General features: G+C 39.9%; 4 protein-coding genes and 1 pseudogene across 25 annotated transcripts; 4 read left to right on the top strand and 1 right to left on the bottom strand.

Annotated features, from left to right (window-relative positions):
- Positions 1-4,795: 4,795 nt before the first annotated feature.
- LOC103715830 (putative phospholipid-transporting ATPase 8) lies at positions 4,796-37,335 on the top strand (annotated as a pseudogene). Its single transcript, XR_016396228.1, has 11 exons — positions 4,796-5,492; positions 6,867-8,221; positions 8,299-8,409; positions 8,505-8,781; positions 9,230-9,318; positions 9,411-9,516; positions 9,613-9,822; positions 9,945-10,070; positions 11,316-11,414; positions 15,432-15,623; positions 36,675-37,335. The product of XR_016396228.1 is annotated as a putative phospholipid-transporting ATPase 8 (transcript).
- Positions 37,336-45,728: 8,393 nt separating this feature from the next.
- LOC103715832 (uncharacterized) lies at positions 45,729-47,098 on the top strand. The gene has a single exon (XM_008803590.6). It carries the CDS (start codon positions 45,939-45,941, stop codon positions 46,812-46,814), a length of 876 nt encoding a protein of 291 aa, XP_008801812.3. The 5' UTR covers positions 45,729-45,938; the 3' UTR covers positions 46,815-47,098.
- An 8,136-nt stretch (positions 47,099-55,234) lies between these two features.
- On the top strand, positions 55,235-85,840 carry LOC103715833 (phosphoglucan phosphatase LSF1, chloroplastic). Of its 12 annotated transcripts, none has more exons than XM_088704533.2 (11): positions 55,280-55,818; positions 56,326-56,432; positions 61,954-62,422; positions 63,761-63,832; positions 68,046-68,084; positions 74,827-74,948; positions 76,269-76,484; positions 77,257-77,368; positions 77,623-77,735; positions 80,466-80,613; positions 85,428-85,755. In XM_088704533.2, the coding sequence occupies exons 2-11, from the start codon at positions 56,353-56,355 to the stop codon at positions 85,545-85,547; spliced, it is 1,491 nt and encodes a 496-aa protein (XP_088560659.2). In that variant the 5' UTR covers positions 55,280-55,818; positions 56,326-56,352; the 3' UTR covers positions 85,548-85,755. The 12 variants fall into 12 exon arrangements, 8 of the variants coding, with proteins under 8 accessions (XP_088560642.2, XP_088560659.2, XP_088560665.2 ...); XR_015968871.2 differs by lacking the exon at positions 68,046-68,084 and adding an exon at positions 74,484-74,658 and having other exon boundaries at positions 55,289-55,762; positions 63,750-63,832; positions 80,447-80,613; XR_015968878.2 differs by lacking the exon at positions 68,046-68,084 and adding an exon at positions 74,484-74,658 and having other exon boundaries at positions 55,289-55,762; positions 63,750-63,832; positions 76,269-76,619.
- A 737-nt stretch (positions 85,841-86,577) lies between these two features.
- On the bottom strand, positions 86,578-103,696 carry LOC103715835 (AMSH-like ubiquitin thioesterase 2). 8 transcript variants are annotated; one of them, XM_088704576.2, is made up of 17 exons: positions 102,501-103,508; positions 102,111-102,325; positions 101,958-102,027; positions 98,942-99,307; positions 97,932-97,992; positions 97,436-97,840; positions 97,279-97,344; positions 96,695-96,770; positions 96,393-96,548; positions 93,190-93,224; positions 92,777-93,077; positions 92,327-92,416; positions 92,100-92,162; positions 91,901-91,975; positions 88,700-88,762; positions 87,763-87,815; positions 86,578-87,123 (listed from the first exon to the last, which is right to left on the bottom strand). In XM_088704576.2, the coding sequence occupies exons 8-17, from the start codon at positions 96,764-96,766 to the stop codon at positions 86,937-86,939; spliced, it is 1,095 nt and encodes a 364-aa protein (XP_088560702.2). In that variant the 5' UTR covers positions 96,767-96,770; positions 97,279-97,344; positions 97,436-97,840; positions 97,932-97,992; positions 98,942-99,307; positions 101,958-102,027; positions 102,111-102,325; positions 102,501-103,508; the 3' UTR covers positions 86,578-86,936. The 8 variants fall into 8 exon arrangements, with proteins under 8 accessions (XP_088560702.2, XP_089781037.1, XP_089781035.1 ...); XM_089924911.1 differs by lacking the exons at positions 101,958-102,027; positions 102,111-102,325; positions 102,501-103,508 and having other exon boundaries at positions 92,777-93,083; positions 98,942-99,047; XM_089924909.1 differs by lacking the exons at positions 97,279-97,344; positions 97,436-97,840; positions 97,932-97,992 and having other exon boundaries at positions 92,777-93,083; positions 102,111-103,696.
- Positions 103,697-112,104: 8,408 nt separating this feature from the next.
- Positions 112,105-119,028, top strand: LOC103715836 (carbonic anhydrase, chloroplastic). Of its 3 annotated transcripts, none has more exons than XM_026807990.4 (8): positions 112,105-112,344; positions 115,170-115,231; positions 115,715-115,763; positions 116,497-116,613; positions 116,705-116,758; positions 116,893-116,978; positions 117,398-117,503; positions 118,643-119,028. In XM_026807990.4, the coding sequence occupies exons 1-8, from the start codon at positions 112,153-112,155 to the stop codon at positions 118,775-118,777; spliced, it is 801 nt and encodes a 266-aa protein (XP_026663791.1). In that variant the 5' UTR covers positions 112,105-112,152; the 3' UTR covers positions 118,778-119,028. The 3 variants fall into 3 exon arrangements, with proteins under 3 accessions (XP_026663791.1, XP_088560715.1, XP_038981548.1); XM_088704589.2 differs by lacking the exon at positions 112,105-112,344 and adding an exon at positions 114,511-114,857; XM_039125620.3 differs by lacking the exon at positions 112,105-112,344 and adding an exon at positions 114,822-115,024.
- Positions 119,029-144,179: the final 25,151 nt, after the last annotated feature.

Below are 144,179 nucleotides of genomic sequence, written 5' to 3'. Positions count from 1 at the left end.
AATAAGTGGGACTGGAGCTTCATGGGAGCTGCCCTTCCAACCATCCATGCGTTAATGAGGTTCCACTTCCTAATGACAATACTGGGTTATTTGGTAACAAGCTGATCAAAGTACATGATGATCAGGAGGAGCATGATCTCCTCAAACATCGATTTTATTCAAGCATTGGTTCACTTGTAAGTTGCTTGAACATTGTTAACAATTCACCGGTTTGCAAGATTTCACAGTTCGGGCGAAGCTCATGTGGAAATCTTTCACAAATACTCAGGACCTATGATATTCTTGGAGGCTATGCCAAGCCAAATGGGAGTTTGCCACCTAACCTTTCTTTCAAAAAGATGAACAGCCGAATTGGAAACCAGTATATTTTCTGCACCTGTATGGTACATCAATTGAAGATACATCTAAGTTGCTGGCTTGTTGCTTTGTTCCGCATGAAACATCCAAAGATGATAGGCTATACCATGTTACTCTGAATCTCTTTGCAGAAGATTTTGCTATCAATAGGTGGAGTAGAGCTACAATTTTCTCTATTTCAGATATTTTGCAACTCGGTTGCAACTTTATCTTACGTGCATTCATCTTATGAGCACAAAGAACTATAATTCAGGAAACAAATTTGTTGGATTGAAATCAAACTTTTAATTTATCCAGTTTGTTCCAACTGAAGCATGTGTTCTGTTGTGGTGTTACCTTTACAAAGAATAAGGAGGAGATAAACAACGTATGAAACAGCTTCTTCCAGATGTAGGGGATCTGAAAATGGTTAACCAACAAGCCTTTGAGAAATATACTGTCTTTTACCCATGTACTCTCATGTCTTTCCATCGTAAGTTCTAAGCATAAGAGTTACTGACTATTGGAAAAATATATTGGCTATTTATTTTGTTATAACATTTCAATATATGTCAACTCAGGTTTAATTCCATTTCAAATGGGATGCTGTATTCCTGCAGTATCTTTCAAGGTCATTACCTTCATCAACTGTGCAATTATTCAGGATGCTATATTGATCAAATGGGATGAATTCTTTTTACATAAAACTTCCGTTTTAAGTTTATTTGAAATAATACAAAAAAGCCAGCAACACCTGAAAAAGCTCCTTTTCCATGAAAATAAGTTTTTTTATCTTTCATGAAAATAAAAACTAATGCGAGATATGAAAAATCTTTTTTTTTTCTTCTGAGAATCAAGATGAAATTCTTTTTTTCTAAAAATATCATTAATTCTAGTGGCTTACATTTTTTTTATTCTTTTAATCAATTTATTTGAGGCATAAAAGTTATTTTGCTCAACTTCTCAAAAAAATAAATGCACAACTAAAAATAAAAGTCACTTCAAAAAATGCACTATGCCAATTTTCTATAATCAACTAAATATATCAAAACTATTTTTTAATAAATAGCATATCAAGCTAACAGTTTTTTTTATAGAAAATATATTTTAGTGAGGCAAAATTTATGGTCACGGGAGGTCCACAAAAGTGCCAAGGGGTGTACATTTGGCGCGAAATAAGGATCTAGGCGCTTCAAGGGCTGCGCTGCTGGATGAACAACCTCAGAGCGCAGTGCTTTGAGATTTGTGCGAGATGCGATCCCATCTTTCGCGAAAGTTGCAGCTTTTTCGTACTCGTGCGGGGAAACGTACCGACTCTTGGGTTTCTCGTTGTTTTTCTCCACTCTGGGCCGGTTCAAAAGCGCTGCAGCTGATTGGGGATCGGATCACCGCCTCGCTGGGGCTATCTCCCCCGCACGTAATCACGTGTCTAGTATTAGGCCAACAACAACTTAAAGCATGGACAGTTGGTTGTTGGTTACGGCGACGTGGAGGCGTTACTGTAGATCGAACCTGTTTCCTGTTGTAACTGGAACAGGTAATCCCGGAACTGCCCTGGCCGGCTCCCAAAGCCGCCGTAGAGAAGAAGATCTCTCTTCTGGCTCAAATCAAGGCCTAGGTAGACGGGTGAATCCGGGTCCGTGGAATCGCTGAACCTGGGATCAGGAAGTCCGCAGTACTTGATTACTAAGGTGGTGTCCGAATCTGACGGTGGACCAACGTCCTTGGTCCGAGACAGCCGTCAAGTGTGAGCTTACAGCAGCGTTTTGAATTAATGACGTGTTATGCCTTTATAACACGGGACAATCCAGATTGTTATTAATCATTATAATAATTATAACCCAAATGATATTTTAATTTTTTTATATTAATATTATTATTGAAATAACTATTATAATAGTACTATAATAAGAAATAATGAGTGATGGTTGTCTTGTCATTCATTTTTTTATTGAATAAAAATTATCTTTTTACACTGTAGAATTTTTTTAAAAAAATATTTAATCAAATTAAATTTTGTAAAATAATATTTTATGCAGATAGATATCAAAATATATCAGTGAAAACAGAGCATCTCATACGGTGTTCTTCACCTTTTGAGCCCTCACCTTCGAGTTTCTTCAGGACTAATTTTGACGGATGGAGTTCGACCTTCTGATGATGGAGCATTTTCTCCGGTATATCCTACGTGACATCTATTTCCTCTCGAAATCTCTTAACTTCATTGAATCTACTCATATCTACGCAAGAAGCACATTGGGTTAGTCATTTAGCTGGCACCCAAGTGGGATGAGTCAAATACTTTAACCTTTTTTTTTGGTATGCTAGATACATCATACCATTCTAATATGAGTATATCCGAAAAAATTAGAAAAAAAGAGATGACGAAGAAAGGATGGTGCGGACTCAGCTCTCACAAAGCTAAGTACCGAAGTGTTTTGCAACATACGAGGTGACCTAATCTTGTATTGTTTGCCTCACGATAAGTGTGAGTGACTTGAGAGGCCACACAGTTTCTTAAAAGATATTTAATATTCTAGAGCAGTGGATGCTTTAATTCTTTAATCTTTTCTATTGAATTAATGAAATGGTTTGGATTGCCATTGTTGATGACTACAGCACAGCAGCGGTTGCCATCCCTCTCCCTCCTCTCCGTTTACTGCGCTCTTTCATTCCCTGCCTACCTCGTAACTCCCAAAGGGGAACAAATTGCGCTCATTCCATCCCTCTCCCCCCTCTCCGGCTCACGTTGCTGTTGCCAAGGATGGTGATCCAAAATGCCTGCTTCAATTATGCAGCAGTGATTTTTAAACAGGACTTCAGAGGTTGCCACCACAATCATGTATTAGCTTAGGTCTTGGGCCAAGGAAGTCAAATCGTGACCCGGAGAAGAAAATAGGAAACCATGATATATATATATATATATACATATATATATATATATATATATATATACATATATATATATATATATATACACACATATATATATATACACATATATATATATATATATATACATATATATATATATACACACATATATATATATATACACATATATATATATATATACATATATATATATATACACACATATATATATATACATATATATATATATATACACACATATATATATATACATATATATATATATATATATATATATATATATATATATATATATATATATATATATATACATATATATATATATATACACACATATATATATATACATATATATATATATATATATATATATATATATATATATATATATATATATATATATATATATATATATATATATAAATATTGCTTACAAATCAATCAGAAGTATCATATAACACAAGTTAAAACAAAAAATTCATACTATGTTTTATACGCTGTGAAGCTCTTTTTTTTTCCTTTTTCTTTTTGGCAATTTGTGTAACCTTCCACAAAATTGTGTAACATCATCCCTACAGACTTGTCTCTTAGCTGCTATTTTGTTTAATGATAAAAAGCCGTTTGGATATTCCTGCATGATTAGGTTAAAAATCTTATAAGAATCGGATATGTGGGTCTAGCTAGCATTTTTAAGAGCCTGTCCAAATTCGGCCCATGGGATCTAAATTGGATGGTGTTTCATTGATATATTGTCATACTTAAATAAATGATCCAATTCATAAATTCTACGAAATTTTTTTAGCCTAATTCTATAGCAATATTCAAACAGACCCTTAGGGGCCGGTCCTCGTGCATTGGAACATGCCGGCACATCAATTGATATTAGATCGGTTCTCCCAACTTTTTTTAGTAAACTTTCATACCAAAGGTTCTTGACTGCATTCATTCTTTCCACAAGAATCTCTCCTTTGTTCTCTTTTTTTCTTTTATGAAAAGTTTGCTTGTCTTCTTCACGCAATAACATCGACCATTAGTATTGCTGGGTACACCTCACAAAATTTACAAGATGGAGATATGGCCAAGACCTTTAATCAACATGCGAATAATGCTCCAGATTATTTCGGATAAAACACATCCCAACACATAAGGTATCCTAAGTTTGTCTGACCTTTCAAGGAATTATTCCTAATACTACTCCTGCTTATGTCGATATTGATAAAAAATGCCTATATTATCCAAACCAAACGAGAACATTTATATGATGACTTCACCCTTAATAGAGTACGTTAATAACTCAATTAGTAAAGCAGACATCGATATGGCACATCTTAACTAGTTAAAATGCAACAAATATTTAACTAGTGAACAGAGAAACATACTATATTCCCAGCAAATCTAGCATTTTGACACGTAGAAGATAGAATCTCCCTTCCACCATCACCAAAAGATGCTGGGTTTCATTCTTTTTTAGCATTAGTGCTTGCATATTTAGATTCCAATGAGCAGCTGGTTGCATTTCTTCCTCCCACCTTAACAAGCGGTGCCTTTGTCGGGCGGTAACCTCACCTGACACCAAATAAACATGGATCTTCTTCCTAAGGCGGCAAGAGGCCGTCGGTAACGGAGAAACGTCCGGCCGATTCGGATCTCGCGGTCTTAACGGTATTATAGCTTTAGTGCGCCTCCATCCGGTTTTGCGAGCCGCCAGGGATAAAACGGGTAATAAAAGCCCGAAGGCGTAAAAAGAAAGAACTACTTTGGACCTCTGCGAGCGTTCGCTTTCCCCAAAACCAATCGACAACCTTGATCTCTCGGCGTTACATGAGCGATTAGGGTTTCCCTCCCTCCTCTCCCAGGCAAACCCTAACTCCTCAATGCCGGGAGAGAGGCGGAGGGCGCTCCAACTCTGCGAGATGGGCTCGCTCCCCTGCGCCCGCCCTCCTCCGGCCGGCGACGGGGGCGGGGGAGCGGGCTACTCGAGGGTAGTGTACTGCAACGATCCGGGGTGCCCGGCGGCGGCGCAGCTCGAATACCCGGGGAATGCCATCGCCACCACCAGATATACGGTGGCCAACTTCATCCCCAAGTCCCTTTTCGAGCAGTTCCGGCGGGTGGCGAACGTGTTTTTCCTCATCGTCGGCGTCGTCTCCTTTAGCCCCCTCGCCCCCTACCGGGCCGTCAGCGTCCTTCTACCGCTTATCGTGGTCGTCGGGGCCACTATGATCAAGGAGGCCTTTGAGGATTGGCGGCGAAAGACGCAGGTATACGAGCGTTGTCAGTTATAACATCAAAGGAATAGACTCATTACTCTTTATGCAATCTTCTGATAAATTCTTGCTAATTTGGATAAATGTATGATGTTTTCTTTTGGTAGATGTGATTAACTTTCATTAGACTTGCTCGTTTTGTTATGGGAATTGATCACTGTCATAGGGCGAATGCTGGATTTGTATTCTTGGAAGCTAACTTTGTTAGATGGAGATGATATTTTTGTTGATTTCTGATTAATCAATTATGTAATATTTTTTATATATCATGACTGATACGCAAGATGATGTGCAATGCTGGCCGTTTAACTTTAATGTTAGAGCAAGATCCTACGAGTGATGGATATAAATCATCTGATGAGAACGTGAATGTTTCAGTTTTTTCTCCTTTTTTTTTTCTTTTTCTTGTGACCGATGACGTTATCTTTTTGGTTTTTTTATAGAGAATGATCCATAAATTTCATCGGATTTGCTTATTTGATTAAATGTGGATGATGGAAAATGATTTATTGAATTTTCAGTGCCAAATCCAAAGAATAGCATTGAATTTTGTATTTTGACTTTATCACTGAAGTCATTTATTATTTTGTTGTTGCAGAAATGTTTTTCTTTATGCAATTTTGCTAGGGATGCTGTGAAAAGTAGAGAAAATAGCGAACAAAATGTACTTACTGCCTTTGCCCAAGGATGGTGGTAATTGTGATTAACGTGAAAAATTCCATGTAAACCATGTCTCCTAGGCTTACTTTAAGAAAAAAGTTTTCTATGTCATTTGTAGTATTGAAGAACTTGTTTTACTGAACTCAATTACATATAAACATGTCTTGTCACTTGGAAAAAAAGATCTTGTTGATCTTGTCTTTTATTGGTTTATCTTCAGTGAGCTGGATATTCTTGATGTTGCCTTCTGCAGCAATGTTGCTAGAGGGATCTTTTGAATGCGAATCAAAATAAGAATTCATAGTTTTCAGCCAAGCATGATAGAATGCAATAGGAAATTTCTGGTACTTCCTAGTTTTTGAAATAGGAGACCTTGGGACACAATTGCAAAATCAATAATTACAAAATGTTGAAGGAGAAAATTTCTTTATATGAAATGCAAGTAAGAGTGCATAAATGTAACAATATCAATGCATCATAAAAGAACTATCATTTATTGAGTCCTGCTTTTGATGAAAATGGAAGAATCCGTTTGAGGTATGTATATGTGCTTGCTATTGTTTAATGCTGGCTTTTATGCTTTCTCCTGACTGTGTCGTAGCTATATAATATCGTGCACATGTTCTTTATTTGTTATGAACTGATATACTTGGATGTCTGAGCTAATGCCTTTGTTCATTCGTAGTTACAATTTAAGATTCTTTTCAGGATATAGAGGTCAATAATCGAAAGGTCCAAGTATATGACGGGACTCGTGCTTTTCACCAAAAAGAATGGAAGAAACTTAGAGTTGGAGACATTGTAAAAGTGGAGAAGGATGAGTTCTTCCCTGCTGATCTGCTCTTTCTTTGTTCAAGTTTTGATGATGGCATTTGTTATGTTGAGACCATGAACCTTGATGGAGAGACAAACTTAAAACGAAAACAATGTTTGGAGGTGACAGCAACTTTGTACAATGAATGTTCTTTTCAGAAATTTAAAGCATTAATCAGATGTGAAGACCCAAATGAGAAATTGTATTCTTTCATTGGGACTATGCATTATAAAGGTGCACAATATCCCCTTGCACCACAACAAATTCTTCTGAGAGATTCTAAACTCCGAAACACCCAGCATATATATGGTGTAGTGATTTTCACAGGACACGACACAAAGGTAATGCAGAATGCAATGGATCCTCCTTCCAAGAGGAGTAATATTGAGAGAAGAATGGACAAGATTGTATATGTTCTTTTTGCAGGGCTGGTTCTTATTGCTTCCACTGGATCCATCTTTTTTGGAGTCAAAACTAAGGGAGAAATTAGTGATAGAAATCATAGGTGGTACCTAAGACCAGATAAATCATCTATTTACTTTGATCCTAACAGAGCAGCACTAGCTGCTTTCTTTCACTTCCTGACTAGCCTTATGTTGTATGGTTGCTTGATCCCAATCTCATTATATATATCGATAGAGATAGTTAAGGTCTTACAAAGTATTTTCATTAATCAAGACCAGGAGATGTATTGTGAGGAAACTGATAAGCCTGCATGTGCTCGCACATCAAATTTGAATGAGGAACTTGGACAGGTGAATACTATACTATCAGATAAAACTGGTACACTGACATGCAACTCAATGGAGTTTGTAAAATGTTCCATAGCTGGTGTTGCTTATGGCAGTAGTTTGAGTGAAGTAGAGGAGGCTGTTGGAAGAGGAACACAGTATGAGTTGTCTGAACTTAAAGATCCACCTATCAGTTCTGAGGGGTATAACAGTGCTGCAGTCACTAGAAAACCAGTCAAAGGATTCAATTTCAAAGATGATCGATTGATGAATGGGCAGTGGATTAATGAACCTCAGTCAGATGTTATACAGAAGTTCTTCCACATTCTAGCAATCTGTCATACTGCCATTCCTTTGGTGAATAATTCTTCAGGTGATATTTCTTATGAAGCTGAGTCCCCAGATGAAACGGCTTTTGTTGCAGCTGCAAGGGAACTTGGTTTTGAATTTTATGAAAGAACCCAGACAAGCATCTCATTGCATGAGTTTGATCCTAACATTGGCAGAAAAGTTGATAGGTGCTTACCCCTCAACTTCTTTTTCCCTTATTTATTAGTCTTCAGCATTAGTGCTGACCTTATTTCTAAAATTTCAGGACTTATAGCCTTCTTAATATCTTAGAATTTAACAGCACTCGCAAGAGAATGTCTGTAATTGTGAAAACTGAAGAGGATCAGCTATTGCTTTTTTGCAAGGGAGCAGACAGGTTTGGAAATACAAGTTTGCCCTTGCTTTCAGTAAATTACATTGACTAGTCAAATTTTAACTCATATTGTAGTTGCTTTTTTCTGCATGGCTTAGTGTGATCTTTGAAAGGCTTGCCAAGGAAGGACAGAAATTTGAGGCTAAGACCAAATGCCACATTAGTAATTATTCTGAGGCTGGTTTGCGAACCTTGGCAGTTGCTTACCGTAAACTCGGTGAGGAAGAGTACAAAAAGTGGCATGAGGAATTTGTACTGGCCAGAAGTTCTGTCAATGCTGATCGTGATGCTATTGTAGATGAAACAGCTGAAAAAATTGAGAGAGATTTGATTCTTGTGGGTGCTACAGCTGTTGAGGACAGATTACAAAAAGGGGTAAATGTTGAACTGTACTTGCTGCTGTACATCCTTCAGCTATTTTTCAATATTTAACATTCAGAGTAAAAGGAAAGATTGATTTAACATTTTCTTTAATTTTTTTTTGTTTAGTTTAGCATTTCTTTGATTATTACAGTACTGTATCTTTTTGCATTTTGTCATATGGAACACAGCTAATACAACCCTTTACGTGCATGTTCTTCAGGCAATTATGTTCACCACATGTTATTCTAGTAAGTTTGAATGCACCTGTGGGAGTGAATGAATGACATGTGCAGTAGAATAGCATATTGTGAGTCTAATGTTACACAGTTGATGTACCTGGCTATGCTGATTTCAGTCAAAGAAGTTTGCTTGCAGGAATGTTCCTCTGTTGCGTGGACTGCATTTTTGACTTCTGTGAGGGTAAACAGAATTTTCTTGATTGTTATCTCCTCGCATGCAGGTTCCGGAGTGTATTGACAAGCTTGCTCAAGCTGGAATCAAGATATGGATTTTAACTGGTGATAAGTTGGAAACTGCAATTAACATAGGGTGCAATTCACTAATCTTTTGATGTAAAATTGATATAATGGTTTTTTTTCCCCTGGCTTCTATTATAGGATTTAACTCATGGGTTACCATAGGTATGCATGCCAGGTACTGAGGAAATGCATGAAGCAAATCGTGATCACTCTGGATACTCCAGATATTGATGCCTTAAAAAAAGGAGAGAATAATGCCACTGAAAAGGTATGCATGTTTGCGAATACATGCATGAGTGCATGCTTCATCTTCATGCGTGGTTGTTCTCACCAGAAGAAATTTAACATTCTGATATTTCATTAGGCTTTACATGAAAGTGTTGCCAAGCAAATACGCGACGCACAGTCTCAAGTTTCTGTCTTGAAAGGGAGTTCTGTTCTTTTTGCTCTCATTATTGATGGCAATTCTCTGGCTTTTGCTCTCTCGAGAAGTTTGGAGAACTTGTTTTTAGATCTGGCAGTTGATTGTGCATCTGTTATTTGTTGTCGGACTTCACCTAAACAAAAGGCCTTGGCAAGTGCTTCTCCATTCACTCTTAGGTTCTTAAAGATTGATGTATTCCTTTATAAGGAATAGACTATTTCTACACAATTACTTGCTCAAAATAATCTGACAGAAACCTGGAAAGATTTCAGGTCACTAGATTGGTGAAAAGGAGTACAAGGAAAACCACACTAGCAATCGGTGATGGGGCAAATGATGTTGGCATGCTTCAAGAGGCTGACATTGGCATTGGAATTAGTGGAGTTGAGGGTATGCAGGTCAGTATATCTCTACACCATGGATTTATGAGTGTTTTGCTTAGTAGTTCATTTTTTTTTTCACAATCCCTTGATATTTTCTTCTTGCTGGATAAAGCTGCTGGCTTTGACAGTAAAAAAGATTTTTTGTTAAAAAAAGGAATGCTGATTTTATACAGTCAATTATTCAGAGTATCATAAATAAACAGTGAGACCTAGCTAAGTGGTTGGCAAAAATATTTGCAACTTAAAGCTGTTGACTGAAACTGAACTTGAGAGAAATACCAATTGCAAAATGACAACCTTTGACCATCACAGGATCATTTTTGAAATCGTCCTAGGTCATTCTTCTTCTTGCTTTTCAAAGTGATGGTTATGTTTTGGTAAAAGTCATGATGGAACATGCCAGGGATTGTTGGCTACTTTGGCTAGGCTAGTGCTATTCTCAAAGGCTATGGAAGCAATAGCAGGAGTGGACATACTGACAATATAGAGGATGATGGTTTGGAGTGTGGATTGGATGATGATGTTAATGGGTTGAAAAGAAACTCACTAACTATGAAGGCACTCAGTGAAGTGGCATACATTGTAACAAGTAGTAGCAGTCTTTGTGTCTGTTCACAAGTTTTCTAATATCCAATAACTAGAACTGGTGCCATCATATTTGATTATTCTCACTAGTTTCCATTTTTGATTGACAAACAAGTCATAGTGAGTGCTATTTTATTAACATGATTAGTTTGATTTATGTTTTATGTGGAATAATTTAGAACTTCTGTAAATTTTGCTTGTCTTTCTTTGGGAGGCGTCATGGTTCCATGTTTGATACATCTCCTTCCATGGTTGCTTCACTTGTCCATTGAAGCTTTTTCCTATTTCTATTAGAAACTTTAGCCCGTCCTTGTGGTTATGTACTTCTCTAGGCTCTCACAAAAATTCAAGCTCCCTGGCCTCTTATGATCTTCATTCTATCATTCTGTGTTGCATTCCATCGTAGCTCATCATCCTATATGCTGGACCGGCGAAACATTTACAATATCTTTACTAAAGACTTTTCTTTATGGTCCTAAGGGTTTTTCTTATAATAATAAAAGATTTGAGTGTATTTTATATATATATATATATATATATATATATATATATATATATATATATATATATATATATATATATTACTAATCTTATATATTATTTGCTAAGAACCACCATGCAGATTTATTTGGGTTTGCTGCCATAAAATCATAATTGTAGTGATCTTGTTTGCAGGCTGTGATGTCTAGCGATTTCGCAATAGCTCAATTTCGTTTTTTGGAGCGTTTGTTGCTTGTGCATGGGCATTGGTGTTACAGGCGGATTGCAGCCATGGTAAAACATTCACTGGCATCCTGTTTTTCTTTTTCTAACTAGAAAAATATCACCCCTTAGTGGGACTATACATTTCTTTCCTCTCAAAATTTGGTCAAGGATCTCTAGTAAATTCATTCAAGGTAGTTTGAACTATAAAACAAAACCTAAAAAGCTTTTATTTTCTGAAGATGAAAATATCATTTTTGAAAATTAACTTGGGTGCACTTCTTATCATGTGTAATGGGAAGGTTGCATAATTTGTAACACTGCATTCCAGCTTAACCTACCAAAATATTAGAGAGGATTCTTCCTTTTTTTCGTTTATTCGCTAATATTCTGTACATCTTAACCGGAAGGTGCGAACAATAGGTCTAACCAAGGTCCGCCGTACCGGTACCGGTCGGCGTACCGGTGGCCGGCCGGACCGGTACGGTACCGGTCCGGTCCGGTACGGTACCGGTCCGGTCCGGTACGTACCGGCTGGTACCGGTCCCGTACCGGCCGGTACGCGGTGGTTTCAAAAACCACAGCGCGCGGCACTGTGGTTCTTAAAAAAAAAAAAAATCGTACCGGTGCGAACCGGCCGGTTCGCACCGGTACGAGGCCGGTACCGGCCGGTACGGGCCCGAACCGGCCGGTTCGGATAAAAAACCGGAAAATACCGGTTTTTTATCCGTTCCGGTACCGGTCCACGGCCGGACCGGTACGTACCGACCCGTACCGGCCGGTACGGGCCGGTACGGCATTCCATGGGTCTAACCATGAACTTTAGTGCAGAATCTATGTTCAGTTTATCCTTGCTTTCTTTCTCCAGTTTCTTATACAACTCCTATTTAATCAGAAAAAAGGGAGTATACTTTTGTTTCATAAGTCACCAAAAGAACAAACTATGAACAAGTTATGAACAACGGTCTTGTCATGTCTCCTTTTTGCAACAATGCTTTTTTAAAATAATCTATAAAGTATTCTTGAACTTTTTTTTCATACTCTTTTTTTTTGAATGAAAGTTGGAACTTGATTCAGTACTAATGAATGTTGATTGAGAAAAATATCTCCTCTGTAGTCATATATCAACTAATGTGTAAAACAATCTAAAAATCTCCCAAAGATTTGGGATTTACAAAATTAGGTAACACGAGTTCTGGTTGATGTGTTATGCATTGGCCATGAAGGCATATCTTTCGATTAGGCTTACATGTCTGACATGATACATCATGCCTACCCACTACTTCCCATTACTTGTACATAGATTATCATGTTCCACTTGCACCCCTTTCTTTCATGACAAATCATTAGAGCTGCAAACTCTCCAGGCTGCTCATGAGCAGCTTGGAATTGGCTTGGTTCAGCTCAGCTCGGTTAGAAAATGAGCCACACTCAAACAGTTTTTGGCATGAGCCAGCTGCAAAATCAATAGGGAAGCTTGGCTCACCTCAGTAAAAGCTCGGCTCAGAGCTCATACAAGCAGAAGCTTGAATAGCTGAAGTCCAGCTCAACTCAACCTTGAGCTGAGTTCGAGCAGCTCATATATGTGTCAAGCCGAGCTTGAGCAGCCTGCTGCTTGGCTCCGCTAGGCTTGTTTGCACCCCCTACAAACCAGTCGAAGTCTTCCTCTTATGTGAGATTACAAATATGTTATTATCTCTCCCCCATCGCAGACTCATACTATTGTGCATATGTATTGTAGATCATACACATCCATCTTAGTTAGCTTTTAAGTTTGTAGGTTACTGGAGCACTTACATTTTTGGAAACTAACAATGCCAACACTTGGCTTATAATCTTGGAGTCCAATTAAGAAATTTCACTAGCTCTAAAAACAGTCCAAATTTCAAAACAAGGATCAGAAACTTGATTTCAAGATTGATTTTGATTCTACAGACTCAGATGTTTCAGTAGTTTTTGCAATTTCAGTTCCAGCTTTGATTCTTTTGTTGGGAATTAATCTAAAAAATTAAATACATTCTAAAATGCAAAGGAAAAAAAAGATGGAAGTCTGAAAATGAAAAATGGAGGTATAAACTATATTTCCTCAACATTTAACAGTATCCTTATATTTATGTATGCTAATTTCTCCCCCTTGAAGAAAACATTTAAGATAAAATGCAAATAGATTAAACAAAATAAGGAAACAATCAAAATTTTAAGGGGGTAACATGTTTAAAGATGGTATAGATATTATTTTGGAGTATAATAAAACTACTGATAATTTTATACACTAAATATGCATATTCTCATTAAAATATAAGAGATCATTAATCATATATGTGCATTACGTGCATTTGTGCATGTATGTACTAAAAAGTAGCATGTGACGTTAAATAATTAGTTTTCTTTAGTTTTTTTACTATAATTTGTTTTCCTAAATTTTTGAATTTCATGATTTTTTAAGCAAAATGTTGCTATATTTTCCAGATTTTGATAAAAATAGAATAGAATTATTATTCATTTGACTATTTATATATTATTAGTCAAATTATTGTACTTGATATATAATTATTAGTAAAATTTTAGAATTAATGAAATATGACCTGGATCTTTCCTGCTTTACATAAATTTTATCAACATAGGGAATTTGTCTGGAAGGCTGTTTTCTTTTTGAATTTTTCTGGGAGTCCATCATCCAGATGCTTTTGTATTCTTTCAGAGCAAGCCCTTACTTTTTTGACAGAGAAAAAATGGAAATATCCAGAAATATGACTAACCAGGCATGTATAGATTGGGCCTCAATGGTCAATTTCAACTAGATCCAAGACTTTTTTTTGTTGGTAAAAAGGAAGGGAAGTCCCCAAAGTGGAGAGTACATGAGATGAAAGGGAGTGCAAGCAACATCCTCCTGAGCCTTAAGACTGACTTCAGGTTACCTTACATCTTCACACGCAGGCCATGTTAGCCAATGTGTCAGCCACCTATCTTCATGTAATACATGACTAATGTGGACATGCAATATACCACCCATTATATGGAAAATGTCTTCAAGAAAAGGATGGAAGCAATCACTTGTCTTTAGAATTCAGCTGATAAAGAGTCCTTGAATCATATTCAATCCATAATGAAGTGGCTTGGGGGTGCTGTGCAACACAATGAATCCCACTTCATGCTGCAACGCTCGGCGAGGGGCATTGAATGAGTTTTCAGTGGAAAGCATCCAGCTGCCAACATACTCATGGTTATATCCAACCACAAAACTGGCACTAGCTGAGTGGTGTTTACGTGCCATCAAAAAAGAGTTTCAGCTGTTGCAAGGGGTTTTACAGATCTGACAAAAATGAAAATCACCAAAGCTTCAAAACTATATATGGTGCCTGAAATTGTATCAGTATCAGCCTGAAGCCAATCCATTTTGACTGAAACTATTCTTTCAGTGCTCACAACTGTAAGCTAAACCAGATTTATCTGAGTTGTCTGGAAAGTTTCAAAAAAAATGTCAGAACCTTTCTTTTTTTGAATCAATGCCATGTATAGAACAATTTTTTTCCAACAAAAAGTATGACTGCATCAATTCAGTACATTATAGAACATTGACTCGTATGTAGTTAATACTTTGTTTTCCCTCTCTTGCTCCCTTCCCCTTTCCTCTTCCTATGTGAATGCTGCCAGGAAAAAAGGAAAATAAAAGAGTTTCCTTTTTTTCGGCTGCCCCCTTTTTTTTTTTGGAGGGGGGGGGGGGGGGGTGTGGAGAGGAGGGTGTTGGATGGGTTGGTATCAATCCATACTAATTGTTGTTGGTCCCTATCCTGCTTGGTACTGGTCTGGTTGGTACCAACTGATGCCAACTGGGACTACCCAAACTTAAGGGATTGGGGTCCTGGGTGCATCCCAAGTCCCAGTCAGTCGCCTGTCCAATCCAGGATGCCTGGTGTGGTGGATTGATGCCGACTGGAACTTAAACCCTTGATGATTACGTTCTTTGGAAATGGGAAAGCATAAAACCATTGTAGAAAATGAGTGATATTGGCTCATTTTGATGACTGTTATCTCGTTTGTTGCCGTGTTGTTTTTTGATTGACTTCCAATTTTGGTTTGCTTGGACAGATATGCTACTTTTTCTACAAGAACATCACATTCGGCTTTACCCTTTTCTGGTTTGAGGCTCATGCTTTTTTCTCCGGACAGCCTGCTTATAATGATTGGTACATATCCTTCTACAACGTTGCCTTCACATCTCTTCCTGTGATTGCCCTTGGGGTTTTTGATAAGGATGTTTCATCACGTATTTGCCTCAAGGTATGCAGTTGCGTCCCTTTACTTATTGCTTCTGAATGCATGTGTACTAGTAAAAATATACATATCCTAGAAAATGTTTCTGCTCCCACTCTCAGTGATAAGTTCTGGTTTACGAATTTAATGAAAATTTCACAATTGTATCTTGAAACTGAAGATGTCTTTAAAAGGGTATATGTTGCTCCAGCTGTAATACTTGTCAATGTGTAGACCAGAATGTGATACAAATACCAGGGATTATGCGAACGGTTTCTGAACTTTAGAAAATCAAAATTAAATCATAGATACATATATGCAACATATTACAATTCTGCAATTATGTATGTTGATCAGACTTATAACATATCCTCGAAGAACATAATTTGATAATAGATAAAATAGCATGAAAGTCTTCTTTAAGTTTGAGTAGTACTTATTATTGATATCCAGGAGTCTTGGGACAGGTTGGATTTTTATTAATTCGAAAATTGAGTTAACCCTAGGGTAAGAGAATATTTGAATACTAATTGTACAAGCAAATACGCATACAATGTGGGGCGAGAAAAGAAAAAAATTGAAGAAGTTAAAGAAGGATAGTCTTCTCACTCCTAAATATTATATAATATCATTAAAAAGCAAATAGGATGGTCAGAGGATACAATTAAAAGGTGGCTATTGAGGACAGCTGCAACGGGGACTCTAAAGGCATTGTTTGGGTTGGTTCAATTTCAGATTAAGTTGGCAAAATTTCAAAAAAAAAAAACATAAAGAAAAGAAAGAAGCATAAAAACAGACGTACTTTAGGAGGCCTCTTTAGGAAAATCTGAAGAAGAGAGGGACCTCTTTGTCTGTCCAAAATTGTATAATAACTCTGGGAGGCTACTTTGTGTTGTAAGTTGTTGAACTTTCATGTGAAAAACCTCTTATAAACCTAAGATCTATATAGTTTAGTCCTTGGGTATATAATAATAAGTCCTTAGCTTCATAGATATTTGGCATAAAGGGCCCAAACCAAGAGAGAGAACAAAAAATTATCTGATGACGTAGTGATAGCTAATGACTAAATACTTGTCCTTGTTTGGGAACGTTTAAGATCCTTTAATGTAAATATAGTAACCAGGCCTATGCCACAAGTCAGTTCCATGTATTAACAAATAGAGGTTGGTCTACCACAGTTAGTGCAAAGTTTCATGCCGGACACATAATTATCATTCTCGTGTGAATGATATGTATGGAATGTAATACATCATGCTTTTACAATTTGAGATTTGCTCAGCTTGGACATCGACATGTTTGTGCATGTAACCTTGCAAGTCTATCAATGGAACTTACCAATCTCATTAAGTAAGAGCTAATTTAGATTGGACTGAATGTGAAACAAACATATATAAGGAGGCGAAGCAACAAGCAAATTGGGCAATGAGTTAGGGGCGTTGCAGCTGGTATAAATTAATTGGGGTTCACAGTAAAATATTATTGTGCTCACAATTAGATTGGACTATTTACACTCGTGTCTATAAAAATTGGGAGCTGGCTTGTATGTGTTATACAGACACTAATCACAACATTTATCTCAGGGAAGTTTGATCTGGAATTTTTGAAGAGATAGGCCATGGTTCTGTGCTGAGCTTGCATGTTCAGATAGAAAACATGTCAAGATTTTTTTTTTTTTTTGTTTTTAAATGATTGATGTGTAGAGGTTTGACGTGATTCCAATTCTACTACTCTTAGAATGGTGCTGCAGGGGCCTATCATGGCATGGCTGTTTTGTTTGCAAACTAATTTAAATTGATAAGCCAAACGCATTTCTAGTTGGCTGTTGACTTTGTTAGTCACCATCTACTTACTGTAAGCCAATATAAATGACTTATCTTGATTCAGTATGAGTCAGTTTATGTTGCTTTCCATCCAAGTCTAAAATCTACATGCACAAGAATGGGCAGAGACAAACAACTCGTGTTTCACATGTTTTCTTTTTCCTTCCTCTCTTATCTCAAGATCCGAGCTGTGAGCCATATCTATCACAAACCCCACTGGCCCAAAAACTTCTCCAGCAGCTTCCAACATCCTCTGGAACTCCTTCCCCACTTCACGCTGCCTCATCCTAGCTGACAGAGGGAGGAAACAGCCATCTTGTTGGTATAAATATCCCAATGATGAGGGAATTCAGAGCAGACTGCTCCCACATTAACTTTTTGATCTGCCGCACATTCTCTCCACCTTTCCATTTTCAGAGGTGAGCCTTTTTCCCCACTACGAGCCTGCACACTTGTTTGTGAATTGAGCTGTGACTTCTCTTTTTTCTTTCGATGGTGCTCAATATTCATAGGGTTGTGCTGTTAATCTCTGGAGCTGTGATTCCATTGCCCTCGAGCATTGCTTACTATCCAGGAGCTGTGACTCCATATCTAGGAGCTGTGACTCTATTTTTCTAGAGCATTGCTCGATATCCAGGAGTTGTGACTCCATTTTTCACGAGCATTGCTCGATATCCAGGAGATGTGACTCTAATTCTTCTTGAGTGTTGCTTGATATCCATGAGCTGTGACTCCATTCTTCTCGAGTGTTGCTCAATGTCCATGAGATGTGACTCCACATTTAGGAGTTGTGACTACATATTCAGGAGCTACAACTCCATATCCAAGAGCTATGGCTCCATATCCAGGAGCTGGGATTCCGTTCCATTCTCTCGAGCATTGCTTGGTATTTATAGAGCTATGACTCCAAGTTCTCTCGAGCATTGCTCGAAGTTTCATGGAGCTGTACTCTTTTCTAGGTGAGACACCATTGATTGGCTACCATAAAAGTTCAACATTGGAAAATTGCTGAAATATCCTGATCTAGGAAAAAAAAATCTGATTTAGGAGGATCCTCAAACTCAATATTGATGGCGGACCACTGCAGGGAAAAGAGGGAAAGAGAAAGAAGAAGGGAAGGAGGAGGAAGAGGTTATAGAGACACAGGAAGAAGAGAAGAAGAAGAAAGAGGCTAGGGTTTTTTTATTCAATCATCAATTTTTCTAATTCATGAGAGGGGTGGCCTTTATATAGGTCTTACATCAGATTAAACAATTGACGACACACCAAAATTGGATCCTTAATCCATTGACTAAGTCAATGATTGATTACATACCAAAATCGATCCAATCACTTGACCCAATTACACGACTAAACAGCTAACCCAATTGACTTGGCTAAAACAAAAGCAAATGACCAAATTGAATTAACCAATAACAAAAGCAACTAACCAAATTAACTCGACCAATAATAAAAGCAACTAATTGACTCTATTATCTGAATGAGGGGCTCTGATGTCCTCATTGACTTCTCTCAGGTGGAAAAAAACTCCACCTCGTCGAGTGCAGATCTGGTCGGAAATATTTCTGCAGGCACGATGAAGGTGGTGCTGTTGCAGCTGATGGGCTCTGCAATTGGTGCCAACTCGGATTGGATCACAGCAATGCGGCTGTTCTTTGTAGAATTGGACCTGACTTCACCAATTCGTTGGTGCCTGATTGCTGTGGCTTGGTGGACCTAATGACTGGGCCTTTTGATTAAAAAAAGGAGGGGGGTGCTAGTGTGCTGGACCCGAGGGCCTTGGTGGGCCACGGGTTAGAAAGCAGTGGGAGGTGCTCTAGTGTGCTGGGCCCGAAGGCCTGGGTGGGCTGTGGGATAGAAAGAGGGAAAAGCAGGGAGTCTGATGGGAGGGAAAGTCGCTCGAGATGGCGGTTCACCGGGGTGCAGAAGAAAAGGGGTGCGACCGAGAAGGGAGATAGGGATGAGGGAGTGGAGGTGTGAACGGAGTTGGAGAGGGGAAAATGGTTTGTGGTGGCGGATAGGTGTGAATAGGAGGGTGGGGGAAACGACAAAGGGAAGAATAGGGGCGGCCGGCGGTGAGAAAGATGGGGGCGTTGTGCGAGGCGGTCGGCAGCGTCAGCTGGTGGGCGGCGACAGAGGGAGGTGGGCGGCGACGTCAGAGGAGAGGGAGGTGGCGCTCGGGTGGTGGAACTCGGGCGGCGCGGCGTTGCTACTAGGTGGCACGGCGGCGGTCACGGTCGTGGCGGGGGAAGCCACGGGGAAGATGAACAGGTGGGGAGTCTGGAGGAGTTGGCGCGATGCGGAGGCGGCGCTGCGAGGCGAGACGGCGGCGTCAGGTGGGATGCTCGGTGGCGGAGAGCCGGCGGCTAAAGGTGGTGCTTGGGCTCGGAAGAAGCAGCACTCGAAGGAGGCGGCGATCGGGAAGATCAAGGCAGCAGTGGTCTTCCGGCGGCGACTCGGCCGGTGAGGCTCCGACGGCGATGAGGCGGTCGAGACGGCGCAGCGACGACGGTGGCGGGGGGGGGGGGCGGTCGCAGAGAAGATGAACAGGTAGGTAGTGTTTTTTTTGTCACGTGCAAGTCACGTGCATTTTTTCCTCCTTTTTTTGTGAATCTTTAAAGGTTTGGGTTATCGGGCGCAACCCGCTCCGATACCAGTTACCGCCAGCACGTGCAGCTCACGTGCATTGTTTTTTTTTTTTAACAGACATGTGCGGTCACATATCTTTTTTTTTGGACCCGGACTATCAAGTTTTGGGCTAACGGGTCTGACACTTACCCGTTAATGCCGACTTTATTCAACCTCCCGACGGATTCGGGAGGGCATCCCGTACTTCGCGGTGGCGGACGTCACGGCCTAGGCTCCGTGGCCTGCGGCGACGGTGGCGGCTGGTCACGGGCATAGGCGGCGATCTCTTCTGAAGTCCAGTCACGGTGGTGCTGTCGGGGGGTTGCGGCGACTTCCGGTGGTGATGGCCAAGCGCGGAGCCGCGGGTGGCACGCAGCGGTCAGACGATGGAGGGCGGAGGGCAGTGACGTTCCTCTTTGCGGATCTGGATGAGATTAGCGACCGGGGATGCACGGGAACACATGGCAGGGGGCCGAATTGTCTCAGGGCTTTCTCCTTCCTTGGGGTCGGCGCGATGGCTTGAATTTCGGTTTGGAAGAAGAGGGGAATCGTTCTTCAACCGGAAGAAACTATCGAGAGGGTTTTCCCTTTTTTTCTCTGGTGAGATCCAAGAGAGAGGGACCTGGTGAAAACCGAGAGAGAGAGGAGAACAGAAACTGGATCGTGGCTTTGGCAGCAAGGGCAAAGCCGGGCTGCTCTAATACTAAGCTGATGGCGAGTCACTGCAGGAAGGAGAGGGAAAGAGGAAGAAGGGAAGGAGGAGGAAGAAGAGATTATAGAGACACAGGAAGAAGAGAAGAGGAGGAGAAAGAAGAAGCAGAAAAGAGGCTAGAATTTTTTATTCAATCATCAATTTCTCTAATTCATGAGGGGTGGCCTTTATATAGGCCTTACATCAGGTCAAACAATTGACGACATACCAAAATTGGATCCTCAATCAATTGACTAAGTCAACCGATTGATTACATACCAAATCGATCCAATCACTCGATCCAATCGCATGACTTAACAGTTAACCCAATTGATTTGACTAAAACAAAAGCACATGACCAAATCGACTCGACTAATAATAAAAGCAACTAACCAAAGTGACTCAACCAATAATAAAAGTAACTAATTGACTCCATCATTTGAATGAGGGGCTCTGATGTCTCCATTAGATATGGACCATTTTGGCCACTAGGAGTAGAGATGGAGAGGGTCTAAGAGCAAGATTCGCTACATTGGAAAGTTGAGTCGCATGCCAAACTTCTGGAGGCCATAACTTGGTCATATGATATCCGTTTGTGGTAATATTTTTTTTTAAAATTAGGTATCTTTTCGAGATCTACAACTAGGAGGTTGGATTGGGACAAAATTTCACCATTTAAACCCTGAAATAAGCTGGTCAAACTGAAAGTTTCTTTTTTAGATAAGATTTTGATCGGATGTAGCTCTCTATCCAAGAACAATTGTGTGAAGCGATTGAAGACAGAGTTGATATAGGAGTCGAGATCTACCTTTTCAATATTTTTAGTTTTTTCTAAAAAAAATCACTAGTAATATCTATTTTAGAAAAGAGAGTCTTATTAGGTTTAAGAAGAGAAATCCGATCTAAATTGTGTTAGGATAGACCTCACATTATAAATAGAGCCTATATATCTCATTTTTTTAATTATTAATGAAAAAAAGACTTAAAGCTCTACTTTCGAGATTTTTCTATCTTATTCTAGTTATTTTTGGAGAGATTCGAGTTAAGCGGGTTGAATAAAATCTTCTCTCCGATTGGATCAAATTGGTATTAGAGCTCCGGTCCTCTATATCTGTGGGGCCTTTTGTTCATGGTTCAGATGCATGAGCAATACAAGCAATTAGGAGAAAGACTGTGCTTCAAGTACATCGAAGGACAAAGGCCTGTATGGCTGCTAGTTCTTTCTTGATGGATGATGATGAGACAAAAAGACGTCTCATACAACTAAAGAAAAAGATTGCCCAGCTCATCGAGATCGTCTTCAGATTGGTGATATCTTCAGTACAAGCACTAGCAACTCTTGTTGCGAAGCTCTCCTACGGCTCAAGATAAAGATCCACCATCCAGCTGTTGGGTATCCCTCGCACACCGCAGAAAATTTCAGAAAAATTCTGCGCGCAGCGGAAGACATGCGCGAGATCCCGTTCATCACATGAACGTATTTTAAAACCGTCGTTCGTAGATAGATTAGGATTAAATACTTTTTATATGATTAGGAAGATTAGATCTTCACCTTGTGCGGGTAGATGGTCACCGCAAATATGATGATCGTGGATTTGTTGGAAGGTTCGCTTGAAGCCGCACACGCGTCCGGCCTCTACGGGTATCCACACAAGGCAGAGGACCGTTTGAAGCCTTTGAATCTTCCCGGGGTGCTAGCTCCCTTGCAGAGAAGACTTTGGATGGATGAATCTCTTTCTTCTTGCAGCAAACAACTCCTTGATTGCTCTCCCTTGAACAAGAAGGATTGGAGAAAGAAGAATAAAAAGGGAGCAACAAGTTGCAGCCTTTTTATTTTGGTGGAAGAAGAAAGGGAGAAAGGAGAGCCAACGCCTCCTTTTTTTTTTTTTTTTTTTTGTTGGCGGCTGAAACCCCAAGAAAGGAGGGTGCTGTTCACGGCTCAAAGGGAGAGGAGAGAATCCCACGTTTTTCCAAAGGAGGGGTGGTTCAAGGGGCCCGCATGCCCTCCTTTTGAAATCTCTAAGCGTGAGCTCCTAACTTTTAGGAGCTCATGTTTATCCTCTTTTTTTTTCTTTTTCTTTGCATTGCGGCTGAAAAAACCCAAAAGAGGGAGAGGGGTTCACGGCACCAAAAGGAAAAAAAAAAAAAAAACCTAAGGTGGCAGCCCCTATCCTTCTTTAATTTGGGTGTGGAGCTCCTAAAATTTAGGAGCTCCAACCTTATCCTATAAGGCAAGAGGAAGGGTGTAGCCCCTCCCTCTTTTTCTTCACGTAATCAGCCTAGGGAGGGGTACGCCCCTCCCTCTTCTCCCTATCACACACACGCCTCACTTAATCCAATTAAGTGGGGCATGGGGGCCATTTACAAGGTGGGTCTAATTCTCTTCCAAAGAGGATTGAGTGAACCCAATCTTTCTTTCCCTTTAAATCCTAATCTAATTAGGATTTCAATTAAACCATGACTCAATTGAACTCTTCAATCCTAATCCAATTAGGAGTCATCTTAATCTATTAGATTAAAATTAATTAGGACTTAAGAACTCCTAACCCAATTAGGACTTATTCAATTTCAGTCATAATCTAATTACGACTTTAGAAATCCTACTCCAAGTAGGACTTTAATTTAATTTGAAATCCTAATCCAATTAGGATTTTAAGAATCCTACTCCAAGTAGAACTCGTAATTAAGTCCAATTAATTAAATTCAATTAATTAAATTAAATTGCAATCCAATTGCAATTATTCCTTCTTTAACTCACTAACTCTTAGCGGGTTAACCAATTATCAATCAAATTAATTATTTGTGATTCCTAATCACAATTCAACCATCGGATCGGTCAATACCTCTAATGTGTGTGACCCCATAGGTTCTATTCTGTTTGGTAGTGAGATATATTGCGATCTCTATCACAATATTATTGAAAACTCCTTTCAATGAGTTGGAACAATTCCAACTCAACTCACCAGGGACCATCGATCATCAAGATAGTCCCTGTGAGTCTCACCATCCACCAGTAACACCTAGCAGCATGTAGTGGCAACCCAGCAGAATGGAATGATGAACCTCTAGGTGCAGTTATCATATGATACGGTCCTTCTATCGTGGATCCCTACAGAACGGAGGTCATGGATAACTCGTCAAATTCCGTCGTCTGTCATATGTTTAGATTTATTCGACTTAAACAATATGTATCATCATCTTATTAATTTCTTGGACGATTCATAGACACATAAACAATATGAATGAAAAGAATGCCCATTTATTAATCAATAATAATAAAGTCAAGTACAAAATTATGTCCCAGAATTAATAATGTGTCAGCCAAATTGGCTTCTAGGGCATACTTCTAACAATCTCTCACTTGCACTAAAGTCAAACAACCATAAACCTAAGCCCCATCTTCTCAAGATGCGCTTCAGTTTTCTGCCGACTTAGCTGCTTAGTGAATTGGTCCACCACATTTCCTGTGGAGTCTACTCTCTGATCCTCTACTTATTTTTTTCGAGGTAGTCGCTTATCAGGTTAAACCGCCACTCCATGTGCTTAGACTTCTGGTAAGACCTTTGGCTCCTTAGCTAGTGCTATGGTGCCTTTGTTATCGCAGTAGAGTGTTATGGCATCTGATGACATTACACCTAACTCTGCAATAAACTTCTTAAACCAAAAGGTTTCCACTGCACCCTTAGAGACGGTTTAACATTCAGCTTCTAAGGTAGAATCTACAATGATCGGTTGTTTGGAACTCTTCCAATTTACTAAACCACCATTGCACATATTCTGATATAGACTTTCTATCATCAATATGTGTGCATCCTTCTACCTTCAACTCTGATCTTCTCCTAAAGACCAAGAACATATCCTTAGTTCTTCTCAAGTACTTAAGACTGTTCTTCACAGCTATCCAGCACTTCTTGCTTGGATTTGACTGATATATGCTCGTGACACTCACAGCATATACTATATCAAGTCACGTACATAGCATGGTATACATGAGGCTCCCTATAGCCGAAGCATAAGGGATCTTGCTCATCCGCTGAATGTCTTCAGATGTGTTGAGGTACATCTTCTTGGAGAGATTTATCCCATGCCTAAGAGGTAATTATCCCCTTTTAGAGGTTTCCATGCCGAAGCTCTTCAGCACTCCCTCTATGTACATATTCTGTGACAGGACAAGCATCCTCTTAGATCTATCTCTATAGACCTTAATTTCCAAAATATAGAATACTTTCCCAAGGTCTATCATGGAGAATTTCTTAGACAACCAAACCTTGACCTAGGATATCATTCACGTACAATACGAGGAATGCAATAGCCCTCCCACTAACCTTCTTATAAAATACATGGTTCCTCCTCGTTCTTGATGAAATCAAACGATTTGATTACATAGTTGAAACGAGTATTCCAACTCCGAGATGCTTGTTTTAGTCTATAGAAGGACCTCTGCAGTTTGCAGACCTTGTGATCACCATCACAATATCTCATAATCATATTATGCTGCAATAGCAAGCAATATTCGAATGGACTTCAGCATGGCTATAGGTGAAAAAGTATTCTGATAATTAGTGCCTTCGCACTGACTATAACCTTTCGCCATTAGCCTTGCCTTATAGGTCTCTACCTAGCCATCCGAACTTAATTTTCTCTTGTAGATCCATTTACACCTAATAGGTACTATACCTTCTGGTGAATCTACTAAGGTTCAGACTTGGTTGGAATGCATGGAGTCCATCTCTGACTTCATTGCTTCCAACTATTGCTCGGAATCGATGTCTAACATCGTCTTGTTGTAGGTATTGGGATCTTTACCTTGATCTCTATCTCCCATGAGGAACACTTCCTCTACATCCTCTGTAAGCATACCTAAGTACCTTTCAGGCGGACGGGAGATCCTACTAAATTTACGAGGTGGAGGAGGTACTACGTATATTGGCTTAATATGAATATGTTCTATAGGCACAATGGCTCGTTGTCTTTAGAGACTTTCTCTTTGAGCTCAATTTTCCTCTCACTGTCTTTGTCAAGGATAAACTATTTTCCATGAAGATAGCATGTAGGCTCACAAACACTTTGTGATTCTTTGGGACGAAAAGTCGTATCCTAATGACTCTTTAGGATATCCTATAAAACGAGCATTAATTGTCCTATCCTCTAACTTGTCCACCTGTTGTCGCTTGAGTTCAGCTGGACATCCCAAAATCTTGAGATAACCAAGACTCGGCTTCTTACCATGCCATATCTCATATGGTGTGGTAGGAACGGACTTTAGCGGGAACTCTATTCAATAAGTAAATTGCTGAAAGTAGGGCATCTTTCTAAAGAAACAAGGGTAAATCAGTGAAGCTCATCATGGACCTAACCATATCCAATAGGGTTTGATTCCTCCTCTCTGACACTCCGTTGAGCTGAGGTGTACCAGGAGGGGTCCATTATGAAACTATACCATTCTCTTTGAGATAATCATGGAACTCTATATTAAGGTGTTCACCTTCTCGATCCGATCGAAGAACCTTAATGAGTTTTTCTGTTTGTTTTTCTACTTCATATCTAAACTTTTTGAACCTTTCAAAAGTTTCAGATTTGTGTCTCATACACATATCCATACCAAAGGAAATCATCGGTAAATGAAGTAAAAATTACAACCCCTAGCCTGCACATCGAATGGGCCACACATCTATGTGTACTAGGGTAAGTATTTCAGTGGACCTCCCCTGTGTCCTACAAAAGATAATTTGGCCATCTTTCCTTGAAGGCAGGATTCACAAATCGGATATGACTCGAAAGTTAATGAGCCCAAAAGCCCATGTTTATCCAATTTGTTTATTCTGTTTTCTCCTATATGGCCAAGTCTGATGTGCCACAAATACTTCTGGTTTATCTCATCTCTAGATCTTCTTGATCCTATGGCACTCACTACTTGCTCAGATACATTCACCAATACATCTATATGTAAGTGACAGAGATTGTCAGTCATAAAACCACATGAAACCCATTTATTTATCAAATAAATAGAACAGTAGTTTTACAAAACTCTTCCTATGCTAAACAAAATATAGAAATCAAATTTCTGCTAGCAGTAGGTAACAGTCCCTAAGTATCCTAAGCATATCTGACATACTTTCTGAAGGTCTGTCACCCTTATTGCTCTTTATGCTTTCCATGCATGTAGGACAGTTCATCTTCCAATGGCCATTTCATGATGCAATGGAAACGCTTTCCCTTGCATTCGGCCTTTTCTTGGAACTTCCTTGCTTGGCCTTTTCTCGGTCTTCTGCTTCTTCGCAGGCTTCTTCTTCTTCCAGGTAGACTCTCTTTTGGAAGTAGAAACCAACTCGACAGCAAGAACGATGCCCTTTGAACTCTTTAAGGTCCTAAGGTAGTTACCAATTTATTTAACAATTCTATTTTAGTGCATACAACCTTGTTCATATGGTAGTTTACTATAAACTATTCATATGAAGCTGGAAGGGATTGCGGGATCAAATCCGTTTGCAATTCCTTGTGCATAGTCATGCCAAGCTTCTCAAGCTTCTCTAAGTCCTTTATCATGGTCAAATCATGATCATGGACAGACTGCCCATCGCGCATCTTGGCTTTGAAGAGCCTCTTGGACACTTCAAACCGAGTGCGTGACTCTGATCACCATACAACTCTTGCAGGTGATTTAATATGTCCCTGGCGGTCTTCATGTTCTCATGCTGGCATTGTAATGCATTGGACATGGATGCCATTGTGCAGCACCTAACTTTATTGTCATTGTTCGTCCACTTAACATGCGTCTTACGCTGATCAGTGATCGGACGGATTGGTAACACGGGGATTCCATGGTCTAACACATCCGAATTTCTCACAATTCAAAACTATTTTGAAATTTGCTGAGCCAATCTTTATAATTGGGTTTGGTCAAACGGTTGTTCTATAGGATATGAGTTAAGAGTCTAGAAGCTGACTTTATAATCCTCAGAGAGTAAAGATTCTAGTTAGAATTTTGTACTTGAACTCTATTTGTTTTAGGGCCTTTTAAAACAAACACCTCCCACTATTTCCTCGAATCTCTTACACTCCTCTGGTAGAGAAACGGAAACCTGCGACTCTAGGTTTCAAGTGGGGTGCTACGGTCCCACCAATTTACATGCCACCTCACCTAACGGTTATTGGTGATACATAAAAGGATGAGTGTACAACTCTTGTACAATGCTTCTCAAGCAAATTGCAGCGCTATCCGGTCTCTAGGTCATGAAAGCCTCACCTAACAGTTATTGGCTCCATTTCTTAGTTAAGTCAGACCCGCCGTATAACCGCAGAAGTAAAGTCGTCATTGGGTCCTCACCTAACAGTTATTGGCGCCCAACCTCATCTTTATCCCTACAACATCTCATGCCTAATAGAGAGGTCCAGTCCCCCGATGCAACTTGCCCACTGTATCCAGCCGAGACAAATCAACGCCGGAAAGACCTTAGCAGCTCTACTACGATGGAAGACCGCTAGACTTAATATTTTCGAGGAGATTTAATTTAGATCTTTTTCATTTAATTATCTACATCTCATGCAAATAATTATCTACCCGCTATGCATAGACATAAACATAAATAATAAGGCATAATAACAAAATAACTGGTGATGATCATGGATCCAGGATGGGGTCATAGTACAAACACATGCACGTCAATTGCTTAGATCATCTTCAACTCGTGACTCGATCTTGAGCACCCTTGGTCCAATTACGATCAACTCCTTGATCCATCTCCAATCAACCCTTGATCTCGATCCGCGCAAATCGTGCTTGTAGAGGCATGCACCGATCAACCATTGATGTGCAAACACATCACAGATTACATCCCAGATAACTTTAAAAATAAATAAAATTAAATAATAGTTACAACCCTTTTACATGAGACACGCAGGTCTCTAATACATCAATATAAGATGCACGCAGGCATCTGAAAATCTGATTTACATGCCATCACATAACATCATAGAACATCTCAGACATTGCAGAACATTTCAGCACAATTAAAGGATCCATCCATGATCATCACCATACGCATCTCATGCATTAAATATAATTTACAGATCTGAATATTTAACAGATTATGTTATCTTATGAGTTGCTGATCATGCAAGATATGATTCTAAATATTTGTAATCATATTATCAAAGCATTAGAATCATTAATCCAAGCATAGAAAATCAGCATGTAGAAAAATCAGCAAGCTGAAAATTCTGCATGCAGAAAAATTCAGCAAGCATAATCTTTAAATTTTCAGATCTATTATGCCTCAATCTTTTAATCCTAATCTTAATCTACGAAACCTGGCTCTGATACCACTGTGGGTATCCCTCGCACACCGCAGAAAATTGCAGAAAAATTCTGCGCGCAGCGGAAGACATGCGCGAGATCCCGTTCATCACATGAACGTATTTTAAAACCGTCGTTCGTAGATAGATTAGGATTAAATACTTTTTATATGATTAGGAAGATTAGATCTTCACCTTGTGCGGATAGATGGTCACCGCAAATATGATGATCGTGGATTTGTTGGAAGGTTCGCTTGAAGCGGCACACGCGTCCGGCCTCTACAGGTATCCACACGAGGCAGAGGACCGTTTGAAGCCTTTGAATCTTTCCGGGGTGCTAGCTCCCTTGCAGAGAAGATTTTGAATGGATGAATCTCTTTCTTCTTGCAGCAAACAACTCCTTGATTGCTCTCCCTTGAACAAGAAGGATTGGAGAAAGAAGAATAAAAAGGGAGCAACAAGTTGCAGCCTTTTTATTTTGGTGGAAGAAGGAAGGGAGAAAGGAGAGCCAATGCCTCCTTTTTTTTTTTTTTTTTTTGTTGGCGGCTGAAACCCCAAGAAAGGAGGGTGCTGTTCATGGCTCAAAGGGAGAGGAGAGAATCCCACGTTTTTCCAAAGGAGGGGTGGTTCAAGGGGCCCACATGCCCTCCTTTTGAAATCTCTAAGCGTGAGCTCCTAACTTTTAGGAGCTCATGTTTATCCTCTTTTTTTTTTTCTTTGCATTGCGGCTGAAAAAACCCAAAAGAGGGAGAGGGGTTCACGGCACCAAAATAAAAAAAAAAAAAAACCTAAGGTGGCAGCCCCTATCCTTCTTTAATTTGGGTGTGAGGAAGGGTGTAGCCCCTCCCTCTTTTTCTTCACGTAATCAGCCTAGGGAGGGGTACTCCCCTCCCTCTTCTCCCTATCACACACACGCCTCACTTAATCCAATTAAGTGGGGCATGGGGGCCATTTACAAGGTGGGTCTAATTCTCTTCCAAAGAGAATTGAGTGAACCCAATCTTTCTTTCCCTTTAAATCCTAATCTAATTAGGATTTCAATTAAACCATGACTCAGTTGAACTCTTCAATCCTAATCCAATTAGGAGTCATCTTAATCTATTAGATTAAAATTAATTAGGACTTAAGAACTCCTAACCCAATTAGGACTTATTCAATTTCAGTCATAATCTAATTACGACTTTAGAAATCCTACTCCAAGTAGGACTTTAATTTAATTTGAAATCCTAATCCAATTAGGACTTTAAGAATCCTACTCCAAGTAGAACTCGTAATTAAGTCCAATTAATTAAATTAAATTGCAATCCAATTGCAATTATTCCTTCTTCAACTCACTGACTCTTAGCGGGTTAACCAATTATCAATCAAATTAATTATTTGTGATTCCTAATCACAATTCAACCATCGGATCGGTCAATACCTCTAATGTGTGTGACCCTATAGGTTCTATTCTGTTTGGTAGTGAGATATATTGCGATCTCTATCACAATATCATTGAAAACTCCTTTCAATGGGTTGGAACAATTCCAACTCAACTCACCAGGGACCATCGATCATCAAGATAGTCCCTGTGAGTCTCATCATCCACCAGTGACACCTAGCAGCATGTAGTGGCAACCCAGCAGAATGGAATGATGAACCTCTAGGTGCAGTTATCATATGATACGGTCCTTCTATCGTGGATCCCTACAGAATGGAGGTCATGGATAACTCGTCAAACCCCGTCGTCTGTTATATGTTTAGATTTATTTGACTTAAGTTCGAAAGTGGAAAACTCTTTCTCCACTGTTCATACTGCCCCGGCCGAGGTCTTACGAACTCAGTGTTATAAATCACATAGGATCACTCCTTATCTACCAAGGTCGATAGATTCCATGTAGGTGCATACCCTACTCCTACAGTGAACCTATTGCAGCCAATCTACACTACAAGGACCCATATGGCTAGAGACCATGTATGCGTGCAGTCAAATTACAATAACCTCACTGTGAATAGCCGAAACACCGCAGGTAAAGGACTAGTCACACTACTGCAACATCAAGCAAGTCACTGACGAGTGGATAGACATCCAAGTGACTTCTTATCTTGGTCACGCTCAGTACCCTTGTTTTCTAACAAGCACCCGCACTATCACTTCAGTGTCCCTACACTGTGGACTCGAGTCTCGTCCATCCATAAGAAAAGCGATCTATGCACTAATCTTATCGGATCGATCACCGTCCTCGTGATGATCCATTGATCAGGAGCATTTAGAAATTAATCACCAATGATACATGGCTCAAATTCTCAACTCTTGAGAATATGTATCATCATCTTATTAATTTCTTGGACGATTCATAGACACATAAACAATATGAATGAAAAGAATGCCCATTTATTAATCAATAATAATAAAGTCAAGTACAAAATTATGTCCCAGAATTAATAATGTGTCAGCCAAATTGGCTTCTAGGGCATACTTCTAACACCAGCGAGGAGGATGAGGATGAGCGGGTATGAAAAATCTCGATTTTTAATTATTTATAGTTGAGGCTAGAATCGAGATTCCTATATATGACGGGGTTGTTGATATGGAAAAGCTAGCTAACTGGCTAGACTAGTTAGAAACATACTTTACTATCTATGGATACTCTAAGAAGTTAGCTCTTGCCCGTCTCAAGTTTTCTAGCCATGCTCTTATCTATTGGAATTCATATATGAGAAACATTTCAAATCTGACATGGGACAAATTCAAGAGCCTAATTAAGTAGTTCTATCCAATCGGCCATAAGGAGGATCGGTGGATCAAGTAGCAGTACCTACGGCAGAAGTATGATCAGTCTGTAGGCCTGTTAACGAGCCGAGCCGAGCCCGAGCTTGGGGAGGCTCGGGCTCGGCTCGTTTCACAGAACTCGGGCTCGGGCTCGGGCTCGGTACCGAGCTCTGTATTGAGCTTGAGCTCGGGCTTGTTTGGTAAAAGAAAAGCTCAGGCTTGGGCTCATAAAGCTCATTTCGAGCTCGGGCTCGAGCCCCATAACAAAAATCTACATTAAATACCACAAATGAGGCTCTTACATCATTAAAATGAGGCCCATTTTCTTAGTCTCACTGTTGTGGCTCGAGCTCGTTTGGGCTCGTGAGCTGCTCGGGCTCGAGCTCGGGCTCGAGCTCGAATTTAAACGAGCCTCATTTTAGGCTCGGGCTCGAGCTCGTTTGACTAGCGAGCCGAGCTTGAGCCGAGCTTTTAACGGGCCGAGCCCGAGCCGAGCCCGAGCAGCTCGGTTCGTTAACAGGCCTATCAGTCTGTCCAGGATTACACCACTGAGTTTCACAGGCAAGCAATCTTTTTTGAAATTTTCATTGACGATCATGTAATTTTTATGTAGAATGTTAGAGGTCTCCACGAGAACATCCGAAAGGAGCTGAAACTCTTCAAAGTTGAAAAATATTAACGAAGCCGACGTGAAAGCCATGGGGTTTGAGGAGAAGAATCAGCCTAGGAAAGGTAAAAAAGGCGACAAGTTCAGAAAAAAATGGTGAAAATCCATGTCAAGAGAGGGAGCAAAGCATGAACATGCCAACACGACTCAGAAAACTTATTGTGATTGTTGTAACCAAGGTCCGCCGTACCGGTACCGGTCGGCGTACCGGTGGCGGCTCGGCCCGGTCCGTACCGGTCACGTACCGGTCCCTTACCGGTTCTCCAACAATAAACTACCGGTACCGGATTCCACGCTGATCCGGTACCGGTCCCAAGCTGGACCGGTACGTACCGGCCCGTGGCCGGTACGGGCTGGTACGGCAGACCATGGTTGTAACCTTCGTGGACACACCAAGGAGTGTTGGAAACTTCACTCCGAGTTGCGGCCAAAGAGGAAGATACAATAAGAAGACGATTCTAAGAAGAAGAGAACGACGATTCTCAATGCTGTAGAAGTTGAGGAGCTGCCCAAGCTTGAGCAAGCAGACTGCAAATTTAGCATGATGGCGAGAAAACCCAAGGTAGCTACTGAAGCAGATTTAGAGATGCGAGAGGAATTCTTCCGCTTGAAGATTCAGGTGAAACAGAACATCATTGAGGCTATTGTAGATCGTGGAAGCTAGAAAAACCTCATCTCTGAAAATTTGGTTTATAAGCTGTGGTTGCAGAATAAGCCTCATCCACGTCCCTACCCTTTTGGTTGGATTCAAAAAGACGATGAATTGAAGATCACAAAGTAGTGTACCTTCAAATTCCCTATAATTGAGATGTACATCGACGAGGTAACTTGTTAAGTAGCTTCTTTAAATGTTTGCCAGGTTATTCTTGGGAGCTTATATCTTTGGGATCGAGATGCGGTCTTCTATTGGCGTCTGAAAAAGTATCAGTTTGTGAAGGACGGTAAAGAGTTTATGATCAACGCCTCCAGAATACAAGGTAACATTGACCTTGCAATTGCTGCCCAAGCGAAGCGACTTGTTAATGCATGGAATAAGTTTGTGATGATGGTACAAAAATCTGATACTACTTATGAGAGGCTAAGTTCTCGTTCTCTGGTTCCATTGGCCAATCTACCGAGATCAAAATCGAGGAGTCGTTGTAGTCATCATCGATGAGGAAGGAAAGTAAGAAGTGTCCCTACCACGAAGTCCATATGTAGGAGCAGAGCAAGTGGTTCTCTGAAACTCAAGAGCAAAGAAGAGCCAGGCCAGAAACCATCTCCAAATAAAGCTAGGTGGTTCAACTGCAAGACAGAGAAGCAGGCATTTCCACCTTCAGTTCTGATTTAGTGGGAGCTAAATCTCCTAAATAGGAGGAGCCCTGATCGAGGAGGATCCTCAGACTTAATATGGACCACTTTGGCCACTGCGAACAAGGCTGGACAGGGTCTAAGAGCAAGATCTGCCACATTGGAAAGCCGAGTTGCATACCAAACTTCAGGAGGCCATAACTCGGTCTGTCCGATTGAGATGATATTTTTTTTTGAAATTGGGTATCTTTTTGAAATCTACTACTAGGAGGTTGAATTGAAATAAAATTTCATTGTTTAGACCCTAAAAAGGTTCAGTCAAACTGAAAGTTTCCTTTTTGGGTAAGAATTTGATCGGGTGTAGCTCTCTATCCGAGAAAAATCAAACGAAGCGACAGAAGGCATAGTTGATGTAGGAGTCGAGATCTACGTCCTCATAAGTTTTAGCTTTTTTTAGAAAATTTCTACTAGTAATATCTATTTTAAGAAATGGAGTCCTACTAGGTTTAGAAGGAGAAATCTGACCCAAATTGTGTTACGAGCTTACGGCAGACTTCACATTATAAATAGAGACTATGTACCTCATTTTTTTAATCATTAATAAAAGAAAAGGAGACTTAAAGCTCTACTTTTGAGATTACTCTATCTTCTTCTAGTTATCTTCCGAGAGATTCGAGTTGAGCGGGTTGAAAAAAATCTTCCTTCTCCCCAATCGGAACATATCCTTTTCTACATTGTCATTTTTGTTTAAAGCCCAACATCTCCTGCATTACTTAGATGCCTGATGTCTCCGTCTTCTTTGAGAACCCATGTGTGGGAATCTCCTAATAGCTGCATACTCATCCAGAATTTTAGATTTTTACTGGTCCTCTGAACCTGGTTAATTCTAAGTCAAGGTTAGTCCTCTAACCCTAGTCAAGCTTATGATTGGATTAGTCCTCTGATCTTGATCAAATTCTAGTCAGGGTTAGTCTTTGGACCTTGGTCAAACTGACTAGAATTAGTCCTCTAATTTTCTGTCGAGCAAAGTTGACCCCCATGCCACTGAACCAGGCAAGTCCAAATCAAATCGACCTCCACATCATTAGACTGGGCAAGTTCAAACTGAGATGTTGATGGATCTACATGTCCCTAAGTTGGATCCAAGTTCTCCCTGTCATTATGCATCTCTCCTCCTTACATTGTGTAAATTATATACTTTTATATCTCATTTATTGATGTAAACTAGGGTATGCCCGTGGTTAACTTGTGAAACATTGAGCAAAATTAATGAAATTCAAATTTATATTATGTTATAGTTTCATCTTTTTTTCAGCACTTATGGATAAGGTCTCGGGTAATTAAAGGTGAATTTTTTAGTTCATCGGAAGCCATGGACTGATGGACCAACAAAAACAAAAAACCCTCTCCTCTAGGATGAATTTGACGAGATCATAATCAAACATTTCATTTGTGCATCTTTCTCTCTTCGAAGGAGCAGTCTTCCATACGAGTAGATTCGTGAGCCCACGGTCCTTAGTCAGCGAATCAGCAATTCGACCCAGTTTCCATTGTTGACACCTCTATGGGTCTAAAAATTTTACTTGTTTCCATCATATCTAATTTCAAGATATCTTGATGGTAAAGGTAGCGTCAATTGTAAGAGGAAACTCCAAAATTTTGGTCAAAAGACATGCTGCGCTTGTTGGATTTGTTGCTTTAATTTATTATATCATTAATTATCTTTTCCCACTCCAAGGAGTTGGAGGTTTTCCATATCTGCTTTTAAGACAAGGCCACAACCAACTTGATTTTTATTCTAAAGACAGTTAATGATGCAGAGGATCGGATGATGTTCCCATTGGCGTATGTAATTGTTTATGAATAAATTCCTCATGGCCGGGTTTGGTCTAGTCTTATGTAGAACTTCAATTTTTCTTGGATCTTACGCATAAATCTTCAAGTCCAAGCTTTCCTTACACTTAAAAGCAATTGTATCTTCCAGGCCCAAAGCCCACCTGATTGCTTAATATAGAACATAATGGCAGGTTGATGCCTAACATTTTCGATAAAGAATTTACAAAGGTGAAGGACATTTTATTTAAGTGTGCATGCGGCACCTCATCTGTTCCTGTAAAATTAGCTGGACTTTACAGAGTTAGTTCCATTTTGACATTAGTGCCTCAGGTCACTTCCAGAGTACAACAAGATAGATTAGAATAACTCCTGTGTATTATATAAGAGCCTCATGTAATTTTAGCAATCCATGAATTTTGAGACAGGCATTTCTAAGATATTATGCTCTGTGTTTTTCTTGTTTGTATTAGTGAAACACTATGTTCTATGTATACATATTTTTCAAGGATAGTAATGTCCTTGTGGGCTCACCATCCATGCACTTGTACAGCAGATAGCTGATCGGTATTGTGAGGCTCGTAAACAGGTTTGGTCCATTTATAGCTGTAAATGGCTGTGGCATACTCTGTAGAATGTAACATGACTTCCGTGCTCAACTATCACTCTGAAAAAAAAAAAAAGTTGAAAGCATTGCATGTGAACCATTATTCAGTTATCTACTTTTATGGTAAACATCCTTTTTTTCAGGGAAGGAAAAAAAAAAAGAAAAAAGAAAACCTCGTATCCTTTCCTATACTAAACTAAGCAACATTTCCTTGCCTTCTATGAGTTTTCATATATAAATAATTTTGTTGTCCTCAAATTAATTCCATGCGAAGTAAATTAGAAGTTATAAACTAAGCCTCTTGCTCATAGCTGTTGTGCAATTGTAGATCACAAATGTAATCATTGTTAACATTATTTATTAATATATCCTTGGGAAATCAAATGTTTATTATTTACCTAATAATCAGAGCGATTTTTATTATAATCACATCATAATTCTCATGTTTATCAATTGATTCCTGACTCATTTACTTAGTTTCATCACCTTCTGTAGTTCCCTTCGTTGCACCAAGATGGTGTGCGCAACATCTTTTTCAGCTGGCCTCGTATTCTAGGATGGATGCTTAATGGAGTTTGCAGTTCAGTCATAATTTACTACTTCACAACCAGTGCCATCCTGGAACAAGCATTCCACAAGGACGGTCATGGGGCAGGAACCGACATCCTTGGTGTAACCATGTATACCTCTGTCGTGTGGACGGTAAATTGCCAGCTGGCACTCTACCTCAGCTACTTCACATGGATCCATCACGTCTTCATCTGGGGCAGCATCTTCTTTTGGTATATATTTTTAATAATCTACGGTTCATTTCCACCAACGATATCCACCACTGCGTACTGGGTTTTCTTGGAAGCCTGCGTCTCCAGTCCCCTGTATTGGCTCACTGCACTCGTTGTTGTCATCTCAGCCCTCTTGCCTTACTTTCTCTACTCGACATTCCACATTCTTTCCAAGGTACTATAATATAATCCAGAGTGTACGGCTGGAGAATCATTGACAACTTAGAACACCATGAGGGTAGTTTTTAATTATACCTGAAGTGTTTGTAAAAATCCAGCAGGGATTGTTTCCCTGGTTGTCTAGCCTCATTGTACACTATGCAAATGTAAGTAGAAATTTTTAATGTATACAAGTGCTAAGCATGAGAAAGCAAGGATAAAGCATGTGAGATCTGATGATTTGCCAGTGCATTAAGGAACATTTTTCTTTTTTTGTGGTCCTATTTCTTGAGGTAACCTAACTCGCTATGAAATGACACAACCTGCTCTACTTTTATTGGTTATGGGTTTGGAGTATCTACCTGTGTCAGTTTTTTATTGGTTTTCAAGTCTCAGAACGAGGGGTTTGCTATTGACTTTGGCCCTGTTGGTAGCACTTGAGCTTTGGAGACTGGAGCTCTCGGTAGCATCAGTTGCACCCTGGATTGAAGCCGATGCTGCAGTAGTTGTGGTTGGTTTTGTAAACCTTGTGCAGGATGTTAAATTAAAATGCTTTTGCCAAAATGTAGATTGCAATGTGCCGGAAATGGGCCAGTGTGGTAGATTATTTACAGCTATCGTCCTTGTGAAATGGGTGAGAGGCGGTACTGTAATTCATGAAGGGAATGTTTATGTAGCCGGTCCTTCAGGCTTTAACCGAAAAGAATAAAGCATATTTTGATGTTTACTGGTATTAAATATGATTGTTTCTTGTCAACTCAACAATCAGAACATCAAGGCCTTCCCTGTTTTCACTTTTCACCTATTTATCTTGCTCTAAGAAGGACGCGTGGCGAGTAACAATGTGGGTGCATCTCTGCATACTGGCTCCTAAGGTGCCCTGTGAGATTATTCTCAGAGTTGGACAAAGATACCTTACAGCTTAGGCATGCCTCCTAAATCTTTGTTGCGAATGGTTGCCCAATGCTGCCTAAAGTGCAGGTACAGCAGAGCTTTTTGTTTATTTACCTTTTTTTTTTGTGTGTGTGGGGGGGGGGGGGGGGGGGGAGGGATTTGGTGGTTTTGAGCGACAGAATTGGAAGTCCTCCAGCAACCTCCTGAAGCGGTCTGCAGCGCACCCGAACAGGATTCATTTGACTTGATTGGCAGGGAGAATTTTTTTTATCAGAATATTATTTTTTAAAAAACTGATGCTTGAATGTATGGTGTTTCAAAAAGTAGGTTTTGCATGTATGGTTGACCATAAAAAAAAATGACATTCTAAAGTGGCTTATATTTGGCTGGAAGTCCTTCAGCAACCTCCTGAAGCAGTCTGCAGCGCAACCGAACAGGATTCATTTGATTTGATTGGTAGGGAGAATTTTTTTTATCAGAATATTATTTTTTAAAAAACTGATGCTTAAATGTATGATGTTTCAAAAAGTAGATTTTGCATATATGATTGACCATAAAAAAATGACATTCTAAAGTGGCTTATATTAGGCTAAGCATCTGAATTTTTAGAAAAATTATATAAAATAAATATTATACTCTCAATAAAAAAAAAATTCCGTTCTATTTAAAAGCTTAAAGATATTTTATAACATATATTCTAATTTTCAGTCTACTCAAATTAGATTTTTCTATGTGCCGTATGGATTTGTCTTCTCCATGAAAAATAAAAATTTTATTTCTATAAAAAAACTACTTTTTCAATTTTTCATTAACTATATTTTTTCTTCTCCTTTCTCCGCAAATTAAACAAGCCCATAGATTTTACCAATAAACTAGTTGGCTCCTTTGCTACGATGGAGACCAATTGGTTGGTGGCTTTGGTTTAAAATATTTGCCTGGACATGTCACCACCCTCACCACAATTACCTGGATGCTAGACTTGCTCGACAAGCTCACTCTCAACTAATTTTCACTTTGGAAAGGAAATTGGCATGTCCTTGTCACCGAGGGCAAGGTTTCACATCTGACAAAGCTCGCGAGATCGATGATGCACGCTAACATACATACATCGTCACGACGAACTTGGTGGTGATGGTGAGATCAGAAACCGCATGAGAGCTTCTTCCATTCCATGGCTTGCTGTCTCGTGACTTGGGAAATATCTCCATAGCTTGGAGCATGCTTTGAAGGATGCTCTTTTCCCCCCCCTCTAACCCCTTCTAATGGCACTTCCACGCACCGGTGATTGGAATCTGACATCGAACTCCATGCATGGACATGCTTTGTCAGAGACTTAGAATTCTTTCACGAATTCTAAAGCGCACGAAGTTCATGCAAATATCAATTTTGAAAGGGTATTCATGCAAAATCCGATATTTAGAAGAGTATTCATAAAAAAAAACCCAAAAAGATATACTGTTTGTCGAAGACTGAGGGCAAGGACGTAAAATTGGGTCACGCGTGGCGTATGGGTTGAATGTGACCGGTCCTCCTCCACTAACGGAATCGAGCCAATGGCCTCCACGCAAAAAGGCGAGAGTATTTTTATCGTCCACGCCGACCGACCGACCCAAACAAGTGGCCAAACTGTCCGGTCCAGACCGGCTTAAACAGTAACACCAGTTTAATTATTTAAACTATCATGGATCCTAAGAGAAGTATGATCATCATGGACTTCAATCTGGACCATTCGATCAATGGACTTCCCTAGCTTTAGATGTTTATGATAAACTAGCATAGCTATGAAGTGACGAAACACATCTGTAGAACCGGGAATCTTCCAAGTTGACATGCTTCATCATGAAGTTCTTTCGGTAACATGCAAGGTTTGAGGAAGACTTCTTGCAGCAACAAGCGAATGACAGGCAATATTTCTTAAGGTCGTCTTTCTTGCTTGGCTGATGACGCATGCTGAAGAAACTAACCCATACTTTAATAAATCCAAATTTCAACTCTATTCTTCCTTTTCTTTTTATCCAAGAGAAGCATGCTAACTTCATTCAATACGTAGGCAGCTTTATTATTATACCATACAACATATTCAGGAAGAGATATGTCATAAGATTTTCAAGGTATATAAACATGTGCCAAGAAGAGATGCTTGGCCATGTCCACTCCACCAAGATACAACTCAAGAAAGTTTCTTATAAGTAGGAAATACCAAGATGGACCCATGTTTTTCTTTTCAAACATAATCCCCCTATTATGTCATAGAGAACAGCTAAAAACTAGAACACCAAAATATCGAGGCATATTCATTTACATAATAAGAGCAGGGATGTCGACACATTAACTTTGTATCTCGAGGCATATTCATTTATATAATACATCTGTATGAATGAGTAACATAGCGGCATAAACCAAGTAGGTACATCTGGATGAAAACCTTGATGCTTTGGAAGCTAAAAGGCAAAGATCAGTTTCCTTAGGCCCGTTCCTACGATAGGAATTGCATGTACATGTCCCCATCCAACATGACACACAACTCCTGCAATTCTGTATCAACAGTAATCTGATGCGAACTACACTGTAAGTCTTTGAATTATTGAGCTCAAATCATGGATCATTGTGATGACATGTACCCACAATGCACGCCATTTGGCTCGTCAAGTGTCTCTCATGAATTAGCACTTCATATCATGGCTGCCAGCTGAGAGCGTGCCCACCATGTGCACAAAGTTGGTGCTTTACCAGTCATTATATACCAATACATGGACTGAGACAAAAGTATTACCACACACATCATGGCTATCGCCTCTCTTGTCATTATCATCACATCACATAGTATTAAGTTCCTGAAACACTTTTAAAGAACTACAACATATGTTATCTTGATTTAAGTAACCCATTTTTAACCTCTCATGCACGCATAGCTTTCATGATGAAATCATTTTCATCTTTGACTTATAGTATATAAGTTTATAATTTTATCCTGAGACTCGGTCCCTGGTATTAAGCTTTTGAAAGTTATGAAACAGCAAGCAAACAAAGTCGCACCCTTACGGTATAACTTTTGCTCAGACTTTCTCAGCAAGCAAACAAAGAAAACCTGAACTCGTACTCCGTTTATCCTTTATCATTTAAGATGCAGACAAACTTCTTGTCCAATTCCAAGATACTTTCACCCAATTGGAAAACAGAAGCTCAGTTCACTTTATATATGTAACTTGCTTTATTATTATAACCTACTGCTACCAAATCCATCATATTCAAGTTTCCATCAGTTGAGCAATGGATTCCTGATTGTAAGACGAATATTTTTTTTTTCTGCACTGCTGTAGGAATGTCAAACAATTATATATCCTGCAGGAACGGTATGCTCGAGTTGGCAAAGTAGCTAGGTAGATACTGGATGCAATGTTCAATGAACTTAGGTGACCCTAAACCTAGTGGTGTTTGGCATCCAGAAGAACTAGTGGTGTTTGCTCCCAAAAAAAAAAAAAAAGGTCTCATGTGACAGATAGATTCTCTCTTCTCTTGATGAATTTGCAATGGACTAAAAATCAGAAACCTATTTACGTCTAAAATATGCAATTGTTTTGTGTATATTCTGACAGTACAATATTACTATTAAAATTCTGATTTGCAGTGGCCATGCTTCTGCTAGGATCGACGTGTCCTTAAAAAATTTGGGTAGTTCTTATGTTGGGTATAGATCAAGTTCACTCCTTTTAAAATTTGGTTGGTGCTGTACTTTCGAAAATCAAAACTTGAGATTAAAGTTAACAAAATCATATATGATATTGGGTAGATATCAAACAGATTGGTCTTCTCGATCGACATGCAAAGCTTATCGACGAAAATATTGTTGTTAATTGGAGATCGTATCATTGCATTGCAGGCATATCCTCAAGTGAGACATCACATGAAATGTCTGCAGACTTGCAGATAACCTCTCATTAAAAAAGAAATCAAGCTAAGAAATAATTGGAGCAAAATATAAATTAAGAGAGTGATGGTGAAAAATGAGAACATAATATAAGAAGAGTGCGGGCATGAAATCTTATTAATAACGAAAAGCTGAATTATGTTGGAAGAGGCACATCAACTACATGCAACAAAACCAAAAGAAAAAGCTCTGTAGGGCCAGAGTCTATGCCGCTACATTGTTGTAAGTGGTTACGGCACTTGCTTTGACGAGGACAGGAGTGTGAGAAGCAATACACAGTTAGTGGCAGCGGAAAGCGAGTGGTGAAAACCTTCGACGCGTAAAGCAAGAAGCAGTGTTGCACAACGTGGGATCAGGCACGGAAAATATCTACAAAAAAAAAAATCTGAATATTATTAATAGATTAACTCGAGACATAACCAGTGCAATATATGTTTATAGATACAACCCAAAAATGTCATTACGTGCATTGTCCATTGCTGATGATGAATGCCTTGCAGCTAATTCTTACTCTTAAAATAGAGAACAAGAGAAGTACTGTACCTCCAAATCTTGAAGTATACAAATTTAATTATGCGAATAAGAAAAAGATATCTAACGAAATTAAAGATCATAGCATGCCTTATGTTTTGTACATATCAAGGGCGTCGAGAGAGAACAAACACATAGTGGGGCCTAGTGAAAGAGGTAAAATTTTTAATCTTGTAAAAGTTAGCTAAGCAGTGGCTGTCCACAATGGATTGGTTATTTTACATTGTATTTATACCCTTCTAAGAAGTACATAGGGTCCAGACATGCTGCCCAATGAAAAAAGAACATATCTTCTGTTTTTTTTGGGGGGTAAGCTTAGGTAAGATAATACACCTAAAGTTCTTATTTTCTTCTTGTGTGCCTGCTTTGAGAGTTTGGCAAGCTTCAACAGTGAATTTCCTTCTCTTCCCCTTATGCAAACTTGTTCCCATCTATAGTCAAGTTTTGCTACCAAGGAGGTTCTAACATATCAGGATCAAAGATTTCCATTCACTTTCTTTGTGGTCATTGCAGGTGTTGCTGGAAATTGGACCCGGGGGCCGCCGTGAAGCCGGGGAAGGAGGAGCTCCGCTGCTGCAGGAGGCGGGCGGCGGTGCGCCGGCTGGCTGCGTCCTCCGCTGCGGGGGGTGTGCAAGTCCTGCAAGGAAAACCGGTGGCCGGGCTCCCCGGCGCCGGCCCTCCGATGCCTAAGTCAGAGGGGGCCAGTATGTGGAGAAAGCAGGGAAGAGAGTATATGGAGAAGACAGCGAGAACATTTGGATAAGATAAAGAAGACGAAGAGGATGATGTCCTCAATTGTGTCTGTGCTTCCCGGCGGGTTCAGTCCCGGGGATCTGTTTCCGTTTTTTGTTATCCCCCCTCCTTGGTTCTCCCCAGGTTCCCTTTTATAGGAGGGGATTACGTTACCTGGGAGGTGACCGGGGGATTTGTCCCTGTCCGTAATAATTGGGCACGATTTGGCCCATTTATGGCGTAGTGGAGAACGGGGCCGAATCAGACCGGAACCAGGGAGTTGTCACGGTCGATCGGACCTGTTGGAGTGGTTGAACCGCCGGCCGTAGCGGGCCTGGGGTCTGTGGATGGTAAGTGCATTTATTACCGAATGAACCGGCGGTCAGGTAGAGCCATGCGCTCTGATGGTTCAGTGATCCGGAGATCGTCTTGGGCCGTGTTCATTAAATGCCTGAGTGCATCGGAGACTTGAGGGAGTCTCATGCATTAATGGCAGGTCGTGCCGAACGCCTGCGGAGATCTTATGCCTTGATGGCTTGGAGATAGTGGCAGGTCGCAAGCCGTAGGAGTTGTCAAGTCCCTTGGACTTTAGGCGGGGGTTGAACATTTGGTAAAGGCATCGGTTCGGCAAGGGTGCCGAGCCGAGCTGATCGCCCAATGGGGCGCCCTGTGGCGGAGCTGCTTTGAGTACTCCTGGCCGGCGCCCTTTAGGCGAGCACCTTCTAGCAGAGCGCCTCGGCGCTGTCTTTGGTCGGCACTTTCTAACCGAGCAGCTTATTTTGGTTGGGCACCTCTTGGCGCGCACTCTGGTCGGCGCCCTCTAGTCGAGCGCCTTCCTGGTCGTCATCCTTTGGCCGAGCAGCTCTCTGGTCGACGCTCTTTGGCCAGGCGCCTTTCCGGTCGGCACTCTTTGGCCGAGCGCCTCCGTTATGGCATGACTTGGGGTTTTTCCCCCAACAGCAGGTGTCTGTGAAATGTGTTGCAAGAGGATGGTGATATTACTAGATTTGATTTTGTTGTTGTGAGAGCAATGCGTTACAGAGTAACTATTGCAAACAATGGTGCAATGGAGGGCGCCAGCCACCATCCATTGGTGTAGAGGGCATAATTGTCAGTTTGTAAATTGTTTCTATAGAAATAACGGTCATTTTTTATATAATCACCATCATTCACAAGGAATCAAGTGATTGTTTTGGGGTAGCAATGTCAATATTAATTAGTTGGCCACAATAATGGCTATGGTGTTAATATTTAGCCGGCTGACAGTCATACCTCATTTCCTAGGAAGAGAGCCCTTGAAAGGACGAAATTTTGCTGTTATAGCTATTCAATGGGCATTTATTGGTAAGGCAAAAGGTTAGTTGTGTGGGGAATAACAGAGCTATATCAGCTTTAGCACCATTATGATACACTAATGGTGCTTGAAACCATGATACTATGCCAAACTTGCGAATAGGTTGCAAAGAATGGTTTGCAGAATGCACAGATATTTTGGAATGCATAGGAACTTGTTTGGATAATTAATTATGAGAACCTGCATGCCATTTTATTGCATGCACTCCATTGTTGCACATAAATATTTTCTTCCTACCTTTCCTCATTTCTTTCTTTCTTTTCTTTTCTTTTTTTTTAATGAGATGTCGCATATATCAACAATTGGCTAAACAAGGTAGATAATATACCTAGAGAGAATAACAAAGGCAACCAATGCTTTAGCCAAGGTGGTGTAGCAGCAATTGGTCAAATAGCCTCAAACATAGGCTCTATTGCTCATTCGTTTTAGCTATGTTCTTAAAAAAAAAAGAATCAAGTACACTTCCTATCACAAGATAATGCAATGCATTATCTTATGTGAATTTATCACCATTAGAATGCATATGGCAATATTTTAACAGCAGGACATGGAAGTAACATAATCCTATATTTTTCCTTTCGAATAAAATTTTAATTTAACCCAATATCAATTTTCAACTTTAATTCATTTTAAGTATAATTCCATTTTAGGCAAATAACCTTCAATTAAATCCAAATAAATTTCATTTCATAGTTTCCATCCAACCCTAACCTTGACTATTATCATAATTATAATTGCTTTCTTATACATTTATGGGCAATTCCATCTTCCAGATAATCACGAGCAATACGATCTTCTAGAAATGTAGAAATTACTGAAGATCGTACCTATCTGAACCATCACATGGTAGATAAGATCTCTTTGTCATGCATAAATGCACAGAATGGATTCAGAAGGACTCTGCAAGAAGTGGCTCAAATTTCAAATGGAAATTTTTATCGGACCATCCTTGTTAATTAAGAAAATGCTTTGAGATAAGGACTAAGGAGGCACCATCCCCATATTTCTGCCAAAGGGAGACCCCCACTTGGTCTGGATTCTGGGAGGGGGTACACGCCCAACCACCTGACGTTCTAGAAGAACACATGACACGTGCCACAGCATTTGCATTTACACGTGTGACTTCACCTACAAGAAAATGGGAAACGTCAAACGTTGGGCTCGGGGATTACCTCCACTTCCCCCTCCGTATCACGCGCCCCTCCTGTCATTTTCTCCCTCCCCTTTATTAACGCAGTCTCCCCCTCCTCCCCCCTACTACGAGCTCCTTAATCCCTCCTTATTCGTATCGCAATTCTAACCTCGATCCCCAATTCCAGACGAGAAGAAGCGAGGAATAGAATTATAGGAGGCGGAAGTGAGAGTAAGAAGGAATAGGGATGGAAGAGGATAGAGGAAGCCCGGCGTTTATGGGTTCCTCCAGCTTTCAAGAGGCGGTGGCGGAGGACGCCGGCGATCGACTCGCTGCCGCCGTCGAGTCCCCCGAGAAGATATCCGCCGCCCCGGAGCTTGACTACGAAGTGGAGGATGACGATGACGATACGAGCGAGGACTTCGAATTCGCCTTCGTAATCAAAGATCCGAATTCCAGCTCGGCGATCACCGCCGACGAGATCTTCTCCAACGGCCAGATTCGCCCCGTGTACCCTGTCTTCAACCGGGATTTGCTCCTTGCCGACGGCGGCGGCTGCGGCCGCGGCGGCGGGCCTGTGGGAGAGAAGTCGGTGCGGCTGCCGTTGAGGACGCTGTTGATCGAGGAGAGGAACGCGTCGTCGTCGTCGTCGTCCTCGGAAATGGAAGAGCTGGATGGAATCCCACCGGAGACGTACTGCGTGTGGACGCCAGGGTCGGTGCCGCCGTCGCCGCCGCGGTGCAAGAAGAGCAGCTCCACCGGGTCATCCTTCCGGTGGCGGATCCGGGACCTCGTCGGGCGGAGCCGCAGCGACGGGAAGGAGAAGTTCGTATTCCTTGCGGCGGAGGAGAGAAACCCTGGCCGGAGCTCCGAGAAGAAGAAGAAGGTCGAGGCGGCGGCGGAGGAGGGGGAGAAGAAGGTGGAGGAGAGAAGAGGGGCGAAGAAGGGAGGTAAGGCGACCGAGGTGGATATGGTCACCGCCCACCGGATCTACTACGGGAGTAGGAGCGGCGGCGGGCAAACGGCGAAGGGCGGGCGGCGTTCGTTCCTCCCGTACAAGCCGGACCTCGTTGGTTTCTTCGCCAATGTGAACGGGCTTAGCCGGACCCACCACCCCTACTGATATTTTTCTTTTCTTTTTTTTAAATTTTTAGGAGGTATCATCTTATTGTTTTTTTCTTTTCTTTTTTTTGTTAGAAACTTCGTATATAGTCAAAAAGATGAACCGAATAGCCTGTCGGTGATAGCCTTTTTACCTGTAAATTTGTGTGGTTTGAGTGGTGGGAGAGAGTTTGTTCGTATCCAGCTATTTTTATAAGCCGATGAGTTTGTCTATTTTAATTAGCAGATCAGTGTGAATGTGTGCTATGGAAAAGTTTGTGACCTTTCGGTTCTGCTTCTATGGAACTTCCGTTCATACTTGTTCATTTTTGTTAGCAGATGAGTTTTTTTTTCAATCAGCAGATCAGTGTGAACGTGTGCTATGGAAAAGTTTTGGGACCTTTGGGCTTGTGCTTTTAGGAAACTTAAATTAGATTTTTTTCCCCTCTTCAAGTAACAATTATTGTATAATGATGTGTATAATTTGATGAATCTATATCCTTAAACTTGTTTAGTAATGAATATTGGGAGATTCTGTTTTGGAAATTAATTTAATAATACCATGGTGGCCACTCTTGGGTGAGGAAAATTTCACTACCTTATTGATTTGGAAATGAACGTTAGGGGAGGAGCCTATGATCATTCGCTCTGGTGCTCTCTTTGTTTTGATGGAGCAGCTTTGAGATCGTCCATACTAAAATTATATGAATTATTCATCTTATTTTACTAAAACAAAAACTTTTGGATTTTATATTTATCGTGGTTGTAATAGTGTTTGAAGTAAAATGCCTTGGGTTGGAGGTGCATTGCAGATGATAGACCGCTGCTTCACAACATCCGCAGACTTTTAGAAGAGTGCAGGTAGTTTTATCTGGGATAGCTATGCGTCAATGCCTTGTCTCCTCTTTTCTGATTTTGTTGGCTATACTTACACCCGATCGGCTGTTGTACTTAAAAAGAAAAAAAAAAGTAAAATGCCTTGCATACCCAACCCCCTCAGCATACTTCTTAGTGTACCCCATTCTGGTTTTTTATGAACCATCAGGATTAAAATGTGTAATAAAATCTTTCACGAACCACATTCCCCGTGCGTGATGGTGCATCAACAACTCCTTTGGCACTTGCTCGAGGCAGGCTACTACTCTTGTTTCGAAGGTGGTCCCCAAGTTTCCTGTAATGCTTCTCTTGTGACCAAGGTTTTGGTGGTCTGAACTTAGATAACCGAATGCCGAAATTTGGTGAGCAAAGCTTCTGTTACTCAAACACCGTTGAAGTGCAGATTTTGGTTATAGAAAAATAATTTAACTCGTATTTGTTTAAGTGGATGGTGGTTGGTATGTTGAGTTGCTAAGCTTTATTTAAATGCTCAAAATGGTTAGGAGAACAGAGTGATGGGAGCCAATGCTTAAAATATTGATTTTGTTATCTGGTAGCTTTCTTTTGGTGCAAGATCAATATCCAGAATCAAATTTTAAACACATTTTGACATTTCTTTTCTAGTACTCTCCTTATCAGCTCGTCTTCTTCTTATCCTTTTCCTAAATTTATCACTGGATTAAGCGCATCATCAATCCTACATGTACAATATAGATTTTTTAAATTCAGAAATTGGATTGTGTTTATAAATTCTTGAGCAAAATTATGCTGAAAATACGTTGATGTATAATCATGTTAATTTTTTATCCGCAAGTCACTTGCTATAATATTTACATGAGCAAGTAAATCACCAGCACCACTTCTCTCTTCACTGAATAAATTATTACAATTCTGGTGGGATCTTGAGCAAAACTAGCATTAGTGAAACACGCGATGTTGATATACAGACTACTACTTTGTTGCCTTTAAGAAAGTGGCCTGGGACGATGCAGCAACATATGAGAAGACACTCGGGCCAAATGGACCACCATGCCGCCCCTTATGGCAATTCAGTTGCCTATTTGCTCCAACATCGGGACCAACATTACTGTCACGCTCTGAAATCTCACAAAAAAAAAAAAACTAACCAAAGGATATTATTTTAATCTTTTGAATCTGTATTAGTATCCAAAATCTATCTAGTATATAATTAATTTGAACTAAATATATGTTTGTATAGAGATTCAAATACATTCAAATCTAATCATAAGCATCACCAGTCATAATCAACTTATGCTGCAGTATACCCTATTCCACATAGGCCATGAGTTGGGTCGGCTCTAATATGCTTTATCATTATCCAAATTTTCATCCAAAAAAGCTAGCCAAAAATTATTATTTGTGTTTTTTGATGCTGTATAAATATCTAAGACTTAATCAATATATGCCGATAGAAGACTAAACACGTACTTGCACGGTTCTGCTGGCATGTTTTTTCTTTTTTTTTTTTCCTTGCAGTCTAGAGTGGTCTACAAACATGGTTTTGTTATGGCATCCGTTTTCGTTGCATTCAAAAATTGTTTCATAATTTTTTCTGGAATTGGGTTCAACCTTCTCCCTTGAAGTGATTAAGTATGTATGGCCTTATGGGCCGTATGAAAGCATCCGAAGGCTCTGCCAAACATTCCGACGCTGTAAAGATGGTCGTAGATAACTCCCTCGGACCTAACACGAAAGTCAGGCTCTTGTCGACGTTTTCACTTTTTCCTGTGAGTAGGTGGGCATTGGACAGTAGGAAAGCTCCTTGGCGACAAACTTGCTTTGTCCATCTGTACCCCTCTTGGCGACAAACTTGCCTAAGTGGGATAATAACCATTCATATGAGGTGGGCTGGTGTTAGAGACACATCTTTTCAGTAAATTCTCAGATCAGGTGCTAATGATTTGGTGAGACTGCATCGAATCAAAAGTCTATACATTAAGAACTTAAAATATCCCTCTTTTTTTTTTCTGAAAGGAGAGAGAAAAAGAAAGGGAGACTCACCATCGTTCAATTATATAGATATGAATTCTTGAGGGTGCACCATCTAAGGCCTGAATTAGAACCTTTCATTATTAAACAATTGGGTGCGGCAATAACGATAAACCCTAGTTTATAAGGGCTGAAGAACCGTTATCACTATGTTAAAGCCTATGAGAAAAACGGGTAAAAGCGTAACACTAATAAAAATATAGATGATTAGGCAATATCGATAATGTATTGAAAAATGAAATGCGTGTTATTTGATAAATATTGCTTCTTTGGATACCACACATAGTGTATATGTAATGGTTATGGCGTTATCCAGTTGTTAGCAGGGCTATCAGGACTGTTAGACCTAGCTTACTCAGAGCTAGGCTCGTTTTAAGCAGTAGCCATCGTGAATTTGAATGCGCAAGGAGGAACTCTTGAAAACTCTACAATTGCTGTGTAATGGTGAACCATCTGCTTTTTAAAGTCATAGGAAGATTTTGCCAAGAGAAAGCTACGAGAGCCAAGGGAGGCGATGCCTGAAAACCATGGAAAAGTTCTTTGCCCCTATTATTTTTTGCTATATAGAATATTTTTGATGAGAAGCTGATATCTGGATATATGATATTTGAAAAAATAATTTTTGCATATTTGGTTGATCATAGAAAAGCGAATGACTTATGTTTATTTTAGCATTTACTTTTCTAAAAAAATTGTATAAAATTTATGTTATATTTTTAATGAAGAAAAAAGTTTTCTCCATTCTATCTAAAAACTTAAGAGAAATTGGATTTTTCCAAATCTCATATAAAATTTTCTTTTCCACAAAATACAAAAATTTTATTTGCACAAATTTTTTTTTCTATCTTTCTCTTCTAAAAACTCCAACACAATATGAAGTATTTCTCTGTTTTTTATTAGCCACTTTTTTTTTCTCCCTCCACCCGGAGAACCAAACAAGTCCATAGTTCCTTGCCATTTGATTATTATTATTATTTGCTTTTGACCTCAAAGGATTCGGGATGCGTATTTGTTTACACCATTAAGAGGTTTCGGCGGCGAAAGTGGAGCCAATAAACGCACGAATGACGTAATATTCTTATGTTTCTTGCCGCCCACGCGTGCGCTTCCCTATCTTACCATCTTTCACTGCCGTATTATTATTTGACGGCTTTGGTCTACAATGAAATTATATGACGGCCTCGCCGTAAGCCATTACGTGGTATCTCGAATTGGTAGCGGATCTTCCACGAAACCAATGCTGTAAAAACTCCCCGCAATGGACGCTGGTTTTCTTTTCTTGCTTTTACTAGGGCGTGAGCCGGAGGCCCATAGAAATTTGCCTTGGACTTGGACTTTAAGAACTTCATAGAATTAAACTTCAAAGGATCTAAAACTAGGACAGCTGTTCTTGTTTAGAGGTTGAAGTATTGGAAAAGAACTTGTTATCTAGCATTGTTCAATCCATATGAATTAAAAATGAATCCGTCAATTGAAAATATTTGAATCATAAAAAAATGACGCGAATAACTTGGTTCTCCTATTGGCATGGGATGATCCATTTTCTTCTTAAAATTGACATGCATTTGATCTCTTTTTTTAGTAAATTTTGCATTTTTGATTCTAAAACATATGAAGATTAGTCTAGGATGTGCTGGTTTAACACACCATATATTACCAATCCATGGCCGATGACTTGAAACCCATAATATTTAGACCTCCATCTACTTGAATTTTTCAAAACCTGCAATCGCATCTATAAATACAATGATAACACCTCCTGTCTTACAAAATATGAAGAAATGAAAGAAATCAGAGAGAACCTTACCACTTAAGCCTTAGCTTTCCTTAGCTCTCTCTTTTGGTTAAAACTACAACCCTAGTCATTGCTTCTTCCACCTTATCTAAACTATTGCGCGGCCTCTCCAAGCTAGTCTACACTAGCTAAGTTGTTTTTCCGTAATTTGTGGTGGTTAGTTTGTGCTCTTATTTTGAGTTTTTTGCATTATAAGCGGTTTTAACTATATGAGTATGCTTAGCAATTTGGGAGGGGCTATTATTGAAAACAATCTAAGAGTGTCATATTTTAATATAGCAAGATCCACACATAGGGCAGCTTGCACTTACGGACGAACAAAAATTATGTAGGGCGGGAACTATAGAATATTATATAATAGAGTGGGATTCCTATTTGGCCACTTTTTCTCTAGTGCTCATCTTAAAGAGAAAAACCAAAAATCAAATAAGGATAGAACTTCTCCTACTAATGCAGTCCGTCAATCCCATAACTTTAATAATAAAAAAAAATACACACACCAAAAGAGATCGTTCACGAAGAGTCTGTCTGTATTTTTTTCTTCTTCATTTAGCCTCTCCATCTATCATCTTTTATATCAAGCCGTCTATTCTATCCGTAAGGTTTTCTTTCTTCTTTCTAGTTTCTTTCTCCTCTCTCAATTCCTCTTTTTTTTCAGAATTTTTGCACTTAAGAGTTTATGGAATCTAAGAAATGATATGCATATAATTTCTTATATTAAACAAAGCTAAGAAATTGTGTATCAGTACTAATGATCACTATATTTTAAAAACTATATATCAATTTATCTAGAGGTATGTATTAACTTGCGAGATAGTTAATGGACATGGTGTGTATCACCTAACGGTGTAATGTATGTTGATAAAAATCATGTTCTAGAAATTGTGTATCGATTTACTTAGATATGTGTATTGGATCACTGCTAGGTATATATCAAATAAGCTTGCAATATGTATCAAGAAATCGACGAGTATGTATCACCGGCCATATAATGTATTCTAGTGAATATGATGTTCTAAAAATTGTGTATCAATTTGCTTTGAGGTGTATATTAAGTTGCTAAATAACTAATTTGTCAAGTGCGTACCATCTAACCATGTATTGTATACTAGTGAATACAATATTGTTGAAACTGCGCATCAACTTATTTAAATGTATGTATTGGTTTGCTAAATAACTAATTTGCTTTATGTGTATTACTTATCCATGTAGTATGTACCGCAATTTTTTTTTTAATCAAAGGACTGACACTCCATTAGTAGAAGGAGTGTATGACTTTTGGATTTTTTTTTTTTTAAGATGGGTATTTGAGGAAACACAGCAAAATAGAAAGTCCCTTAAAATCCAAGTTTTTTAAATTGTAAAATCCCTTAAAATCCAAGTCATCCGATAAAGGCCATCTTAGCATGGTTATATAACTATGTAAATGATCCCCCCTATTTAAGTAGTGTAATCTCCATGTACCGATCCGAACTCTTCAGTGTGCCTCGTTGCAAGCTAGACACTTGCTTCATAGTTCCGAAGTGATCTAATAGCACTGCCTCTTAAAAGGTAAGATGAATGGATAAGATAATATTGTAGTGAATTCATAACCAGAAGTATGAAATAGATGTATAGCCAAGTATATGATGCTTATTAAATCTGCCAAGTCGAATCTTGTATGAGAACTACCTATCTCCTCTATTAATCAACCAATTCAGATAATCTGAACCCAATTACTAGTCACTAAGGTTTCAAATATGATCGAAACATAATCTTTGCTCTTTACCTTTCGTTTCAAAGACAATGCCACCTCTGATTTTTTCATACCTTTGCATAGATTTATTGATATGGACTTCATACCCGTTGGAAGCATTGGTTCATCCCACCCGCTTATGCACGGCGCCATTCTTTGGAAAAAGCAACAAAATTTTTATGAGACAAAGTGATGAATTTGATAGCATATTATTAGTGATAAATTAGTTGCTTATAAGGAAAGTTCATGCGAACATCCTCTGGTGACATTATTGGTAATATCTTGATCCGAACAATCTGACATGGCCTAAGGTAGCCCATGGGCCTAATGTTTAAACAGACGGTAGTCTAAAGCTATGCAACTCGGAGACTTAATGAAGCAATCCAATTTGCAATATTACAATAATAAATCTTGGAATTTCTTGTCACATTCGATATTGTTGTAATGAAAATTCCGTTCATAACACATGATTCTCGCAAAATAACCTTGAAGAAACGTGGTTGTTGGATTTAAAGACATGAAGAAAAAAAATTCTTACTATATTTTTTTATAAAAAATATATATATGATGTTCGAAAAATATTTTTTGTATATTTAGTTGACTATAGAAATATAGTTACCAAACAGCAAACAGCTTTTTATAAAATTTCTGCTTCAAAAAGCCCTACTGCCAACCACTTTTTCCAAACGGAGCCTAAAAAGGCACCGTATTAGAAAATTTTCTGGTTAGAGAAATGCTAATTAGTATAAAACCATCATAAGTATCGCTAAAAAAATAAACTATGATAATCTTTCTTAATAAAAAGCAACCTTTAGCCACCGAGGTGGTAGCTCAGTGGAACTGGGCCGTTACTTTCACCCACGCAATCCGAGTTCGAAATGTGCGGGCGTCGATTAAATGCAGAGATCGGATGCCCTCCGCTTGGATACGTGGGATGGGAGGGCTTATTGGTCCACTGGTAGCCTTGGTGGTGCCGGGTGTGATGTACTCACACAGAGGTTTCGGGTCGAGGCCCAGAGGGATAACCGAGCCGGGCCACGGATGGGAAGGGTATGAGTAAAAACGGTCGGCCTGCCCAACACATGGTCAGTTCTGCCCGCATCGAATATTCTCCTGGCGGGATAGGGGCCCAATGAAGGCTGCTACACGGGGTAGACTTGTCCCTTCCTCTCTCTTTTCGCTTTTCCTTAAGGGCTCGTTTGGTTCACGGGAAGTATTTTCTCTTTTAGGAATATGATTCCTAGGAAGAAGATTCCTAGGAAGAGAATATCTGGGAATGTACTTTTGGCATATTTGGTTAAATATGGGAAAATGACAGATTGTCAAAGTGCTTATGTTTGGTTGACTATCTACTTTTCTGAAAAAGTTATATCTAATTTCTATTATATCTTTAATAAAAATTAGGTTTTCAACGCCTCTTAATGCTGAAGGGCGTTTTTGGGAAAAAATAAAGATGGAGTTATTTTCGCCTCAGGGAAAGTTCTTATGTTTCTCATGGGAAAGTAACTTTCCATAAAATGCGAGAATCATATTTTCATATAAATACAACTCACTTTCCTATTAAATGTGAGAATCATATTTTTATGAAGATACAACTTTTTCATTTTTTTTCTTTGAAAACTTCAATCAAATAAGAGGCATTTCATTATTTTTTCATTGACCATATTTTTTTTTCTTCCCTTTTTGTGAATCAAATAAATCTGAAGAAAGAAGAAGAGGAGGAGGGAGAAGAAAATAAAAGAAAGAAGAAAAAACAGCAACCTTTGTGAGCACCGCGATCGAACTGCTTAAAGCTACGGTAACCCAGGCGAATAAAGCCATCCGCCCAAACCCACATCTTGCTGCCACGTCATAAGGTCATGTGGTGGCTGCATTAGGCGCTGCATAAAATTGGTAATTACCCCGGTGATTTGGAGCTATTTGTTTCCCTGGCGACGGCGATGGGTGGGGCACGACCACGTGACATCACGCGTCGAGGCGGCGCAAAGCGGCGCTAATGACAAGATCCTATCTGGGCCCACCACTCCTCGAAGCCTGAAGAATACCTTTTATCCCAATGGCCACAGTCTTCGGGGCTTCTGGATCAGTTCCCCCGGGAATAAATCCAAGCACAAGAAACTGTTGACGAGCACATGGAGAAGCGCGGCACGTCGCCTCCTCCCTCCCTCCTCCTCCTCCTCCTCCTCCTCCTTACCCGAGAAACCCAAACCCTTACCCTAACCCTAAGAAGATCCGATTCCGATCCATGGCTCTTCTCCAGCTCCCTCAACCAACCTTCTATTCGTCTTCTCTTCTTGAGAGGAGCGCTCGATCGGCTGCTCTTTCTTCGTCTAGGAGCGGAGATCGGTGCTCGCCGGATGCGATTTCGAGGTCGTTGATTCTTGGGAGGAAGCGGTCGTCGGGCCGGAAGCTCGGCAGCGTCTTGGCAATGGCGGATCCGTCGATGTATAAGATGAATCTTAATGAGTATATGGTGACTCTGGAGAAGCCGTTGGGCATACGGTTCGCGCTCTCCGCGGATGGCAAGATCTTTGTACACTCGCTCAAGAGAGGGGTATTCCATCTTTTTATCTTCTTGCTGAAAGAGGTTCAAGAATCAGCTTTCTTTTTGTAAGGGCTAAAAACAAATCACTTATTTTTGGATTTTTGACCCTGCATTAGAAATGGCCTTGATCTTCTAATTCTTGTTTGAGAAACGATGACTTTTTTCGAATAATTAGATACGAGCTTATCAATTCCACAATTGTTTCCGTTTAAGGGTTTATTATATACCAAATTTCCTTCTTTTTTTCCCCTGATAAAAAAGTTTGTATCTTTTGAGACAGGACTCCTGGGTTTTAATGTTTCATTCTGTTCTGCAATACCTTGATATCTTAAATTAATATCCTTTTGAATATTTTCAAGGGTAATATCGCACTCAAGATGGCCAGTTGTCTGACCTTTATTTGGGAAAATTTTGATGGTTTTTTACTCCACTATCGTAAAATCTTGATCATAAAAATTTTCGTCAGTGTTGGTTTGAATCTTAGATCTTTTATCTTCGTATGTTGCATTATGCTGAATTTCTGTGTACTAGCAGTTAATTAAGTTCTAAAAATGTCCTCTCTTTTTTTGAAGGGGAATGCTGAAAAATCAAGGATAATTATGGTGGGAGACATGCTAAAAAAGGCAAGTAATAAATCAGATGGTGGGTTCATTGACATCAAGGATTTAAGCGATGCAGAGTATGGAATTTTACCATTCGCGAGAATACTATATTTTTTATAATTCATTTTTCTCAAAACTTCATAATAAAATAAAATGGCTATAATTATATTGTTGTGGAATTATCTGCCACATTTCACCTGTTTAATCTCATGCAATCTGACATGTCTATGTAAACCACTCATTGAATTTTCTGGGGTAGCATCTGGGTTTGGTATGTTTATTTCACAAGTTCAGCCTCTAAATATATGATGATGTTCAATGTAATCATACATGTTTTGCGAGTGCATTGTTCTAAACTCAATATTTTATACCAGAGGTTTGGCAACTAGATTGCAAGAATAGTGTATTACTGGTTGCAATTGCATGAAGATTTCAATTTCTTTTCCTGAAATGGTTCTTTACTTTATAAATATTAAATAATGCACTGTGGATGTATTGGTTATTATACGGGCAATTGCCTTAGTTTCCATAATGACCAGTGATCAATGTTCTTACATACTATGATCATGTAGATCAGTGGCTGGCATAGTAAGGGTATTTTGTTGTATAATGTTGACATTTAGTGTGCATTGGCATGGAATGATATTCAAGCTTGAAAAAAGATTTAAATGGTGCCTAAAATACCTATTTAATTAACTTCTTAAAACATATGCATTTTAAACAAATAATAACTTTGAACGGATTTGTTAAGATTTAGGTTCATCAAAGATATCTGTGCCATGTATGCAATTGCAAGTAAGGTAATTTATCGTAAACTAACTTTACATAACAATGCTACTCATTAACAATGTAGTTCATGATAAAAAAACTACATGGGGATGTAGGACTATTTCTACATATCAATAACTTATTTAAATGTTTTACTGTAGGTACTTTGGGAAGGTTCCATAGTAGTAATGCTGTAGGAAGCTTATATAATATGGATTATCTTAGTTCCTAACTTTGTACATTGTATCTTTTGACAATTTTTTTGTTTTCATCTCCAATTTGTGATTTGGGCTGTCAAATCATCATAAGGATATGGGAAGAAATCTCTAGACTATCTAGAGTAGAAGCAAAAGTACTTCAAGATGGTCAATTTAAGCTTTAAGCAGGTGAATAAGGCATGCTCTGTGCATCCATATGGACCATTTCACATGGTACAGGGGCATGCAGCGCTGTATTATTTTTATTAACCTGTTGACATAATATGTATTTTATATATAGTACATTGTGGACAGGGGCGGCCCAATACATTTGGGGGTCTAAGGCGAACTCATTAGAAAAGGCCTTTTTATATTATAATTTAAATTATGAAATTTTTTTAATAAGTATAAAAATACATTAAAATTTTATTTAAAAATAATTCGTCTAGCTTTTTGAGAAGCAAAATTACTAATTAAACTTTTATACTCAAGATTCATTAAAATACTATTTTCAATCGATAATATAGCTAATCCATTTAATCTTTCTTGTGACATAGTTGATCGCAAATAAGATTTTATTAACTTTATTTTTGAAAAACTTCTTTCAGCAGAAGCAACTGTTACAGGTATTGTTAATAATATTCTATATGCAATGCATGCATTTGGAAAAGAATCTATTTTTTTTATAAAACTTAAAATATCAATAGGGGTACTAGTTTTTATTTGTAAAACCTCTTTTAAAACTTTTAACTTTGAAAACAGATCAATACCATCAATATCAAAATATTCACCATGCTTCAAAAGTTTTCAAGATTAAGACAACACTTTTTCAAATCATCTTCATTCAAAGATTTTAACTTTCTAAAATTAAACAAAAAAACCAAAATCATTTTCATATATGGTAAATTGTTCAAACCTATTTTGAATTGAAGAAATAGCTTGATCTACTATATATAAAAAGTAATCAATTCTAAAAGATTCTTCAGCTGATCTTGTTGTCTCATCATTACTATTTTCATCAAAATATTTTTTTCTACGGATCACACGTTTTTCACGAAATATAGGTTCTATTTTCATTTCATTTGTAATTTCTTTAGATGAATTCAAAGCATTAATGAATCCATTTTTTCTATAACTTTTTAAATAAGAAAGAAGACCTTTTAATTGATCTATAGCAACATGAATATGCATGCCTTCAGATTGTAAAATCTTACTAACTGAGTATTCATGCCTAATAAGAATTCAAAATTTTCAATCTCATATGTAGCTAAACATGTGGTTTTACTCTTTGTTTTAGGATCTTCACTAATTTTCGCTAATTGATCTAAGGCATCTCTTATTTTAGGAGCTTGGTTTTTAATTGTTTTGACACTTTCAATACGACTTTCCCAACGTATAAGGTATAAATTCGTTGTATTACTCCAAAAAAAGATATAGCCTTAGGACATGAGTTAGCAATATCACATAATACTAAATTCAAGTTATGACATCCACATGGTGTGTAAAATGCTCTAGGATTTATATCTAATAATCTCCTCGGTACATCTTGATATTTTCCTTTCATATTAGATCCGTTGTCATACCCTTGTCCTCTTATATCATTAACCTTAAGTTTATGTTTTTCTATTATATTTATAAGTTCATTAAAAAGGCCCTTTCCAGTGGTATCATCTAGTTCTAAAAATTCTAAAAAATATTCTTCTACTTTTACTGAACTTGTTGAAGTATCTACACATCTTAAAACTAGGGTCATTTGTTCCTGATGGCTTGCATCAGGAGTGCAATCAAGTATTACACAAAAGTATTTTGCTTTAATCTTTTTAATTATTATAGCTTTAATTTCAGATGCTAACATTTGAATCAATTCATTTTGAATATTATGACCTAAATAATGATTGTGAATTTCACCATGTTGAATGCGTCGAACATGTTCTTGCATTACTGGATCAAATTCTGCAATCGTTTCAATAAAACTTAGAAAATTTTCGTTATTACTTTGATAGATCTTTTTATCCTTTCCTCGAAATGCTAAATTATTTTTTGCAATATTTTTTACGATAGCAATAATTCTAAAAAGAATTTTTTTCCAATGATCCTTCTCTTGGTTTATTTGTTCTTGGAGACTGTTATCAATTGTCTTATTTTTTAGCAATCTCACTTCTAAATCAATCCACCTGATTCATGCCGCTGGCTGCCCACCTCTTTCGAGCCCAAGTCAAGCAAAGGGCCTCTCCGCCGCTTGTCAAAATGGGACGTTTTGCATTCTTTTGATCATGATATGTTCATTAGTTGTTTCATGACTTTTAAGCTTGATACCTAGATTTTTCCAATCCCTACTTCCTTCATTGACTAATTGACTCGTGCTAGGCTTTGAATCAAATAATTAACAATAAAAATAATATACTCTATCCAAATCTTTCGAATATACTAACCATTTTCTATCATGTTTTTCACCATTAGGTAACTTACGAATGTAATATATCGTAGAGAAGTGTTTATTGTTTTCATCCTTAGGAAAATGAAAATCATAATCTCTAATTGGACCTCTTTCCACTATTAGATCTCTAAATTTTGTATCAATTTTTTTCCATTGACCAGGATCATATAAATTTGTAGGAATAGAACTAGTTTCACAATTTTTTTTCTTTGTTGATCCTATCTCCATCTGATTCTTCATTGTGCTCTTCACTAGATATTGTTTCACTAGCAATCTCATTTTTTAACTCTATTTCGGATGCCTGTTTTGTTGCTAATTCCTGAGTTGAATTTGATGTGGTGTTTTGTTTGTTTGTAATAACAAATCTATCTAGAGCTCTTTTTTGAGATTGAATGAGTTTATCGATTTTTTTTTTTTGAGTTTTTCATACCCACAATCATATTTTCTATTAGACATTTTAATCTATAAATAATATTATCAAACTAAGCAATTAAAAAAACACAACAAACAAATCAAAACATAAAAAAAGTTAAAAATAATAAAACTTGATTGTGTCAAGAAAAATAAACTCGGGTCCCGAACTCGACGGCGAGAAGAGGCCGAATAGTGCCGAACTCGACGGCGAGAAGAGGCCGAACCGCCGAAGTCACAACCAATCTACAATTGGACAAAAAAAAATCAATTTTAGCTTCTCTAACTTGACAGTTGACTAAATAAAAATTAATTGGACCAAAAGATTAATTAATAAACTAACTCAGAACAGAGGATTGAGAGGAGAGACGGTGGATTAGATATTTAGATTCTCACCGGTCACTTGCCTGGGATGAGGGATCAGTGGGAACTAGGAAGTGGGATGCAGGATGCTAACGGTCCAAACTCCAACGGAGGAGTGGAGGACGGTGGACTTTGGAGTGGACTTAGCGGAGCCGAGGAGGCCGGAGCGGCGGAGCCTGGAGGTCGGAGGAGCCGAGGACAGCGAGGAGAGTTGGAGACGACTCCTCTCAGAGGAGATCCGGCCGGCGGCTCGCCACTCGCCGGGTCTCTCAGAGAGTCCGAGGAGGAGCACGGTGGACTTTAGAGCGGTTCGAGCAGAGCCGAGGAGGCCGGATCTCGGAGGTTGGAGGACGGCGACGTCGACCAGGAGAGCTGGTCAGCTGGAGAGGAGATCCGGACTCGGGAGGCGGAGCAGGGGCGGTCCAAGAGCCGGAGAGGAGATCCGGCCGGCGGTCCAAGAGCTGGAGAGGAGATCCGGCCGGCGGCTCGCGACTCGCGACTCGCCGGCTTCTTGCCTTCTTGGAGCCAGAGGAGGAGGATTTTTGCGCTCTGAAACCCAAGCTGCCGAGCTGAAGAACTGAAGAAGCCGAGCTGCCGAGTTTGCCGAGAACCGGAGAAGGTTCAGCTATAAAAAAGAAAGCACCGGCAGGCGGCAGAGAAGGGGGGAGAGAAGGGGGAAGCCGGGGAGGAATATGCCGGTTGCTTGTCGACGTTGTCGTAGCCGTTGCCCGTTGCTTGTAGGCGCCTAGCCTGTCTCAGCTGTCCGTCGTCGGGGAGATGCCGAAGGGGACGCACTGTAGCGGCGTACGGTCGTAGCCCGGTAGCCGTCGCCCGTCGCCCACTGGCCAGTGGTCACTGCCCTCTCTGCCCAGCCCCCAGGCTATCAGACTCAGCTAGCTTTCAGCCTTTTACATCTTCATTAATTAAGCAGAAAAAAAAAATTGAGCCGCGGGTGGGGGCCTTCCCTGGGCCGGGGGCCTTAGGTGACCGCCTCGGTCGCCTAAGGCTCGAGCCGGCCCTGATTGTGGATAGACACTTCAATCCTTAATAATAGCAAAATATTTGTCACATTGTTATTAACTAGAGTGTGCATCTTGCTAGAGTGCATACCACACCCACAATTATCAGAGTTTGTTTAAAGTGCTTATTGTGTTGTGCTCACATTGATGAGCTAATGACCATCATAACCTTTTATTACGATTCATTGTGTTATTCAATGATATCTAGCATGAGCACTTTGATACTTTATGGATGCATTTCCTTTTGTGCAATAGTGCATACACTAGAATTCATTTCTGACTTCTGTAATTTGCTTCAGCTTGCAAAAGCATGCTTTTATGATACTGAAGTGGGTCATAACTTATTTTTGTTACCATTTAATGATCATTATGCACTCTTATCTCTCTTGATTTCTTTGCCCAGGATGATGCTTAAGGATGCAGCAGGATCATGTAGTCTTGTACTTGAAAGACCATTCTCTCCTTATCCTATTCATCAATTACATTTAAATGGTGTTTTTTATAACTTATTTAATAGAGGTCGGGTTCCATTTGCTACTTGGAATAGATCTTTGATGGCATCACATCTGCAACCATCTCGTGAGGGTACTGGAAACACTGGGTTTGCCATTTTTTCTCCAAAGTTCTTAGCATCACATGGATGGATGCTTCTCTCAAGTGAACGAAGTGGATCCAATGATTCTCAAATGCAGAGTAATAGTAGCTTTCTTGCGAAACATACGAGTGAGATCATAGGTATTTTTTCTGAGGAAGAGAGTGAAAATGTTGAATGGGCTTATGGTAGCTTTCCACTAGAGGAGTATATCAAAGCACTTGATCGAGCAAAGGGCGAGTTATACTATAATCACTCACTTGGCATGCAATACAGCAAGGTGACTAGCATTCCATATCTGTCAAATTGTTGATGCTTAAATTAATTGGTTTCTTGCATTTTCATCTAAAAGTCTTTGTCCAGTAGCATGCCATATCTTGTCCATCATAAGATTAGTTGTCTGTCTCTTATGACATGTCAATGCTCCAAACTATTGCCACCTAATCGGCTGCTTAGGCACCCAGTTTAATGTTTTGCTTCATGTTTGAGTAGGAAGGATGTGGCACTTTAATGTTTTGCTTCATGTTTGAGTATGAAGGTTGAGATCAATTTGTGAATTAGTAGTGAGTTTGCAAAATTGGTGCTTCCTATTGAGTTATTATATCTTATTTCATATATCATGTTTCGGTTATTTTTTAAAAAAATTAATTATTTCTTTAGTTTTCTTCTTATATTTATTCCTTTTTACATTTATAATTTAATGCTGCCTTGACCTTTGGGCATCAGCCTACAGCCTAGGCACTGAGCACACCCCTAGCTGCTTGTCCGCCACCTATTTTCTTCAAAAGCATTTTCTTGATTCATGCAACCCTTTGCTAGAAATGATAGCAAGCACTTTGTGATTTGTTACTGTCTTATAATGCCCATTTTATTGCAAATTTGCAACAATAATGAACAGTTGAGCAATGGCTGCATATTCATGCCTAGTTATGAAGGCAATGTCAGTTTGCATCCCTTCTTCATCTTTCGATAATTTGCATTGGTTCTTACATAAATTTTGCTGCTGTCCGGTTATGGAGTTTAATGCTACCTCCATATCATCCTATATGTACTTCTGATTATTGCAAGGTGATGTTGCACATCATGCACAAGTAAACCTCCACAACTCAAAAATTAAATGGACGTATATATTAAATGCTAGTACAACTCACTAAATAGAATATCAACCTACAGAGTCAATTTTTTTTAAGTAGAATTCCAATTAAAATTCTTTCAGATATATCCAACTATCCACAAGCTTTAGAATCATTTACCAGGTTATTAATTTGGTTTCTAACTTGTTTCACTGATTGGGTTTTACTGACATTTAGGATTCTTAATGACAATAATCCTTTAATTCTAGACCTCATAATTCCTAATCTGTTGCTTTGTTTTGTTACCTGTGCCTATTAGTTTGACCTATTCTGATGTTGAGATTGAATAAGATTTATGTTATTTTTTGGTTCTAATTTTACATCGAAAGAGTCCAAGTCTTTGTATTTTTTTCCAACATTGGAACCCGCTGTTCTCCTTGTAACATAACCCATGAATCTTGACTCTTGAGAAGCCAAACACTTTACGATGTGCATTATCAAAGTGTTATTACCTGTTACTTATGTTACTCGTAGTTCTTTTGCAGATTACTGAGCAAATATTTGTTGGTTCAAGCATACAAACAGAGAAAGACGTGCAGATGTTGTCAAATGCTGTGGTACATACTGTTGCTTTTACTTATAATGCTAAGAAAATATTTGCTTTATTCAGTTGCAACTTGTTAGAGACCTTTGCTGCTTATTGAGCTATACTCATTCTTACATGCTTTTCATGCATTTATGTTGTGACAGACATCAGTACCTGCATATACATCTAAATTTGTTTATGTTCTATGTATATGTGTGCATGTTCACACCAATGCACGTCCATATACCTGTATAACTTGCTTATATTGCATGCCCTTTTTCTCAAAATACGGTAAAATTTAGTAGGGAGGTTAAGTCCTCAAGAAAGACATTGTCTGCAGAGATCCACCCGGAGTTTACCGTTTGTGCTGTATATGTCCTAACTCTAAATTGCTTCAGGAAAAAGGATCAGTATTTCAGGTGCTTGTGACTTATGGTGAGTGATCAACGATGGATCCTGCTTAGAAAGAGCTCAAAAGTTGTGTCTAACTGTATATCTCTTTGGTTGTCACTTTCACTATAACGTTTAGACTGTTTGCCTGTTAGGCACCTTCATGGATATGAAATACTTTTCTAATACTTTAAATGATTATAAAGCTTTAATAGAAATTTTTAGAAATTTAGGAATAGCGGTCAATCTGCAATCATCTGATTCTTCTGCAGTGTACTGTGCTTCCCATGTTGTTTATATTTATAGGGAGTTTTATAGGTAGAGATATCAAGACAACTTTTTTTTTTCTTTTCTCAAAAGAAAAATGAAGGTCCAAATCAAGGTTCACCATGCTGGTAATGGAGCCCATTCCGGTCGGCCGGTGCCACGGTTCGGTACGCCCCTGTGCTGTTTCGTGCAGGGCCTGTATCGACATAGCAGAGAAGATGATGGAGAATGGGAGAGAGAAAATGAGAGAGAGAGGGAGGCGGGAGGGAAGAGGGGCTCCGGAGGCCGCCGAAGGGCTGGAGGAGGGGCTTTGCCCTCCAGACCCCTGTTTCATTTGAAATAGGGGTCTATTGAGGGTTTTTTTTTATTTTTAAATTTTTAAGTGAAGTCGGCAAGGGAGTTTCTAACTTCACTTAAAATTTGAGCCTCTTCCTATTTTGAAAATTTTAAATGAAGTTGGCAAGGGGGTTGCCGACTTCACTTAAAATTTTCAAAATAAGAAAAGAGGCCACGACGGTTTCGAAACAGGGGTCCGAAGGGTGGAGCTCCTCCTCCGACCCTCTGTAGCGGCCCTCCCTCCCTCTTCCTTTCCCCCTTCTCTCTCTCTCTTTTCCTCTCTTTCCTTCTCTCTCTCCCGCTCCTGTCAGTTTCTCATTTTGAATGCCGGAACCATCTCGAATCGCCGCCGACATGGCTCGATACCTCCCGAACTGGACGGTTCGGGATGGTTCCGCATTTCCTGGTCCAAATGGCAGCTTGTGGGAATTCCAATCTTATATTGATGTATCATGGACTGGCAAGCATAAACAATGATAATATGGTTATCAATGATTAAACTACCAAACAGTACAGTCGGAAAAAAAAGGCTACCTAATCTTCATTCTTCTTCTATATGTTTTATATGCTGCCCATTTCACCAGAGACATGTCTCACTTTATTAGTACTTTTACCTGTCAGATTCTGTTCGTAATAGTTTGATTTCAGTTATTCCTGCAATGACCTTAAGTATTATTCTGTTGACCTTAAACATGTAGTATGCCCACAAGTTATCTTGATGGTATTCAGCATCATGAATTAGCTATTGAATTTCATTAGACAAGAAGACCGAGTCATCCTCGAACATTGCTCCAGGTGCATAGAAATCTGCAAAAGGGAAACGTATAACTGAAAAAATATTGGAATATTGATCCATCTGAATTTGGTTCCTAGTTCCGATAATTGCTACTCTGCAACAAGTTGTGACAGAAACACTGCTACTGAAAGAAAGATTGCTGGCCTGACCTCAAGATTATACCGTGGAATGGTGCTGGTGAGGCCTGCATTGAGTTTGGGGGGGGGGGGGGGGGGATGTTTGGAGGGGTTCCCCTCTAATCCAAGTTGAGGATTCTTCCTATTCAAGTGATGAAAGCCAATAGAAAGCATAGGAAAAAATAAAAAAGTTATTTTCTTGTTGATTTCTTTTTTGCTTCTTCTCTTTCTCATCATTCTCCTTGTTAGGGTATAATTTCAGCATATCTGATATGTCCCTTAAAAGTTACATGAATATCAGATACTGTTTATCATCTGCCTATTTTAGCATGCACAGTAAGTTTTACTCCTTTTTACTTGTTTCTTTAACCACTGCCAGTCAGTTATATTCTCTGGTAGGAAGATTCCACAGTAGATTATCCTGTCATTTTTGAAACCGCAAATTTGAGAACTCTTATAGATCAATGTCAGCATTGGCAAATTTATAACCAAAGTGTCAGTGTGTACAGCTGTGTGTGTGTTGGTGTGGGTGTGTTATAATCTTTCCTTATATAGTGTATATCCATAGATAGACAACAACTGTCTATAGTTTCCTTATATAGTGTATATCCATAGATAGGCAACAGCTGTATATAGTTTCCTTGTTTAAGGAGATTTTGATTGATAGAAAATTGATAGTAGGCTGTAATTAAGGAAAGGATTTTCTATTTAATGAGAGGAACCCTCCATTGAGAGCTATTTAGATCATTTGACATGGTATCAGAGCCTCCCCTCTGATCCTAAGGATTTCTCGGTCTCAATCTCTCGGTACAGCCCTCGGGCTCTTGAATTTTGTTCTAGTTTCTGGTCAATTTTGATTCTGGTGGTTGTGCTAGCCAATCTCGGCTATTCTGGAGGTTGAAGTTTTCGGCAGTTTGGACTATTCTCGGCAGCAAGATCCCTTGGAGATTCTCGGTACTGGTCTACAGAAGCAAGTTTCGGCTTGACCTGGTTATTAAGATCTGAATTCTTCTTCTCTTGAAGTGCTTCGGGTTTTCTCAGGTCAATATTTTCTTTTGAAACTTTTCAGCCCTTTTCTTCCGTTTTGCTTTATAATGTCAGGAGAAAATTCTATTGTTCGTTTTAATGAAAAAAAGTACTCCACATGAGAGTTTCAATTCAAGATGTTTGTGAAGGGAAAGGGATTGTGGAGTCATTTAGATGACTCGTCTAAGGCTCCCACTAAGTCAAAGGAGATTGACCAATGGGAGAGAGCAAGGATGCACGAATTGTGTCTTGGTTGCTGGGTTCAATTGAGCCGCATATGGTGAATAATCTTCGATCATTCATTACCGCTAAGTAGATGTGGGATTATCTCAGGCGTGTTTATAATCAAAATAATAATGCCTGAAGGTTTCAGTTGGAATTAGAGATTGCTAACTACAGTCAGGTAATCTCTCTATTGAACAATTCTATGCTGGATTCCTTAATTTGTGGAGCGAATATTCTGGGATAGTTCATTCTAAGGTTCCCAAGGAAGCACTAGCGGCACTACAAGTAGTCCATGCTGAGAGTCAAAGAGATCAATATCTGATGAAGCTAGGACCAGAATTTGAGATTGCACGGGCTGGTTTGCTCAATCACAATCCTGTTCCATCTTTGGATGTACGCTTGGGACAATTATTACGAGAAGAGCAGTGTCTAGCCACACAGCTTGGGATGACACAAGCAACAGCGACTTCTGAGATGGTTAACATGGCATATGTCGCTTAAGGAAGAGGAAAATTCAAGTCACAGACACAGTGCTACAGTTGTAAGGAGTTTGGGCATATTGCAAAGAATTGCAGCCCGAAATTCTGCAATTATTGCAAAAAGGAGGGGCATATCATTAAGGACCGCCGCGTGCGGCCTCAGAATTGACAGGCTCAAGCCTTCCAAGCTGCTGTCCAGCCTTTTTCAGCTACTGTCCAGTCTGTCCCTGCTAGTGACCAGCCATGTATAAGCAATCATTCACCTACTCTCACACCTGAGATGGTACAACAGATGATTGTATCCGCTTTCTCTGCCTTAGGGCTGCAAGGTAAGGGAAAACTACTCACCTCTCCTTGGTTGGTTGACTCTGCTGCTTTGAATCATATGACTGGCAGTATGGCTGTCTTACATGACGTTCGTAAATATGAGGGTGAGCAACATATTCAGATAGCCAATGGCAGTACTCTTCCAATCACTGTGGTTGGAAATCTGGGGCCTTTAGCAATGTATTTGTGTCACTGGATTTATCAACGAATTTGATTTCTGTTGGACAATTTGTAGATAATAATTGTGATGTTTACTTTGGTCGTGGTGGTTGTCTTGTGCAGGATCAAGCATCAGGGAAGGTGATCGCGAAGGGGCCTAAAGCGGGATGTCTATTTTCTCTCCAGTTTTCTATTCCTAGTACTGTTACTTTAGCTTGTACTATTGTAGCTAATGATAGTAATGTCTGGCATAAGAAATTGGAACATTCCAATTTTGTTGTTTTGACTCATCTTATGAAACATGGTTATTTAGGTAATAAAGATTCATTTTCATCTCTTAATGTGTCTTCTGATTATGCTACTTGTAAACTTGGTAAGAGCAAAGCTTTACCTTTTTCTTTGCATGGCAGTCATGCTTCCACATGTTTTGAGATTATTCGTACTGATGTGTGGGGTGTGAATCCGGTCTTCTCACATGTTCAGTACAAGTATTTTGTGACGTTCATTGATGACTATAGTCGTTTCACCTGGGTATATTTTCTTTGCTCTAAAGCTGAAGTGTTTTTTACTTTTCAAGCTTTCATTGCTTTTGTTGAGACACAATTTTCTACTTGTATTAAGATCTTATGATCTGACTCTTGGGGGGAGTATATGTCCAATGACTTTCAGGCTTATCTAGAAATGAAGGATATTCTTTCCCAATATTCTTGTCCTTACACTTCCTAATAGAATGGGGTAGCAGAGCGTAAGAATCGCATCTTTTGGATGTTGTTCGTGAAAGTGAATCCTAGGTTCTTCGGTGTTAAGCATGCTTAATTTTTTTTTTAAAACCATGGCTGAACCTGATCGGGTTGCCTACGTACCCCCTTCACAAGGGGGATCAAGCCACAAATGCAGCGGAAAAATCAAATTAAATAATTTAATTCGTGCATGCTTACAAGATCAAATCTAGAAATCAGCATTGTAAGAACATATAGGATTATGCCGAAATCGTTTAAATAATTATGCTAAAATTTTATGCATGATTAACTATCAAATCTGAAAGGTAAACACTCTATTCCGATTAATCTCCGAATATCCATTGAATGGATTCTGGAGATAACTCCGTGAGGAGCCCCAAAGGAGGGTAAAATCTCGAAAAATCGGACCTAGATCCTGACTCCAAAATAAAAGATTAATATAGAATTAATACCTTTTATGATGGAAGAAACTTGTGGATCTGATCCTTGACTTCGCAGCCACGCACACAAATGGCCTCTATGAGAAGTACACGCGAAGCTCTGGGTAGATCGTCTTCCGCGGGAGTGCTAGCTCGCGCAGGAATGTTGCAATGGCTAAAGCTTTCTCCTTCTAAACACTCAACCTTTGATTGTTATTCAAGAAGATGGAGGATGGACGTGAGGAAGAAGGAGAAGAAGGGATGGAGGCCCTCAGGAAATTTTTTCAGAATTTTTTGAAACCTCTAAATATTGTATATCTTGAACCCTAGGCATGAGGGTCTTTTATAGCCAAAAGACCCCTCCACGCCTCACACCTAATTTAGCCAATTAATTTGGTTGATAAAATCTCCAAAAAAATTTGGTGATTTGGCAGCTAAGAGGAGATAAACATATCCAAATTTCGTGCATTTTGGATCCCTAAAAGATAGGAATTCATGCGTCCAAAGTTCAGCTGCAGACCACCCTATTTCATGCGCCATGCAATCCCTACAAATTAGAAAATTTATCTAAATCTTTTTAGGAAGATTTGAGGCGCCATTTTTATAGGAAATATAGCCCCACGCCTCCTCTCTTCTCACGCCAATTTTTGGCCAAAAATAAAGAGGATAGGCGTGGAAAAGGTTAGGGATAAATCAAGCCCAATCCAATTGATTTGGATCAAGCCCAATCCAATTGGGTCACGTCCCATCAATTGGGTCAAGCTCAATCTACTTGGGTTGAACCCAATCCAATTAGGTCAAATCCTGATGCAGTCCAAATTGAATCCTATTCAATTTGGCTCAACCTAAGCCCAATTACTCAATCAAATTGAGTTCATTAGCAATCTAATTGCTAATTAATCCTCCAATAATTCAATAATTATTTTAATGCAACTTTTGCTTAGGATAATTTGTCAATCGAATTGACCAAATTACCCCTGAATGATTCTTAATCGTCAATCAACCATTTGATTAACCTAGAAACTTATATGCGTGTGACTCCATAGGTTCGAACCTAAGCCGGTAGCACAAGAACAACTTTTTGTACTAATCGAAATGACCATCTAGCAATGGTACCCGACGTCCGAATAGGTCGAATGATTGCAAAGCAACATTCAAGAACCCTTGAACTATGGTTACCGTATAATTCATCCCTTTGACTCTTAATGCCAGGATGACTTAGAGCTCACTGTGAACCCTATAATTAGTACATCTATTATGTGATTAACTTTAGATATCCTGTGACTCCTCACTGGGATTACTCTGGCCAAGGTTTTACTAAATTAATCACAAGACATCTCCTGTTTACAGGAGGGGTCAATTCCATTTCGACTCACAACTGACTACGCAAGTACTTGACTGCACCCAGTGATCTTCCGTCACTGAATTAGAAATTCAGGTAGTCCGGTACCAAAGCACAGTGAGTTACTTGCTAGTCACAGGTTGCGGTCTCAGGTCATAGGGCCAAACTTATACCCATATCTACTCGGAACATCTCTTGACAATAGCGCGTTATTGGTCACGTTCAATGAAATATACTCCTACACTTCACCTGTGTGACATATCAGTGTCTCCACACTCCTTGGTTAAGAGAACAACCAACGTATATGTCACACAACGACCTAATCTCGATAATGTTGTCGTCCTAGTAACAACATATCATTTGATCGCGAACAGTTTTAAGGATTGAAGATAAATCCTCCTTTATCATAAAATAAGTCCTAAGGACTTCATCATATAAGAGTTTATTTGAAGATGTACAATGAAATGATGAATAATGCCAAATAACACCTTATTAATTTGTCAATTCATTTACAAAATTCAATCATCAATATGCTGACGATTGACACTTAGGATACAAATTCCAACAGTTCGTACCATGGAATGCCGTACCGGCCCGTACCGGTCCGGCCGTGGACCGGTACCGGAACGGATAAAAAATCGGTATTTTCCGGTTTTTTATCCGAACCGGCCGGTTCGGAGCCCGTACTGGCCGGTACCGGCCTCGTACCGGCCGGTACCGGCCTCGTACCGGCCGGTTCGGAGCCCGTACCGGCCGGTACCGGCCTCGTACCGGTGCGAACCGGCCGGTTCGCACCGGTACGATTTTTTTTTTTTTTTTTAGAACCACAGCGCCGCGCGCTGTGGTTTTTGAAACCACCGCGTACCGGCCGGTACGGGACCGGTACCAGCCGGTACGTACCGGACCGGACCGGTACCGTACCGGTCCGGCCGGCCACCGGTACGCCGACCGGTACCGGTACGGCGGACCTTGGTTCGTACCTTGTTGATTGAATCTTTTGTGCCTACTAAATTTTGGGTAGAAGTTTTGTCTACGACTGTTTATTTGATTAATCGTTTGCCTTTCCAGATTTTACACTATGATTCTCTGTATTCTCGTTTGTTTGGTGTTGCTCCTGAGTGTCACTCTCTCCACACATTTGGTTGTGTTTGTTTTGTTCACTTGCCACCCGCAGAACGTCACAAGCTTGCTGCTGAAGCTGCTCGGTGTGCATTTCTGGGGTACAATAATGCACAAAGGGTTTGTGTTATGATGCGGCTGCTAACAAACTCCGTGTCTCTCGAAATATGGTTTTCTTTGAAAATCAATATTTCTTTCGGTCTCGTGTCACTCATGATTCCACTTCCGTTATGCTTCCTATTTTTGATGATGTGCCTTGTACTATTGAGCGCTTTAAGCCAGGGGTTGTGTATTAGAGACGTCGCCCACTATCCCCAATGCCTCTTCCTGACACTGAACCGGCACCTGATCCAATCGCGCTTGAACCTCGACAATCAAACTGTGTCACTCGCCCTCCGGATAGGTATGGTTTCTCTCATACAGCGCTTCAGGCAACTCTAGATGCTACTGTGCCTTTGTCTTACTCTCAGGCTTCTACTAAAGCATGTTGGCAGCGAGCTATGCAAGAAGAGCTTCAGGCTCTTCAGGACAACCACACCTGGGATATTGTACCGTGTCCCGATGGGGTGAAGCTTGTTGGATGCAAATGGGTATATACAAGCAAGCTGCGGCCTGATGGTTCCATAGAAAGGTATAAAGCACTTTTAGTGGCACTTGGGAATCGACAGGAGTATGGTCTCGATTATGAGGAGACCTTTGCACCCATGGCTAACATGACTACGTGCGAACCATCGTGGCCATCGCTGCTCGGAAGGATGGTCTCTTCGACAGATGGATGTGAAGAATGCATTTTTACATGAGGATTTGAAGGAAGAGATCTACATGACTCCTCCAGGCAATGTTCACTCACTCCTCTGAAGTTTGTTGGTTGAAGCGGTCTTTGTACGGGTTAAAGCAGGCACCGCATGCATAGTTTGAAAAGTTTCGTACCACTCTTCTTGATTTTGATTTTACTCAGAATCAGTTTGATTCCTCTCTCTTTCTTAGAAAGATTGCTAGTGAGATTGTTGTGCTTCTTGTGTATGCGGATGATATCGTCATTACGGGGTCTGATTCTTAGTTGATTGAGCCACTGCAACAGCACCTCAAGGTTTTCTTTCATATGAAAGATCTTGGTCCGGTGTAGTATTTTTTTGGCCTTGAAGTGCAACTTATTCCGACTGGTACGCTTTTGTATCAGCACAAGTATACCCAAGAGATTATTACTTTGGCTAGTCTTCAGTCAGGAAACTCGGTACTTACACCTATGGAGGTAAATTTGAAGCAATGTTAGGAGGGTGAGCTATTATTTGATCCATCCCTATATAGGCAGCTGGGAGGGAGTTTGAATTATTTGACGATTATCAGGCATGATATCTCCTTTGCAGTCCAATAGGTCAGTCAGTTTATGTAGGCACCTCAACATTCCCACTTGGCCGTGGTGCGACGTATTCTTCGTTATCTGGATACTTCTGGTCGAGGGTTATTCTTTCCTACTGGGTCTTCTCTACAGTTGATGGGTTTTAGTGACGCTGATTGGGCTAATTGTGTGGATACTCGTCGTTCGGTTACTAGTTGGTGCATGTTTCTTGGCGATGCTCTTATTTCTTGGAAGAGTAAGAAGCAAGATCAAGTATTGAAGTCCTCCACCGAGTCTGAGTATCGTGCAGTGTCATCAGCATGCTCTGAGATTGTGTGGCTTCGGGGTCTGTTGGGCGAACCTGGTATTCCTCAACTTACGCCTACTCCACTTCATGCTGACAACATAAGTGCAATTTAAATTGCTGCCAATCTGGTCTTTCATGAACACACCAAGCATATTGAAGTAGATTGTCATTCCATTCGTGAAGCACTTGATCAACATGTGATTACTCTCCCTCACATTTCCACCGACCTTCAGACGGCTTATGTGTTTACCAAGGCTCTACCACGTCACCAGCATCAGTTTATGGTTGACAAATTGATGCTTCTTGATCAGCCAGCATCAATTTGAGGGGGCATGTCAGTGTGTACAGTGTACAGCTGTGTGTGTTGGTGTGGGTGTGTTATAATCTTTCCTTATATAATGTATATCCATAGATAGGCAACAACTGTCTATAGTTTCCTTATATAGTGTATATCCATAGATAGGCAACAGCTGTATATAGTTTCCTTGTTTAGGGAGATTTTGATTGATAGTAGGCTGTAATTAAGGAAATAATTTTCTATTTAATGAGAGGAACCCTCCATTGAGAGGTATTCAGATCATTTGACACAAAACTCCATAAGGAAGCCATCTTATTTGGACAGTTTTCTGTAGTTTAGAGTTTAGAAGGTGCATACACTAACCAAATATATAGGAAATCCTGAAATTAGATTTTATTTTTCAGAAATTGAATAATCTAGTCTCTGTGATTGGATGTTGTTTTGCATTCAAGCAGATCTCATGTTAACAATTCAACCGGCTCAACAAGTTCTGTAAATCTTTAGTCTTAAATATTAAAAATACTGCAAAATGAAGTATTGTACAAATGCAGACGTAAACAATGAATGTAATGCCAAATAAACTTCAAACACAGAATTTACTCTTTGAGGAGGTCCAATGGAAGCAATCGTATGTGTTTTTTTTTTGTAGTTTTAAATCATTCTGTTGCTTTGGGCATGTTTGAGCTGCATATGATTTCCTTTGCTGGTCTATCTTGCTGAATGTGGCCACACTGCAGGGCCACCAGATAAGTGGTTGAATTACAAATGTTAATCTCAGAATTGTATAGTTACTTTATTAAATGACAAAAATATCCAGGTCGTATCCCTATCATTGATTTCTTTTTCGTCTTGTCTACTATGATTTTCATGCTATTCCTGTACTCATATTTTATCTCTTTATGCATATCAGTGTTTCATTTTTTTTGTCAAATTGATATAATACATGGGAATGCAGCCCCATGAAATGCTAATTGATTGCATGGTATACATATTGCAGCAAATTGTTGAATATCATGATCTCATTCTGTTCGTACTTGTATAGACATTTGCTTTTTTTGCCCAAAACCCAACTTGTAACTGGCCTCCATGTTCATCTGATAATGGAAATTAGCTTTTATCTGGAATCTGGACATATTTGCTCTGTGTGGCTGGACATGCATGCAATATACAATGTGAGTCTAATTCTATGTGCGAGCCTGTCTTATTGTAGTTTTCTTACACCTTTCTTACAGATATCCTGGTGTGTACCATATTTTCTATTCAAGTGGTTTTAATGGTGTTTTCTAGCATCTTTGCAAGTTCTCATATGTAAAATAACAGTTAGGACGTGTCTGCTCCAGGGGATCACTGCTGTTCTAAATTTCCAGAGTGAAAGTGAGTGTGCCAATTGGGGAATTAATTCAGAATCCATCAACAACTCTTGTAGCCAATATAACATTCTGATGGTTAACTATCCGATAAGGTAGGTGATATATATCATGTTTTGTGTGTTTTGTCTTTTCTGTACCTTGCCTCCTTCACTATGTTTTTTCATGGTTAGAGGCAACCCATCACTGCACTTCTAGAGGAATTGCAAATTTTGTCACTGTGCTGGTCGCTAATCCTGTGCTGTTTAAGGAAATGAGTGTCTATAAGAAATAATAATTTGTCGTTGAATCTTGTTTCTGTTTATGAATAATTTTATGGTGGTTGGTTGGTCTTGGCTGGTGGAGGTTGTACGTTTCGATGGCATTGAGGTTTTTTGTCCTGGCTTTTCTTTGCCATTTTATCTTTTTAGAGTACTCATGCCTGTTCTGAAAATCAATCATGTTGTTGACTCATTTTTCATGTACTCTGGGTTCCTATTGACTAGCCAAAAGTATAATATATAAACTGGGTAATTGTCTTTGAGCTTGTGCTTTTTGATATGCAAATATAATCATCTGCTAATCTGGGTTATTTATTTATTTATTTTGCATTAGTGGTAATCAGTAGGCAGATCACTGATGTTTGTTGGTCAGGGAAAAAAGAATTTGATTGATCAAATTGAGAGGAACATTAAGTATTCATCATTCCAGACTTTTTCAATATTTGTCTATGTATTCTGGTCAGTATCATTGATATGTATTTACTTATATATATGTATACATATACATATACACACATATACATACATATATACATACATATACATATAGACACACATACATATACATACATATACATACATATACATATAGACACACATACATATACATACATATATATATACATATAGATACATATACATATACATATGCATATAGATCTACATATACATATACATACATATATATAGACATGCATATATATAGACATACATATATATATATATATATATATATATATATATATATATAATGCATGCATGCATGTATGTATGTATGTTTGTATGTATATATATATATACATACATATATATATATATATATATATATATATATATATATATATATATATATATATATATATATATATATAATGCATGCATGCATGTATGTATGTATGTTTGTATGTATGCACGCATGCATGCATGCATGCATATGTGTTTATGTATGGTCAGTATCATCGATATATACATATATTGCAACATAATACTTTGTCATATGACATATGCATAAAAGCAAACACTTAAAACTTTTTGTCATAACTTTTAGCGATCCGAGTATCTCTCTATCCTTCTGACTTGCCGAAAGCAGTCAAAGAACTTGACATTTATTTGTATTCATTAACCTGTAATTAATTATCTCATAATACTCTGCAGGGAGGTGGATTCTGGAGACCTAAGAAAGAAGCTTCCATTTTGTGTAGGGCTTCTACTACGGCTTTTGAGGAAGAATTTTCGAATATATGTGACTTGTACAACTGGCTTTGATAGATCCCCGGCATGTGTGATTGCCTATTTACACTGGATTCAAGATACTGCTCTCCATGCTGCACACAATTTTGTGACTGGATTGCACTTGTGCAGACCTGATAGGTACATCTTCTGAAAGTCTACCAGGATCATCCCTTCAGCTGGTTTGCCTGGAGTACAATAGACAAATGATGGTCTTTGTTAACTTGCATTTTATGGCATCAACCATCCCGGCATATATAAAAACTAGGTTTGCTGGTGAGCAGGGAATGCACATGGCTTGCTTTCAAAATTTCTCATAAGATTTTTTTTAGAAAATACTATGCTGAAATAATCAAAGAACAACTTCCAGTTCTTTTATTTTTGAACAAATTTATAGTTACAAGTCCCAGAAATTTTCAGGTATGTTAAGAAATTGAATTTAAATTGGGATTCACATCTGTATGATTGTGTCTTTTTAGTAGCCACAAACACAATATAACTGTCAACCTTTCATCTAGCTAGGGTTCACTCTGTGATTCTGTAATAACAACGTCTTCTTCTACAACATATTAGATCTTTTATTGTGTTAGCAGATATTAATCCCAAAAGGACTGCAGCTAACTACCAAGTCAGAAAATCGAGAAACTGCTAGATATCACATGGCATGATATTGTGTTCACTTATACTTCCACTCATGCTTGTGAAGAATGTAATGATATAGCTGAATCTGATTTTTCTTCTTTTCTTTTCGCCATGAGAATCTTATTTTCTACTAGATATGGAAGTCTATTTTGTGGACAACGTAACTTTTAAGGTTATCTTGTATGCACTATATTTATACTATTCGCAATTCCAGGCTGATCTCAGTGATGATTGATTCTTTGGGAACTGAAGCCTTGAATTTTGATTGCAGAGCTGCTATTGTCTGGGCAACTTGGGATCTTATTGCCATGGCAGAGAATGGTAAACGTGGTGGACCTCCAACACATGCTGTGAACTTTGTGTGGAGTAATGGGAGCCGGGAGGTAAAAATATCTTCACAAAAGTAGCTACTTCTTGTGCTACTCTGATGCTCTGGTTTGAGATTGGTTACAGTTTTGTTGGAAATGTTGGAAGGGAATGCCATCTTTTCTATTTAAAATTGAGTTATTTATAACCATCCAGCCTTTTCCTTACTATTTGGGGTCAGCACATAGTTTTGATTGAGTTATTTAGCATATTAAATCAAACAATTCCATTGCTGTAATGTAATTTTTTTGTGATGGTACATTCTTTGTAGGGTGATGAGGTATATTTGGTTGGGGATTTCATAAGCAATTGGAAAGAATCTATCAAGGCTGTTCACAAGGGTGGATCAAAATACGAAGTTGAACTTCGACTCCGACATGGGAAGTATGTTTTTGATTTATTTATTTATTTTCTTCTCTTTCCTGGTCCATGGGAAGTTTCATCTTGGAACTTATATTGTTCTCCTTGTGGGGTTTTCTCAATTATCAAATTAAATTGTCAAAAGGTTAGAAATTTCTGTTTAATTAGTTCACTTTCTTATGCAGTTTTGGACGTATCTTGGTTACAGTTTGGCATATAACTATTGTTGTATTTTTTTTAAAAAAAAATTCTGAACCTATCTTTTGTAATATGATGATATTTTTTTCTATCTAGTTCGCTTGATCATATTCTTTTAAGTATCTTAAGGGCAACTAGAAACTGCACTTGTTGAATAGTCAGTATTCTTTCCTCTCCTCTACCTGATACCTTGTGCCAGTGCCTCAGATTTCATCTATTTGACGAGTTATACCCATCTTTTGTGGTTGTACGTTACTATGTCTCTCAGTCTTATGTCTATTGCAACTGTTGTTTAAAATGGTTTGGTGAATGTTTAAGAGGGCAAAGTTGTAAGAGAAGTGATTTCTTGTCTCAATAACGTTAGACATGCACCTCAAAGAAAAAATAAAAGAATTTTTTAGGTGTAAAACAAATCATGTATGAAATAAATCTTGGTACAATAAATAACATCAATATTTGGACTTGATATTCTACCAAACATTTGCAAGGATTGGAGATTCCATCTCCTGATTTAGGATGTAGTTTGAATGAGAATTATTGCTATGAATTGAAGTTTGTATAGTTTCTTAAAGTGCATAATAAACTATGTTACATGGACACTCGCATCCAGCTCCAAAAATGCATATCTGGTACATATCCACGTCAGAAACATGTAAGATACTTGAACACTTAACTTCTGTCTTTCTCCATCTTCTATTTGTAGCTAGATATTTTGACCACTCCAATAATGAGTTCAACCCACCAAATAATGCTGAAAATAACCTTTTTCCTATTTAAAGATTGGTCAAAGATGTAGACATCAAAATAGCTTAGCAAAATATTTTTTCTTGTGCCCTTCATAAATTAAGAAATTTGAGAAACACATTTAGTGAGAGACATTAACAAATAATATCTTTAATAGTTTTTACAGTCATAATCATAGCATAATCTTCCCAAACTATTTGGAGTTGACTTTATGATTCCTCATTCGCCAAGTATTTCTATGTAGGACAATCTCTAATGTTACTCCAAGTTTCTTCACATTCTTCCCCACAATCTCCAACATATTAATTTAATTCTTCCTCTTGTTTTCTTACTACTTTCAACACAAATTAAAGTAATTTTTCTTATAGGAACTTTCTCAAATAGTCCTTGTACATCTCCATACCATCTTAATCGATTTTCTATCACTTTGTCCTTAATTAATACAATTCCTACAACTCATCTAATATATTCATTTTATTCTATCCTTCCTCGTTTTACTACACATCTATCTTAATATTCTCATAGCAGTCACACTCAATTTGTTTTCATGTTCTTTCTTTAATACCTATCTCTTTGAGGCATATAGCATTGCAGGCATAATTGTCGTTCTATAAAAATTTTTCTTATGTCCCCAAAGTATGTGTCTATCACATTATATTCCAAATGCACCTCTCCATTTCATCCAACAACTAAAATTCTATTATATATATCGTCATCCATCTTTTCATTATTTGTATAATAAAATCCTAAATAACGTAATCAATCATTCTGTAGTACCTCTTGTCCATCAATTTTAATTGATATTACATCCTCATTTTCATTCTCATTAAATATACAATCCATATGCTCTATTTTTGTTCTACTAATTTTTAAGCCTTTATCCTCCAAAATGTTCGTCCATAAGTCTGATTAGTATTAAATATTTTATACAATATTTTAAAATAAATATATAATTAATATTTTAATATTTTCTTTTATATAATATTTAAAATATATAATTAGTTCAAATCATTTTTTTGTGTATCCTTGTATCTTCTTTTTTCTCTCTTACTGAGTTAGATAGTTGGATGTGTCCAAATCTGATTCTCATATCCGTATCCCCCCCACCCCACCCCACCCCCCACCCCGAGTGATACCAATTACCAAGTTTCCATCGAAGTCCACACACGATAAAACAACTAAGCATAAAACATTCAACTGAAGGTGTAAATTTGTAGGCGAAAAATTGTAGTTAGGAAGCATAGACTGGCACAACATCACAAAATGGAAGCTTTAGGATGTTGAAGGATTGGCACATTTCAACAGATTAGAGTTCCAAGGTAATTTCAAGGATAACTGAGGTAGGAATGGACCCATGTTCAATTTTATGCAGAATAATGAATAGTGGTCGATGAGTAGGAGTCTTGCTCAAAGTTGAAGTGGTTGAAGGCTAGTTAAAAGAGGTTTGTCTAAGGTAGTAGAATGCTTTATCTGTTCAGCACCGATCAATGAAGTAAACATATGCTAGTTGAATACACACGCACACACTTTTATATATACAGTTATACAGTGACTCTGGAGGTGTGATCTGGTTACATTAATGAATTCTGCTCCCTTCTAGCAGTGAGCAAAGTCGGTTGGTGATCCATGCAGTTTGATTATGTTTCAGGCTTTCAGCTCAAACTATCCTAGTTGTCTTCATATTGTAGAATGCTCCATAATCCATATAGCAAGTAGCATGTTCAATACTGATGCCTTCTAGATGATTGATAAACTCCACTCTCATTTTTAAAATATGTAATGAAGCAATCCAGTCATATTTTTGGTTTTTAGATATCACTATAAGTTCATTGTTAATGGACAATGGAGGCACTCGGCAGCATTACCTACTGAAACAGATGAACATGGCAACGTCAACAATGTTATTAGAGTTGGTGATATTGCTCGCATTAGACCTGCTCTCACCCAGCTACAAATAAAGGTGAGTACTAATCAGGCATTATATTTATCTGAAATACCTGACTTTATTCATTAAATCTTGTCAAAGATTAGCCGACTTGTTAATCTTTTTAGTGTACCTTATCACTGACTACAGTAATATTATCTATTTTTTTGTAAAATAAAAAATAAATATAAAATAAATATACCATTTTAAATAATAATGTAAGTTGGCAGCTGTTTTTAAAATTTCATTCTCATTTAATTAGCATTCGTGAATTTAATGTAGAGATAAAATTAAAGTTCTAATGTTTGACCCTAAATGCTTCCCATGCAAAATGTTCATAGCCGTTAAAATCATATGTTTTGGAGGTTTCTTCTTATGCATCTTGCTTATAGAATTTACCTAGTCAAGCTAGCACTTTTTATTTGACATCGTTTTCGTATCATCGACTTGTCCACTATATTCAATTAGGGCCCTCACTAAGATCTGGAAAAATAACCCAATCTTGAGCCTATTCAAACATGTTGGGCATGAGTCCGAAGCAAGGAAACAAATCCCCTGGGATGTGGCCATCTCGGTTTTTTCTTGGAAAGAGACCCATTGTGTCCCACTGCATCCGGATGATCAGGATGGTGGCACATCCCAATATGCCCTTTTTATATTTTTTTCAGTTTTTTATTTTTTTTAATTTTTAGAAGTGTTTGGATTTTAAAAATAATGTTTTTTAATAAATTGGCTCTATTTAGTATACTCCATCTGATCAGAAAAAGATATGCTTTCAGGCCGGTTCAACACATATTGTACCGGTACCGGCGCCAACCGGTATGGTTCGGCTGTGGAAAAAGGTTCTGGCCCCTATGGGGTCGGAACCGACCAATTTTCGCTGTGTACCGGTGCTAACCGGACCGGTTCGCACTGACTCGCATGTGGGGCCTCGCGCATGCGCGGTTTCCTACGCAGGAAACCGCGCTCACGCGCGGGGCAGCGTGCCAACGCACTGCCCCACGCGGGATATTTAATGCCACTCTGTGGCATTTAACATCCGCGCACGCCCTTACGCGTCCGCGAAAAGGTGCCGGTTCGGTACCAGTTTAAACCAGTACGAATCAGAATCATACCGGTCCGGTAGGGGACTGGTATACGCCTACCGGTACTGGTATGGCGTACCTTGCTCTCCCTTCAATTTACTATTACTTTTTTAAAAAAAATATGTGCACAATTTTCTAAAAACTAATTGTCTAATTAAGATTTAAAAATAAGGTCACTATTTGCTACAGCCACCATCATTTGTGCCCCTAAGCTACATGGGAATTTATCTTAATTTTCCTTAACTTTACATTCATCATCTTTTTCAATTTTTAATCAATTATTTAATTAATAATTATAATTTAATATAGTTAATTTAAATAATTATTAAAATATATAATACATACCTAAAAATTAGCTTCAAATTGCCTACACTTGTTCTAACTTTTCCACATTTGCTCTAGTTATTTTATAATTTTTAAATATTTTTTATTTAAAAGTTAAATTAAAAATCACAGAAATTATTAAAATAAATTTGCTTAAGAGATTTTATAGACACCCCTAGGGTACTAATGATTTTTCATTTTGGTCAGGATGATTTTAAATTGATTTTAATTTCATTTGTAGGTTCTGGTGCTCCCGAATGTGCTCAAAATTTATCCAAAATATGCAAATATTAAACAGCATCTGCATAATAACAATGAAAACATGCCACTTTCTTAAATTTTTTCTATTTTTTTAGTAATTAATTTATCCTTAAAATGCTATTATTTTATTAAAAAATATAGTAGCTTTATCCTTACAACATATCACAATTTCATGCAAAACAGGAAAAGGCATGATTTTCTATGTTTTTCTTAATTTTTAGCCAAATTAATGAAAAAGAGAGGCTGCTGACCCTGTTCACAAGCTTCCCAGTGTCAACCAACCCAAGTTTGATTGTTGAAATCCCAGATTCCGGCACCTTGCAAAATTCATCTCCTTCCCTTTCTTTCTCTGGATTTATGGCCTGGGCTGGGGTTCGTGGTTCAACAAAGAGATGGTGGGGCCCGATCCTACTTTAGTTTGATAAAAAGAAGGGAATGGATGCATGGTCTTTAGTGGGACACCCTGTCCTGCGCATCGACCCACAGTCTTGCTCTTTTCTGGCCAGAATCATAGCGTTATAGGCAGGGCATCCTGCATGGAGTGGGATTAGGGTCAACCCCAACAACCTGGGTTCCATTTACTGGGGTATGGGTCAGGATTGGCGGAACACCCCTTGTCCCTCCAGGTCCTAAATCATTAATCCAAAGATAGATCCATAAAATACTTGGGTTTGGGTTCATGTCTGGTAGAAGTGTACCTGATCCAACCCAATCATACAGTGCATTTGTTTATCAGACTAACTTTTATTGAAGCTGACCCAATAGTTTACCATATAAAATAAATATATTACAATAAATTGTTACGAGCTTGAGTGATTTGTATTCCCTTGGGACCTAGACCTGTACTTGATGCATGTCCAACAAAATCTGAGTATTGTCGGGAAGGGTTGCACATTTTGACATATTGATCTGATTCATCAACTTGATGGGTCTTATGGAATCTTGCCTATCTAGACCCTGACGCAATCCAAGTCTAGGATGGGGAGGGTTTGGGTCAAGTTTTTTCCTACTCGAACTGCCTAATGGGTCTGGGCTGGGCTGGGCTGGGAGAACTTGGCACAACTTGATAATGTTTACCATTTATGATGACTAGAGAACTGTCAACAACATTAATTCTAGTTTTTCATGAGCATATGGAACAAATTAAGATTGCCATACATCATAGCCTTCTTACATCCTTTCAGCTGAACAGCTTCTATGCTTTTCATGAAGATCTCTAGTTTATATCCTTGCTGTGTACAAGCATACACTGCTCAATTTTGCTTGAGGATGCATATTTGAGAGCCTATCTATTTCAAGTATAATGTCGGGTTGTTGCTACAATATGTTGATTTGTTGCATGTAAGGCTGCAAATGGGTCGGGTTGACCCGTGACCCGACCTGGTTAGACCCGACCCGAATTGGAGGACCCGTGGGGCCGGATCGGGTCCTAAAATTGGACCCGCTCTTTTTTTCGGGTTAGGTCTAGGTTTACTGAATCTCAACCCGACTCGGACCCGACCCGACGCGACCCGAGCCTGGATTACCCGTTCGAGGGGAACTTGCAACAGGGGATTACCCGTTCGTGTCCAGTGGCTATTGGCATCACGTTCTCCACTCTGTTCTTCGTCGAGACATTATCTAAAGGAAGAAGAGCAGATCGAATGAATCAGAACGGTTGAATCCTCGCCAAAAAGAAGAGAAAGAAGAGGACCTACCGGATTCTGAGGAGAGAAGGGAGGTCTTCTGGAACGGTGAGGTGGTGATGGAGGCGAGGGCCCAGCTCTCTAGGGTATCTTGGGCGGAGCAGCGGAGGAGCCGAGGGACAAATCGCCACCATGGGGCTGCGAGGGTTTGGAGGTGGGAAGAAGCCCTCGCCACATCGTCTCTCACCGCTGCCCACCCCGTATGTATGCTCTCTTTCTCGCTTGCTCTCGGAGGAAGCTTTCTGTCGACCAAGAAAGGGAGAGGCACCGCCGATCTCACGGGACTTCCTCCACGATCTTTAGCATGCCTCTATCTGTAGAGGGATTAAGAGCAAAAGTCAATGAAATAAAACCCTAATTCTACCGAACCGTCTCTGAAAAGAATCAGAAGAGAAAAGAAGAGTCAGGCAGGCTTCCATTGCATGGTAGAATAGGCGGCGTGGGCGAGAATAAGGCAGCCAAAACCCCCCATGAATCCAACTCCCATCTCTCCGAATTCTTCTGAATCTAGCTCGCAGAGAGAGATTGGAGGACGAGACGGCGTTAGGAACGGCTTTATTTGGTCTCAGGCCGGTCCGGTTCAAAATTCGGGATTTTTTTTGTCCATGATTGGACTGGGACCGAGGGGTTGAGGTTGTATCGTTCGCATGAAAGAAATTCACCTTCCTTGGAGGGCCGTCAACGAAGGAGTTTTTTAGCCAAAAAAAAAACGAAGTTCAGAGTGCTTGGAGATTTGTGGGGACAAATATCCAACAGTCGAAATGAGATCAATCATTCTTTTGCATGACCCGGATCCGACCCGGACTCGAATTTCTTGGGTCAGGTTCAAGTTATACATGGACCCGACCCGATCCGACCTGAATGATCTATTACGTCAAAAATTGTAGCCGTAGATCCGATCCGATCTTCAATTGGGTCGGGGTCACTCAAGACCCGACCCAATCTGACCCATTGGCACTCCTAGTTGCATGATGCCATCGTCACAAGCTATTGTAACTTTGTAACTCTTTTATGTGTCTATACATATTCATTGTATTTGTCCACCATATACTTGGTGCCGCTAATTTATTTGAACAGAAATCTGTCCTGCACTCTCCGCTCAAGAAAAAATTGATTGATATTTATAGCACAATTAAATAAATTAGCGGTGAATATTTCAAACTATTCAAAGAAGATACTGTTCAAGTTTCTTATTACTAAACAGACGGCTGTTACTCATTAGGAACTTACGTCTTTTTTATTTATTTATTTATTTTTTAAGAATCATGAAAATGGTTCTCTTGTTTTCATTAATGTGTGTACTGTACCGTTTATCCTTGTTTTCTGCACGATTTCTGTTCTTCGACACGAGAAAGTTCGCAAATACCAAAATTAATATTTTAATTATATTTTTGATGATGATATCAGAATTTCTTTTTAAAAAATCAAACTGTTTCTCAATTACATCATCTGAAATTGTTGCGATTCATTCACTGATGTGGTATAGCAATTGCAGGATCCAACAGTAGTCAAGGTAATTGAAAGACCATTGACTGAGGACGAGCGGTTCTTACTGGCCTTTGCAGCACGGCGTATTGCATTGTCTATCTGCCCAGTCAAGCTGGCTCCCAAATAGATCTTCTGGCTCTCAGTTTGACAACTTTTTCTTCCTTTGGGATAAGAGAGGTGCATGGTATAGGAACCTGATTGTTGTCACCATATGATATCTGGAGAATAGCACATTACGAAGGACATCACAGAGATCCAATCATGTTACTTTTTGTTTAGGTACCACTAGAAGATACAGTTAATGATATTCAATAAATTTATTTTAGTTAAACTCATGACTGGATCTAGTTATGACTTGTGAACTAGTTTTATTTCTTTTGATGCTTAAACATGGATTTGACCTAATTATGACTTTCGAAATCATTTGCTTTACTTTGTAACTTAATCACCGATGGACTGGTAGCCTGTGAGGGGTTGTCTGATTTCACTGGCACAATAAATTCTGTGATGCATTTTAAATATTCATTATACCGAACTGAGAAGAAATGAGAACCTATCCAAAAGCACAGCTAAACACAAAATATCATGATTTGTTTGCATTAGATTGCTGTGGCAAGAAGCTGGTAATCCAGTGGGTGCTGTACCTGCATTGAATGACTTACATAGGACTCCATATGGAGGAAAAACAATATCTGCAACCAACGAATGTTTTCCCGTTTCATGCGAAGGTGCTGAGATGTTCGCTGATCCCGTGTTACAAGGGTAGCCTATTAAAAAAAAAAAAAAAACTTCTTTCCGAAGTCAATCGGATCTTTGCCGAACTTGTTGGAATCATATGATTGGTTATTATTACATTGGCCTTGTAAACATTTTGATGTTCTGTAAAATTGTCATTCGATAGTTTCCTCTAAGGCCGGGCATATTAAATGATGATGCATATGCATAGAAACATCAAAAAAAACCCCTCGGCACCTTCAAAATCAGGTTACAAACCTGACAAGCTTGATAACCTGATTCCACCATATAGCCTGCAAGCAAACCATAACAGACATTCTCTTTTATAAACCGTAATGCTGACATCAAAATGCTGCTTATGTCAGTCCCTGCAAAAAATACTGTGGACGGTTGCACATCAAAATGCTCCATACAGCAGTCTGTAAAAAATAAACTGTGGATATCTACCATTATTAACTAATAATTTATGTAAGAAACATTTATCCACAGAATCAAAATGTCATAACCTGCTGCATGTGTCGCCAATTTGCAAGGCCATCTTTGCAATAGAAAACAAGATGATACTACTCTATGTACACATTAGTACACTACCAGCTTACCATGCATACTTAAATACATCCATGCAGATGTGGCTTTCTGTATTTATCGTCAGGTATAAGAGCGGATTCTCACACGTCTTCCATCACCTTGTGAAACAAAACCTTGAAGAAACACCTTCTGATACAAGTCAATTTACATATATACAACTATACATCCGCATGTCAATGGCATATAACATCTGTCATGGGGAAGCAGATCGGAGATCAATAATCTCAAACCTCAAATTTGGATTGATGTAAATATTGGAGCAGTTCTCATAAACGGGACTGCCATCAGCAGTTTCTGGATGAGTATGGAAACCCCTTTCCTCGCATTCTTTTAGGACAGTAATCCCTCCTGGGTCAGTTAGCCGGAAAATACCAGAAGTCCTGCATCAATCAAATTGAAAAGTATTTAAACTTGCATTTGCAATATGTAAATGAGATTCTATGATCATATTTCTGAGATATTAATCCATCGGACATTTTTATAGGACAATAAAGGCTTGAATTAACAGGCCTTGATGTGAGCAAACACGTGGGCCAAGAATGGACGTGTTGGATCATTTTCTGGGCAAAGCACTCAAAGGGATTTTATTTTATAAGCTTATGAATTTTCATCGGGTTCTATGCATGCAGTTGAAGCATGGATCAATGCGGTTGGCCAATTTCTGTTGTGTGATCAACGGTACACTAAAGGTTGTTCATGGTGCTTGTTATGTAGGAAGAGGATGTGGGGTCATCTTATCTTTGTCGTTCAATGTGACAATTTCTAGCAAGCTAGAGATTTCTTAATAAGCATGTTGAGCTTGTTGGACTACAAATATCTAACTTATATTTGACCGCGCAAACCTGGTACTTTTCAGTTGAAAAGCACATTCAGAGGGTCTCGTGAATCAAATACTCAAGAATCTTGTCTTGTAGCTAGACCAAGATTCATGATTACCAACAAGAGGAAAAATGGGTGGCACGAAAGCATTTATTTTCAATGCCTATTTCTTTACCTATGATACAGGGAGTAGAACTTACCTTGTAGGATCTGTTGGAGCCATAACAATAGCAACAGCCTCTGGTAGCATGACCTAAACACACAACTGACTGTTAAAAATGTGGTGATTGGAAAGACCACTATATCTCTGAAAGTGGAGAATAACAACTACAGAAATCTCATGCAAATCAGTTGGTAAAAGCGAAGAAAGATATAAGGTACTGAGACCTCCACAATTAACAAAGTTTGATCTAATAATGCTTTGACTCTGAAATCACTTGTCCTTGATTCAGATCCCTAAACTTAAAAGTGAAGTTGCATCCTTCCAATACTTAGAAACCCACAAAGGCTGACCACAAACCAGTCACTGTGGTTTGCTTAGGTTACAACAAGGTTTGAAAAAAGAAAATGATTGTATAAGCACATTTCCAAATGCACGTGGTCCTTAACACCAATGTTGCCTACATAATGAAAATTACAAAATGTCCTCACTGAAAAGCAGAGCATAACCAGGGGAGGGAGGAGGCCGTGGGAAGGGATGGTGTGTGTGGGCATAAAAGTGATATTTTGCTGATGAATGGTATTTTTCTTCAGCCTTCTACGAAATCCATTAGCCGCGCATTGCATGTTTGCATATTATGTGCAATGAGAAACCTGCTGTGAAAGCATGGCAACACCGATCTTTTTCAGAATCAACCAAAAATAAATGGAATTAGAGCTAAAATTTATTAATTTCTATCTTGAAAGTAACTATAAGCATCCCACCATGATTTTATTTCTTTAAAATTGATGATTCTCCTGGATCAAAAATATATTTTAGATAAATTGTCATTTTCTGCTGTGCGTGCTACAAGCAGAGCACAGAGTCATCTTGCACTAGGACGAACCAATCAAACAGATTGAAAATGCAAACTACACTATATAAATTTCACAAACATATGTTAATCAAACAAAAAGTTAATGCAAGTGTCCTTGTACCTGGTAAGAGTATTGAGTATGCAAATCTATTGATGATAGGAAGCAAGTTTGAGAAGGGTGCGTCTGCAAAAGAAAAATATTTTCAGAACGAAAAATGACAAAGAATTGAAAGAGCCGTCAAGGTTCTACGGGGAACAGTGATCAATCAATTCCATAGGGAAGAATTATATCCTAACTATCACAATCAATAACAAAAACAAAGAGTTCAACTAAACATTAGTTCATACATAACAAAAATAAAAATCAAATTTAATTATCATGAACAGAAATAACCACCCAAAGTGTACGTAACAATTCACGCCTACAAGCATGGTTCGTGCATACTCACATTGAATGGATGTGAAGATGTCAATATCACTTATAGCAAGGTTGGAGGAACCGTCTCGAACCAGGTGGTTCCGAGCCGTACTAGTGGCTCACTGGTACAGTTCTGGCAATGGACACGAGACTCGTTGCCAAAGCCCAAAAAAAAAAGAGTGAGCGGACGGGGGAGGGAGAGAGAGGGAGAGGTCGGTATGCCATCGGAAGCCGGAGGCCGCAGCAGGTGAGGCGGCGGCTGATTCTCCTGTTTCGAACGAAATAGGGGTCCAGTAGCAGCTAAAAAATTTTGTAATTTTTAAGTGAAGTCGAAAACTCACTTGCCGACTTCACTTAAAAATCACGAAAACTAAAGCGGTCAGACCCCTGTTTCATTCGAAATAGGGGAACGGGCCGCGCCTCGCCTGTCGCGGCCTCCGCCGGCGTCCGCCAGCCTCCCTCCGTCTCTCCCCTTTCTCTCTCCCATGATATAGTTGACTCTGTCGGTATAGGCCCGGCATGGTCTGTACCAACCCATCCCACCAGTTCTTCGGTACAGTGCCCGGTACCGGTTCCTCCAACCTTGACGTATAGATTTCAAGTGCCATCAACAAGATGACAAGTCAACATGAAATATGATTTGAAACATGTCAGCATGCCTAAGTTGGCAATTCATAACCCTTTGGGCCATGGCGGCCTGTGCTCCTAAGATCATAGAAGCAATGCTGCAAAAAAAAAGATTTGTTGCAATGTACCTCCATAGGAACCAACAATAGAAACGTGACATATTTGCAGAAATAGAGATTTTAGGCGCAATAGAAAGGATTCTATAGAGGCTTATTTGACCCAATTGCACCAAGTTATTTCAGCTTCACAGTTTCTTTTCCTTACTATTACCAACGTAAAATTGTAAATTATGATTATGCAAGACATGGTAACAAAAAATGGAACTAATATTTCTTACCAGAAATTTTTTAAGTTAAGATTCCTCATCTGTAATTATAGATTTAGCTGTAACCCACACATTTTATTAACGAAATAATTGTTTTGTGGATGGTTGCTGGATTCTCATCATAGTACTTGTGAAGGTTGATTATTTAATGTGCGGAACATACTAACTCTAGCATCCACATTCATGCTACACTAGCATGTGAATAAATAAAAAATTGGACACATGCACACATAAAAATGCCTCTCAACACACTTCTAATGTTGACAAGATACTAATGCAGACAAATCAAATACGATAGGAAGTCAGACCAAGACATGCCACTGTTAAACCTCATAGAAACAAAATGTTACTTAAAAAGAAGTTCTACACCAACGCAGGATTAAAAAACCACCTATACCAGCCCCTTGCCGGCTGATAAGTACTAAACCATCCAGAGACTGGTAATGGAGATCCCGGTATGTGCTGAATTTGGCATACCGGGCTCATAATACATGGTATCAAGGCAAATCAACCCCATACTGATCTCAAACCACACTTTCTCTCTCTATTTTTGCTAATTTGTACCAAAGTCTACTGCCCCCATATCAAGGATCGTACTGTACTGGCGTTAATAAAGTAGCAATCTTCAAGATTTAAATGCTTAATGCCAACAACTGGACCAGCTTCAAGGATTATATTCCACCATTAGTTTTTTTTTAAGCCAAATAGAAATTGTTCCTTTCTTTTACTACCTACATTCAAGTAATTTGATATCTGTCATTCAATCTCTCTTACCGCACAAACTATCTCAAGTTGTTCTTCCTCATCTTATCCTCCATAGCTTCTACTTATAATTTTTCCTTAGGTATCTGTATCTAATGCTTAAGTACTTAGTTTTACCATAATAAGCATGTCAACCTGTTTCCCATGGTTTGATCTTGACTACATGCTCCCTCTTCACTACCTGACAGTCTGATCCACACAACAAGTTCATATAATTATTTACTGAGTTATAGCATAATTATGATTCAAAGTTGCAATTTATTATTTCATGTTGCTTCAGTTTTATCTAAAAATCCTCAATCAAGTTCCCAGCATATTGCACAATAAAATCAAGGCGGTTAAAATAAAATGATATTTTCAGTAAGTCACATTATGTTGTACTTCTAATAAAATCCTCGTCTGCATAGTGTCCTACTAAGTTTTTAAAGGTCCTAAGTTCATAATGGTACCCAAGCAATGCCCAATCTGGACATATTGTCAATTCTTTTTGTCTTGGTATACTCAAAGTATTTAGTTAATATGGTAGATTTTACATAATTCTCCACTTCACAACCTTAAACAAAAGGAAAGAATTGGGATTAGACTAGTATATATACTTGAAGAACTGCTACATGTTCCAAATAAAATCAAGCTAACTTCTCCAAAACAAGGTTAACACTATATAAGTAAAAATTGAATAGTACTTATAGTACCAAGTAGCTACCTCAATTTGTCAACTCATATTTTCACATGCATTGCAATGAATATTATGCATTTCAACTAGTATCCCACCCATTCAGCAATTCAGGAAAGAAATGTGACTAGACAATTAAAATGGAAACTGATCGCTTGGCATTAATCAGAATGGTAAACAGAAAATGGCATATCCTGTCTATCCATAGGAATATATTCGATGAATATCAGGAGCAAGTGTACTAACTTTATTTTGCCGCAAAAGTTTAGGAAAGCCAGTTGGGTTGCTAATTGGCTTGAGAAACAGGAGAAAAAATCAAGGAGTTTTGTACAATATATATGGTTGCCACAAGACAAATGAGGTTATCACTAGAAGTTAGTACCTCAATAGAATTTAATAAAAATTCTCATTTATTCTGGGAATAACAGAATACTGCCAATATTGCTTGCATGGCATCCCATGAACAATGAGAAATTCGTAAAATGCAGAAAATGGAAACAGAAGTTCAGATACAAACATGAATCCATCCTGCTGGAAAGAGGGACTGTTCATCCAATATGGCATGTATTTCCTCCTCATTTAATGCCTGACACTGTCATGCAGTTCAGCTGGTAACTGGTGGGAGAATATATGAAACTAAAGAGCAAAAAAAAAAATGGAGAATATTGAAAATATTTTAAGAAAAACGAAGTAAATAAATTCAGTTATTGACATACTGAACTGGAAGTTGTTTCCTGCTTTGGTATTATTAGCGTGGTTACATAGAAAGTCCGATCCTTCTGCATTCATAAGGTCAATAATTAATTTCCCAAATATGTTTTCAAAAAAATTCAAACATTTGCTATCCGTATCTTCAATAAAAAGAGACCAAAAAAATGATAATAGCAAAAATTATTTCAAGAACTTAAAAGGTATCTGTTAATTAACGAAGTATCAAGCTTACAAGGAAAGCACCAAGGATCCCACAAGTCTCTAAGTTCTTGTCTGTATTGTCTTTAGCAAGTTCCATAAATTCTTCCATCAATCTCGCTGACTGCAAAACAAACATATGAGTGACTCAAATCTGAGGACAAACAAGCAAAATACTATAGGGGGCCGGTTCTATGCACACAAAAAGCTCATTCTGCCATGTGGCACAAGGAGGTTGGTATCAGCAACAGGAATTACTGCCACTACAGGGGCCAATTTATCAAGAAGCTACCAGCCCAGCATTAGTGGGCCCAAGCAATTTTTTGTGTGCATGTAACCAGGTCCCAAAAGCATTTTCTGACAAACAATGCAGGGTCATCAGAACAAAGCAAAAATTTAGTAGCCTGCACACCATGCTAACCGAAGATGCCCAGCATTGCATGCAATTAAAGGAGCATTACAGAAATAGAAGGTCAGAACTTACTATATGCATGTTGTGAATACCAGTCGATGTTGAAGACTCTCCGCATACAGGGACCAAATGCTCATTTGTCGTTTCAGGAAAGATGACATGAGAAACTTGGCCAACAAGTGGAAGATCTTCTATCCAAGAAACAGCAGGAGAAGGAGAGTACTGCCCAACAGCATGTAATGTGCTATCATGATCTCTCACTGCTGTACGAGCCATTGGAAAGGAGACATGCAAAGGTGTGCAAGTACTATTTGCATCTACTGCAATCCCAGATTCCAGGTTGATATTATCCATGAAGGCATTGCTATCAAAACTGTCACTTTTCACAACAGATGGGTTATTGTTTTGGGAGAACTGTTGTACAGCAATGTGAATTGAACTATCCAATGTAGAAATATTAATGATATGAATGAGGGATATGATACCTATCACATGTTCTGATTGACCTGCAGTATGTTGCCTGCAAACATTTAAAACTTGATTGATGAATATGGAAACTGGGAACCACAGTGGTCAAAATATGTCAGCCATCATAAGTGGCAATGAGCCTAAACTTGAATATCTATTTAAAATCAATGAATAGCAACAGTGCAACTGTGAACGTGATAGCAAGGGAACATGAAGCAAGCGAAGAGGTCTGATTTGCCATCAGGAGTCTCTTGGTAGAACATCAAGAATCTGATCTTTAGATGGGGCAACTTATAGAGGAATTTCACGAATGATGTTACTTTTTTCATAGTAAATGAAGTTTGATGTTGTCGTGTAACATCGAATATATATAAATTGAAGGACTTGGTCCCATGTTGATTAACCTTGATATATGGAAGCATCTACTATGGATAGACCAAGTTTTGACATCAAGTAATCAAAATAAAACCTGTCAACCACAGCTTATATTTTGAAAAGAAAAGGATTACTATTTTCAGATCTGGCAATAGCTAGGCCTGAAATTTCTACAATTACATATTTGTAGATGATGTGACTTTGGTTTGGGGTTCTCAAGCTAGCTTAATATGACCAGCACCCTATCCATTGCTCTTGAAAGCATAGGTTGTGATACTATAGCATCACATTAGTAAGTAGCATGGCTTCATACTGTACTATAACATAAGCATTATAGATAACAAGACAAGCTTAGCAACAAAAATAAGACAGAATAAATAATATTATACACTATGTAGGCATATGGATCTTAAGAAAGATCATTGTCAGCATGTGAAAGGCAATGGAAGCTGGTACAGAAAAGCATCCGTGTTTACATGTTGAGTGTTAGTATTAACATACCCTTGCTCTAAAACAGAAACTAAGAAGTGACCTTTTATAGTATGACTCATCTAAACACCAAGCGAGGAGGGCCTAGGTCTTACAGGCAAATTCATGGCTGAATTTAGAGATTCTCATTGAGGGACTTACCTATAGGAGACCCAGTGATAACTATGTGAGCAGGCCACCTATTAAGAAAGACAGACAACCACTTTTCATCTTCTTTTCTTGTAGGAATGGGATGGAACACTGTAAATGTGACATTAACTTTTTAAAGTGAGGACCTTAAATCACGTGCCTGAAACTTGCTAAATCTGACGGAGTACTTCATGCAGCCTGCAACTATAGTGTCTCTTCCTAGCGTCTTCCATATATTCTACTTTGAATTCACCAAAGTAAGAGGCATCACAACAATTTGCATTGCATTAGCATCCAGTAGCTACTGCAGGAAATAAATGGATTACTTGTGCTGTCAAAATAATGTTGAAAGTATTTGCATAGTTGATTTACTCTTGATGAGTGTAGTCTTTCACATTGGGCAGCCCTTAACCTTTCAAAAATCTGTTAAAACAACAGAGCTTCAAGAAAACAAAAGAAAACTTACAAAATAATGCAACATCAAAAAATCATTAGAAACCGTTTTTCAATCTAAGGAACTTAAAACACCAATCATATACATTCATGCTGAAACTTGAAACAACAAAAAATACTTATCAATCATTGAAACTTGATTATTGGTAATATTGCATGAAGTGTAAGTGTGGACTACAAGATCTTTCTTCTTTGCATAAACTTAAGACATCAATATATTTAAAGAAAGAATCCTCCCCTGAATTTCTTGCAACCCAACATCTATGTCCTCTCAAATCTACTAAAGACTTATAAAATTAAATTTAATCATGTAGATATGCCTCCTAGAGGCTTGACATCTTACCATGAGCAAGTTCACTCAAAAAAAGAGAAAAAAATCTTTAGCCTTTAGAGCCTGTTTGGCATTGCTTTTATTTCTTGTTTTCTATTTTTAAAAACAACATTACAAAAATCAAATAAAAAATATGTTTTATACTATTGTTTTTATTTTCTATTTTAAAATCTACTTGAATTATTGTTGCCACCATCGTTGCCGCCATCATTGTCAACACACCATAGCTACCATTATCGCCACCTCCACCATACCACTGGCACCTTCACCACCACTACCATCGCCATGACCAACACGACTATCAACTCTTCCACTATATCATCGTTACCATAGCCATTGCCTCCACCACATCGTTGGTGCCCTCACCACCACCATTGTCACCACTGCATCGTCTCCACCACATCACCGTTGCCAACGTATTTTGAACTGGTACTAGTAGGCGTACCGATGGTCTGCCAAACCGGTTCATCGTTCTCGGTACCGGGCCTGTACCAAGAGCCGGAGCCGGAGAAGACGAGGTGAAAGAAAGAGCGAGCGAGAGAGGGAGAAGGAGAGGCCTCCGCCGCCCACAGAGGGCCGCGGGGGGCCGGCGGAGGCCTCTCCTTCTCCCTCCCTCCTCCGCTCGCTCTCTCCTTCTCTTCTTCTTCTTCTCCAGCTCTGGCTAAGTTCTGTCGGTACGGGCTGTGTACCATTTTCCACGGCTAAACCGTACCGGTTAGAGTCCGGACCGATACGATACTGGCTGAATCGGCCCATACGGTATGGGCCGATTCAGCATACCATGACTGCTGCTATCATCACCACCTTTACTTTACCACCATCAAACCAACCACCAACACTATCACCACCTCTACCACTGCTACAACTACCACCATGTCCATCACCATCAATATGTTGATTTTTTAAAAATAATAAAAAATAATTGACTATAACAAACATGTTTACATTTTTTAAATTAGAAAAATAACAGAAAATTTTAATTTTTTTATTTATGAAAATATAAAAAGGAAAGTGATGCCAAACAACACCTAATATTTACGGGTTTTAGCCAAAATCACCAAAATGGAAAAAATGGAGTGAAACTGATAAATTTCAGCCAAAATCAGATGAAACTTCCATAAATCAAATAGCTCTAATATATTATAGAAAGAAGGGTGACATTAGGTTGACAGCAGTTGCAAAGTGCAGCTCAAACCATGAAACAAATTCAACCTAGTGTATATCTTGGACCCCATTGTATATTTTTCTCCTTAATTCTACTGTGTAAGATTTTAGAATTTATACCTAGAGAATGGTTCCATGGCATGATCTAAGAAATGCCTCGACAGTAGCCTTATTATTATAGTAAAATCTTATTAAGCACGTAGAAAAACTCAATTTTAAACCAATAAATACACATTTGTATGGGACAAAAATCTGCAGAATACTGTCACAGTGGCATACCTTCTCGTCATTGTTCTCAATCCATTTTTGAGATGTCAAACTGGAATCATCTTTACTATCCTTAGACCTCCTTGTAAGCTGACTGCCAGTCTCATTATTATTTCTACCAAAGAGTGTCTTCAATTTTTCAAGTTCTTTGGAGAATTCGTGCAGAATCTGATCCAGTGTTGAAGAAAAGGTTAACGCAAAAGAGAAAGAAGCATTCAAAAATAACATACAGTTGAGTATAATGAACATATATCAGCAAACATACTTTAGTATTGCTTTAAAATAATGGAAGAAGCCAAAGTAGCAAGCAATACCTTCTTGTGGTGAAGCTTTTCCTTTTTGGCGTACTTTGAGAAACTCCGGTGCTGAGGAATAATCTCAGACATCAATCTGCAAATTCACAAACATGTGTCACAAAAAATCCATTCATGACATTGTTAACATTCTTTTATATTGTAACTGCATGAACAAGAAGGATTTTAGAATTCATGAATATGTCTTGTTTGATTAATGGTTACCATATCAAGAAAACATATGGAGAGTCCCGACCAATCAAATGATTGGTTTATAAGGAAAAAAGTCATATAGTCACCATCAATTTAAATTTTATCACTTCTATTTCGATGGACAATAAGAATCATCCAAACAGCCAACCGCGCAAACAAAACAACCAAAGCTACCAAGCCCTATCCCATCTAACTGGGCAAAACCACACAAGAATCATCCAAACAGCCAACCGCACAAACAAAACAACCCAAGCTACCGAGCCCTATCCCATCTAACTGGGCAAAACCACACAAGAATCATCCAAACAGCCAACCACACAAAAAAAACAACCAAAGCTACCAAGCCCTATCCGATCTAACAGGGCAAAACCACTAAAGAGCTAGGGAGAGACCCTAAGTATCGATTAAGGGTCGGGTAAAGATCATCCAAATTCCCTTCGTCCCTATAAACTTTTGGCCTATTTTGAAGGAAAAAAACAAATATAAATTAACTAATAAAAACTCAAATAGTTAAAAGAAAAATCTAGAGAGAGAGAGAGAGAGCCTCACTTGTTTTACGATCTGGCCGGCGATTCTGAAGTAGAATGACAACGGGAACCGATCATCTACTGATAATACCATCTTATTCCAGAATCTTAATCAATTTGCATCTATATTCTTGGTTTTCCCACACGGTACTCTCTCTCTCTCTCTCTCTCTCTCTTCTCTGTGGCAGGCATGAACGCAGAGCATGTGTACGACGAATGGAATCTTTTCTGCGAAAGAGGAAAAGAAGGGGAGAAAAGAGCAGAGGAGGCGTGAAAGAGAGAGCGAGTCGGGGCGGCTTTGGATAACCGCGAGGGGACGTCATCTCCGAAGGTGGGCAGGCGTGGTGGACGAAAAACGACGGTGTTTAGGTGACGACGACGCCGTCCCCACGAATACGATGCCACCTATGCATCCCAAGGTGCGCCCCTAGAGATTCGACAACAAAGAGGGATCAGATGAGCACCAACACAGTAAGTCAAAGAAAGGCCATATAAATATAGGTAGGAGGAGATGCCACCTGGGCGGCCACGTGGGAGGTGGGAATTCCGAGTCCGCACTCCGCTGCAATACATGCTGGGCTGGTGTTGGACACGTGAAAAATCACGTGAGAGGCCGGTAGGTCATCATTTATTTACAAAAGTTTACCGAAATTATATTATGAACATATAATTATTAGATCAAATGATTGAAATTCGGAACAAACATTTTTTTTAAAAAAAAAGACAGACTTAAATAATTTTGAACTTAAGAAAGACAGAATTTTAGAAAACAAAAACACTCATCTCTTGCCTCATATTCTATTATTATCTAAAGGATAAAATATACTAAACTTCATTTACGCCTCTCTTAAGAATTGTCTACAATTACCTTCAAGCAGCTCCTAGAAGAGCAGATAGTAAAATGGAATCATCAAGACCGGAACTCCCAAAGCAAGACAACTCTGCATTGCAGCTAAAACAGGTTCCTGCAACTCCAGTCTACCCCCATTTCAAGACTTAGGAAGGTAACATTAAGGCTGTAGACTTCATGAACTCAATTTATAGTGCTATTTATTATATTAATAAACTTGTGTACGGCGGCCTATAAGCCAGCTCTTCTCCCAGCCTTGCAACAAAAGCAAAATCTTCTGAGATTCACTCTAGACCAAGTTTGATGCAAAATGACCAGACATGAAACGCAAAGTACTTGGATTCTCCATATGGAATTAAAGATGTTCGCGTAATCATGTGTTAGGGGAGAGATACAGAGAAGTTTTCTCCCATGGACTCTCTTATGCTATTTTCCGATCTACTTTTGTTTGATGATCAAAATTCACATGAATTATATCACTAAAGCCTACATATGTTGAATAACCAGCTGCCTCATTCATGATCCTCTATTGATGTTTATTTAATACTGGTCAAATGTATTTGGCCCCAATATTTAACTTCAAATGCCAACTTCTTGTTCTTGTGTTCTAGATTAATTCATGTTTGCCACCACATTACTAGAGTTCTGTGATTCTGCAGCAAGATCAGATGCTCTTACTTTTTATCTTCTCCATTGTCGGCAAGAGCTGTCGACCTCTCATCATCAGACTCGTGCTCCTGAATGGATGATTTGACTGGAGCTTCTGGCATCACAACTGCCGGGGGCTGTGGTGGGACCCAAACCCGGCAGTTTGGATGTTCATTGGCTCTAGTTTGGTAAGAGAACTACCTTGATTTTTCTGCTTCAGATTCTATTTCTGTATTCTTCAAAACTTCTTTCTCCCCAAGGCTCTGAACCATCAAAACATCTCCCATTCAGTTGGGAGATCTCCCTTTTTACTTTGGAACTCAACCTTTGCCTGCTTGCTTGGGATCGGAGGCCATCAATGGGCCTTTGCTGAGCCTGCTGAGTGTGTTCCCATGGCTGTTTGACAACAAAAAAATGAATATTAATCTGCCAAATTTTTACTTTTTGCAATGAATGAAAAAAAACATGGAATCCATCTCAGTCTATATTGTAAACTTGTTACGTTCTGGGTGCTTCAAAATCCAAATGTTACTAGTATCATTGCTACACAAGTTGACAGTACTGTGATGATGCACTAGAAATTGTAGAAATGGCTTCATTTGGTGCAGTGCAGATGCTCAAAACCTATCGTACAATCAAACACTAAAGTGATTGCAATCATATGATAGTCATAAAATTGCAGTTTCATTTGCTCTTTAAGATTATTCAGAAGAAGTCTATCATTTACAAGCATAACACAGATTACCCAGCTGTAAATCTCCTGAACAAAACCTCTTGGTCAACAAAATGGAAGCCAAAGATATCGTAAGACACCTTTCAAGAGATGATTGGTAATGTAACTTGTCTAATGCTCAACCATAATCTAAACTATATGGTTGACTTAAAGAGTCTATGATCCACAAGCCTGGTTCACATTATTCATCAATTACTTTGGCCAAAATCCTGGCCAACAGAACCTTGAATAAGTGAGAAGCTTTCAATGAAACCTAGAAGGCTGGTTGGCAGATGAGCTGAGCAATGCTATTAGTTATGTATCTTAAGCTCATGAAATTGTCGAGCATCCCTTTCCTCTAGTTTCTGAATGAATCCATACAAGGCGCTTACAAGGTTATGTCTGAGAATACAAATATTGAATCCATTTGTTAGGCAGAAATTATTTGCCAAATAGTCAAAAGGAAAAGCGATCCTGGATCAATGACTCAAAAAGGTAGAAAGTGATGATGGCAAAGAAAATTTCAAGAGTCCCTCCCCAAATGTATGAATACTGATATGATTATCAGCAGTGAACTTACTGTCCTAAGAATGTATTCATACATCACTTAATGATCAGTTCTAGCATTGGAGAAGGTATCAGACCACAAAAAAACAAATATACATTTTCCATGCAAGAAGGTAATAGATAATGTAACAATGGAGTAAATGTTCCCTTAATTTTTTCAAAATCAACATAAGTTTAATTGTTACAAGTTCTATAATTTCTTATGAGCAGGAATTGGTCTTATGCAAGAGGTTTCAAATATAACAGTCACCTCTAGACTATTTTTGGCATGATATGTCCTTTTCTGACCACAAACTACTTCCAAACTTGTGCCCTCTTCCTGACACTCCCCGAGCACTCCCCCCTTCCAATTCGTTACGCCTTATCATATCATAAATTTTATCACAAAAGCAACTAATCTAGGGATGAAATATATGGAAGTTGAAGTATTCAATTGGTGCAAATCTGATCGCATAATATCGAAAAGCTATTATTTTTTTGAAGAGATAATATCAAAGACTTAGAAGAGCAGAGAAGAATGGAAAGAAATGGTATGTAGATCAATGAGATCCTCCAAAAATACCTGCAAATATTGATAGGCAACTGACGAGGTGGAAAAAACCATTAAAAATTTGCTTAGCATATATTTCACTCAGCTATCCTGATATCACAGCAAATTTGATCTCAGAAACACCAATTGTATTGTTTTCTCATGCATGTCGGTATTAGATTACCTAGTAAAAATGATTTCAGAATGATGTTTGCAATTTAAAAGAAATACAACTTTAGAATTAATATATGCTAATCTTTCACTTTCAGTAGATTCAAGGCTCGCTCTGCTTCCTATTCAAAGTTAAGCACAGTTACCACCCATTTTTTTGGCATGGTATGTCCTCATCTTACAACAATTTCCTCCCATATCTGCTCCTTGTCTGCTTATCAATTCACCTTATAGATCACTGCCTGCACATTTGAATCTATCACCACAAACCCCATGTCATATCACTACAATTAAGATTAATCAACAAAACTTGCTACCTACATTCTCCAAATCTCTGCTGGGTACACTAGCCAACCACATCAATCCACCCCAACCCACCAACGAAGTTTCATCCACCAATTTCAGCAGAAACGACCCACCATGATTTTTCCCTCACTGTGAACCTGTCCAATAAACTCCAGCTACTACGACCACCAAAACAATTTAACCTCTCTCTCTCTCTCTCTCTCTCTCTCTGTGTGTGTGTGTGTGTGTGTGTGTGGGACTGCACATGCATGTGGGTACATACGTGCACGTACAGCTCTCTCTACATATGCTGTCCCTCCCCTGTTGAGAAAAAGCAAGGATTCAAAGTGTTAACAGTAATTGGAGGTATACAGAACTGAGGGGTGGATGGTCTAGGAGAGAATAACAATAGAGGGTTGCCTGATAGGGAAGAAAGAAAATTTTGTTACCTACATGACATGCTTGATAGGAATGATATTGAAATTCGGTCCATATGAGTAATCTCTCTCTCTCTCTCTCTCGCTCGCTCACTAACTCGTTCTGTCAAGTATCTACAAAGATTATCATTTCAGATTCTTTTGGAGCACCAAATTTGAAACATGAAGCTGGAGTTTATATGCCTGACAGTGATGATCACAACTGGCTGCACGAGTCGCATAGTGTTCATCGGTTGCAAAGTTCCAGATGAGTCAAATATTTAGTGCAGAGCAACCCCCCCCCCTTCTCCAAAAAAAAACTTGAATATTTAAAAGAAAAACTTAGATAACATTTAAAGTCCAAACCTTGAGTCCAGGTGCCATAAAGAGGTCTTGGTATATGCTGACTAGGGTTGGAAGGCATGTCATTAATCCCCTGTGGATCAGATAAAAGAGGAAATTATTAAAATTGGAACATCCCAGAAAAAACTAATGTAGAAAACCCAAGGAATAGTATACCTTGATGTTAGGAGGTTTTTCCCCTCTTTGTACCATTTCCATGATCTGCAAATTACAGTTTGACACTTGGCATTGTATTTTAATCCTTAAGCAGTAGCATATTTCTAATCCACAAAAGCAAAACCATACTTCTAAGCCATCAATTCTTATGCAAATCAGAAAGGAAAACATCTGGTGAGTATTTGAATTATTTTTCCATTTGCTGGTTGTGTTTCCTGTGCTCAGCAGGAGAAAAGAGAATGTATGACAAGAATTATTTTTTTTATAAAAAAAAATTTAGAAAACCCAGAAACTAGAAAATCAAAGAAAAGGAAAAGGAGACTCAGATTGAAACGGCTGCAAATTGTTGCCTTCACAAGAACAACAAACAACCGTCCAAGTTTGCCTCACCGTTTAGAAAAGCCATGTTTCCACTTGATAATGTAGCAAAATCCTCGTTCAAGAATCACCACAGCCTCCTCATATAAGACCAGATAACAAGAAGAAGAATAAAATCCAGCGAGAAGAAAGAAAAGAAGAATGAGAGAAAGAGGCACGACTTCAAGCTCCATACCCACGAGGAAGAAGAAGACCACCAGCCAATAGTGAGAAAGAAAAGCAGCCAGAGACCTAGGGTTTGAAGGCCTAGAGGGGATTCTTGATTCAATGAGAGGGAAAGATCATTCCTTCTCTTCTTCTTCTCCTTCTTCTCGGATGACTCGCCCAGCTAGCAAATTCTGCAGGTCGTTTGTCTGCGGAACAGCAGACCTTCCAGAGCTGCCTCGCCTCTTGCTAGAAAAGAATACATCCACGGCAATGAAGAGGAGAAGAAGAAGAACCCTTGACGAGTCACCCATCATCGTCGCCTCAGTTTCAAATATACACAGACGAAGAAGAGAATGAGAAGGAGAAGGCTAAGAAGAATAAGGAGAAAAGAAATAGCAGTGCTAGAAGAGTAGAAGCGAAATCCCCACGGATACTCCTACATGACGAGGAGAAAGCGAGGATACGAAGGGAGATCTCAGGCCAAGGCTTCTTTAGCGACATCCAAGAACTGATTCCGGAGAATGGAAAGAGCCTTCATATAGCGGCTGTGCTGACGGCCGGGGAGGAGCCCGGGGCAAAAGAGATGATGGTGGGAAGAAGGCCATAGCGGAGCAGTGTGGGTCCATGGTTCCATGGGTACATGGTTCTACGAGTTAAATTTTCCATCTAAAAAGAAGAAGATAAGAGGAGAGGAGAAGAAATTCGAGACTCGAGAATCGGCTCCGGCGAGGAGAGTGGGCGAAGGGCGGTCCCGAGCGGCGGAATGGGAGGAGAGCACGAAGACGACATAGAGATTGGCGGTGGCCAGGGCTGTGAACGCCTGAACTGCGGAAGCCTGACCGACCCAGACCTGATGCCTCATATCGTTTCTCCTCTGTTCCTAGAAGCTCCTACCAAGAAATAATAGGTTTCCGGCTAAGATGCGCAATTCACACGGTCCTAATCCATTCAAAAAAAATTTAAAAAGTAACGTATCTCAGAATGCACCAACGCAAGCATCCAATCCGTCCAAAGCATAAAATAAAAGTGATGAGTCTAGAGACCGTCCCATCTGGAGTATATGTGCCTTACGACAAAAACGTACCTCCTCTCATCAGACTTCAAATATCCTATAGCAGGGGCATGCCCCCATCTTTCCGACATGTCGGGACTTATTTCTATACCCAAACAATCACTGTAGCAGAGTTATCTTCAACTAAGATGAAATCGGCTTAGCGATATATGTGTGACGATCGATCTGCTTTCACCTTTGATCTTAGATGAAAGAGGCGAGACCCACTTCAATCTTCTGGTTACTGGACTTCTCTTTGAAACACCTAACGTTCATGATCGGTGGGTGATGACTAATCCGTTCGTTCAACTGAAACTCCCTCCTGCCTGAAACCAAAATCTGACTTGACCCTCCGTCCCTCTTTGCTCACTGCTCAAGGAGAGCCGTATAAAAAGTCGAGACTTTACTTTGGCTTCTTCTTCAGAAACCATTACTTATGTTATCACCCAAGACTTGCTCGAACCACTTTCCTCTGCTCATCTCCATTGAAGAGAGTTTTCCTAGACATCCCAGCCCTTTCCTTCTGGCAATGTGGACTTAGCATAGCTGATGCCCACCCAAGCGGCCCTCAACTCTGCTCCTGGGACTGAAGTATCGAAAATCAAACTCCCACCCACAACTATGAGTCTGGAATCCAGGTCTCTAATAACAAATACAACTTCATCTCTACTATTACCATCCAACACATAGCTATTGAAGTTGACCTTGAGGAAACTCAGAAATCGAAGCTTTCAAGAGATGAACATTGTCCGGATTGCTGCAAGAGTTGAGAAGTCCCAGGTGCCCTAAGTCATCAAAAAAGCTCCAACAGTATATGAGTGGGTAATTTCAGGGACATGAACAAGTGTCCCCTTTAGTATGAATCTTGACGACTTCTAAAAATTCAAGCATTTCGGGCTAGCCAGATATGGTAAGCTACATAAGCAGCAATCGTGACCATAGATCTGGATGGCGACCTCATAGAGCTCTTCCGAAGGTAGTCCCAGGCAGGTTGGTGGAATACTTGACCCCATCTACTCAGAACACCCTTGGTCGAAACGGCCCCCAAAAAGCTTCTAGATGAATAGAGCAATCCTCGGATGGACTCGAAGCCTCCAGATCCAGGCATTGTCGTGCCTCTGTGCAGGTTCTCCCCTGAAGAGGTGATAGAGGTCCCTGGCCCTCATTCTCGGGCTGCAGGTAGATCTCCAAACCTGCACTTCGGGAACACTGCGCCCAGGGTGATATAACTAAAAACTAATGTTCCACTTTCTTTCTCCAGCCAGGAATAGGTCGTAGACTCGCATACTATCCGCCATCTTAATGCTGACTGTGGTGGTTCACGAAAAAAAGTGAATTTTCTTTGGATAAATGGGAGGTGAATTCTTCTTTTGCATGGAGGATACAAGCCAATATTAAATGGCTAAACTGTTGCATAACGGTTGAATTTTTCTGAGAGATGTGAACAGCACCTCCTCAGTCCTTATTGCACAAACCATATGAACAACACCTCAGTCCTTGTTGCACAAACCATATGAACAACACCTCCTCAGCCCTTATTGCACAAACCGTAGGAAATTTTTTATTTTTCTATCTATGAAATCCTATCGTTGCATAACCTTTTTTGTATTCCTTTTTTTTCTGTTAATTACTTAAATTATAAGGCATGTTACATGACTCCTATGACATATGGCCGGCAAAAATTTTTGCAATCACGTGAACAACATTTCATTGCACAAATATTGCAAGGAATAGCATCCTTCGATATTGTATAAATCTATGAATCTTCAACTTTAAAATCTGGGCCCTCATCCACATTCTTTTTGTACTAGTATAATTTTTTTTTTATAAAATCCAACTATTTCATGACCTTTATTTTTTTGCTTTTTTTGAAAGTATTTATTTAAGTAACGAGATAGGTTGCGTATGCACTATGCTAAATGGAAAGGGAAACTTTTTGCTCCCGTGAACAACACATGATTATCCAAAATCTGTGAAGAAGAACATGATTCACCATTATACAAACTTCATGAATCTCCAACTTTTCAAAATTTGAGCCCTCCTTCACATTCTTTTACACTGTAACCATTTTTTTCTTTATAAAATCTAACTGTTTTATAATGTATGCTATTTCTTTCAAGGAATTAGTTCCTTAAAGGATAAGATGTGTAATATAGCTATTATGCCAGATAGAAGAGGAAATTTTTTGATACCACATATATTGTATTTCATTATACATGAATACCTTATGAATCTTTAATTTTTTGAAATCTGAACTTTCATTCACATGCTTTTGCACCAATAACCTCTTTTTGTGTATAAAATATAATTGTCTCATAACATATTTCTTTTTTTTCTGGTAATTAGTTTCTTAACCAACAAGATGTGTAATATAGCTATTATGCCAGATGGAAGAGGAAACTTTTTGATACTACATATATAGCACTTCATTATACATGAATACCTCATGATTTTCGACTTTTTGAAATACGAGCTTTCATTCATAATTTTTTTACACCAATAATCTCCTTTTTCTATAAAAACTAATTGTTTCACGATATTTCTTCATTTCTTTCTGGTAATTAGTTTTTCAAACGACAAAATGTGTAATACGACTATTGTGCCAGATAGAAGAGAAAACTTTTTGATACCACATAAATAGCAATTCTTTGAAGCCACGTGGAGAAGTGAAGCCTTGTTTCGGTTTTAGATTTAATGTTTGCCCTCTTTCTAAGGCTTCCGCTTTCTCTATATAACTCATCCTACCATCACCCTTTTCCTCAATCCCCACCCATCTTCTGTATATCCTCCTTTTATTTTCGGTATAGTGGAGTTCATTCATCTACATTCTTCGTACTTTCGAGCGAAATCCAACCATGAGGTGAATTTCATGGCTTTCTGGCTTCATAGTCCTAAGGATTTCTCTGATGTGTGAGATCATCAATACCTTGCCTTAGAGCAACAGGCTGGCTCGGCATGCTCGAGGTAAGGATAAGTAATATTTATTTACTATTTTTTATCTCATTCTATTCATATTACAAGCATAGGAATCTTTATATAATCATAGAAACAATTCTACTAGGTGGCTTATTCTATACCCTAGATGCCAAAGATTTGGAGTTGAAACTATGAAGGGCCCAATTCAGTCTCCTCTCTCAACATCTTACACACATGCAGCACCTCCTCACTCTAGACTTGTCAATCTTATCTTTTTATAGCCCGTTTTTATGCATTGTTGTTTCCTGCAAATAAGTTAACATATTTCATTATAATCAAGTGGATTCGTGTACCTCTTCGTCCTCCTCGGATCCAAGGGGCAAGGCGAAGAAACTATGGACTATCACAAAGGTAGTTAGTCTTCATCAGTAGAGTCGAGCAATCTCAAAGAAAGGTTCAAGCCTTCCTCCATTGGTTGGTAAGGTCAATGCTAATTAACTAAGGCTCAAGTAGAAACTAGAAAGCTAGGCCCACTTCAGAATTAGATTGCCCAATAGTAGAAACTACGAGATGTCTCGAATTTTTTTTTTTTTATGGTGAATGATTTATGTGCTAACCATTCTTTATGTTTCTGGTCTTTTGCTTAGCTCATTAATGAAGAATTGAGCCTGATTTGGAGGATGTTTCTCTTGGTTGCCGCACCAAGATCCTTGGATCCTCGCATGGGGGGTAACTCCTCATCCCTCTCTTTTACCCATACAATCCCTGTTTTCTCCCATCCCTGTCCATTTAACCAAAGAACCTTGTTAGGCTCAGGCTGGCTTATTACAATTTAGAAACCTCTTCTCCTCTGCTCTGCATTCATACCCCCTGCTTTTGCTTAATTATAATTTCTTTTTCCTTTTCCTTTTCCTTTTCCTTTTAGTATCTTAGTTGTAGGAGGAAGAAAAGGCCATATATATAGATGAATATTAATCATGTAATTTGTGACCTGCAGGACATTTCTCCTCTTCCATGTCTGCATCCGGACCTCACAGATGAAATTTGCTCTGGAGATTTATGATGGAGGAACGAGCCATGTTGTTGGTCCCTTGGAATGCTACAAGGGTCCAAGTATGCTTGGAGGAAGTGTTGCGTGCTCCAAATTCAACAGCAGTCTTCCTTCCATGGACATGCCCATGCATGCTTAGATTATCATTTTGTGAGCTCAACAAGGTTCATGTAGATCTGTGTAATCTTAAAGCAGTACAAAATCTTTCAATGTAAATGACAAGTGCAATGTATGTTCACTTTCCTAATCAATATATTTGATTCTAAATTCCCAACTGGCCTTGTTTCTTTTTGTACGAGACATTTTAGCAGTTTTGATGAAAAAATATTTTACATATTCATTGCATGAGAAAATGAGAATGTATGGACGTCGTCCGCTAGTAATATTTTCAGATTGTTAGCTAAAATATTTGAGGCAAGAAATTTTGTACACGATATCCAAGTATTATGTTGATATAAGTCAGAAATTATTTTAGAGATTTTTTTTTATCTTTTCTAATAATAAAAAACTCAAATATATAAGATAATCAAGGTTTTAAATAATGATATTACCATTATAATGGTTTGGTTACCTCCATTACATTATATGTATAATAATGGATGGGTTGATAATAATCATTATAATATATTATTTACTATTATAATAGTCCGTTATAACTTAAATAATGACTGCTATTTTCACTCACCTTTCTGTTGATAGAACACTAGTTTTTTAAAATTCAATTTTTTTTTCAATAAATTTTCCTCGGAAAATGATTGAATGGTTCAAAAGATAATGTTTTTATTTAATAAAAAGTGAAAGAAAAAGACAATGCCATTGTTTTCGTGTTATTGTCCATTATTTTTCATTATAATATTTTTATAGAATTTATTGTTTAAACATTAAAAATATGAAATCGTTACCCTTTAGATAAATAATGGCCATTTCTAGCCGTCGTAAGGGACATACAATAGTTTTTGTTGGGTGTTGACGGTATTTAGGAGTGCTATAGGTTGGATCAAGTCAGGGTTTTAATGAACTCATACCCAGACCCATTTAAGCTTCAGGTCAAAATTTTGTTCCATATTTGGCTGCCTAAAAGATCAGGTCCAAGGATGGTTTTGAGTAATGAGGATCTATTGGGTGTTCGAGTTTAGATATGTCATGACCCATGCCCAATCTAAAATTACACATTTGAGTTTGGATTAGTGCAAATAGGTTCATTTTCCATGGAGCATCGAAAAGTATATGTTCTCTTGAGATTGGCTGTGAGTTACAACCGAGCCCGAGCAACCTATATGGTCACAAGCCAAGCCCCGAGCAGCCTACTTGGATTGGCACGACTCGATTTCACCCTTAAAGTTTGGTTGCCTTCTGCTCGAGGGTAACTCGGCAATGGTAATTGGTTGGATCCAGAAAGACACCGGCGGCATGGTTGGGTGTCACCCCTTGCTTCAGAATATTTGGATCATAGTAGGTGGAGACATTACTTTCGAGGCCAAGCATGTATATAAAGAGACCAATGGAGCTGCGGATTGAGTGGCATCGTATGTGGCTGACCATTTTGGGAGGCCCATAGATTAGTGAGGGAGAGTTGCCTAGAGTGCTATGTGACTTATTATTTTTTAACTTTTTTGGTTGTATTCATACTAAAAGTAAATAAGCCATTCATTGTATAAAAAAAAAAAAAAGTTGGCTGCCTCGATTGGAATGCCCCATGTGTTTGATTTGGAGAGAGGGCTTTTACACGTCCCATCCACGTATGGTGCTTAGATATCACACTTCTGAAATGAGTGGAGTGCTAATAAGCCTAGACATGCATGTCAATCGAGCCACAAAAAGGCCTTCCTCTATAAATCCCATCTAGGTAGTATCATACTCGTTATATTTTGTATCGTATATGTTGTAAACTGGAAGGTTCCGAAAAACTTTTTTTTTTTTACTAGAACAGGTGATTCATATCGGACGAGTACGGATATATCTAATAAAGTTAGAAAACAAAATATCTCGAAGTGCTCGAAGCAACTTCCTATCCTCAGCCTACATGGCACTATCCGTATTACTGCCCACATAGATGGCCATCCAATCTGCAGCCCATTAGCTTCCAAAAAAAAAAATACTTGTCCTGAAAGGGAAGAAAGCCCGATGTTCAATATGGAAAATTAGCCGTGGCTTGGTATACCGAGAACTTGAGTCGGAGGGTTGAAAAGGGACCGCCCGCCTTAAGACCGACCGACGACTCAACATAGAATCGAGCCAATGGACCAAAAAGCTATTTATCGGACATAAATCCAAGATGTCGCCACAATGAGCACATCATGTCCAACTTCTTACACGAACCATCCTTAAATTACACCTCCCCTCCCTCCTTTCTTCTTCTCTCTCCAATCCCTTGCTCCATCAAACAGCCCTCGCATCCCTCTACTTCAACCGTGCAGCTCCTATACAAACAACCATGGGCGAACATGGTCGATCAAACGTTCCCATGGCAGTGGACACGCTTTTTTTGGGATACTTCGGAGAAATGTTCGTGCCTGTGTGTCTGCAGGCATGTAGCAAGGGATCGATCGCCGGAAATACATTGCATGTGGGGAGTGCTGATATGGCCTGATCATTTCCATGTACATACATGTATATCTCAACGGAGGGTGAATGACAGATGTGCGGCCGCTAGGTTCATCTTCTCTGCGCCGGAGAAAGGATCGGACAAGGTATGCCAATAGGTTCTAATGTTCTCTATTATTTTAAAACAATTTAGGACGTATTTGATTGGAAAAATTTAGGCTCTGAAATGAGAATGAGAATGAGTAACTCATACTCCAACCATTTGGTTAGAGGAAGCCTTATTTCTATTTTCACTCTAGAAAGAGATGGGAATGCTTTTTCTACTGTTGGATTTATTTTAAAAGTATTTTTTTTAAAATGCCCTTCGGTTTAATTGATTTTTTTGTTTAATTAATTTTTTGATTTCAATCTCAAATCTAGTCATGAACCAAATATCGGAGAATATAATTTCCATTCCAATTCCTATTTCAATTTATTCCGATTTTGTTTTCGGTTGTGAGCCAAATTCGGCCTTAATATCAATAGAATAAGTAAGAATTTTAATAGCAATGACTGGAACTATGTTATAGGGCGAGACCCGCTAGTAGTTTGGAGACAGATCAAATATTGTTCCTTGGCAAGCACAAGATCTGCTTTCCTCCGGTGCATTTTGTTTTGTTGCAGAGGATTGCATGCACTCAAAGCACAAATTTCCCTTTCAATTTCCGATATCTCCAATGAACTGCTCTGATGCAAATTCTCTACATGGCAGTGTACAAAGGTACGAGCATTCCGAGGCATTCGCTCCCTGGCTATTTTATTTACGCCTGCCATTACCAATCTTTCCGTTGCACGCTCTATCTACTAAAGGCCCATTGGCCATCAGGAAATGTGCCCTCCTCAGGTGAGTGCTTATTTGGATTTAGGAAACGAAGGGCCTTGATGACCCGGTCTAGGTCTAACGTTACAGAACCAGACCCAATTCAAGGTGAAAGCATAATTAAGCTACGGACCAGACCTCGCGCAACCCAGATATCCAAGTCGAAATTTTCTCCTTAGCTCTATCTTGATGCTGAATATGACTCGATTCATTTGCATCCTCCCGATGGCTGCACCAATCTCTGCTTCGATTCAGTCAGGTCTATCATGAAACCACTTCCTCCAAAAATGTTCATCCCAAACTCCTCTTTTTTTTTTTTTTGGTGCACAAATCAATATGAGGTGCAGATTCAGGTCTAGATCAGGTTAAATTATATCTAGTTTTTGTTTGATTTCGCATGACGAAATAGTATCCATTGGTGTGGATGTGGCTCCTTCTTCCTTCCGTATAGATTAATCGCGAGGCCATTTTGGCCTCAACTTTGCTGATAGTGTCACTTGGGCACAGCTCTGTCCAGAATTATAACATAAGGTTCCTCCCTTTTCTTTTCTTTCTTTCTTCCTTTCTTTTTAACAAATATCGGTTACCGTTGTTAAATTGTACCCTTAATTCTTTCTATACTATAATTTGAAAACTGAAGAAAAAGAAAAACATCAAGAGAATCCGATAAATCAAAAATCTAGACATCAGGATTCTTGAATCTCTGAATGCAGTGAATTCCAGTGAGAAAAAATGTGGGCCGGTTTGCTAACTCCATCTCCTGATTTTTTTTTCTTCTTAATCTTATCTTTTTTTATACTCGCATGTATATGATACGTGCCTTCTTTTCTTGCTTCAAACCTCGTTCTTCCAAGATCATGCATCAGATACCATGCATGCCCAAGCCACCCTCTCCATCACAAACTCTCTTCTGAGTCCGTTCCTTTCACACTCTCGTATGTGGCTGTGGCCTGTTTATCTTCAATCCTCATCTGAATCGAGTGGAGGCTGAAGGATAAGAAACCGAAGCCAGAGAGGCCGATCACTCTCTCTATCCTCTTCTTCCCGGGCCCTTAAAAATTATAAGAAGCTTATACAGCCCTCGCCCCCCTGCACAATGTCGACCGCCGCAGCTCAAGGCTGGTGCCTCACCTCTCTCGCCCGCGCCAACTCCCGGAGACCGACCACCGTCCGACCCGCCGCCGTCTCCGGCCTCACCCCCTCCTCCCCATCTCCCTCACCTTCGACTCCGCGCCTCATCAGGAACTCTCCTGTCTTTGCCGCTCCGTCCACAATCGCCACTGCCGTGGTAACGCCGCCGCTCTCTCTCTCTCTCTCTCTCTCTCTCTAGCGGGTGTGACATTTGTTTGCAATATATTGCTATCACCCATCGAGTCAAAACCTGGCAGTATACATATTTAACCATTTTGGTGGGCCGGGTTATGTTATAATTCGCTGCAACGATCTGCTGCAGACTAAATTCTTTACGAGAGCCATTAATTGAGCAGAACATTACTCGATAATGTTGTTATGTTGCTTATTATAATAACATCTCATATCAACATTACAAACATTTTAATACTTTGTTTTGTAACTTGTTAATTTGACATTAGTATACAAAAAAAATTCATTGCAATGAGAATGATATTTCGGTGGTACTTAATTTTAAAAAAAAATAATAGTAATTCCAATCACGCATGTCTTCGAGATGGAGAACATTCTCATTGGTCGGATAAAAATAGGAGAGTTGGTTGGGTGGAGAACATATCAAGAGATGACAGTGGATCGAATAATATCCATTTAAATTTATTTTTATATTCGAATATATTCGAATAAAAATAAAAATTTAAGTATCCGACTAATATCAAAAGAAATGAATATAGATATGAATAGATGACTATCTGATCCATACTTAAATATCCGATTCCATTTTATATAATATTTAAAAAATATTTTAAAAAATAAATGACCATATTAGCATATTATTAACTTGATTTATCATCCGTTTAGTAATATCTTTTATTCTGCAGTTATAAAGTTTAGTTTATCCAATCTATATTCATATTTTTGGTATTGAATTTTTATTTTTATCCATCTAAAATAAATAAAGAGATAAATTTTTGTATCCGTTCCATGTCTATATTTATTAAATAAAATAGATATAAATTTAGATATGCTATTATCTGATATAATTTTAGCCCTAGTTAATATGAACGACAAAAATGGAAAAGATTGATGCAATTCAAGGCTGGATAATTGTCCGCACCTGGCGACTCGTGCTTCGAGCCCCTCAATTTAGCCAGCAGGATGGAGCCAACCACAGGTGCCTCTCTGTCACTGTCTCTCTTCTCTTCTCGGGGCCAACCCACTCCTTGGCGACCTTTCACCCAGTGCTTGGGCCATTACACCCATTACTAATGATGCAACTGGACAGAAGAAAAAAATAATAATAAACTGACAAATTCGAAGTTGGACTCCGGAATAGAAGACTCTTTAAATCGTTAGAAGTCAGCTATGAAAGACACAGAAATGGTTTTGAAAGAAAAATTCATCTGGTTGTTTGTTTGATATTGTCATCTTACAATTAGTCTTCATACATAAATTTACAATTTACAACTTGCATGCAGCTATATTTGCTTTCTAGACATGGTGGTTCGTCCTTAGTGCAAACTTTTGAACAAACCAAGAATCCTCTAGTTCATAGGAAAAAAAAAAAAAGGAAAAACAGATGAAGAATTAGATTTCAAATGATCATCAATATTAAGGATTATAAATTTTTCAAAATATAAAAGTACAGTTGATCCTTGGACAGCTCTCAATTACCGAAAAAAATAAAAATCAAAATCAAAACTCGCCGGGCTTGTTCCGGACTGCCGAAGAACTTCGGATGCCAGGTTTTGTATGGTTTGATCGGTTTGGTTACAGTAGACGGTCCCACGCGCTTCTCACCATTTCCAGGACGGCAAGGGCGCTCTCTTTTTTCTCCCAGAACGCGCCATCGATGTTGAAGTATAGCAGCGCAGCCCTCGTTATTTCAACCTCTCCAAATGACTCGTAGGTCCCACCACTCACCGCCCTTTGATTAGAGGCAGAGAGGAAGACACTTGGACGTTAACAAAACAATTTGAGACGGCTAGTTTTTTTGTTTTTATTTTTTTTTTATTTTTTTTTGCTGAAGCGGATATAAATACATCCAAAAAAAAAATCAAAAAATAACAAATTTCCAAGCGCACTAAATAATCTCCCTTTTTTAGCCACGGAGTTCTCCAGAGTGATCAGCCACATCCTAATATGTTGTCTTATTGCCCTCACAATATGAGTGCTGTAAAGCCATCCCATCACTAATCATAGTCTAGATATTTCTAAGCAACGGATGGTACACGTCCATCTTTTATGAGACTGCTAGTTCGATGAATGGTGATGGTGATGATAATAAAAAAAAATAGGAAAGTATGTAACTTTAGGGGAGCCTACCACCATTAGTAGGGACACGTTGGGTATATGCATTTGCTTCTATGACCTATACGGTGATGCAGTCCAACAGCTGATCTGCTGCGAACCGTCCGTCGTTTGGGCCGGCTACTTTATTCGCTCTCTAGAAAACGTTTGCTAAAAATTATGACCTCAGGGTAGAAAACGGTGAGATATATTTTAACTAATTCGGCCTGCGAACCATCCGGAAGCAGAAAAGGCCGGAGGCAGAAAACGCCTATAAAAAAAAGTAGCGGAGAAGGCGAGAGAGAGAGAGAGAGAGAGAGAGAGAGAGCGCATCTCCACCTCATTTTCAAGACTTTAGAGCAGAACCTATCCAGAAAAAACAAGGTCCCCCAGAATCGCCATATCTCTCTCTCTCTCTCTCTCTCTCTCTCTCTCTGAATCAGTATCTATACCTTGGGATTTGGATCATTTGATTCGGAATTTCGACCTGAATTCCCGTCTGCCATCAGAAGATCCATTGGACCTCTTCTGCTTTTTTCCTTTGTTTATCAGTATGAGGGAGCATCTTATCCTAAATTAGTTCCTTTTTCGTGAATCAGGATCATGAGGAGAAACGAAGATCACCCATCTATCGTTTGAAAAAAATCACTCCAATTCTTTAATTTTGTGATATTTTTACTTTCTGAAAAATTGCAGGAAATGGAGCCTGTGGAGAGGATGAAGACCGGGTTCGAGCAGTTCAAGAAAGAGGTCTACGAGTAAGTGGCATTGAATTACCAAATTGCCCTACGCAACTTTTACTAAAATTGGTTGATATAATAACATTTTTAGAGCTTTTCCCGATTTCCTTATTGAATTGAGCTGAAAATTTTATATAAATAAAATCTTTTAGCTCATCTAGCTTGTATTTTTTAAAAGCCCATTTAGATTCTAGCCTTTAGGCTGCGGAAAGAAAAAAAAAATTAGCTGGATGAAGTTTGGTTGATATAAGACAATATTTAAATTTTATAAAAATTTTAGCTTAATTTTGTAGAAATAGACGGGCAACACTTATGTACATATTTAACTATTTATATAATTATTATACGGAAGATATGAGAAGTACAGAAAAAAAAATCACCTTGTTGTTGTTGTAAGACAAGCATACAATATACCATCTCAGGATCTAATTAAGTAACAAATCTACTCTTGTATAGCATGATATTCAAGTCCTGACATTTCACTCTCCATCTATTTCGCAGTAAGAAACCAGACCTGTTTGGTCAACTTGCAGAAGGTCAAAGTCCAAAGGTGAGCTTCCCTATTTGAAGATTAATTGGAAAATTGAACACTTAGGTTTTACCTCGACAATCATTGGAATATTGATTCATCTTTTATATACATAACAAAACTTGTTTTGAATGTTACATCAAAAAAAAAAAAAGTTTTGAATTGGGATCCCCTCTAGCTAACTGATGTTGAAACAAAAAGACCTAGCTTCAAATCATTGGCCATCTTGTGCTGCAGACGTAATTTAGGGGTAGGGGTCTCCAGGTATCTTGTAATGCATGTCTTGCAAGCTCCAGTCAATCGCAGGCTGTGTAACAATTCATGAATGGTCTGTGCCTTGGAACTAGGCTTATCCAGTTTCATCTCAAATAGAGAGAATTCCAACTTAACTATGTCACATATAGAGAGATTGTTAAGTATGAATGGCCTGTGCTTTGGAAGTTGGAACTAGACTTACTCCAGCTTCATCATCAAAAAAAAAAAACAAACAAACAAAACAAAATGTCTCTATTACAAACTCTCTTATTGGATTCTATCTAATCTAGTTATGGTGCAAGACAAAAGAGTTTTAGACTGTTTTAGGGGGACAACGTCACAAGATAAAGAGTTCATATTCTTGGATTTTCTCTGCGGAAATGGAAGCGTCGTGGACACCATTAGAGAGCATCGTGTTTTTAATTTTTTTCTTCGAATTACGAACCACCACAATGAACCAGAAGCTTCCGCTCACTAAGCGACACGTGGTACGACGCAGTTCATGGTGTTCGCTTGTGCGGACTCCCGCGTGTGCCCCTCCGTGGTGCTGAACTTCCAGCCTGGCGAGGCCTTTACCATCCGCAACATCGCGAACATGGTCCCACCCTACGACCAGGTACACCATCCCTCCCCTCCTCGCCCCTTTCCTCCATCACTGCCCGTCCATTCTCTGATCACCCTGCGTTGCTATGCTCTTATCCGCACAGACAAAGTATGCAGGCGTCGGATCGGCCATCGAGTATGCAGTCATCCATCTCAAGGTCAGCACCAATCGCTTCTTAAATTATTTTTCTTCAAAATTTTCCCTTGCTACGACCGAGACCACTTCCAAAAAAAAAAAAAACAATTATCAAGATGTTTACTAATCGGACGGCTCATGGGGGAATTTGGACAGGTGGAGAACATTGTTGTGATCGGCCACAGCCGTTGCGGTGGGATCAAGGGGCTGATGTCCGTCAAAGACGATGGAACTACCAGCACGTAAGGCCGGCTTTTTTTTTAAAAAAAAAATAAATTAATTATTTTTAATTTGTTTTATTAAAAAAAAAAAAAGTAGTTCGCACTCTCTTTTTGTCATAATTTAGGGGCATTCAGCGTATGCCCATGTTCCATCATGGAATCTTCGCCTCCCAAAAGCGTGGGGGTTCGGTAAATATCGTACTTTAGTACTAGAATGTGATTATTCAATCACGGACGTCAGATAAGCATTGTACGGCTGGGAAGATCCCGCTAGGCGCGATGATGATGATGGGCATCAGGATCGCGGTTTTCAAGCCGTTTCCTCTTTCGAATATTCTATATTCTTTTAGATAGCTCGATTTTTTTTTTTTTAATAACTTCTAGTTCCTTGAAATCTCACACTGTGATATAATACTGTGATTGTAAAAAAATTTATGCAGCGCCTTCATAGAGGATTGGGTGAAGATCTGTCTTCCAGCGAGGGAGAAGGTGAAGGCCCAGCACGCGGGTTTGCCTTTTGAGGACCAGTGCACCCAATGCGAAAAGGTATCGAAAATAAATAAATAAAAAACAAAACTCTCTCCTCCACCAGTACTTGCCAAGCCCTTTACCTTTTCTTTTCTTGTCCATGGCGAGCGTTAGAAAGCATTCTCTTTTACTTTTGAGTGTTGATGCTGATTCCATGGCCAGCAATGACTCGGACCTTTCAATGGATTTGCCTTTTCTACGTCTTCTAATGCTCATATTGGCCATGTGGTATTAGAAGAGAAGATATATAAGCTGCACCCTACCACATATGATTGTTTTGCTAATCTCAAATGAAATTTAAGAAAAATCTACCTTTTGTTTAAAAGATACATTATCTAAAAAGTGTGACAAGTTTCGAATCTTTAGCATATAGGTATTGGTTCATGTAATATGTTAGCAATTTTATTAGGTCTTTTAAAAGGATTTATGACATGAAATTGCTTCCCCTTTTTTTTTTATGTCTTTGGATTTTAGTTTTCACTTGACAACTAAGTATGCCTAGAACTTTTCTTTCATTCCTTTGGTTTGTTTGCATTGGCATTCCTATTTTAGTCTGTAAGGACAAAAGAGTAAAAAGCTTCTATTTTCCAAGAAAATATATGATTTCTTCTATGGTCAAACATACACATCACATTAAAAGAAAAGGGATACATTTGATGCTAACATAGGGGCACAATTAGTTATATCATAACTCTATCAAAATTATCAAGAAGTGTTAAATTTATCCAGCATTGGCTGCTATGAGTTATATCGTTTGAAGGGTTTTGGTATCTATCATATCACAATAATTGTCTGGAGGTAGCTGTCAATCAATTTACTACTATGAATGTTGAGTTAATATTCCAACCCTTCTCTTATAATAATTTAGTTCTTGTTCCATGACATATTGCCGGAGATACCTTTGCTTCTGTCAACAAACTTATATGCTGGAGCCTGTATGTGAGTGAGAGAGAACTTACATATATTTTGTAATCAAATCCAAGTTTTGACTGAATATTTGAATTTCAATAGCAACCATTTTGGTTTAACGTCCCTAAATCCTGTTGTATTAACGTGTCATAAAACTTGTTTTCTGAATAGTCCTTTATTTGTATGTACTCAAGCTTATTTTCTTCCATTGCACTTACTTATACTGAATGCCTTTAAAATTCTTGTAGGAGGCCGTGAATGTCTCTCTTCAAAATCTGCTGACTTATCCCTTTGTTAAAGAAGGGTTAGAGAAGAAGACCCTGAAGTTGATTGGAGGGCACTATGACTTTGTCAAAGGTAGCTTTGAAACATGGGAGGCTTAAGCTCGCATTTGGCGGACCCCTTTAAATGCTTTGAGGTTTTATTAGTAAAATATAATTCTAACTTGGGGTCTATTGGTTCTATGATGTATGCTTTGTCCATGATATAATAAAAAGTGTTAGTAACTACAATGTTATGAGGACTACCCTTTGTAAATCGCTTAAGAACTATTTGTGCAGAAGCATTCATAGATCGTGTAACGATGTATGGTTGCATAAGTTTAATACGAGAATTTAAGTTTACTGTGTTTGTATTTTATTTTGCATACTTGTATGATTAGCCTAGTACTTAAACTATGTGGTTTTGTTGTCAGAGATTAATCATACATGTACAAAACATTCAAGTTCTTATAAATTATCTGATGATGATAATTAAGGTTTAATCTTAGCACTAATAGAGGATGAAATGGAGTCTACTATTAAGAGCATGGCCTCTGAAAAGGCCCCTAGGCCTGATGGATTTTCCCTTTTATTTTTCAACGCCTTTTGGTCTATCATCAAGAGAGATATTGTGACTGCAGTTAGATACTTTCTTCGAACTGGTTGAATGCTTTCAGAGTGGATACATATACAGCTTTGATTCCCAAAGGAAATAACCCAGTAGTGCTGAAGGACTTCCAGAGCTATTAGTTTGCAAAACACCCTTCATAGAATTGCGACAAAAGTCATTGCTAAAAGATTGGAACCTATACATCATCAGATTATTTCGGATACTCAGGGCCTTTGTGACTTTGAGAAATATATCTCAAAATTATTTTCTTAGCCCAAGAAGTACTTCATTCTCTTACTATGGCTCCTAAAAAATCCAAGGCTCTAATGGTAGTAAAGGTAGATATAGAGAGAGCACATGATAGAATGCACTTTTTGTTGATGGTTCTTCGGCAGTGTGGCAGCTTTGATAAATTCATTCACTGGATCAAAGCTTGTGACAGCCATTCATTTTCTATCTTACTAATGCTCTCATTGGCATTAAAAGGAGTTGTTAATTCCGCCTTATTAGAAAAGGCCCATTAGTTTCCCATATTCTATTCGTTGATGCCTGCCTTCGCATTGCAAAATCTACTCTCAAGAATTGCAGGGTCTTGAAGCAAATTGCTATAAGATATTGTTGGAATTCTGAAAAGCAGGTGAATTTTCATAAATCCTACCATGTCCAATTTATCCCTTCCCGATCTTGGTCTTCCCATATTGTCAGAGATGGATTTATTTGGATGATTGGTCCAGGTAGGCAGATCGATTTTTTTTAAGCATTCACGTTTGTCTACCATCCCAATTGACAAAATGCTGGTGGTTATGAATGTTCAGAAACACTACTAACTTTCCACCAGAATTGGTAGAGGATATATGCAAACTTTCATTACCAAAGGGTTGCCGGTCTGATCAATTGAGTATGGGGGATGAATAAAACTGCCAAGGTGGGTCTTCAAGATATTCAAAGGCAATTAATTATACAGTCTCTAAGTTCTACGACCTCTAATTTCTCTTGGATATGGAATTCCTGTGTCACCCTAAGGTAGCCCTGTTCTGTTTCCATCTACTTGATTCCAGTCAGATTTTCTGTGATCCATGTAAGAAATCAGAAGAGAATCTAGAACATGCGACGGTCAGTTGTGTTTATGCATTAATCTCTGGAGAGCATAACGAACTATTCTCAAGCTACAGTTTAACCGGCGGCCAGTAGATGAATTATTAGATAGGCTCGCCGGTGAAGGTCTACAGGATGAGGCCAGAGCATTGATCATGTATGCTGGTTGGGTTCTTTGGTCGGGTGTTCTAACCAAATGTGCGTACAACGTAAACCATTGTCATCAAAGCAAGCTTTCGGGCTAATGAATTTTATCTCTACACAATGTCAATTACCTTTCACCAAGGCAGCTAGGTGCACCAACGTAGACACCGGCCTGACCCAGCCACCAAATTTAGCAGGGCCTGCAGCCAGGTGGCGAGATTTTATTAGTTAATTCACCTTGTCAGCAGAGCAGAGGTCGGTTCTAAGATGGATTAGGTATTACTGACCTCTCTTCTTCCTCTATTCTCGGTCAGCCGTCTATCCCGTGCCCTAGGAGTGTTGAAAGTTAATCTTGATGGGTCATTGACTGTCTTATCGGCGCCTGATTCACTGTAGGGGCCGTTGATGGTAGATTCATCCAAAGTCTCTGCGAGACATCTCCGCAGCTGCTCTGTTCCGGAAGCTGAATTGCAAGCTACTTGCCTGGGCGTGGCTGCTGTGTATATATACAAAGATACCAAACTCGACTTGTAGGAGATTCGAATACAATAATTCAGGGGATTAATGGACTTCCTATCATCGCCTCCTTCAAGACTAGGGCTGCAAATGGGTCGGGTCGGGTCGGGTCCTGAGTGACCCCGACCCGACCCGGTTTTTTGTTCGGGTCCTAATTTTGGACCCAGACCCGACCCGGTTGAAATTCGGGTCGGGTCGGGTCGGGTCGATGCCGACCCCGTCGGATCATTCGGGTCGGGTCGGATCCGGATCCGATCGGGTCCGGATTTGGGTCCGATCGGGTCCATGAGATGAACAAGTTTTAACCCCAGAGCAAGCAAAGTTAAACAATTGTTTTCTGCAAGTTTTAACCTCATTTTGAGTGTGCAACGTTATATGTTAATACCTTGTGCCTCTTATGGACATCTTTTCTAGTTCCTATCATATGTTTCCTTTTCATTCTTTGGCATAATTCCTTTTGCTGCTGGCTCTGATTATTTGCATATGGGTTTACGCTGTCCATTTCCGAATTATGTGGATAGTGCAAATTCCATTGACAGCTTCGAGGAGAAAATTCCATGCCTATTTCTGTTGCATCTGAAAAACTTGTCTAAATACTCAGCAGAGGAGAGTGTTTCTGGAGAGTAAAATGCACAATCAAGTTGATCGAGTAGAGAGCCAAAGCAGCTTTTCTTTGTTGTATGAATGGCAGGGAAAATCAGCTCCAGAAGGAAGCAAAGGATCTTTATATTTTCGTGAAGACTGTCTTGAGCAAAAACTTTTAGGAGAGGACAATGATGAACTGTGCAATGCTAGAACCAACCAATCTGATTTATCTGAATGCATGGCTGATGAACCCACACAAAGGCCGAGAAATGTTGTGAATGCTAATGAAAATGCTTGTTTGCATGGGCAACATGAGAGTTGTGAAGCAGAAGAAAACCTGAAGCAGAATAGCAGCACATTACAAGACTTGTATCTTGAAGAATATTATGATGATGAGGATGATGATGATAGCGACTGGGAACCTGTCAGTCATTTTGTTATCAAGAAGTGGTTTTGTGCTAACTGCACAATGCCAAAAAAGCAAACATTAGATGGGGGTAGCATGAAGGCACACTCAAAATGACATCAGAAGCAAGTCAGCAACAATCATTTTGGTGATAAATGAAAAAATAGCATGCAAAAGTGACTCCAAGGCACACTCAAACGGACATAAGAAGCAACTCCTCAGTGTTCATTTACAAATGATTTTGGCGACAAATGATTTACAAATTTCTTTAGTAGAATTTACAAATTTCATTTGCCCAGGAGTCTTGCTCTCAGCTCCTTTGCCACTGCATCAATGAACTCCTCAGTGTTCAACCACTGGTCTCGAGTCACCCTGGAAGAGACAAAAAGGCTTGCATAAAATCATCTGTTGTTTCTATTATAGTTATTTAACATGGAACAAGTATATCTTGATAACTGTCTGAAAAATAAACATTACACGATCCTTACCGTAATACTGACACCCAATATGACAAAGTTTCTCCAGAAATAAGTCGTTATATTCTTCTGATATCGATTCCTTTTAGCAATATGCACCATGATGTGACACAGAGCCTACTATGTTAGGTGAAGGTGAAAAACTGTGATACAAATTGATCAAACAAAATTTGGAAGAAAACAAAAATACAGCACTCAGGCTTCAGGTAGATCGGTAATCATTTAAAAATGAAAAGGATACTCGTCGATATTCAGATGTTCGTTAAACACATGAATAATATATATATTCACTAAATTCACTGCTTTAAAGGACCTAATTTCAAACAACAATGCAGCAGCATCTTCATTTTGAAGGTATGGATTAAAAACCAGATTATTACAAACATGGTTTTATACCTCAACTGCAATAGGGACAAACTCAGAGCGATCGAGTGGCAACTTTAGCCATACCCCTTTCTTTCCCTGCAGGAAACTCACACAAGAACACACTTAAGAATCACGCTAAGTGCAATTATGGAGGAATAAATTAATCAACACAAAACCATGAAACAATACTGAAAGCTGATCATGTAGTGACTAGTGAGTTGTATAGATTGTTAGAATAACTTATTGCATGCATAAAAAAATCATGATCAGTTTATTTACAAAATTTAAGCTATGAACAACATTTCAGTATTCCTAAAAGCTGAAGTAAATGCCATGTCATGTAGTTAACTATTCAAAATTACTGACAAAGTGACACTACAGACTTCATATAACTAAAGCGTACTTCATATAACTAAAGCATCTTTTAAATAGTTATAAAATGGAGGTAAATATAATTACTAAAGCACTAATAAACTTAAAATATAGTGCACATAAAAATGAAGACCAGGTGAGAACCAAAATAATATTCGGCCAGCCCATGCAGTAACAGTCATCCTGATTCTTTCAATTAAATCAATAAATCATTATCTTTCCTCAAAGATACTCGTACTGTTTTCTTGAGATAATCCCATATTCAGCGCTGCTGCACTAGTTCGGTCCCAAGTCCCAACATCAAGTCCAGCCTCGTTGCCCTGTTACAAGACAAGCCCCCCTCGCCGGAACCTCCTCCCGGCCTATGCTAAAAAAAATACATAGGAGGGACATACCTTGGGACGACGAAGAATGGGGAGAGGGAGATCCGCGGAATGGGGAGCCGGAAGTCGGGAGATCTAGGGCACCGCCGCACCGGGCACAGAAGCTGTCTTCTCTTCTCCGCCGCCGCAGCTCAAGATCTACTTATCCATTATCATAATAGAACAAGAATAGCATTAGCAAAATATTTTGGAAACGATTTGCAAGATATCAGGATGAAAAATATAGAGGACAAAGGCGACTAGCACCTGGTACAGACGTACAGCAAGGTCCTTGGGACGCTGAAGAATGGAGAGAGGCCAAGGGGGAGATCCGCGGACTGGAGAGCCGGAAGTCGGGCATGGCCACACGGAAGCGGTCTACTCTTCTCCGCCGCCGCAGCTCAAGATCTAGGGCACGGGGCACCTGGGCACGATCGCACGGGATCGAAAAAGAGAGGAAGGCGCTCAAGATCCAGGGCACCTGGGCTGCTGGGCAGTGGGCACGGCCGCACGGGATCGAAAAGGAGAGGAAGGCTGGAAGGCGATCGAGATCTAGGGCACGGCCGTCGGCCACACGGAAATACGGGATCGAAAAGAGAGGAAGGCCGAAGGGATTTAGGGATTTAGCTTTATATAGTAACGGGTCGGGTCGGGTCCCGGATCAAAATTGGGTGGACCCGACCCGACCCGAAAAATAGATCGGGTCTAAATTTAGGACCCGACCCGGCCCCGCGGGTCCTAAAATTCGGGTCGGGTCGGGTCTAAAGCGGGTCGGGTCGGGTCGGGTCCCGGGTCGACCCGACCCATTTGCAGCCTTATTCAAGACCTTTGGCAAATCAAGAAAGTGTTGCCGGTTTTCAGAGCCTCTCATATATATCGTGAAGGTAACCAATTTGTTGAATGGTTGGCAAAGGAAGGCTCCAAACAGGACTTGCATTACTTTGAAGGTCATCTTCTTCCTTTTGAGCTTTCATCACTGCTTGCAGCTAAGAGCTTTGGATCTCCATTTCTAGTTCCTTAGTTTTGCTATTTCTTCTTCCTGTTTTTGATTTTTACTCCTCCCCAAATGTACCAGAGAAAGGAACCCCCAGCTTACAAATAAGACTTAGCCAAGGCAGATATCCAAGAGGTTTTAGCTCGTTAGCAAGATACCTAACAAAAATAAAACCATATGCTAGCATCTTATCAGAAAGCTGAACTTCGATAGTTTTCCATTGAAACGAGCAGACTTCGACCGAACCAAAAGAAGAGGCAGCCTTCCGTGGCTTTGGATCGATAGTGGATTTTGACCAATAAAATAAAATTATCAACTATAACTATATACGCTTCATCGCACCGCTCCCTTTCACGGTGGAATGATACACGGGAGACACCTGCCACCCACTGACGCGTGTACCCTACCCATGAGGGACTGGTGCCCACAGGAGTCATTTAACAGGTTGGTGCTATTTAAATTTTAAATCTAAAATTCGTTCCATTTAACAGGTTGTTTGTGGGAGAGAGGCGTGACTCGGAGTTTACTTGAAACGGGATATGGAACAAGAGACAGGCCGGATGAAAGCGGATGGCATATGAAGCAGCGCTTTGGGCTTTAGTTGAAATTATGGGAGCACCAATATACTCTTCTAACTAATGTGGTGTTGACACTTGGAGTCTTGACAGATCCCGAAGGACACCTCCCACGGCCGGTCGTGCTCCATCCAAGCCCACAGCCACAGGTCCCAGTGACAGCCGCACTAGGTGCGACATACACCCCAAATTGTTAAAAATTACTAAATACAACCTCAATCTTGAAGTCTCTCTTCATTTAGTGAAATCATGTAAGCCGGGAGTCGAAGATCCTGAAGAAACGTGGAGTCCTTATTTTATTATTTTTTATTTTGAGCAAAATAATTGGAAAATGTACAGCTTAAATTCTCCGAGGCTGCAGACATTGCTGGACGGTGCTGAAGCAAGGCGAAGTAGCTATAGAAATTGCCCAGCTTAATCTATTAGACAGGCGAGGTTAAAAGCACCAGATGCAACCCATCATTTACCAATAACTCAAAGTTCCACAGGTAATCTTATTAGGGGCATGAAGGTTTGGCCGTTGTCTCGCCACTACATCCCAAAAGGACAACTAAGCCGTTGACGATACAGATCCTTTGTTATTTAATCTTCAATTTCTAGCCATTTCCACACCTTGCCTTCAAGAAAGCTGACTAACAAAATGACCTCAATTTTCCCGAGCCACAAGGCACCACAAATAGCTCAATTATCGATTCATGTATGCTGCAATTCTCATCCCACGTCCTACACATTAAATTAGATTTGTAAAAAATATGTGAGATTTTATGAGAATAGCCCAAGGTAAAGGCAAGTCTGCTTCTTATCAACCAATTAAGGTTCACCTTAGTTGGTACCCTAAGTCTAAGGTTTGAATGTGTACCCAAGATTTTGAGCTTTAGATACGGGTAAAGGTGGGTTTGGCAGTGGATACACGTGCCCAAGATTGAGTGCTGCATGCAAATTACAAAAGCCAGTACGCTATATGGACCTAGAAAGCAGCCCAACCGGGCTGATTAGAGTTGCCTGGGAGTCAATTGCTTATATTTCAAAGAGAAACTGTACTGCCACTAACGTGGTAGCCTAGTGATAAGGAGGTGATAATTCCACTCGAGTTGCCCAGGTTCGAAATACGCGGGCGTCGATTAAATTCGGGGACCGGATGCCCCACGTCCGGTTAGCTCGTTAGCGGTTATGCTTTTCTTCCACCTGTAGCTTGGTGGTGCCAGATGTGACGTACTCACCTTTCTCCTGGCGGGGCGGAGGCCCAGTGCGTGGGGGCTGCTACGCGGGGGCGGGCTGGTCCCTTCCTCCCCCTACCCTTTTTTTTAGCAAAAAAAAAAAAAAAGAGAGAGCGAGAAACTATACTCTCTAGCAAAAAAAAAAAAAAAAAAGAGAAATTGTACTAAAAATTGAAAAAACCAAAGAAATGTTGATCGAATGAAAAAACAAAAAAACAATCATCTTGATAAATTAAGAAAGGTTTGGTATAGGGTGATAACCCCAAGATCAAGAGTGATGTAGGTAGAGGTGACAATATTACCGTATTTGGTTGCACCATAGTGATCTTATGATTAATAAAATATATTTTTATAGAATATATTAACAATCAATATATTAATAAGTATACTAATATTCTGTTATAATATTTATATATGATCAATACATATATTTTTATGGAATATATCAGAGATCGTTTTGGTATTATATGGTCAGTAATCTTGGATTCTTGTTGAATACCAAATAGGCTACTCATGAATATCGAAAATATTTAATCACTGGAATATTGCATACCAAACATATTAATTTAGACCATCGAAAATCAAATTACCCCACAATAAGGATTACCAGTGATCTAAAATCGCCTTAGTGCCCCCGTTTGCAACACCAAATGCCACCTAAGGGTTTTTCCCTTGACCTCAACTCTACTGTACTAAACTCACCATGGAATATAACATCCAGTATAGAAGTTTCCTTTTGGGAATTTTTTTAAAAGTAACTAACACCTGTACAAAAATTATGATTATAAAATATTTTTTTAATAGAAGTTAGGATGATACAATCAAGATATAAGAACCCCTACTTTTTGATAGTTTGATATATTATTTAACCAAAATGGGAAATCAGTAAACAATTCAAAAAAATGAGATCACTCACCATCATTGAAGCTTCTGCATGAGTTTCCCTATCATAATTCTTTGCTGAGTCCCACTCGAAACTCTGAATTGATGATTGCATTTGATACAACGACTGTAGCAGGAGAGGAAGCATTCACCTACACATTGATTGCCAAAATCATGACACAATTGTAGAAGCAGAAGATTTGTCATCAACACGGGCTTTCAAAAAGGAACATAACTATCTATGCATTAAAAAGGCTGCTATTTTACAATTATCAAGTTTATCTAGTTGATGCAAGCTAAAAGCCAAGATGGAAAAGGAATTATACCCAGACACGGCCGTTTAGCCCAATAGCTATCTCAAATGACAGCTTCTTCCCAAGAATCTCAATAACAGGACAAGTTGGAGAGCTTAGCAACCTGAAGAAGGAAAGGGAAATATATATCTTAACAACAGAAAACCTCAGCTCAGTTTAAACTCAATTGCTTAAACCACAATGATGTATCCTTACATCCGTGATAGACCACTAGATGTTTCAAACATGTAACCATCTTTCAAAGGACCAAACTCGGCAGTTTCTCCACTAGCTATAAATGAAACAGATGTCACCACGCATCAATGACCCATATAGCAAAACTGGAATGAATTCCATCAGTTATGAGATTGATGATTCACAACTAAAATATGCTGAAATTTAATGTATAGCATTACAATATTGTCGATGTATCAAAAAGCCATTTTATCCAAATTATCAGTCTCCAAACATCTGAATAACTTCATTCAATAAAGTCAAATCATCCATTAACTGTAAATTGACAAAACCTTGAATAACTACATTCTGAAACCTGTGCAGACCTAACAAGACTTGTTGTGGAGGTTTCACCATTAAAAATGAAATGATCAACAGAAGAAACTGTTACGCCCCGGACTCGGATCCGTGACACGGCCGTGCTATTGCCGACTACTGCCCACAATAGCACGCAGCCTCGTACATAGTTAATAGGTAGTCAAAAGCAATCAAACTTGCATATATCAAAATATGTGCATTACAACATACTGGTTGATATAAGGTACAGAGCTTCTACACAGCTTATGTACAAAAAAGTATATTCATATCACCCCAAAAATAAAGAAGCCCTGTTGCAAAAGAAAAATGCTTCTAGCAGCTGTCACTGGTGCTGATTTGAAAAAAAATATATAAATGAACGGGCATGAGCTACACGGCTCAGTAAGTAATCCTGCATAATCTTGTCGAATCAACTAAAAATGCTAAACATGTTTTAGCAGGGTTTGAGAAGCTGACATGTACACTATCTAATAAATCATCATGATGAAATATTCATGCTGAGTAAATAAATCAGTGTCCTATATCAACAAGAATTTTCATAAAATGCACATATAAAAAAATCGTGCCTCCGGCATGCCGTGGTCATACTCTCAGATACTACTGCGAAGTCATTATCGGCCACTGGCGGGGCCAACTCAGTTATTAGGCGGCCACTGGCGGGGCTGGCTCAGTTATTAGGCGGCCACTGGCAAGGCCGGCTCAGTTGCATTCGATCAGTAGCTTTTAAGAGTCCGTAAACAATACTTCTCGTAGGTAGTACCTCATGGATGCTACGGCGAATTCATTATCGGTCACTGGCGGGGCCTGCTCAGTTATTAGTCAGCCACTAGCGGGGCCGGCTCAGTCATTATCGGCCACTGGCAAAGCCGGCTCAGTTGCATTCGGCCCGTAGCAATAAGAGCCCTTAGGTACCCCTTGCAAGCAGTGCGCATAACTAGATGCAATTCATTATCTTATTTCATATTGATATCACAATTATATTAACTACGATCATAGCAATGTAACCCAATTCATCTTGCATGCATAATAAAAATCTGCATAAGCTTAATACATGCATAATCATACATTATATGGCTAAAACATACCACTCATATACATGATTCATAATTCATAACTTAAGATACATAATTCACAATAAAATTATGACGGGTTAATTACATGCATGATCCACAGAAGATTAGGACATGTTACTTACCGTGATTCACTTTTTTCCAGATCTTTCACATCCTGGTGACGGATCCTGAGTCACCTAAAATCATATCATAACAAGCATGCTATTTTCTTTTTACTTGTTTGGATCCTACCCGAAATTTAGCCCAAGTCTAATGGGTCCATATTGGAGCCTTGATTGGGTCCATATAGGTTAATTGGCCTTCTAATTGGTCAATAGGCTTAATCCCAAGTTTAATTGGGTCAAATTTTGGGTTTAGGGTCAATGTGGCTCATTTGGGCCTGAACCAGGGTCAGCCCGAGGTCAATTTGGCCTCAAATTAGTTGAATTGGGCCTGATTTATATTCAATTGGGTCTACTAGGACCCACATACTTAATTGGGTTCGGACTAGGCTTAAATTGGTCTCAATTGGGTTCAGATTTCACCCAATTCATCATTTGGGTTCGCCCAAACAGATTGGGCTCGGTTTAATTTGGTTCACTTAACCTATTTTGGCTTTTAAGCCTAACGGTTGCGGGTTCGGATCCGGATTCGACCCGCAAACCCGTTATCAATATTTTTTTTTCTTTTTCTCTCTTCTTTTTCTTTTTTTTTCTTTTCTTTTGGATTTAACGGGTTGCGGGTTTGGATTCGGATCCGACCCGTGAACCCGTTATCAGGGTTTTTTTTCCCCCTTCCAGAGGCTTCCGCCTCTTCGTCTCCCTTGCCTCCCTCTCTCCTCCGGCTCTTCCTCTCCCTCGTTCTCTCCTTCACTCCCACCGAAGACCTCGGTTGCTCCGGCTGGTCCTTCGGCCTTCCTCTCCGCCTCCGGCCGAAGCAACCCTCTCTCTCTCTCTTTTTTCCTCCCCTTCTCTCTCTCATTGGTTTCGACCGAAAGCCCTAGCAGTTTCGGCCGGTCCTCCGGCCTTCTTCTTCTCCTCCGGCCGGATCTACGGCCTCTTCCTCCTTCCGACCTCTCCCTCTCCTTCTCTCTCTCTTTCTTTCTTTCTTCTTTGTTTTCGCCGAAACCCTAATCACATTCTCCCCTTCCTTTTTGCCGGCAACCGGGGTGGGACTTCCCCGGCCCTCCGGCCGAGTTGGGGTTCCCACCTCAGAGCAGTAGCAGTGGAAGGCCGGCCCTTCCTCTTCTCCGAAGTGATGCTGGAGAGGGGAAGGGGGCTCGGAGATGGGTCGGGATCCGGGCTATACCCGAGAGCCTCCACCCGCTCCGTCCACGGCGAGGTATGGCCGGAGAGGATGAAGCCTCAAGGTCCGGTGAGTTCATATTTTTTTTATTATTATTATTCTTTTCTTTCTTCTTTCCTTCTTCCTTTTCTTTGGTCCTTCCCTCCGGCACCACCACCTCTTGCCGGAGAAGAGGCGGTGGTCCGGCCGAGGCTGGTGGCCTTGTGGCTGCGTCTGTTGCCGGCTTGGCCAGACCCGACAGCTTGAGGCTGCCCCCCGAGCCCTAGGGTAGCCGCAGCCGAGGCTGCGGTGCCCTGTTCATCCGCAGGCCGAGCCCGGTTGGGCTCGGCCCGGGTGATCGTCGGGCCCGTGGCCTGTGAGTCCGGCCCGGCCCGTGGCCCTTCTTCCTTCTGCCGGTCTTCTCCTCTCTGTTTCATTGTTGAAACAGAGGGGAGAATACCCCACAGAGGGTTTCTCCACTCCTTAAAATTTTATTAACAGGGGTCCTTACCTGGCTTTGGCCGGTTGCAGTCGGGCAGTACCATCCCTTGGTAGTCCCTCCTTCCTCTCCTAGAGCTTCAGGGCTTCTTCCACCTCTAGCTCCAGGGTTCCAGCTCTCTGGTTTTTGTGTTCTAAGGGGTCAAGGGATAGAGGGTACAGTACTGAGGCTTAAATAATTTCGTTTAAGGGATGAGACCCCTTCTGAGAGGTCCCATCCTCTCCTTCCCCTTTGCCCCCGGGGCTTCCAGTTGCCCCCCTTGTCTCAGGCCCGCCGGAATCGGCTGCCAGCAAGGGCGTGAGGTGGCGGCCCCAGGTTTTGCATGGCTGAGGGTCCCTCAGTGAGGTCCCATCTTCCCTTCCCCCTGGCTCCGGGGCTTCCCGCTGCCCCCTTCCTCTGCCACTGTGTGTGGTCTTGCCACAGGGGAACGAGGTGGCCCTCCCTCTGCCGGCCAGCTATGGCCCTGTCACTTCCCTTCTCAGCATGAGGTGGCAACCCCTTCACGGTTGCCACCCTATCAGTACTGCCTATACAGTAAAATCGGGCCCAACCCCCCCTAACTGGGCTTTAAAATATTGGGCCCAGTTGGTAGTGGGCCCGGACATTACATCCTCCCCCCCTTAAAATAAATTTCGCCCTCGAAATTAAACATACCTCAATTTTCGAAGAGTTGGGGGTGACTTTGACGCATCTCCTCTTCAAGTTCCCAAGTAGCCTCCCGTTCAATGTGATTGGTCCACTGGGTTTTGACGTAAGGAATGGTGCGCCTCCGAAGAATTTGTTCCTTCTGATCAACGATGTGCAAAGGGACTTCTTCATAGGTCAAGTCTTCATTTATCTGCAAGGGTTCATATTGTATTACATGGCTGGGATCTGGGATGTACCTGCATAGGAGGGAGACGTGAAAGACGTCGTGTACGCTTGATAACTCCGAAGGTAAGGCTAGCTTGTAGGCGACCCTGCCTACTTTGGCAAGAACCTCGAAGGGGCCGATGAAGCGGGGACTCAACTTGTCGTGCCGCCCAAATCGGGTAACACCCCTTGAAGGAGAAATTTTTAGGAAGACAAAATTCCCCTCCAAAAATTCCAATTCCCTCCTTCCTTTGTCAGCCCATCATTTCTGTCTGTCCTGAGCGGCCTGTAGTCTTCGCGTTATCAGAAGTACTTTATCTCTAGTAATCTGAACCAATTCAGGACCCAGAAATTTTCGCTCTCCGACATCATCCCAATATAGAGGAGATCGGCATCTTCTTCCGTATAGAGCTTCATATGGTGCCATTTGGATGCTGGAATGGTAACTATTGTTGTAGGCAAACTCTACCAGAGGTATGTGGTCGTCCCAGCCTCCACCTAGGTCCATGGTACAAGCTCTCAGCATGTCTTCTAGAGTCTGGATTTTTCGTTCTGACTGACCATCGGTCTGGGGGTGATATGCTGTACTAAGCCTCAATTCGGTACCTATAGCCCTCTGAAAGCTTCCCCAGAATCTGGATACGAATCGGGGGTCGCGATCAGATACAATGCTCACTGGCACTCCATGTAGGCGCACAATTTCATCAATATATATTTGGGCCAGCCTGTCCAATGAGGTTCCAACCCTAAAGGGTAGGAAGTGAGATGACTTTGTGAGGCGGTCAACAATCACCCACACTGCATCATTTCTTTTTACTGTTCTTGAGAGCTCTGTAACAAAGTCCATAGTAATATGCTCCCATTTTCATTCTGGAATTTCTAGTGGCTCTAGTAATCCTGTCGGCCTCTGGTGTTCTGCTTTTATCAGCTAACAGGTCATGCATCGGGCAACATATTCAGCTATTTCTCTTTTCATACCCTTCCACCAGTAATGCTCTCGGAGGTCCCTGTACATCTTGGTACTGCCGGGGTGGATGGAGAAACGAGATTGGTGGGCTTCTCCTAGGATCTCCTTTTTCAATTCAGCATCAACTGGAACATATAATCGATGACCGAACCTCAAGGTACCATCTGAGTGAATCTGGAGTTCGGGTCGTAACCCTTTCTCTACTTCATCCCTGAGTTGACCTGTGCGTACATCAGACTGCTGGACGATCTTTATTTTGTCGATCAGTGTTGGTTGTATTCTCGAAGTGGCCAACAGACTCCTTGTAGTTTGTGCAACTACTTCAACCTGCAGCTTATCAAGATCCTTCTGAATCTGCGGCTGGGCGGTGAGTAGTGCAGCTGAACTCACCGCTGACTTTCTACTCAGCATCGGCCACCACGTTAGCTTTGCCTGGGTGGTATTTAATACTCAAATCATAGTCCTTCAGAAGTTCCAACCATCTTCTTTGCCGCATATTCAATTCTTTCTGGGTAAATATATATTTTAGGCTCTTATGATCAGTGTATACCTCACAATGTTCCCCATATAGGTAGTGTCTCCAAATCTTCAGAACAAAAACCACTGTAGCCAACTCCAGGTCGTGGGTCGGATAGTTCTGCTCATAGGGTTTCAGCTGTCTAGAGGCATAGGCTACTACCTTGCCATTTTGCATTAATACACAGCCTAGCCCTTGGAAGCATCACTATAAATAGTAAATTCTCCATTTGTGGATGGCAGAGTTAAAATTGGAGCAGATACTAACCGATGTTTTAACTCCTGAAAGCTTTTCTCACAACTGCCGTCCCAAATAAACTTGGCCCGTTTTTTGGTCAATCGGGTCAAGGGAGTGGCTATCTTGGAGAATCCTTCCACAAACCGTCGGTAATACCCGACCAGTCCCAAAAAGCTTCTAATTTTCTTGACGTTAGTGGGACGAGGCCAATCAACCACTGCTTCAATCTTCTTGGGATCCACCGACACTCCATCATTGGAGATCACATGACCGAGGAATGCCACACTGCTCAACCAGAACTCGCATTTGCTCAGCTTGGCATATAACATTTTCTTCTGAAGGGTCTGCAGTACCATTCTCAAATGAACTTCGTGCTCTTCCCTGCTCCTTGAGTAAATCAGTATATCATCAATAAAGACTATCACGAACTGATCTAAATTTTGCTTGAAGACTCTGTTCATTAAGTCCATAAAAGCAGCTGGAGCATTGGTCAGTCCAAATGGCATAACCAGAAATTCATAATGCCCATACCTGGTTCGAAATGCAGCCTTTGGCACGTCATCAGGCTTGATTTTTAACTGATGGTAACCGAACCGCAAATCTATCTTGGAGAAGACTTGGGCACCTTGCAGCTGGTCAAACAGGTCGTCGATCCGGGGCAGAGGATATTTGTTCTTTATAGTAATCTTGTTCAGTTTCCAGTAATCGATGCACAGCCGCATGCTCCCATCCTTCTTTTTTACAAACAGTACTGGAGCTTTCCATGGAGACACACTAGGTTGAATAAACTTTTTATCCAAAAGTTCTTGTAATTGTGTCTTTAATTCTCTGAGCTCAGCAGGGGCCATTCGATAAGGAGCCTTGGAAATAGCTCCTGCTCCTGGTGTGAGGTCAATAGTGAATTCGACCTCTCGATCAGGGGATAGTCCCGATAATTCCTCAGGAAAAACATCCGGATATTCCCTGACTATCGGAATATCTTCTAGTTTGATCTCCTTTTGAGTATTCATCACACATGCTAGATAAGCCGTACACCTCTTTTTTAGTGCCCTGGCGGCTTGCAAGGCAGAAATGAAATGCAGTGCTGAATTACATTGAGGGGGTGTATCGTCATTCAGAAAGAAGAACTCTGGTTCCCCTGGCATCCGGAATACCACTTTTTTTATGGTAACAGTCAATATGGGCGTGGTATTGGGACATCCAGTCCATTCCCAAAATGATGTCGAAATCATGCATGTCAAGCTGTAGAAGATTTGCCTCTAACTCTTTTCCTCCCAACTGAATTATACAGTTCTTGTATTTAGTGTCGCTATTACTGTTTCTTGGAGGGGTTTGGCAACATGCAATGGTTCTATTTTCTCAGATGTGCAATGTAACTGTTTGGAAAAACTAACCGACACGAAGGAATGTGTAGAACCAGAATCAAACAGAATAGAGGCATCAATCAAATTGACTGGCAGTGTACCTGTCACCACTTGGTCGCTCACACTGGCGTCCTGGCGAGTCAGCGCGAACACTCGAGGGTTGTTCCTTGGTCTCTGGCCCTCGGGTGCGGGAGGTCTGAGTGCTCTCCTTGGGCAGTCGCGTGTTATATGTCCGAGCTGCCCGCAAGTAAAACAGGCCCCAATTTTCTTTAGACAGGGCCTACTGTGATGCTTGCCGCAGCTGGAGCAACCTCGGTTCTGTCTTTTCTTAATTATAGGCCCCTTGATGCCTCTGGGCCTACTGCTCTGCCCTCCTGCTGGCCAGGCCTTCATCAGATCATTTCTTTCTCTGTCAGGCCTCATCAAGTCGGCCTCAACCTTCAAAGCCCGGTCCAGCACGTCTCTGTAGCAGGTGAATAGGTGAGAAGATATCCGGGATCTGATCCTGTACCTCAGCCCCCGCTCAAATCGGTTTGCCTTCTTTCATTATCCATGAACTGGGGGCAGAATCGACCCAGTTCGTTGAATTTGTTGGCATAACTCTAAGACGGACATATGATCGGACTGTGTCAGTGCCAAAAATTCATCTTGTTTCATCTGGCTGACCGAGTTCGGAAAGTACTGGGTGTAGAACAACCTCGTAAAGTCCCTCCAAGTTATCCTGCTGGCGGGGTATGCTGGTTCCATGGTTGTCCACCAAAATTCGGCACTTCCTTTCAGCTGGGGAATGGCTAATCGGACCTTTATTTCTTCAGGGAACTGGAGCGCTTGGAACATCTTCTCCATTTTCCGAATCCATGTCTCAGCTGCTATTGGGTCCGGTCCGCCGTCAAATACTGGTGGGTTCAACCATCGGAACCTCTCATAATAGGAGTTAGCTGGTTGTATGGCAGCTAGCTGCATCTGTTGCTGCTGTTGGAGTAACTGCGCCATCATCTGGTATACCCCAGCTAGATCTGCGTTGCCTGCCGCAAAGCGTGGCGTATCCGGGGAATCTGAGTGGTAGCAAGGATCTGGCGACGGTACCCTCCTATCGTCTTCCATATCTTATAGTGATTACTGCAACCAAAATTCAGAGTAAGATCAATATATCCTAATAAACCATAACATTTTTAACTACCCATTAACCCAGATGTTTACAATTATGATCTTGTTAAACCTAGAGCTCTGATACCACGAGATGTCACGCCCCGGACCCGGATCCGTGACACGACCGTGCTATTGCCGACTACTGCCCATAATAGAATGCAGCCTCGTACATGGTTAACAGGTAGTCAAAAGCAGTCAAACTTGCATATATCAAAATATGTGCATTACAACATACTGGTTGATATAAGGTACAGAGCTTCTACACAGTTTATGCACACAAAAGTATATTTATATCACCCCAAAAATAAATAAGCCCTGTTGCAAAAGAAAAATGCTTCTAGCAGTTGTCACTAGTGGTGATCTAAAAATATATATAAATGAACGGGCATGAGCTACACGGCTCAGTAAGTAATCCTGCATAATCTTGTCGAATCAACTAAAAATGCTAAACATGTTTTAGCAGGGTTTGAGAAGCTGACATGTACACTATCTAATAAATCATCATGATAAAATATTCATGCTGAGTAAATAAATCAGTGTCCTATATCAACAAGAATTTTCATAAAATACACATATAAAAAAACCGTGCCTCCGGCATGCCGTGGTCATACTCTCAGATGCTACTGCGAAGTCATTATCGGCCACTGGCGGGGCCAGCTCAGTTATTAGGCGGCCACTGGCGGGGCTGGCTCAGTCATTCTCGACCACTGACAAGGCCGGCTCAGTTGCATTCGATCAGTAGCTTTTAAGAATCCGTAAACAATACTTCTTATAGGTAGTACCTCATGGATGCTACGGCGAATTCATTATCGGTCACTGGCGGGGCCTGCTCAATTATTAGTCAGCCACTGGCGGGGCCGGCTCAGTCATTATCGGCCACTGGCAAGGCCGGCTCAGTTGCATTCGGTCCGTAGCAATAAGAGCCCTTAGGTACCCCTTGCAAGCAGTGCGCATAACTAGATGCAATTCATTATCTTATTTCATATTGATATCACAATTACATTAACTGCGATCATAGCAATGTAACCCAATTCATCTTGCATGCATAATAAAAATCTGCATAAGCTTAATACATGCATAATCATACATTATATGGCTAAAACATACCACTCATAGACATGATTCATAATTCATAACTTAAGATACATAATTCCCAATAAAATTGTGACGGGTTAATTATATGCGTGATCCATAGAAGATTAGGACAGGTTACTTACCATGATTCACTTTTTCCCAGGTTTCCCAGGTCTTTCACATCCTGGTGACGGATCCTGAGTCACCTAAAATCATATCATAACAAGCATGTTATTTCCTTTTTACTTGTTTGGATCCTACCTGAAATTTAGCCCAAGTCTAATGCGTCCATATTGGAGCCTTGATTGGGTCCATATGGGTTAATTGGCCTTCTAATTGGTCAATAGGCTTAATCCCAAGTTTAATTGGGTCAAATTTTGGGTTTAGGGTCAATGTGGCCCATTTGGGCCTGAACAAGGGTCAGCCCGAGGTCAATTTGGCCTCAAATTAGTTGAATTGGGCTTGAATTGGGCCTGATTTATATTCAATTGGGTCTGCTAGGACCCACATACTTAATTGGGTTCGGACTAGGCTTAAATTGGTCTCAATTGGGTTCAGATTTTACGCAATTCATCATTTGGGTTCGCCCAAACAGATTGGGATCGGTTTAATTGGGTTCATTTAACCCATTTTGGCTTTTAAGCCTAACGGTTGCGGGTTCAGATTCGGATTCGACCCGCAAACCCGTTATCAATCTTTTTTCTTTTTCTCTCTTCTTTTTCTTTTTCTTTTCTTTTCTTTTGGGCTTAATGGGTTGCTGGTTCGGATTCGGATCCGACCCGTGAACCCGTTATCAAGATTTTTCTTCCCCCTTCCAGAGGCTTCCGCCTCTTCGTCTCCCTTGCCTCCCTCTCTCCTCCAGCTCTTCCTCTCCCTCGTTCTCTCCTTCACTCCCGCCGGAGACCCCGGTTGCTCCGGCCGGTCCTTCGGCCTTCCTCTCCGCCTCCGGCCGAAGCAACCCTCTCTCTCTCTCTCTTTTTTCCTCCCCTTCTCTCTCTCCTTGGTTCCGATCGAAAGCCCTAGCCATTTCGACCAGTCCTCCGGCCTTCTTCTCCTCCGGCCGGATCTACGACCTCTTCCTCCTTCCGACCTCTCCCTCTCCTTCTCTCTCTCTTTCTTTCTTTCTTCTTCGTTTTCGCCGAAACCCTAATCGCCTTCTCCCCTTCCATTTTGCTGGCAACTGGGGTGGGACTTCCCTGGCCCTCCGGCCGAGTCGGGGTTCCCACCTCGAAGCAGTAGCAGTGTACCTCATGGATGCTACAGCGAATTCATTATCGGTCACTGGCGGGGCCTGCTCAGTTATTAGTCAGCCACTGGCGGGGCCGGCTCAGTCATTATCGGCCACTGGCAAGGCCGGCTCAGTTGCATTCGGTCCGTAGCAATAAGAGCCCTTAGGTACCCCTTGCAAGCAGTGCGCATAACTAGATGCAATTCATTATCTTATTTCATATTGATATCACAATTAGATTAACTGCGATCATAGCAATGTAACCCAATTCATCTTGCATGCATAATAAAAATCTGCATAAGCTTAATACATGCATAATCATACATTATATGGCTAAAACATACCACTCATATATATGATTCATAATTCATAACTTAAGATACATAATTCGCAATAAAATTGTGACGGGTTAATTACATGCGTGATCCATAGAAGATTAGGACAGGTTACTTACCATGATTCACTTTTTCCCAGGTCTTTCACATCCTGGTGACGGATCCTGAGTCACCTAAAATCATATCATAACAAGCATGTTATTTCCTTTTTACTTGTTTGGATCCTACCCGAAATTTAGCCCAAGTCTAATGCGTCCATATTGGAGCCTTGATTGGGTCCATATGGGTTAATTGGCCTTCTAATTGGTCAATAGGCTTAATCCCAAGTTTAATTGGGTCAAATTTTGGGTTTAGGGTCAATGTGGCCCATTTGGGCCTGAACAAGGGTCAGCCCGAGGACAATTTGGCTTCAAATTAGTTGAATTGGGCTTGAATTGGGCCTGATTTATATTCAATTGGGTCTGCTAGGACCCACATACTTAATTAGGTTCGGACTAGGCTTAAATTGGTCTCAATTGGGTTCAGATTTTACGCAATTCATCATTTGGGTTCGCCCAAACAGATTGGGCTCGGTTTAATTGGGTTCACTTAACCCATTTTGGCTTTTAAGCCTAACGGTTGCGGGTTCAGATCCGGATTCGACCCGCAAACCCGTTATCAATCTTTTTTCTTTCTCTCTTCTTTTTCTTTTTCTTTTCTTTTCTTTTGGGCTTAATGGGTTGCTGGTTCGGATTCGGATCCGACCCGTGAACCCGTTATCAGGGTTTTTCTTCCCCCTTCCAGAGGCTTCCGCCTCTTCGTCTCCCTTGCCTCCCTCTCTCCTCCAGCTCTTCCTCTCCCTCGTTCTCTCCTTCACTCCCACCGGAGACCCCGGTTGCTCCGGCCGGTCCTTCGGCCTTCCTCTCCGCCTCCGGCCGAAGCAACCCTCTCTCTCTCTCTCTTTCTTCCTCCCCTTCTCTCTCTCCTTGGTTCCGATCAAAAGCCCTAGCCGTTTCGACCGGTCCTCCGGCCTTCTTCTCCTCCGGCCGGATCTACGACCTCTTCCTCCTTCCGACCTCTCCCTCTCCTTCTCTTTCTCTCTTTCTTTCTTTCTTCTTCGTTTTCGCCAAAACCCTAATCGCCTTCTCCCCTTCCTTTTTGCTGGCAACTGGGGTGGGACTTCCCCGGCCCTCCGGCCGAGTCAGGGTTCCCACCTCGAAGCAGTAGCAGTGGAAGGCCGGCCCTTCCTCTTCTCCGAAGTGATGCCGGAGAGGGGAAAGGGGCTCGGAGATGGGTCGGGATCCGGGCTATACCCGAGAGCCTCCACCCGCTCCGTCCACGGCGAGGTATGGCCGGAGAGGATGAAGCCTCAAGGTCCGGTGAGTTCATATTTTTTATTTTTTTTAATTATTATTTTTTTCTTTCTTTCTTCTTTCCTTCTTCCTTTTCTTTTCTTTGGTCCTTCCCTCCGGCACCACCACCTCTTGCCGGAGAAGAGGCGGTGGTCCGGCCGGGGCCGGCGGCCTTGTGGCCGCGTCTGTTGCCGGCTCGGCCGGACCCGGCGGCCCGAGGCTGCCCCCCGAGCCCTAGGGTAGCCGCAGCCGAGGTTGCGGTGCCCTGTTCATCCGCAGGCTAAGCCCGGTTGGGCTCGGCCCGGGTGATCGTCGGGCCCGGGCCTGGGCCGCGGCCGTTCTCAGGCCGGCCCGCGGCCTGTGGGCTCGGCCCGTGGCCCTTCTCCCTTCTGCCGGTTTCCTCCTCTCTGTTTCATTATTGAAACAGAGGGGAGAATACCCCACAGAGGGTTTCTCCACTCCTTAAAATTTCATTAACAGGGATCCTTACTTGGCTTTGGCCGGTTGCAGTTGGGCAGTACCACCCCTTGGTAGTCCCTCCTTCCTCTCCTAGAGCTTCGGGGCTTCTTCCACCTCTGGCTCCAGGGTTCCGGCTCTCTGGTTTTTGTGTTCTAAGGGGTAAGGGGATAGAGGGTACAGTACTGAGGCTTAAATAATTTCGTTTAAGAGATGAGACCCCTTCTGAGAGGTCCCATCCTCTCCTTCCCCTTTGCTCCAGGGGCTTCCAGCTGCCCCCCTTGTCTCAGGCTCGCCGGAATCGGCTGCCAGCAAGGGCGTGAGGTGGCGGCCCTAGGTTTTGCATGGCTGAGGGTCCCTCAGTGAGGTCCCATCTTCCCTTCCCCCTGGCTCCAGGGCTTCCAGCTGCCCCCCTTCCTCTGCCACTGTGTGTGGTCTTGCCACAGGGGAACGAGGTGGCCCTCCCTCTGTCGGCCAGCTATGGCCCTGTCACTTCCCTTCTCAGCATGAGGTGGCAACCCCTTCACGGTTGCCACCCTATCAGTACTGCCCATACAGTAAAATCGGGCCCAACTCCCCCCCCCCCCAACTGGGCCTTAAAATATTGGGCCCAGTTGGTAGTGGGCCCGGACATTACAGAAATAGGGATTGAATGGTAGGAATCAAGATCAGATAAAGCACAGAAAAAAGCATTGCAGCGTATCCTTTTAAGGAAAGGGGTGGGGGGGTTTTGGGGGGGGGGGAGGGTAAACAAGGAAGATTTGCATATATCATGCCTTATTACCAACTAGATTCTTTCTACAAACAGTGCAGGCTCAAATTTTAGTTAATCCCCCCAAATTTGAATCCGGTCTTGGTTTGAAGAGTCTACCTGATGAGAAAATTAAGGAATAACGAGAACAAGACCAGATGGTGACTAAAAATGAGTCTTGTTTAATAAGGGCATCTTTCAGTTCACCACTAGCCTCCACAACGATGCAAAGCAACAGAAGTATTATGAGAAAGTTAATGATCATTGGTTTCCAAATATCATCACAACTGCTCACCTCCAGGGTAATCAAGAAACTCTTCTTGATCAGTTAATAGCCACTAAGAGTAACATATTGGTTAAGCACAAAAGCTGATCATGTGTCAGTTTGGTTGCAGAGAAATCTATGGAAAAGGGAAAGGAAAGATCAAATTTCTTCCATGGAAAAGGAGAAGTATTCCCAAAATATAGAAACATATATTTCAAATTTGTCAATTTTCCGTTGAAATAAGAAGAAAGAAAACTAGATTTCCCATCGAAAACAAAGTCTTCCAGGCAGTTTTCCTTAGAAGAAAACCAATCACAAAATAGAAAAGACCTTACATTTTCACACATGGTTCGCCATGTTGGACCACACCACCCGGCGCTAGGCATACCATTACCATACGAATAGTGAACCAATACTCAGTATAGGAGGTGTATCGAGTGTCGATACCAAGAACCAGCCCACACCGACATTTTACGGGCACGGTCCCAATACGGGTACCAAAACTAGGACAGTGAACCATGGACTTCACGATGGTATTGGATGTTTAAATTCACATACCCTGTAATTAGCCCCGCTATATGTGCTTTGCTTGGCACTGCAATGCTTACTAGAAAGCATTTCATAATTAATTACAAGTGCATGTACCAATAATCATTTAGATGATCCATTACTTCCTGTTCTGAATCAAACAAGTCAAATGTTGTCTCCGACCTCAACATACACCACCTTTAACAACCAGTATCAAAAATTAATTAACTACAAAAGTCCCGTGAGCATCTGGATAGAAACCTCGCAAAGAACAAATCCTATTGCATAGACACGTTTGTTAGGGAATCAATACACTTCCTACGAAATAATACTTGCCTGAAAGCAAGACCAATCCCATGCCTCCAACTCTAATTCAACTTCATTTAGGTATGTTAAGATTGAATAATAACTCAAAGAACCTCTTCACACGAAAGACATAGTTCAATTCAAACAAGTCTAGTGTTAATAAACAAAAAGAAAATTATTAACTTCTAAATAGATTGTTAAAGAAATAAGCCAACACAGAGAAATTCCTGTCAAAATTACACCATCTAACATTTGATGGGAGGGTATGGACAAGGAACAAGTTAGACACCCGCATGCACAAGTTAATAATTCTACTCATCAAGCTCTTAGACACAGAGATATCTTGTTGACAAAGTGATATCTGTCCATTTAGTTTCCCTCAGCAAAATGATAGAGGGAGACACGTTAAAAAAATTGAAAGACAAGGAAACGTTAAGCTAATTTTGAAAAATTGGAAGCCAAGGAACCAATGCCAGTGTTACCTGGTCCCTTTGCTTATCACAGCATACCAGATCCCGATAGACAGGTATGTGGGTGTCACTTGGATGCGGATCTACAAGAGGAAATTCTTCGAGGAGGATGGACTCCTAAATGTGCATCCAAACCAGATACTAACACTAGAATCCTTGTGATATAGACCAATATACTGGGTCTAACTATGTTAGCTTCCTAAAAGTCCACAGTTTACACTGCATATCTAAGTAGCTATCAATCTTTGCAGCGTAACTAATTTTTGAAATTGCTGGGTTTTTATCCCTTCTGCAATCATATCCAACATACAGGCATATCCAACAGGAAGCAAGTTAGTGGAACTAGTAAGGAATAATGACCACTTATTTACAACCTTTCAAATTGTTTTACATGTTTTACATAATTAACCTAGTGATATAACACAAATTAGGAACCAAGCATCAAGCAATTTGGCAGGTTTAGGCACATTTAGATCATAAAATATATAGACTATAACTAGCCTTTACAAAACAAGCAACAGATGAGAAAACGTAGAAAAGTCAAATAAACACATGCATATTGACAGAAATAAGCAAGCAATCTATAAGTTCGGATGGTACATGGGAATTAGCTTTGACCACCGATTGCCATTGTGAACTACAATATGATTTATTTTGCAAGATAATAGCAAATGGCACGCAAGCTATCAGTCAGCACTAAGTTTATTACCATCGGTGCATGAAAGTTCAGGATTCATGCTGTTATTAGCTTTGACCATTCGGGCATACAGTAAAGTACCTACCTGCAGTAGACTATCACTGATGAGTAAATATTCCACACATGAACTAAAAAATAATATCACATGATATGAATAGCACAAATTTCAGGATTAGGAACATAAAAAAATGTTCCCAACATTACCTCAAAATTTAACAATCCCAAAGAACACTGTCAAATCTCTCTCAAATGATAGAAGCTATTTGTTTCAGAACACCCCAATTTACCTATGAATGTGTCATGGTTCCATATACAAATTTGAGTTGTGTCAAATCATCTGCTCATGGTCTCCACTCAAACAAGATTTTCCAACCTTTTCCTAGGATCACATAACCTAGCTTCATCAGCCATTAAATGCCTTCAAACAAAGTACATTTTTTAACGGTGCGCATGTTCTTTGACATAAGAAACAACCTATAAAATCAAACACATACAATAAGGTACACATTTGGTAAAGAAGACAGCATTCTTTATTGCCGAAGAGATTACACGTCTGAAAAGCAAAAAAGACAAGAAAATTGGAGATTTGTGAACATCAATGAACCAAGATGGTGATATATCTATCTATTTAACATGAAAACATCTGTAGATCAATGTCTCCATGTGTTGCAGACACTTCACATGGCGAAAATTATGGATATGAAGTCCATGTCACATA

This window comes from Phoenix dactylifera, chromosome 1 (assembly GCF_051530095.1).
Source record: "Phoenix dactylifera cultivar Ajwa chromosome 1, Ajwa_hap1_PhDact_Kaust_v1.1, whole genome shotgun sequence".
NCBI lineage: Eukaryota > Viridiplantae > Streptophyta > Magnoliopsida > Arecales > Arecaceae > Phoenix > Phoenix dactylifera.
This window is presented reverse-complemented; position numbering and strand designations above follow the sequence as displayed.

What these genes read in the sequence shown, in the direction of transcription:
- LOC103715832 (XM_008803590.6), top strand. Translation starts at nt 45,939, where the DNA reads ATGGAAGAGGATAGAGGAAGCCCGGCGTTTATGGGTTCCTCCAGCTTT.
- LOC103715833 (XM_088704506.2), top strand. Translation starts at nt 55,454, where the DNA reads ATGGCTCTTCTCCAGCTCCCTCAACCAACCTTCTATTCGTCTTCTCTT. An exon ending in ACATGCATGCAATATACAAT is followed by an intron (nt 74,659 to 74,826) that starts GTGAGTCTAATT and finishes TGTCTGCTCCAG; the next exon opens with GGGATCACTGCTGTTCTAAA. An exon ending in ATGGTTAACTATCCGATAAG is followed by an intron (nt 74,949 to 76,268) that starts GTAGGTGATATA and finishes AATACTCTGCAG; the next exon opens with GGAGGTGGATTCTGGAGACC.
- LOC103715835 (XM_089924909.1), bottom strand. Translation starts at nt 99,033, where the DNA reads ATGCCAGAAGCTCCAGTCAAATCATCCATTCAGGAGCACGAGTCTGAT. An exon ending in TTCCAGCAGGATGGATTCAT is followed by an intron (nt 88,763 to 91,900) that starts GTTTGTATCTGA and finishes TTTCTTTTGCAG; the next exon opens with ACGCACCCTTCTCAAACTTG. An exon ending in ATACTCAATACTCTTACCAG is followed by an intron (nt 87,816 to 88,699) that starts GTACAAGGACAC and finishes TTGTGTGTTTAG; the next exon opens with GTCATGCTACCAGAGGCTGT.
- LOC103715836 (XM_026807990.4), top strand. Translation starts at nt 112,153, where the DNA reads ATGTCGACCGCCGCAGCTCAAGGCTGGTGCCTCACCTCTCTCGCCCGC. An exon ending in CAGAAGGTCAAAGTCCAAAG is followed by an intron (nt 115,764 to 116,496) that starts GTGAGCTTCCCT and finishes GGTACGACGCAG; the next exon opens with TTCATGGTGTTCGCTTGTGC. An exon ending in AGTGCACCCAATGCGAAAAG is followed by an intron (nt 117,504 to 118,642) that starts GTATCGAAAATA and finishes AAATTCTTGTAG; the next exon opens with GAGGCCGTGAATGTCTCTCT.